General features: G+C 39.6%; 2 protein-coding genes across 7 annotated transcripts in view; both read left to right on the top strand.

Moving 5' to 3' along the window:
* Positions 1–11,478, top strand: part of MRC1 (mannose receptor C-type 1) — a 104,445-nt gene extending 92,967 nt beyond the window's left edge. Inside the window, exons 25-30 of the mRNA XM_032243955.1 lie at positions 336–501; positions 1,293–1,442; positions 6,890–7,003; positions 7,536–7,700; positions 9,283–9,324; positions 10,532–11,478. Coding sequence (XP_032099846.1) covers positions 336–501; positions 1,293–1,442; positions 6,890–7,003; positions 7,536–7,700; positions 9,283–9,324; positions 10,532–10,779 — 885 coding nt within the window. The 3' untranslated portion in view covers positions 10,780–11,478. The remainder of the gene's footprint in view (positions 1–335; positions 502–1,292; positions 1,443–6,889; positions 7,004–7,535; positions 7,701–9,282; positions 9,325–10,531) is intronic.
* Positions 11,479–41,044: 29,566 nt separating this feature from the next.
* Positions 41,045–115,007, top strand: SLC39A12 (solute carrier family 39 member 12). 6 transcript variants are annotated; one of them, XM_032243950.1, is made up of 14 exons: positions 41,045–42,045; positions 42,883–43,229; positions 50,765–51,046; positions 54,941–55,148; positions 59,959–60,131; positions 63,996–64,167; positions 68,630–68,802; positions 72,277–72,429; positions 74,598–74,705; positions 77,052–77,118; positions 81,932–82,090; positions 84,397–84,584; positions 89,213–89,331; positions 114,423–114,497. In XM_032243950.1, exons 2-13 carry the CDS (start codon positions 42,969–42,971, stop codon positions 89,315–89,317), a joined length of 2,049 nt encoding a protein of 682 aa, XP_032099841.1. In that variant the 5' UTR covers positions 41,045–42,045; positions 42,883–42,968; the 3' UTR covers positions 89,318–89,331; positions 114,423–114,497. The 6 variants fall into 6 exon arrangements, with proteins under 6 accessions (XP_032099841.1, XP_032099843.1, XP_032099840.1 ...); XM_032243952.1 differs by lacking the exon at positions 89,213–89,331 and having other exon boundaries at positions 41,050–42,045; positions 50,987–51,046; positions 114,423–115,007; XM_032243949.1 differs by lacking the exon at positions 89,213–89,331 and having other exon boundaries at positions 41,051–42,045; positions 114,423–115,007.
* The last annotated feature ends 29,172 nt before the right edge of the window (positions 115,008–144,179 follow it).

Here is a 144,179-nt window from a genome sequence, read left to right as displayed (position 1 = left end):
TATGAAGATAAAACTTCTCTTTTGCCCTGAAAACCCACAAACAAAGAGAGTTTCATGGAATAAGAGATAGATTTTTTTTGTATGTGTGTGTTTTCTGAAATAGCTTCCAAGGATGTATTCCTGTGGATCTCCAAGAAATAACTGTTTTTAAGAAAGGCTGCATTTACCGAATTTAAGTTGACAGAAATGATTTATAGTGTTCTTTTTATTCTCAAATGTTTTGGGTTCTATGTCAAATCACTATCTTAAATATACTCTTTATTCTTGGCTTGGTTCTTTTGGTATTTTCTAAATGAAGCCATGCTGCATGTTAATGCTTGTTTTTGTTGTTGCAGACCGATAATAAATACACTTGGATTGATAAGTGGAGGGTGAGATACACTAACTGGGCTGCTGATGAGCCCAAATTGAAATCAGCATGTGTTTATCTGGATCTTGATAGCTACTGGAAGACTGCACATTGCAATGAAAGTTTTTACTTTCTCTGCAAAAAATCAGATGGTAATTGAATATATAAAAACAACCAGGGGACCTGAAATTCTCTGAATAAGTTTCAGCATACCACTGTTGATATTATTAAACAGTAATGTGTCTTGGATAGCTAAGAATAATATACAACATACTTTCTCACCTAACAAAAGACTATCTTGACTATAAACCAATATACGTTGATCAAAACAATGGAGATAAACATTTTCTTTATGTCTAGAGTTTGTTTGCTCCTTAATAAATCTCTGAATGTTTATTATCGAGGTTTTCCTCAGAATCTATAATGACAGATTCCCCAGGAAATTTTGGTTACTTTTGGTGTCGACCACACATCTGTATCAAAGGAATTTTGTCAGAATACATATAGATTCATCAGAGTCAATGATGGACACCATACTAGAATTCTAAATATAGCATTTAGTTCTATCCCAGCTGCTATTAATAGCCAAGAAAGGATTGTAGGGATTAGGATCCCAGGAAAGGAAAACTGACTTAAAAAAAAGGGAAGTCACTGCAAATTACTTTGTGGTGACTTTTAAAAAATTTACCTTTGCAGTTATCTATAGATCTATAGTCTTAACTCTGAATGTAATGGGCTGCCACTATATCATAGCACATTCTGTTGAAATATATTTAAAGTGCAAAACATTGACAAAGGAAACCCAATAATAATGGTGATCCAAATGATAACCATTGGAAGGTTTTTAAATATAAAGATCGATTTTTGTAGCTGCTAATATGTTATGCTACATACTACAGAAGCTTCAGGTTTTTCTTTATTTAAAATGTGTTTTTATTAACAGAAATCCCTGCTACTGAACCCCCACAACTGCCTGGCAGATGTCCGGAGTCAGATCACACAGCATGGATTCCTTTCCATGGTCACTGTTACTATATCGAGTCCTCATATACAAGGAACTGGGGCCAAGCTTCTCTGGATTGTCTTCGAATGGGTGAGTGCCACATTTCCTGAAGGAAAACTTCATAATTATCTATTCTGGGGTCCACAGACATGAATGCCACTATATATCGAACATACAAAGAATGTAAAAATACTTTTTATGTTTTTAATGATTTATTTTCTAACAGAGTGGCCAATATCATGCTTCCCAAATGTAATCTCTAAGTTTGTAGCCTCAAATTTTGGAGGATTCAGGTAGAAAAGAGCAATTTGCTGAACATAGCTTTCTTCCTTTCGGACTTCATGTCCTAAATGGTTAGGATTCTCATTCTCAGTTATTCCAAGTGCTGTTCTCATCCCTTATCACTGTTACGCTTCAGTTTTATAAGTGTCCGGGAACCATTTTGTTTTATCATTAATAGAGAATTATTTTGATCTAGCTGTTGCTTTTGTGATGATAAATAAAACAAAACTTAAACAGACACTACAAAGAAGAATGATTTTTCTCCCTGAAGTAAAAAATGTCAAAGTTTGTTTTTAGGGTACGTTTCAAAGCCATGTAGTTAATTCCCATTACATATTTTACTGAATTGTTTTTACTTCATGTTTTTAATGCCCTAACTCAAGAGTTCTTCATGCAACAGTGGTATGCACAGGTTATAGCCTCTTTTCCTCCAGGTTCTTTCAAAATTCAACCTTGACTTTTGACTTTCAATTCTGAGTTAGATGAAGTTTGCTTTGTCAGTTTTTGATTCATGTACTTTGGGGCCTTGTTGTTAGGTACATATGTGTCTATACTTCTTACATCTTCCTGATGTGTTAAAAATTGTTTCAAGATGAAATATCTTTATTGTCTCTAGTAATAATTTTTATTGAAAAGCCTATTTTATCTAATATTTGTATAGCCACTCCAGCTCTTTTTTTGGCTATTGTTTGGTTAGCATATCTTTTTCCATGCTTTTACTTTTAACCTATTTGTGTCTTTGAATCTCAGGTGTCTTTATGAGATAGCACATAGTTGGATTTTTCTGGTTAATTAATTATCATTCTGCCAATCTCTGTTTTTTGATTGGAGTGCTTACTCCATTTACATTTAATGTAATTACAGATAGGTAGGATTTATATCTGCCATTTTGCCATTTCTTTTCTATATGTCTTATGGTTCCCTTATTCCTCGATTACTGCCTTCTTTTGTATTAAGTAGAGAATTTCTTGTGTACCATTTTAATTTTCTTTTTTTTTTTTTTTTTTTTTTTTTTTTTTTTTTTTTTGAGACTGAGTCTCACTCTGTTGCCCATACTGGAGTGCACCTGTGCTATCCTGGTTCACTGCAACCTCCGCCTCCCCGGTTCAAGCAATTCTTCTGTCTCAGCCTCCCAAGTAGCTGGGACTACAGGCACGTGCCACCATGTCTGGCTAATTTTTGTATTTTTAGTAGAGACACGGTTTCACCATATTGGTCAGGCTGGTCTCAAACTCCTGACCTCAGGTGATCATCTGCCTTGGCTTCCTGAATTGCAGGGATTACAGGCATGAGCCACTGCAGTCAGCCTCCATTTCAACTTTCTTGTTGTTTCTTTTACTATATATTATTTGATTATTTTCTAATTGGTTGCACTAGGGATTACAATTAACCTGTTAATTTACAAAAATCTAGTTCATATTAATATACATTTAATTTTAATAGCGTACAACAACTTTGCTGTTAAGTAGCTCCATTCCCTCTGCCTTCCTTTGTGCTGCTATTGGCAGACAAAAACAACTTTATCCATTGCATACCCATAAGCACAAATTTGCAAGTATTGTTTTATGCAGTTATCTTTAAATTAGAAATGATAAAGAAGAGTTATACATAAAAAGTACATTTAAACTATTTTCCTTTACTGATGTTTCCTTTACTGATGCTCTTTATTTCTTTGTGTTGATTTGAGTTACTGTTGAGGGTCCTTTTCTTTCCCCAGAGGTGTTTTCTTCAGTATTTCTTATGTCTGACTTTTTCCTTCATTTTTGTAGGATGCTTTGTTAAACAGAAAATTCCTGCTTGACACTCATTTTCTTTCGTCTTTTTCAGTATGTAAACTGACTACTTTCTGGACTCTGTGGTTTCTGATGAGAAATTAGTGTTAAGATCCCTGTACATGAGACCCTTCTCTTTCACAGATTCCAAGACTCTCTGTCTTTTAATAGTTTTACTGTGATGTGTAGACATGTAGAGCTACATGTGGTAGGTGCAGATTGCTTTAAGTGCCTGTAACTAATTAAGTCTCCCAGATTTTGCAGAGGATCTATCACTTTGTTGGGATGGGCCTGTAATGTTTGTCCAAGCAGTAACAAACTGCCATACCTTTCACTTCCTGCTTGTGTAGTGCTTCAAGGTCAGCCATATGTGAGAACTTAGGACCTTTTCAGGTCTTTCTCAGACGTGCACATAGCCTTGGGCATGTGCACACTTCCATGCATGTCTGTAGCCTTCTAGATTCGCCAGAATTTGTCAATGCTTTTTTTTTTTTTTTTTTCTTGAGACAGAGTCTTGCTCTGTCGCCAGGCTGGAGTGCAGTGGCATGATCTCAGCTCACTGCAACCTCCACCTTCAGGTTTAAGCGATTCTGCTGTCTCAGCTCCTGAGTAGCTGGAATTACAGGTGCGAGCCACCATGCCTAGCTAATTTTTTTGTGTTTTTAGCAGGGATGGGGTTTCACCATGTTGGTCAGGCTAGTCTCCAACTCCTGACCTTGTGATCTGCCCGCCTCAGCCTCCCAAAGTGTTGGGATTATAAGCGCAAGCCACCGCACCTGGCTGAATTTGTCACTGCTTTTTAAAGTCTCCCATGAACATCTCCTTCTCCAGCATTTTATTTTGAGTTGTTCAATTAGCTTGTTTGCCCCAACGATTATCACTGCCTTAGATGGCTACAATGTTAGACAATTGCCGCTGATAGTTTTTTACAAACACTTGAAGGGAAAAGTCTGTTTGCACTAACTGAGCTCTGAATCAGATCAAATAAAGACAAGCTTTGCAAGGAGAGTTTCTAGGGAACTGTAAGACAGACAGGTCAAGTAATAGAGATTCTCTGAGAATGGGGCTGGAAAATAGCTCCAACCCCATTTTAGCCTCCTATGCCTTCTAGACTGCTGGTTTTCACTGTGGTTGTGGGCCTGTTGGTTTTTATAGCTACCACAGAACTAGGAAGAAGGCAAAGGGATTAGGACAAGTGAAAACACTGTAAAACTCACTATTATTACCAAGACTCAGTCATTTTTCTTGCATAAGTGCTTCTTGGATTATTGCAAGCCTTTGATTAATTTTCAGCATCCTGAAACAGTGGATTTAGAGTTTTCCAGTGTTCTGATTGGTTTTATAGAAAAACAGTTTTTCAGAAGAACTTATTCTGCATTTCTGATGATGCCACCTGATGCCTTCTTTGAACTTTTGTAATTAAAAAATATTTCTTCCTATTGCTAAGTATTTTTCTGAAAAAGAAATTACAGTGAATATGTAGAAACTTTGTTTTCCATTTTAGATAACTCTTCTCTGGTAAATTAAATGAATACTTGTCGTTCTCCTTCTCAAAATAGGAGTCACAATCATTTTGAAATGGTTGTTTGTGAAGTATATTTAACATGGATTATGTAGTCATGTAGTGAACACAAGGCAATAATTCAGATCTCAGTAATACGGGATATAGGCATGTGGTTACGTGCGGACCCTCAAGGTTCAGAAAATCTGTTTCATACCATGATTCTGCCCTCTGCTAGTGTTAGGATCTTGACAAATTACTTATCTTCTGTGCCTTAGTTTCCTTATCTGTAAAATGGGGCAAATAATGGTGGGTATTTAATGAAGTGATTGTAAAAATTTAATGAGATAAAGCTTGTAAATTCCAACGCAAAAGGTTCGGCATTAAATGCTTAAAAGATATTAGTTACGGCTGGGTGCAGTGGCTCATGCCTATAATCCCAGTACTTTGGGAGGCTGAGGTGGGCAGACCACAAGGTCAGAAGATCAAGACCATCCTGGCCAACATAGTGAAACCCCGTCTCTACTAAAAAATACAAAAAAAATCAGCAAGGCATGGTGGTGTGTTCCTGTAGCGCCAGCTACTTGGGAGGCTGAGGCAGGAGAATTGCCTGAATCCAGGAGGCGGAGGCTGCAGTGAGCCAAGATCGCGCCTCTGCACTCCAGCCTGGCGACAGACTGAGAGTCTGTCTCAAAAAATAATAATAATAATAATAATAATAATAATAATATATATATTCATGTATACACACACACATGCATACATATATATGTTATTATTTAAAAATTAGAGATTTTTACTCTGAAATTTAATGCTGACAATCTAATGTGGGTGGTCACTTCCATAGCCAACTAATTGTTCTTCTGGTTTTATCTCCTTGCTTTGAATGGTCTTATACCTAACAGCTGGATTCCAATAATAACAAATATTAGGCCATTCTTAAGTGGAGAATCTAGCTGATGTGTATAGAACTAGCCAAAGCAAGGAGATGGGTTATTATTGCATTAGTCAGCTGCCTGAAAACAACTAAGTGTTCTTTATCACCACATTGCCCTTAAAACCAGTCTTCTGCCTCTTGCAATGAGACCTAACCCATGTCTTTTTTTTTTTTTTTTTTGCCAATGGACCAGGTTGGTGCTACACTTCAGCCAAACTAAGCTATCTCTGTTCCTGAAGACGTTCTATGCTTCCTTTTGTCTTTCCTCTTATTACATCTTTTTCCTGGAATTATCTTTATCCTTTTTACTTGAAATCCTGTTCTTCTCTCTACTTAAATTCTGTTTCCTTTGTCCTCCCTTTTAGCTGCTTCACCAAGAATGCATATTTGACATGTCTATAGCATATTGTACTTAATTTCTCTTCTATAATATTTCTTTCTTTCTTTTTTTTTTTTTTTTTTTTTGAGACAGAGTCTCGCTCAGCCCCCCAGGCTGGAGTGCAGTGGCAGGATCTCAGCTCACTGCAACCACTGTCCCCTGGGTTCAACAGATTCTCCCGTCTCAGCCTCCCACTGTAGCTGGGATTACAGGCACGCGCCATCATGCCCAGCTAATTTTTATATTTTAGTAGAAATGGGGTTTCACCATGTTGGCCAAGCTGGTCTTGAACCCCTGACCTCAGGTGATCTGCCTGCCTCGGCCTCCCAAAGTGCTAGCATCCACCGAGCCCGGCCTCTTTGTGCTCTTATTACTGCCCACTGAACCATAACTTTCTTAAGACATATTCTACATCCCACTAATCTCTGAATATCCTGCAGGAACTAGTTCGGTGCTTGTACTCCAATGATGGTAATGATGCTTAAAAACACATTTCAGATTGAAAACTAAAATTCTGAGCAGACAAACATCTGCCCTTTGAAATTCTTCCCCTTAAGTGGAGATGTTAGTTTGATTCTTGTTGCTCTTAATAGTGGTGCTGTTTACAAAAATATTTTCAGTTACTTAAATGTGCAGCTATCATATGTAGCCTTTTATGCCTTTCAGGTGCCTCCCTGGCTTCCATTGAAAGTGCTGCAGAATCCAGTTTTCTGTCATATCGGGTTGAGCCACTTAAAAGTAAAACCGATTTTTGGATAGGAATGTTCAGAAATATTCAAGGTACTTTTTGCAGCATGCTTATTTAATCACAAATATCCTAAAATGTTGTATGCAAAACAAGGTTTCGTTTCCAAAATGTGTTGCCTTGAAAAATGATTAATTCATGAAGAATTTGCAAATTCAAACCCATATTTTTATTTAAGAACTGAAACTTAAAATGACTTTCATATCGTGCTATCCTCAAAGTTGCTAATTAAAAATATCTTTTGTAGCTAAGATAATTTAAGAAGCTTTAAAAAGCATTTTCTGTGTTTTTGTGGGGCGGGGGGAAAAATCACTAAGGAAGGATAAGTATAAATATTTGTACTAATTAGAAATACATTTTCAACTAAAGCTATATAGTAAACCTATTTGTGGTTCCCTTCCCTGTAGCAATTAGTCAATTATAGTCTTGCCTGTTAAGTCTGATTATAAATGACTATTGATTCTAGCATAAAAGAATATGCTTAGAAATTTTGCACAAATAGGCTTAACTTATTTTAAGATGTTTTATATTTAACTTATATGTTTATTGGTTTTATTCGATGATCAGGAACATGGCTGTGGATAAATAACAGTCCAGTTTCTTTTGTCAACTGGAACACAGGAGATCCCTCCATTGAACGGAATGACTGTGTAGGTTTACAGGCATCTTCCGGGTTTTGGAGTAATGCTCACTGTTCTTCCTACAAGGGATTCATTTGTAAAAGACCAAAAAGTAAGTAAGAAGTTTGTTGCATGGTGCATATCACTGGCCGCCATTTCTTTCAAATAGTCCAATACCAGGTATGGAATCATAATGTGATTATGAGGCCATTGTAAGCTTTCTCCTTTTATGCGTGAAAAATCCATTCTGCCATTGTAGTCCATTACTGTCTGTAGCTCTGCATGAGCAAGAGCCACTCCCTGTCTACTTAGTTGCAATGATTTTCACTTATTGATGCATTTGTAATGGAATATCTGAAGGATTTGCCAAGCTGCAAACAGTCGGGGGAGCCCATCTGCAAAGCCTTATTGCATGAGGGAAAAGGTGGTAAAGCCAGTACCAGCCCAAACCAGACAAGGGCAGGGTTCTGGAGAGGGACCAGAATTGATTGTGGAATGAGTCATGTCAGCTTAATTCAGTCTCCTTTTAAGATGGAATGCGAGAGCATGAAAGGAACAGGATCCAGGAATTGCTGGTGTTGAATGCTCACAAAATGTCTCTATCTGGAATTTTAAAATATTTTGTTTTCATGCCATGTCACCTAGTATCCCTCCCAGGAATTACTATTTGATAATAGATTTCTTTTTCTTTCTTTCTTTTTTTTTTTTTTTTTTTGATACAGAGTCTCACTCTGTCACCAGGCTGGAGTGCAGTGGCACTATCTTGGCTCACTGCAACCTCTGCCTCCTGGGTTCAAGCGATCCTCCTGCCTCAGCCTCCTGGTAGCTGGGATTGTAGGCATGCACCACCACACCCAGCTAATTTTTGCATTTTTAGTAGAGACGGGGCAGACTTTACTGTATTAGAATTTGGCAAGTTATTAGCCTTCTTTAACTGTTCTAAGACACCACACCCTCTGGTGCAATGTTGGAGTCTTTTTTTTTTTTTTTTTTCTTGAGACAGAGTCTCACTCTGTTGCCCAGGCTGGAGTGCAGTGGCGTGATCTTGGCCTACTGCAACCTCTGCCTCCCGGGTTCAAGTGATTGTCCTGCCTCAGCCCCTCAAGCAGGCATGTGCCACCACACCCAGCTAAGTTGTGTATTTTTAGCAGAGATGCAGTTTCATCATACTGACCAGTCTGGTCTTGAACTCCTGACCTCAGGTGATCCACCCACCTCAGCCTCCCAAAGTGCTGGGATTACAGAAGTGAGCCACTACCCCTGGCTGGAGTCTTATTTTACTTTTCATTCGAATGCTTTATAACATCTTAGGCTTCAGTGGGCTAATTTCAAAACTCCTAACCTCTAATGTTTTACTTATGCATAGATTGGGTAGATTTAAAGGGTGAGTATCAGTCGCTGAAATGCAACTTGGGGAATCACATTTCCAGATCTTCTAATGTAGTCAAAGTCACCATACAGCCATAGGAGGCCACGTTAGCTTAGACAGACAGATGATACGTAGGTAGATAGATACACAGATAAAGATACGTATCTTCTTTTCTACCTGTATTTTTATCTCTATCACATAATATCATATATTGTATCAACATGGACCAAATGTGGAGGACTCCATGTATTTGTGAACCAAATAATATTTGCTATTTACATGCAGTTATTCTGGGTTTTTATAAATATTTATTTTTTTTTCACAGTTATTGATGCCAAACCTACTCATGAATTACTTACAACAAAAGGTAGGACTATTGCCAAATTTCGAGTTTGGTGTTAGTAATACATCCATACTGTTTGTTTTAAAAGGCATAATAATCCCTTCCAACTCCCCCGCTCATTCAGTAGAATTTGCTTACCTATCCTTTGTCATCAGCCTACTTTGAATAATACCCTAGAAAAAGAGGCGTTGAAGTCAGGTTGCTGTTGCAGTTTGTTTTGTGTATGCTGGTGGGTTGGTATTGAGACAGAGTTTCGCTCTTGTTACCCAGGCTGGAGTGCAATGGCGCGATCTCGGCTCACCGCAACCTCCGCCTCCTGGGTTCAGGCAATTCTCCTGCCTCAGCCTCCTGAGTCGCTGGGATTACAGGCACGCGCCACCATGCCCAGCTAATTTTTTGTAGTTTTAGTAGAGACGGGGTTTCACCATGTTGACCAGGATGGTCTCGATCTCTTGACCTTGTGATCCACCCGCCTCGGCCTCCCAAAGTGCTGGGATTACAGGCGTGAGCCACTGCGCCCGGCCCAGGTTGCTGTTTTTACTGTAAGCGGTTACTGAAGGCATTCTTTTTTGTTGTTCGTTTACAAGCAGCTGCCTTGAACCTACGGGAGAAATTTCTCTCAAGAATCTCTGTGGGTTTTTTTCTTTTCTTACCATTTTTTTTTTTTGTTTTAATTTTTATAGACTGCTTGAAGTAGGTCACTTATCCCATTTCACTCATTTTATTGGCTGCTTGAAAAAAGCTGAAAGTGAGATTTATGGCTTGCTTGTAACCTTATTAACGGCATGAGTGCTATTTGCTTAGTATTTATATCCGTGGGTTCAAGCCTCCACTATTCTTATTTTCTCTTTCTGTTCATTTTTTCATTTTCTTTTAGTTATCATCATCATTATCATTACTAATCTATTTATCTTTTTATACTGTGTTTGTAAGCAGCCTTAAATTATTTTGACATAAGGTATATATATCTATGTGTGTGTGTAGTAAAACATTGATTAGCTAGCCCACTGCTACATAGATGGATTATTTTTGCGACTGAATCATCGTTTTAACATTCTGAATAATCCTCTCTACCATAGGGTCTCTTGTTTTCACGTCTTTCATTTCTGTTTGACAAATGTCACTTAAAAGAATATTTATACATTTTAGTTTTTCAATCAGCAAAGTTCTGCATAGCGTTCAACCCTCTGCCTCCTTCCACCTTTTCCCTAATGATTTTATTTATTTATAGCTGACCCAAGAAAGATAGACCCTTCCAAACCGTCTTCCAACGTGGCCGGAGTAGTCATTGTGATCCTCCTGGTTTTAATGGGTGCAGGCCTTGCTGCCTATTTCTTTTACAAGAAAAGACGTGTGCAGCTACCTCAAGAGGGCGCCTTTGAAAACACTCTGTATTTTAACAGTCAGTCAAGCCCAGGAACTAGTGATACAAAAGATCTCGTGGGCAACATTGAACAGAATGAACACGTGCTCATCTAGTATCTCAATGTGATTCTGAGATGCTTGAATTTCATAAAATTGTAACTGAAATTTAAAATGTTTAGTTCGATGTGATTGTTTCCTTTAAAATGAGCACTGAATTGTACTGGTCTGTCCTTTTTTCTTTGCCTAATTGAAGAAATAATTGCTTGTTTTCTAGCCTGGCAAGATGTTTTCACAAAAGAGGAATAATAATGCTGATTACTACCTTTTAAAATATCTTAGGTAAATACACAGCACTACAGCACCAAAGTCTAAGCATTAGTGATGTGTAGCCGACGTCAGCTTCCTGTGGTTTTTAAGAACTCTAGAAACAATGAAGCTTCTTGGCATATTTTAAGGTGCCCCCAAAGATGTGTTGCTATTAAATTGTAACTCAGCAAGTAGAAGACCATTTGAAAAATCAGGTACAAATAGCCTCAAGTAGCATAAAAATGTAGTTAGTTTTCTCTTCTATCATTTTTTATTTCCATTCCAATTACTTAGAATCTTATTTGTACATGTGCAGAAGAATAAGGCAGCAGAGAATCTTGTTTCCTCCAAGAGAGTTTTACAGGCTGAGTGTTCCAAATGTGTTCTTTGTCCTGATATATGTATATCAGAAATACAAGGATGTGAAATAAAAATGTAAATTTGCGTAACTGGATGTACTTAGATAATGTGAAATAAACATTAAAGACAAGGTCTATTTTTAATAGATTTGCATTTTGGTGGTCTTAGTATAAATTTCCTTTTAAATGAGATGTATTTATCCATTCCCTTTATACTTTAACTTCACGCTTGTGATGTTATTCATAGAGAAATTCTTTAAATGAAACTCTTCAACTAGTTTGAAAAAGGGTGTTGCTAAAATGCTGTATGTAAAAGGAATTTTTTACCCATAACGATTTTACCAGATCTTCCCCTATAACGTGGACGCAATCAGAATTCAACAATCAAAGCCACTAGTATTGAGAATCAGAATTCTAAATATTCTTTTCTCTCTTTAACGATTTCTTTTCAGTTAACAATTTTGCCTTAAAGTTGGAGGTATATTGTGAAATATCTTTGAGACTTTACATCTGTATTAGTCCATTTTCATGCTGCTGATAAAGACATGCACAAGACTGGGTAATTTATAAAGAAAAAGAATTTTAGTGGACTCACAGTTCCACGTGGCTGGAGAGGTCTCACAATCATGGTGGAAGGCAAAAGACACATCTTCCATGGTGGCAGACAAGAGAGGAAAATGAGAACCAAGTGAAAGCGGTTTCTCTCATAAAACCATCAGATCTCCTGAGACTAATTCTCTACCATGAAAACAATATGGGGGAAACTGCCCCCATGATTAAACTATCTTCTTCTGGGTTCCTCCCACAACACATGGGAATTACGGGAGCTACAATAGAAGACGCCATTTGGGTGGCAAACAGCCAAACCATATCAGCATCTCACATAGGCACCACACTGCCAGCTCACCTTTACTTTTTTATGAGATTGCCCACGAGCGGCAGTTCTTTACCCAGAATCACTGGAGAAGACTCCTTGGATAGCATTAAGGGGCCTGGGAAGGCCTCCAAATTGCAGGGCAAAATGTTATGTTTGTTTTGTGCCTTTATTTTTCTGGAAAGAAAATAGATTCTCAAGAAAGTCTGTCATTCAAAAAATGTTAAGAAACAGCATAGTATTTGGGGTAGGATAAAGTTTCCAGTACTCCAACTAAGAAACAAATAGGAAGTAAGAAGTAGGCCGGGTGCGGTGGCTCAGGCCTGTAATCCAGGCACTTTGGGAGGCCAAGACAGGAGGATCACCCAAGGTCAGGAGATCGAGACCAGCCTGGTTAACATGGTGAAACCCCATCTCTACTAAAGATACAAAAATTAGCCATGTATGGGAGCCTGTAATTCCAGCTACTCAGGAGGCTAAGGCAGGAGAATTGCTTGAACCTGGGAGGCAAAGGCTGCAGTGAGCCAAGATCTCGCCATTGCTCTCCAGCCTGGGCAACAAGAGTGAGACTGCATCTCAAAAAAAAAAAAAAAAAAAAAAAAAAAAGTGACCACTGTGGGAAAGGTTTCTGAACACAAGCAACTCCATTCAACACCTGGAATAATAGAAAAGAAGTTGCTTTTTATGTTCTTGGTAAGAACAAAGCAAGTTCAACTTGAAGAAGTTCCAGTGGAAACAATGGCTGCCTCCAAAGAAATATGTGGTGAATGACACCAAGGCAATCCCTTTCCTTCCATCTGCCTAGCCAGCTAGCTGTCTAATTTTTTCCCCTGAAAGATAAAAGACAGAATTAGAAATACGGAACGAGAAGAAATGCTTGAATGAGTACGGTTTACAAGTTCTTTACACAAGTCTTCTTCATTATCATTCAGAGCTGCAGTTTCACTGAAAATATTTTGGACTCCATGCAACATATATCTCAGACTAAATGTCTTATTATTTCGGGAAACAGTCTGTGTTTGACAGGGTTGCTGAGTATTGTATTTCACACTCTCACGTTATCCACCCAAACACGTACTCAACGAGATAAGTCGTGTGTATCTACATACTCATCCAAGCACAGTACCAAAATAGCAAGGATATTTTTTGGTGAAGCTGTGGGGGTGGGTATTAGGTAGAGAAGAGCAGTTTCTGCATTGTTTATTCATTGGTTTTGGGTTTTGGTGGTTGTGGTTTATGTGATTGCCCTTGCTTGAGGTTGTTATCAGGGCTCAGGAGCTGGAAGATTTTTTTTTTTTTTTTTTTTTTTTTTTTTTTGGAGACGGAGTCTCGCTCTTGTTACCCAGGCTGGAGTGCAATGGCGCGATCTCGGCTCACCGCAACCTCCGTCTCCTGGGTCAGGCAATTCTCCTGCCTCAGCCTCCTGAGTAGCTGGGATTACAGGCACGCACCACCATGCCCAGCTAATTTTTTGTATTTTTAGTAGAGACGGGGTTTCACCATGTTGACCAGGATGGTCTCGATCTCTTGACCTCGTGATCCACCCGCCTCGGCCTCCCAAAGTGCTGGGATTACAGACTTGAGCCACCGCGCCCGGCTGGAAGATTTTTTTTTTTTTGAGACTGAGTCTTCCTCTGTTGCCAGATTGGAGTGCAGTGGCGAGATCTTAGCTCACTGCAACCTCCTCCTCCTGGGTTCAAGTGATTCCCCCGCCTCAGCCTCCCAAGTAGCTGGGACTATAGGTGCGTGCCACCACACCTGGCTAATTTTTTAAAAAAATATGTTTTAGTAGAGATGGAGTTTCACCATTTTGGCCAGGGTGCTCCCCATCTTCTGACCTTGTGATCCCCCCGCCTCGGCCTCCCAAAGTGCTGGGATTACAGGCGTGAGCCACCGTGCCCGGCCTGGAGCTGGAAGATTCTTAAGGATATATTTTCCCAGTTGACTCAAACAGTGTGAATTGTTTGTAAGACCAACTGTGAAAATAATGGGGATGTCAGTAGAGACTGAGGGACACATGATGCATCCATTTCTCAGCATTCACTCCAGCATCCATTTATCCCTTTATCCATTTTTTTCATTAAATATTTCTTGAGCATCTAATACACGTGTCAGGCATTGTGCTCACCCTTGTATATTCAGATATTGCTAAGAAGCAGGCCCCATCCACAAAGTTCGGTCTAGTGGCCGTCCAGACCACAGACAGATCATTTAATAACCATAAGGCAGATGCATGGATAGAATGTGCTTAAGGTATTAATAGAGCAGCAAGAAATGCAGAGACTGCTATTGGCAGAGGCAGAGGCAGGTTGGTGGGGCCTGGAGAGTTGGCTTTTGGGGGCCCCCCTTAAGAAAAGAGAGGCTGGGTGTGGTGATTCATGCCTGCAATCCCAATCTTTGGGAATCTGAAGCAGCAGGATCGCTTGAGGCCAGGAGTTGAAGACCAGCCTTGGCAGCATAGTGAGAATCTGTCTCCTACAAAAAGCTTTTAAAAAAGTAGCCAGGCACGGTGGCACGTGCCTATAGTCCTGGCTACTTGGGAATGCTGAGGCGGGAGGCTCTTTCAAGCCCAGGAGTTCAAAGCTGCAGTGCTGTGTGATCACACCACTGCACGCCAGCCTGGGCCAGAGTGAGGCCCTCTCAGAAAAAAAGAAAAAGAAAATTTAAAAATAGGCACAAAAGTGAAAATTTATTCAGAACGAGGAAAGAAATCACGGGAAATTGCAAATTCTTGAAAGCTGATAACTACAACAAACATCACACGTTGGGGACAATTACACATTATTTTTAGTGATTACCTTCCTGAGGTACTTCCGCTTACTTTGCTTGGGCTGTCATAACAAACTGCCACAGACTGGGTGGCTTAAACAACAGAAAGATACTTTCCAGAATCTTCTCCAGGGAAATAATAACAATTGAATATGTGTGTGTACAGTGTATGTGTGTGTACAGTATATACATATGTGTTTAAAGTTTGTGTGTACAGTATGTGTGCAGTATATTTGCATGTGTGTACAGTATATATGTTTGCATGCAGTAGATGTATGTGTACAGTATACACATGTGTGTGCATGTGGTAGATATATGTGTGTACAGTATGAGTGTGTACAGCATCTGTGTGCAGTATGTGTGTGTACAGTATGTATGCATGCAGTAGATATCTGTGTAGTATATCTTTATGTACACAGTATATATATATATATGTGTGTGCATGCAGTAGATATGTGTATACAGTATGTGTGTACAGTATGTTTTTATGCAGTATATATGTGTGCATGTACCACTATATGTATATGTATACTGTATGTATAGACACATGTGTATGTGTGTACAGTATGTGTACATTATATATGTGCATGTGCAGTATATATGTCTATGTGTGCAGTATATATGCATGTGTGCAGCATAAATATATGTGTACAGTATATGTGTGTACACAGTATATATGTGTGCATGCAGTATGTGTGTACAGTACATACGTGTGTAGTACATATGTATGTATAGCATATATGTGTATATACAGTAAGTGTACTGTATATATGTGTGTGCAGTATATGTGTGTATAACGTGTGTATGGTATATATGTGTATATACAGTAAGGGTGCAGTATATATGTGTATAGAATATATGTGTGTGACATATGTGTATAGTATATATGTGTATATACAGTAAGTGTACAGTTATATGTGTGTACACTATATGTGTGACATACATGTGTGTATAGTATAATACAGTAAGTATGCAGTATATATGTGTGTACAGTATATGTGTGACATACATGTGTGTATAGTATATATGTGTATATACAGTAAGTGTACAGTATATATGTGTGTGCAGCATATGTGTGTATAACGTGTGTATGGTATATATGTGTATATACAGTAAGTGTGCAGTATATATGTGTATAGTATATATGTGTGTGACATATGTGTGTATAGTATATATGTGTATATACAGTAAGTGTACAGTTATATGTCTGTACACTATATGTGTGACATACATGTGTGTATAGTATATACAGTAAGTGTGCAGTGTATATGTGTGTACAGTATGTGTGTGTGACATACATGCGTGTATAGTATATATGTGTATATACAGTAAGTGTACAGTATATATGTGTGCAGTATATACGTGTGTGACATATATGTGTGTGTACAGTATTCTTACTATTTCCTGTTTGATCTCAGAATAATTTATATTGGTTTCATGGCCAAACTTTTGCTATTTTATATCTCCATTAATCTTTTATGCATTTTTCCTATTTCTTTAATAATTTTTAAAATGACAAGATATCCTTTCTATACATCCAAACCTGCAGTCTGCCAGTATTTACAGAAGAATTTCTCAATAGTTTTAGTTGAAGTGTTCCAAAAACGGTTTTCTAAGTTGCAGTTAAGATGACATACTTGACAAAACTCCAATACCACATTCCCATCAAAACAGAAAAAAGGAAAATATGCAGTTCTTTTATAATTGTCTATTATAGACAATAATGTACCTCTCATTCAATTACTTAGACCTTCTTTTTGTGTTACTTAAACCCTCCATTTTGATTAAGTGTTGATGATAATTGAAATTTCTTTCTCTCTTTTTTTTTATTTCTGAGACAGACTCTCACTTTGTTGCCCAGTCTGGAGTGCAGTGGCGCAACCTCGGCTCACTGCTGCCTCCTTCCTGGGTTCAAGCGATTCTCTTGCCTCAGCCACCCAAGTAGCTGGGACCACAGGCCTGTGCCAGCATGCCCAGCTAACTTTTTTGTATTTTTAGTAGAGACAGGGTTTCACCATGTTGGCCAGACTGGTCTTGAACTGATAACTGAAATTTCTACCTACATTTTTTATGCTCTGGTGATTAAAATAATTTCCATAGACTAACTTCACGTTTCATGTATTTCCAACGTTTTTCCGCCTCTAATCCCCACTTGTTTTGATCCTGGGTCTGCTAGGATACACTAATACTACTCTGTAAAATCTAGCCTTTAACCTTCTAGTAATGGTTGGATATTTTTGCAAAAGGGATGATAGGTATATTGCTAGAACCCATTCGTGAGGTGGCTTTTTGATGTGTTCATGTCACTAGGCGAAAGTGTGGTACTCAGTGACTCTGTCCACATAAATCTAGGTGGTCTGTGATGGGATGTTGTAGAAGGAATTAAAATTCCTAATCAGGTGACTTCAAGTCAGGGAAATCATCTGGAGAGGGCCTGGCTTAATCAGTTGAATGGCCTTAAAATTGGCTCAGGCTTTTCCTGGAGGTGAGGACTCCCTGATTATGGACCACAGGTTTGACTCACAGGTTCCACATGAAGTTCCAGTTCCAGCTTGGTCCTGATCTTTCCTGGCTTCCTCCCTCCCTCTCTGCCGCTCTTCCTTCTCTTTCTTTCTCTCTCTCTTCTCTCCTTCCTTCCTTTTTCTTCCCTTTCTCTTTTATTTGTTTTCTTTTCTTTTCTTTTCTTTCTGACAGAGTCTTACTCTTTCCCATGCTGGAGTGCATTAACTTGACCATAGCTCACTGCAGCCTCAAATTCTCAGGCTCAAGCAATCCTCCCACCTTGGCCTCCTGAGTAGCTAGGACTACAGACATGTGCCACCATGCCTGGCTAATTTTTTTTCTTTGCTTTTCATAAAGATGAGGTCTCCCTGTGTTGCCCAGGATGGTCTCGAATTCCTGGCCTCAAGCGATCCTCCTGCTTTGGCCTCCTAAAGTGCTGGCATTACAGGTGTGAGCCACCATGACTGACCTAATCTTTCCTTTCTCGTGACCTTTCTTACAGTCTTTGGACTTTCTTGGCCAGTCTGACACAATTGCATTAGCCAATTCCTTGTAATATGTCTCTAAAATCTCTTTATATCTCCTACTGGTTCTGTTTCTTTGATTGAACCCTAATATACTATTCCTATTTTAACAACCACATTAATACATCATTTCCATCCCTATATAGGAATATATATATATATGTAGTTTTTCTTTTTTAGATGGAACCTCACTCTTGTCATCCGGGCCAGTGTGCAATGGCGTGATCTCAGCTCACTGCACCCTTCTCCTCCCAGGCTCAAGTGATTCTCCCGCCTCAGCCTCCTGAGTAGCTGGGATCACAGGTACCCACACCTGGCTAAGTTTTGTATTTTTAGTAGAAACGGGGTTTCATCATGTTGGTCAGGCTGGTCTTGAACTCCTGATCTCATGTGATCCACCTGCCTTGGCCTCCCAAAGTGCTGGGATTATAGGTGTAAGCCACTGTGTCTGGCCACACCATTCCTATATTAACAACCACATAAAAATATTTTTCCACCAAAACCCAAACTAATGTATTCCAAACTCAACACCCCTTTACCCTGATTCTCCAAAATGTCCAACGCCACCCATCACAAGAAGTATGATGGAGGGGTTGTTGAAATGGAGAGTCTAAAACAATTATGGCTAAAATATCTATAGATCTTATTTTTAAAAACATGGTCATGTGAAAACACTGCTAATGGCCTCTGAGGGCCTTGGAAGGGACCCATGAAGGGAGTGTCCCTGAAACTTAAGCCTCATTAGCGTCACTATAGAATCACTCTGAATGCCAAGGACAGCTTCTGAGAGAAGCCACTTGAAGTGAAACCAGAACAGATATTCAAAGATCAGTAGAAAAGAAAGTATCATAAGGGAAAAAGAAAGACAGGAGTGGACACTGGGCAGAGGAAAAGCTCGAGAAAAGCCACTGAAATGAGAAACAGCTGGTTTAAGTAAGCCATCAAGTGAGATGAATGCTGAGACGTGAGCAAGGGGCTAAAGTTTAGGGATCACACACTTGAATAATGGCAAGAGGCAGTCTTCCATTCGGTCCTCCTCCTACTTCATCTGTGCTCAGGGCCCTTTGATGTGGTGTCAGGCTCTGCCTGTGTGACTCAAGCAAGGAGATTACATGTTTCACTACATAATTAAAGCTACAAGTGGCACCTGGCCCAATTTAAAAGAGCAGAAGTCATACCCCTTTACATGCAGACTGATATGGTTTGGCTATGTCCCCACCCAAATCTCGAATTGTAGCTCCCATAATTCCCATGTGTCATGGAAGGGACCGGTGGGAGGTAATTGAATCATAGGGGTGGGTTTTTCCTGGGCTGTTCTCGTGACAGTGAAGTCTCACAAGATCTGATGGTTATAATGGGGAGTTGTTTTGCACAAGCTCTCTTGCCACCCCCACCCCACCGCACCATATAAGACGATCCTTTGCTCTTCCTTTGCCTTCCACCATGATTATGAGGCCTCCTCGCATGTGGAACTATGAGTCCATTAAACCTCTTTCATTTATAAATTACCCAGTCTCAGGTATGTCTTTATTAGCAGTGTGAGAATGACTAATACATAAAGTTACTCAAGTAGGCTCACGAAGAAATACAGACCCCTGAAGGCTTAGGCCACATAACTACGGGACACATAGAACAGCTGACTTTTCTCCATAATAAAACTGGAGGTGGAAAATTCTATCTTAATTTGAAAACCTTTGTATTACTAAGACTATAAAGCATCTATATTCGTGAGACTTTATTCTCTGTTAACTTATGGAAAATCTATTTCATTGACAGTAAATGAGCGTTCTCAACATTGGTATACATTGTAGTCACCTGGACCTCACCCCAGACCTGAAACTGCTTTTGCAAAAATTAAAACAATATGAAAATTATGACAGTGAAGGGATCTGACCTAACCAACTCCATCTTGCTTCTAACCTCCAAGCTGCCCTTGTTCGTTCCTCAGCCTAGGCTGAACTAACTTTGGGAGGAACCTGGCTTATCGTTTACTTTTGAGACAAAGATAATAACAGCCCTTTTCTGAAACAAACTCCCTTCTTGCCTGGGGACCAGACTGCTCTGTAAAACTAACAAATTAGCCACAAGATTATAAATTATGGTTTAGGACTCATGCAACCAGAGGCCTCAAGATTCTGAACCTCCCCAATTGCTCCTAGGGATAACATCACTACTGTAAAATCTAAGGTTGATGCTCAAGGTACCGTTTCAGACCTTGCATGCTGATGCACCAGCTGGTGCCACTCAGGTTGGTAATGTGGCTCAGCCAGTTCTATGATCTCACCCAGCAGCAGAAGACAGCAAGAAGAACCCCTTTCTGCCCCTATGATTTCATCTTCAACCTGACCAATCAGAACACACTACTCCCTGGCCCCTACACATCAAATTAACTTTAAGAAACTCCGTCCTCTGACTTTTCTGGGAGACTGATTTAAGTAATAAAACTCTGGTCTCTTGTTCACCTGGCTCTGCCTTAATTAAATTTCTTCTCCCTTGCAATTCCCCTGTCTTAATAAATCTTCTCTACCTGGGCAAAAGGCAAGGAGAACCCACTGGGTGGTTACAGACCCATCAAACCAGAATCTGGGAGTGGGACTCGAACAGAGCAGATCAAACAAAAACTCCAGGTGCTTCGATGATCTGGGTCCTGAGGGATGTGGTCTGCACGTGTTCCTTCTAAAACTCAGATGCTGAAACTTAAGGATCAGTGTGATGGTATTGACAGGTGGGGCTTTTGAGAGGTGATTAGGTTGTACGTGAGGGCTCCTCCCTCCTGACTCTTACTACAGCCCTTGTAAGAGAGGCTTCTGGAAGCTTTCAGCTCTCTCCCGCTTCTACCTTCTACCACATGAGGACATGACTTTTCTTTTCTCCAGAGGATGCAGCAAGAAGGTTCTTGCTGTATGCACGTACTGTGACCTTGGGCTTCGTAACCTCCAGAAATGTGAGAAAATGAATCTCTGTTCTTTATGTCACCCCTTTATCTGCAGCACAAATTAAGACATGAATAATGTTAGCTAGTACTAGTTTTAAAGTATTAATTAATCCTCAGTATACTCTCTTTGTTGCAAATTCTTCAGAACATGAATATAGTCAATCTCTCACAATTATGGGAAAACAGTTGGTAAATTTCCTGAGGTGGAATGGCTACCCAAAATACAATCTTTTTAAAACCAAAGAGAGGATATAACCAAAAAATCTGACATTATAGCTTTCACCTTTTCATGCTTCTGTGATTTCTTTTTAAGAAAATCCATGATTAAATGCTAAGAAAAGTTTTAGTTTTCCTAAAACCTTTAGATTTTGTGTGTGTTCCTTCTAAAACTCAGATGTTGAAACTTACGGGTCAATGCAGTAATATTGGCAGGTGGGGCTTTTGAGAGGTGATTGAAGCTGAAAGTTTTCTTGTTGAAGCTAGAAGTTTTTTAATAAGAAACTAAAAGTTTGCTTAGTATTTAAATATGGATTATATTTACATATTGAATAAGAAATAGCATGGATTTAAATGTGGATTATATTTAAATACTCAATAAGAAAGCTTCCTTAAAATATTGTTCTTGGTCAGCCCTCAGTAGATGTTGTAAAAATGTATCAGGAGATTTCTTCCCCTGGCAATTCCATCCAAAGTGCTGCCCCACGTACCAGAAATACTTGTATTTCTTTGGTGTTCTATAAATGTTATTATTCGGAAATGCCCCCTGACAGGCACTTTATTTAAAAGTAAGTGACAGTGACATTGGAAAGGCTCCTTGAATTGGCTGGAGGTCCGGACTCTTCTGGGGAGCTTTAAAATGTTAACGTTATTCATGGCAGCTTTGCAAGAATAGGTTTTGGCAGTGGTTATTGACCTTGTTGGACTAGCTCTGTGGGATGGGTGGAAGCCTTTCCTGTCACAGCTTTCTCCTTATGGATGTGGTTATAAGCTCATGTGCACACAGTTGCCTTAGAGTTTTAAGGAACTTTACAAAGCTACCGTGTTCTTTTTTTCCCATTGATTTACTTTTTTTTCTTTTCAAAAGTTGAAATCTGTCCCTGATTGAGGATTTTAGCAGGAGTTCTCAAACACTGCTGAGGCTAAGATCCCACATGAGAAACTTATCCTAAAACTCACATTCCTCTGGGTCCATGCTTGTAATTCTGATGAAGCAGACCTGGGGTAGAGCCCTGGAATCTGCATTTCAGTAAATTTCCCGAAAGATTCTGAGGCACATGGCCCTTAGCCTATGACTTTGAAGAGCGCTCTCTTTTGGAATCCTTTTGCATTGAAGTAGCATTTCCCCAAAACGGCGTGTTAGAAATCTCACCTGGTCCACGAGGTAAAAGCAGTGTAGCCCAGTTAGCTCCAAGAGCATTGGTGTAAACTAAAGCTGCAGCTTCTCCATGCTTTTGTTCTTCAGGGACTACAGATACTAAAACCCACTCCCTCACTGTGCCCTGTACCTCTACTCCTCTCCCAATGCCTGACTCCTCTCACATCCCCTTCATAATCACTGTTAATGAGCCTGTGTGAGTGAAGCTTTGTGTCTCCTAACCAATCTTAGAATATGAACTCCAAGAGTCGAAAACCATAGGACAGACGTCATGGAGCCCTAGGCAGAACCTATGTCTTTGTGAAAAGAACCATCTTTGCAGGCTATGAGTAATAACAGTAAATTGGTTTGATACAGGAATAATACAGGCTGGTCACAGGAGAATACAAAATTTCAGGTAGCAGTTTCATGTGACTAGAGACTGGGGGCTAAGACCCTGAAAAACCAGGGTGTGAATGAACCAAGCTAAGACAGACCGGACTCAACATGGCACTGGATTTGACCTAGGTTTCACCTAGGTCCTCATTGTATGCTCATTCACATACAAATGATACACCCACTAGAACTATGACAGCTCTGAGAATACCCATCTTTGGTGTAAAAATGGGTGATTCTGCAGTTCAGAGAAATCGCTTGTTTGCAGGAATTCCCATGAATAGTCCACCTTAAAAAAAAAACCATAGAGGTAGCAACCCTAAACCCCATTGTGTGACTCTCTTGATTATACCAGAGCTTCCTTTCTGGAGTGTGTACTTTTCACTTTGCAGTAAATCTCCATACTTGCACTATTTTCTGACTTATCCTTGAATTTCTTCTCATGATGGTGTCGAGAGCCCGGAAATTGGCTGGAATTGAGGTCCCACCGGCAGCCGGGAATCTCGCCCCGCCCACCAATGTCACTTTGACCCAAGGAGATAGCTTATATCATAAAAAAGTTCCAGTCTCCTTGGACCAAGGTTTGCTCACCTTCTAAAAGGAAGTTATTGGAAACCTTTTGATACTCATAACCGTCAAAATTAGATAATTAAGCTTTATTCTCTCAAAGTTAGAGGGCAGAAGAAAATGCATCTACTTCTCAGAGGAAAATTGCAATAAATATTTTGAAGGGTTCCATCTCTTATTCTCCCTCAATTTTCTGAAAGTTAGAGTAACACTTGGCTACAAAAATAATAGGGAAGCTAAGTGCCTATCACACGCGAGGCACCATGGCATGCAATCAAATAGGATTTCATATATTCCCCAAGTTCTGCTGGCTGCCATGTATGACCCCAGGGGCTACTTCCCAAACTCAAAGGTCCTGGCTTTTGAGTGGGTGGGGCTGGGAAGTGGATTTAAAGTTTCCAGCAGAGAAAAAGGGAGGGTGTGGGACTGATCGTCTCCTGGAACCAGTTCTTTGAATATGATGGGTTTATTTGGCAAGGTTTGACTTCCCCAAGGAAGTTCTAGGCTAAAAGAGGAGCTAAACCTCCACAGTCTGAGCTTTTTGTGTTACTGATCTTGACTGAGTTTATCTGGCCGTGCCAGGCTGCTTTCTCGGCCCTTGCTACCGTGTGTCAGTAGGCTGTAACTAGAGATGAATTATATGAGAAATGCTTTTGTCGGAAGAAGCTGTTCCAGTATTTTATGTGTCCCGGAGCCCAGCACCTCTGCTGTGAGTTCCCTCCCCATGTGAGTTGCAGCCTGGCTGGATACACCTGCTACTGGTCTCAAGCACCTGTGATGTATTGGTCATGAAGTAGGTACTGGGTCTCTTCCTTTTATTTTCTATACGGCCATCCCTCGTGCCCAGACAAAACCTGTAGTGCATAAAGAAGGAAGCAGAACCAGTTTGGGACCTTCGCCTGAGCAGCTGACTCAACTCCACTGCCAAGCAGCAGGAATCTGGCACCTTTTCTGAGATGTCTCAGCCAACGGGTATTTCTGAAACCATAGTTTTCCTCTGAGCTCCCCCTCAAGATGGGTATAGTCATTGCACTTGTTTTGCTTCTTCCTTGTTCTTGTTTAAAGGCCAGTTTTCTTCCTTGAAAGGCAGCAAAATCTCTGGGTTTTCCATGTGGTTAGAGAGGAGCAGGCAGAACGAGCTTAGGAGGCCAGGCCAGGCCATATCAGGCAACCATTTCTCAAAGTTGATCCTCAGAGCATCCAAGCCATGGGGTTCATTTGGATTATCTTCAGCCGGGCATCGTCCCTGGTGCCAAGCCTCAATATCAAGAACTACTTACAAAATATGTGCTTCTTCATAAGAAAAAGAATGATTTAGCCAAGAGGACATGCCTGCCAATAGATCTCACAGAGGTTAAGACAGAAACTGAAAAAAAGCAGAAGGACCATAAGCCACAGTCCCTCATTCTCCAGCAATTCCCCTTATCTGCCTACCAGATGTACTTAGGTAGCTGTCATCAACCCCTAGGAACTCACAAGAAGACTATCAAAGTGAAAATGTGTTTCAAGGACTGTCGTAGGTATAACACCTAGGTAGCCAACAACATCTGTAATTCATGCATTTTTCAGTTCTAGTTTTGTTCTTTGACTAATGGAACTTCAATTTCAACTGTGTCTGATACTGAAGTGTCAAGTTGCAAAATTCTGTAAAGAACCAAAATGGAAGACTGACAGTAGCTTAAGCTATGAGTTCAAAAGCTATTGCTGGGCCCTAGCTGAGAGCAAGTGGTCATATATATGCACTCCATTCTTATCAAGCCAATTATAACATCATGACTCCCCAAACATTTGATAGACTAGCAAAGGTTATAACCCTAGAGGTCCTAGCAGGCTGTTTTGCAGTTAGCACAGAAAGCAGCCCTATGCCCATCTGAGCTTTGGGACCAAAACTGTGACCACGGGGATGATCAACACCATGGCCTCTATAGACTCATATGTAAGACATCAGTGATCACCACAAAGACATGAAGAGTTGAGCCAGCAGCCTGTGTACCACCTGCTCTGATCAAAGAGCTGAAGGTCATGTTCAATATCACATGGACACCACCAAACTTAAAACTTTCAGTAAGAAACTTGACGTGTTATACAGATTCTTGATGACAAAAGTCTGAGTTGGAAGGCCCAGTACTCAGTACTGTCATGGCAGAGCTTAGAGAAATGTTGAAGGTACCAGTGGCAAACCCAAGGCAGTGCAAACCCATCAGGCAGTGCCTGCTCCTTGTCTCAAAAGCTTCTGAATGATGCTTGGTAAACAGGTGTGCCTTTGGTGTCCCTCTTAATTCCCTGGCCTTATTCACCTTTAAAAGCTACAAGTAGGACTATAACCATCAAAGCACTTAATTAATGACTATATCTAGACAGATAATGAAGGAATCATTGGAAGGACATTTAGACAAACAGCTATGAGTGTATTAAGTGTGCCTGAAAGATTTGGGGGTGTTTCTCCTTTTTTGGTCTGTAACTCTAAACCAAATGTTGTCTTATAAATTATTTGCCATTTAAGAAAAATGACAGGTACTTAACAGACATGTTATGAAATTAAGTTCGTTATGACTGAATCATTCCTTCTCTTTTCAAAATTAAAACAATTATAATGTTGAGCAGAAGGAACTAATGTAATCAGTGTAGGTGGTAGGTGATCCTGATCTCAATGTGGACGTGATTCATTGGGTCATTTTTCGAGCTGATGGGATCTAAAAAGAAAATTCTCGGAGAGCTTGACATTTTTCTTCCTTTTGATACAATGTAATGTTTATAATCCATTCTAGTTAGAACTCCTGTGAAATGCGTCATGAGTAATAGGTTTGGTTTCTGAAAATAGTCATTTAATTAAAAGAAAAATAAGATCCTAAAAAGATAAATATATGAATGAATAAATGTAATTTTCATGCTGATGAACCTCATATTTACGTCTTCAGCTTTAACTTCTACTTGGAATGTCTGACTGGCCTACTTGATCTTCTTAAATGCTTCATAGACGTCTGAAATTTAACCAAACAGACCACAGCCTTTGCTCCATGTGGTTGCCACTCTGATGGTTTCTATTAGTGAATGGCAACATGATCTACCCAGCTACTGAGTCTGAAAACCTTGGAGCCCTTCTTGCTTCCTCTTTCCCTCACCCTCCATATATATCATCAAGTGTGTTCAATTGTAATTTTCAATTCTGCTTGTCCATGTCTGCCTCTCTCTGGCTGCTCCCTAGTCCATCCACCATTATTTCTTGCCTGAAATACAACAACCAGCTACTTCCCCACTTTAACTTCTGTCACCCTCCAATCATTCCCCAAGTGTACCGAGTGGTCTTCCTAAAAGACCACTATATCACTTGGGTCACACTACTTCACTCATCAGTTTAATATCTTTCAATATCTTCCAGTTTCATTTAGAAGAGCACCCAACCTTCTTACCACAATCTAGAGGACCTGCGTGACCCCTCCTGGCCTGCTACATGCTTACTTTCTATGCTTTGGCCACGCTGGTCCTCCCTCAGCATCTCAAACAAGTTGAGCTGTTACCCCAGGGCCTTTGCACATGCTGTTTCCACTCTTGGAATATGTTTATCCTCAGTCTTCAAGATCTTCAACCTTTTTGATCTCTCCGATCATTCTTGCCAAGGTAAGAATGAACTACCCTGTTGTTCAACTCAGCCCCCTGATTATTTTCACAAATAATCAGAATTCATAAATGATCAGAATTCTTTTTTTTTCTTTCCTCTTTTCCTCTACCCTTGCAATATAATGTAAACTCCATGAAGGCAAGAACCAGGTCTAGTTAAGTTAATCAGTGAAATGTCTGGAGCCTTTGACAATGCCCAGTACATGATGGTGCTTGATGGTATTAGTCAACTCCACTGAATCAATGAAAGAATTGAAATAATAAGAGGCCTTTAGATAGAATCTGGGAGAGCACTAACATTACCATTGGAGAGGCAGGAGAAAAATCTACAAGGAAACTTGGGAGAAGCTGTCAGAGAGGGAGGATTCTACAAGAGTTTTCCAAAGGCCAAAGAAAGAGTGTACTTTGAGAAGGAGGGTAGGCGGGGAGAGGCTCTGCAAAGGCTGCCCTGCGTCTGATGAGACAGGAGTTGGCCGGGCACAGTGGCTCACGCCTGTAATCCCAGCACTTTGGGAGGCCAAGGCGGGCGGATCACAAGGTTAAGAGATCCAGACTATCCTGGCCAACATGGTGAAACCCCATCTCTACTAATAATATAAAAATTAGCTGAGCGTGGTGGCACATGCTTGTAGTCCCAGCTGCTTGGGAGGCTGAGGCAGGAGCATTGCTTGAACCTGGGAGGGGAATGTTGCAGTGAGCCGAGATCGCCCCACTGTACTCCAGACTGGCACCTGGAGATGGAGCGAGACTGTTTCAAAAAAAAAAAAAAAAAAAAGACAGGACAGGAGTTGAACGCTGTGTACCAAATATAACATTACAAGCGTCATCGTGACTTTGGCAAAAGCATTTCAGGAAGTTTGAAGGAGACAGACCAAAAGTAGCTAAAGGGAAGGATCTCAGTATAGCTGAGTACAGAAAAGGAGCTAGGGGAGGGGCAAAGTATAAGGACCACGGGCGAGAGGCTGTGATCATTAGAATGTGGTCTCCCTAGGATGGTGGGAGGAGAGCCCAGAGCCCAGGTGAAAGAAAGAAGAGACTTCCTGTAGGGTCCCATTCTGTGAAACTACTCCCCCACCCCAATATAATTAAGTTTAATCTCTGGAGGTGGAGTCTGGGGATGGTATTTTTATGAAACTCCAGGCTCATCCAGTGGCAGTCCATGGTTGAGAAACACTGATTTAAGTAACCGTCTTCCTTGTGGTGGTGTTTTTTGTATTGAAACAACTCTTGGGAAGAGAGATGTGGCCCTGTGAGAGAGACAAGCATTGACTTAGGCAGTGAGCAAATTCACCAGCAAGAAGCAGGAAAGAACTTGCTGCTGCCTTTACCTCCAGCCAGCCAAGCCGCCATGAGTCCATATACACATTCATTTTGTTGTAATTTTGATAAAATACATACAAAACTTAACATCTCCAGCAATTTCAAGCATACAGGTCAGTAGTAAGTACATTCACATTATGCAAAACAGCCACCACCATCCATCTCCAGAATGCTTCATCTTGCAAATCTGAAACTCTGCACCCATTAAACAATTCTCCATTTCTCCTCCACCTAGGCCCTGGCCGATACATGCTACTTTCTGCCTCTGAGTTTGATGACTCTAGGAACCTCACGGAAGTGAAATTGTATAGTATCTGTCCTCTCATAACTGGCTACTTTCATTTAGCATAATATCTTCAAGGTCTGTCCATGTTCTAGCATATCAGAGTTTCCTTTTTAAGACTGAAAAATATTCCATTGCATGAGTAGACAAGTTTGTCCGGTCATCCATTGATGGACATCAGGTTCCTTCCACTGATTGGCTATTGTGAACATGGGTATAGCTGTTTCTCTTCAAGACCCAGCTTTACATTCTTTTGGGTATATACCCCCAAATGGAATTGTTAGACCATATGGCAAATTTATTTTTAAATTTTGGAGGAAGTGTTGCATTCTGTTTTCCAGAGTGGCCGCTAGATGTTACATTCTCACCAAGAGAGCATAAGGGTTCCAGTTTCTCCACAATCATTGCCAACACTTGTTATTTTCCAGTCTCTTTTAAAACATTGATAATTATTCTAATAGGTGTGCGGTGGTTAGGATATGTCTCAACAACAACAAAAAGAAATCACTTGATTCACACACACACACACACACACACTCTATTAGCACGTATCCCTGGAGACCCCTGAAGAATGCAAGTATCTAAAAGGAAATTTTTCAAAGTACTTGTAGAATGAGTGGGTTTTGTAAAATAAACCTGTACTGCGAAGATCTTAAAATTAAAGATCTAAATGAGAAAAAAAATACCTTTCCGAGTTCCTACTTCAGTGAGCAGGGTTGGAAAAACCCCATTCAGTTCATGGTATGAAAGTTCCTGTGTCCAAGAGACATTCTGGAGTATGCCAGTACAGCTAGTGCTCGACTTACGACCACGGTCGGGACCGCAGACTGGTCGTAACACGATTTGGTCGTAAGTTGAGTAGGCTATATGTACAGTTGAAATGGTGCACGCGGAGATGGTAGTGCTGCTGGAAGCTGGTCTGCACTGTCATACACCCAGCTGGGCAACGTTTGTGCTGCCAGAAGCGGAACAGTCGTGGCTAGCAATTGTGGTCGTAAAGTCGAATGGTTGTAAGTTGCATAGGTCGTAAGTCGATCAATACTTGTACAGTGCTTACAGAAATCTGAACCTCAGTGTGAATTCAAGATTCAACCTTATGTGCTTTTCTCCACGCTTCCTCTCTTCTCAGGAAAAACCTCCACAGCCCAAGCCATTAAACCAAGTAGGTGCTCAAAGATCTCTATCTGCTGAGTCAATATCAACTGTGACTCCTCATGCATGGGTCATTTCAAAGGTATTATTTCTTTGTCGCCAGAGGGAATCTTGGGTTGTAGCTAGATGGCAATTTGTGTTCAGTGATAACCACTTTGTTCAAGAACCCTTCTAGCCTCTCTGCTTCATTTGATTTCATAGAGACCTCTACATTTTAGTACAGTGCTAAAAGCTAACTTGCCTTTTCTTGTCTCCTGTGGTTTCAGTACTGAGTTAGGGATCCCCATCGCACACACTGAATATCCCTTATGATAGTACTGACCCCGCTACATCTGACTGACTGAGTACCAGGCTTTCTTTGACAAACTGCGAAGTCAGTGTGGGCAGTGACTGTCCTGTCCACTATATATCACCAGCACCTAGAATACAGTAACATAGGTAGATACTCAAATACCTGAGTGTGATACTATGTAAATGTACACATTAATTCCTAAGCCTCATGAACATTTCCTATGTGCTATGTATGGCATTACTTGCATTGCTATTTATTTTGAGACAGTCCTGCTCTGTGGCCCAGGCTGGAGTACAGTGGTGCGATCTTGGCTCACTGCAACCTCTGCCTCCAGGGTTCAAGTGATTCTCCTGCCTCAGCCTCCTGAGCTGCTGGGATTACAGGTGTGCACCACTACACCTGGCTAATTTTTGTATTTTTGGTAGAGACGGGGTTTCACCATGTTGGCCAGGCTGTTCTTGAACTCTTGACTTCAAGTGATCCACCAGCCTTGACCACCAAAAGTTCTGGGATTACAGGCGTGAGCCACTGAGCCTGGCCTCATTACTATTTAACTCCTCACAACAGCCCTATGAAGGTAAACTTCTACTATAACCTGTACTTTATAGTTGAGGAAACTGAGAGAAAATTTCAGGAGCTCATCCCACGGCCAGCAAGTGGCAGAACCAGAATTTGAGCCTGGGGATTCTGGCTCCTGAGTCACTAAGTTGACTGTGAAAGGGAGAGGAAAAAGGAAGGAAGCAAAACAAGCACTTTTATCTGTCTGAATTTTTTTCCTAGGCAAGAGGGAGCCCAGGCCACTGAAGGCAGGCTAGGTCAGAAACAGAACTGTCCCTGGGATAGAGCCCTGGTGAAACCAGACTGAAGGCCAGCACAGGCCAAAGGCCCAGAGCAAAAGCTATATTCACCAGAGACGGTGACCCAGAGCAAGGGGTTGGGGATGAGTGGGGGATTGGTGGCAGGTAAGGGCTACTGGGCTTCCCAGTGCCACTCCACTTCTTCCTGCTTGGATATGGCTGGCCCTGGGGGCCTTCCCATGAGAGAAGAGTATGATACCAGCAACTTCAAGCTGCTTTTCCACTATCAGCCCTGAGAACAACGAATTGGATATCTTATGCTGTTTGTTACAGTTATCAATGAATAGATGATGCAAATACATGGTATACAAATGTTAAAATGCAAATTGTGTATATAATATAGATATATACATATATACAAACATCCACTCATATTTGTGTATATATAACATTTTGGCAAAATACAGTAAACTTTGAACAGTTATATATATACACACACATGCATATATATGGAGAAAGACGCAGAAAGCAAGCTTTACCTTCCTTCATTTTTCTTTTTACACAGATGTGAGAATAAATGCCTTATTTTTTTTTTTTTTGCTTATGATTATGATTGATAGGTGGATAGACAGGGTCTTGCTCTGTTGCCCAGGCTGGAGTGTAGTGGCGGAATCATAGCTCACTGCAGCCTTCTACTTCTGGACTAAGGCAGTCCTCCTACCTCAGTTTCCTGAGTAGCTAGGACTACAAGCGTGATCAGCTGTGCCCAGCTCATTTGTTTATTTTTGTAAAGAAGGGGGTCTTTTAAGTTTCCCAGGCTGGTTTCAAGCTTCTGGTCTCAAGCAGTCCTCCCACCTTGGCCTCCCAAAGCATTGGGACCACAAGTATGAACCCCTGTGCCCAACCTATGATTACTTTTAGTGATCGTTTCTTATTAGTGCATATAAAATGGCTATTAATTTGTTGGCTGCATATGGTCAACTGAAAAATATAAAAATGTCCTGTTGATGGCCAGTTAGGAGGTTGCAGATTGTCATGGTAGCAGTAGTGATACGAAGATCATTTAACATGCTCCTGGCTCTTCCGGAGAAAGATACAAGTGTTTCTCTAGGATCCATAACCAGAAGCATTTTATCTCACAGCTCTTTCAACCACTGCACTCACGAGTTCCTTGATCTCCATCCTCTCAACAAAGTTAACATCTTTTTTCGTTGTTGTTAAATCAATATTCAGTGCTATTACATTATACTATCATGAATCACGTAGTAGGCTTTTATGTCTTTCTTAAATTACTTTGTTTGCCTTCCATTAAAATGTTCTCTCTCTTTTTGCTTTATGTTTGAAGGCTCTATCCCTAATTTAATTTCTGTACTTAATGATTTCTTCACCCAAACATATAGGGCCATCTATTAGACTCATGGTTTTTCTAGGAGACATTCATCCTGGGCCCTCTTCTCTCCTTTCTTTTGAATTGTTTTCCCTAAGAATTTTGAAGAAATGATTATACAGCCTCTCAGCATTCAGAGTTCAGAGTTGCTGTGAAGAAATGCAGTGCTGGCCGGGTGCAGTGGCTCACGCCTGTAATCCCAGCACTTTGGGAGGCCGAGGCGGGTGGATCACGAGGTCAAGAGATTGAGACCATCCTGGTCAACGTGGTGAAACCCCGTCTCTACTAAAAATACAAAAAATTAGCTGGGCATGGTGGTGCGTGCCTGTAATCCCAACTACTCAGGAGGCTGAGGCAGGAGAATTGCCTGAACCCAGGAGGTGGAGGTTGCTGTGAGCCGAGATCGCGCCATTGCACTCCAGCCTGGGTAACATGAGTGAAACTCCGTCTCAAAAAAAAAAAAAAAGAAATGCAGTGCTATTTCCAATTCTGTACTTTTTTGTATGAACTGTTGTGTTCTCTCTGGAGGTTATTTGGAACTTTATTCATCTCCAGTGCTCAGCAATTTTACAATGCTGGAGTTACTAACCTTTCATTCTGGAAATCATGTCCTTCAATTCTAGGAAATATTTTTGTGTTACTTATAATTTGATCTCTTTTTCGCTGTTCTTTCTGAACTTTTATTATTTGAAAACTTGACCTGTTATCTTTGTTTTTCAGTTCTTTCTACTCATCTGTAATACTTCTTTTCTGACCCTTTTATTGAAATATTTACTGCTGCAAACCCATTCATAATATTCAAGAGCTCTTTGTTTTAATATTTTTTTGACATTTTGCTGTTCCTGATTCATATATATATAATATCTTCTGTAGGAGTAAAAGCTGTACCTGAATGGAGCCAACATTTAGGATAGAGTATTACATTTATACCTTTCTTTATAGAATCATCCTCCTCTCCTATCCCCACCCCACACATATATCCAACCACGTCTGTTATCCCCAAGTTCAGAATTCTTCTGACTCAGCCTTTCCAGAGAGGAAACTTCGACCCTTTCTCCAGGGAGGAAAAAGTACTTACGCAGTGGTGTGGCTTGAAGAGGACTGGAGTCTAAATACTTCTTGATAGGAGTTTCAGCTAGTGGTGTGCTGATTTAGGTCACACCCAGCTCTTCCCAGTAGACGGTTCAGTGTTCTCTTATTGGTAGTCTGACATGAGCCATGATAGGAGTATTGATACTACAGAGCTCGTCCATCGTTGGGAGGTGCTCCTCACCTTTCAGGACGGTGGTTCCACCTAAGTCAGCACACTACCACATCCAGCCAGTCCCCATTTTACACTTACCCTGGTCCAAGTCTTCAAAGGTACCAGATGCTCCATTCCTGAGCCTCCTTGTTGGACTGTGACACGGGGTTTTGGTTCTCTTCATTTTCTTCTTCTTCGTGCAAATAGATGTCCAGTTTGGTACGTCAAGCCATGCCTACTCATCCATTTTCAGCTTTTAAATTTGTTTTTTTAAATTTCTGTTGTCCCTTCTTGGCTCTCTTTATTCAGTTATGTATGGTTTTTAGATCCCCTGTTTTCATTATAAATGTGTTTGGAGGAAAGATTTGAGAAAACGTACGCCGTGTTAACCAGCAGCCTTGTTACATATTTATGGTCTGAAAAGAGGTATTGATGGTATTGATGTAGCACAGCTGGGAACTGGACCCAGAATTGGGCAGTTATCTTGGATATCTGTGGTTGTTTAACCAACTTAAAGAATAAATGAATCTAACAAAATCCTGGCTTTGCTACTAATGTTTAGCATTTTCAGTGCCAGATACTACACTTCACATGGTCTACCTCATTTAATCTCCACATGAGATAGGCCCTAAATCATTATCTTCCTTTTAGAGATAAAGACATTGAACCTTAAAAGACTTCCAAGGCCACAAATCTTATAAATGACAGTGGCAGAGATTTATATTTACATCTGCCTGAAACGTTTAACTCTTGGGCCTGTTTATTATATACTCCTTATGGAAGATTCCTGACCAAGAATAGATTGAGGATCAAGTTTCAGTTTTGTGAACCAATGTATGCCACAGAAGAGACAGATGCTAAGTGCAGGTTTCCGGGGTCTTCCGTTCTCCTCAAGTGGCATTTGAAAATAAGAAGAGTACTATCTTAGAAACTGGTTGATAAGAGTAAACTTGTTGAGTTCTGCTTGATGACTTTCCATCCATGGTTTCCAGGCTGTCCTAAACACTCTGTACTTCCAGTGTCCCCCTAGATAGGTCTTAATCATTTTATACCTTTTTAGACTCTAAAGTCTAAACATTTCCGTTTTCACACTATTATAAAGAACTTCCTGTGACTGTCATTCCCTTTATAAAAGGAGTAGGTTTAATGGACTCACAGTTCTGCATGGTTGGGAGGCCTCAGGAAACTTAAAATTATGCTGGAAGGTGAAAGGGAAGTAAGGACCTTCTTCACATGGTGGCAGGAGAGAAGTAGAAGCACAGAAATGCCAGATGCTTGTAAAGCCATCAGATCTCGTGAGAACTCACTATCATGAGAACAGCATGGGGGAAACTGCCCTGCATGAACCAATTACCTCCCTCCCTCAACACATGGAAATTACAATTCCAGATGAGATTTGGGTGGGGACATAGAGCCAAACCATATCAAATGGGAAATGCTACGTATCCCCAAAGAGAAGCTGAAGTTTCCAGAAGTTCTAATATAATAGGATGCTGGGTTTTAACAACGTTACCTTGTTGTGATTATTAATTTTAGTGTCAACTGGACCACAGGGTACCCAGATGATTGGTGAAACGTTACTTCTGGGTGTGTCTGTATGGGTGTTTCTGTCTGAGACTAACATTTAAGCCAGCTGATTGACTAAAGCAGATGGCCCTCCCCAGTGTGGGCCAGCATCATCCAAGCCACTGAAGGCTGGACTAGAACCAAAAGGCAGAAGGGAGAATTCGCTCCATGTGCCTGATGGTCTTTAAGCTGAGACATGTGTCTTCATTCACCTTTGGACTTGGACTGGAACTTACACCATAGGCAGGCTCTCCAGGGCCTCAGCTTTCACATTGCAGATCCCGGGACTTTTCAGCCTCCACGGTCTTACGAGCTAATTCCTTATCATCTTTATCTGTGTCTGTGTCTGTGTATGTCTATCTGTGTCTATGTCTATATTTACATCTCCTATTTCTTTGGATAACCCTAACTAATACAATTGGATTGGCCCTTCCGAAGTGCATGCTGAAACACTGCATTGCAAATCTCTCGGGGTGCTACATACATCATGGACTATGTGAATGACATCTAGTAGAGTTGTGCAGCCTACAAGGCTAGTTATATTTACTCTCTTGAATCTAGGGCTCTTTACTAGTAGTTATGGGATCCCAACGAGATCACTCCTTATAATATACAGTATCCTCCAGTTAGAGGAAGATCTGATCTGGGTTTTCATAGTAGGAAAGTAGGAGGCAAAGGTTATTTAAACAAAGGTGCTTCATTTAGCAAGTGAGGTACAGGCATTAGCTGGAGCTACTTCCGTCATCTTCTCTTCAGAAGAAGGAGATGGTGAATAAAACAAGAGATCACAGCATGGCTCTCATGTCACCATTTTCTCTACTGATCACCTTATCTTTCTGATGGATTTTTTTTTTCAGTGGTTGAGTCACATTATTGTAAGCTGGCCCTCCCCTCTTCTAGATTCAGATCCTCTGATCCATCAGGGGATCAACCATTCAAGGATCAACCAATTCTAGTCAACGTTCCCTCCTTTGGCTCATATATTCTGTTATTTATCAAATATCTGTTGAGGACTCGCTATATGCCAGGCATGATGTGAAAACTTGGGATACAGCAGTGAGAGAAAGATGCAGTGCCTCTCCTTGCAGACTTTATAGCCCGGCAGGTAGACAGAGTTTAAACAAATAATGACAGACATAACGTATGTTTATTGAATGGAACGGAATGAAGGAAACTTACAGGAAACCATGAAGGTGCACATTGGGAATTATGCCAGGTGTGAGAAAGTAATGCAAAAAGTGAAAGATGATGCATGAGTCAGTTCAGAGAAATGGAGAACGGAAGGTTGGGAAGTAGTTGAGGAAAAGTTTGTTGGAAGAAGATGCAGAGGCAAAACAAGGTCAAGACCCACTGCTAAGGGTAAGGCTACCTCATTTTGTGGTTCCCTGTCTTTACAAACCCCCAGTTGGGTTTATATTTTTATATTATTGTCAATTCTCCCAAGTTTAATTAAAAGGAAAATCCTCTTTACTGGTAGAACACAGGATATATCCTCAACCTTTTTGCGTTAGGAGGGGCCGGGGTCTCCCACTAGACATAGCACATGGGAGAACAGGGTTTTGATGCTATATATCTTGTGTTATATACAAATTATATCTATAGTTGTATACTTCACTTGGCAGGCTCTAAACATGTGCTTGCTGAATAACTTGTGGAAGTAAAGTTTTCCAGAAATTATTTCTGAAAAAATATATTGTTAAAGGAAGCATTTCTTTGATAAATGTTAAGAATTATTTTCCTCCATTTCTATAATGCTAATCATTCTGGGATTACCTCTTTTAAAAACCTGCTCTACTTCCTTTCCTATTCCAAACCAGTAGCTAGAATCTTAGTGCTCTTTTGCTTTGGGAATTTTTGCACAGATCAAGCAGAACTGATTGATATCAAAGGGGCTTTCTGGCTTTTATAAGAGCCAAATTTCATGAAAGAGATGATGCCAGGGGCCCTGAGGATGAGGGAAGAGATGAAAGCATCTTTGAGAGGAGGAAGAAAAGGAGGGAATTGCTGCCCATACAGGCACTGGTTCCAGTGAGAACCAGAGGCTAACCCATTGTGCTGAAACGGTGCCCTGGGTGACACAGCCTCTGAAGCCAGGCCTCAGAGGAATGCCTGAAATCGAGACAAATGTTCAGTTTTTGTAAAGATTCTGAGCCCCATATGCAGAGTGGAAATAGCAGAGGCCATAACCAAAACTGGACTAACTGGATGGTGGGGATTAGGATGTGAAGGTTCTTAGCAATTACTCAAGTGTGCAACTGATGAGTTTCCCTGATGTTTCACCTAGGACTCTGGCCCCACCTGAGGATGGAATTTCCCTCCATCAGCCTGCATGGAGGCCCAGAGTTAGACTGAAGGTGACATTTTTCACATGAGCTTATCATTCTATCACAGCACTGTGGGTAATTGTTTTTTTTTTTTTTTCGAGACGGAGTTTCACTCATGTTACCCGTGCTGGAGTGCAATGGCGCGATCTCGGCTCACAGCAACCTCCGCCTCCTGGGTTCAAGCAATTCTCCTGCCTCAGCCTCCTGAGTAGCTGGGATTACAGGCACGCGCCACCATGCCCAGCTAATTTTTTGTATTTTTAGTAGAGACGGGGTTTCACCATGTTGACCAGGATGGTCTCAATCTCTTAACCTCGTGATCCACCCGCCTCGGCCTCCCAAAGTGCTGGGATTACAGGCTTGAGCCACCGCTCCCGGCTGGTAATTGTTGACTGATAGATAAGCCATTTGAGAAAGCAGTGGTTTTCTTCAATATTGGATAGGTGGGTTTAACCAACTCAAGGGAAAGTACTATTTCCTCAATGAATTTAACATCCTGTAGGAAAAGTTGCTGGATTCACTTGAGGTCCATGTCCATAGTGTGGGACTTTTGCCCACTTCTTCAGCTCAAGGACGTTTTGATACTTCTATATTGTTGCCATACTGGAATCTTCCATTGCTGGTTCCAGCCCCTCGCCTAATAGTAGGAATTCCATTCATTGATTGATGGCTTCTAATTCTACATTTAGCAGTAGATCCTAACAATGTTGGCTTCTGCCACGTTACGATGCAGCAAGAAGGGTTTCACCAGACACAGACCCTCAATCTCAGACTTCCCAACCTCTGAACAATGAGCCAAATAAAGCTCTGTTGTTTATAAATTACTCAATCGATGGTATTCTGTTATAGCAGCACAAAATAGACTAAGACAATGATTTTTTTTTCTGGTTGTGTAAAATTATACAAGCTTTCAATAGAAGGTAGAAATAGAAAAGATAGAAGGAAAAATCACCTACATTCCTACCACCAGCGGGCTATTAATAGTTTATTGAAACCCAGTGTTTTTGCCATGAATGTATTTTACATAGCTTTAATCTGTATATTACACATAATATACTTTTTACTACATGTTATATTAATAATTACACAAATATTGGAATGATCCCTTTTTATACTGAGACAAAAATCCATTGCATAATCATTGAACAATTTATTTGGTAGAATGCTGTCAATGCCATTAGTTCAATCCACATAAATAACATCAAATTATTCTTTCTTGGAAATAATTGAGTTCACATTAAAAAAAAACTATCATTAAAGGCTATTTAAAAGATAGAAATTTTAACACGAGTCACACAATTTTGATATATCCATCAGTTGACACCAAAATCTTAAAAGCAGTATAAAGTATTAAATATCATCCCTCTGTTTTTCTAAAAAAAGTTCTGGAAACAGTAATGTTTTTGGTTTGTGGAGTAAAGATCTACATCTGATCGTCCTGTACTTTAATATTCTTTAATATGAAATTAGAGCTCTTAATTTTAGGATCAAACAAATAAGGCTAATTTATAAAGAAAAAAATTCTCAAGATTCTGAATAAATATCAAATATTGAAGATGTCCTTTGGTGGGTATCATTTGTAGGTAATTCAGGGGGACTTAAAGGCAACATTAGAAAGTGCGTTAGGAGATAAAGAAAATGTCATTAGAAGTTCCACCTACTTCCCCTGGAGAGAGTAGAGGTGACAAACACAGACTTTGGATGTAAATTGTCATATTGACTCATAATTTTCCATCCCTATCCTCATTACTTTATGGTACCCAGTGATCCCCACCTCCTGGTATTCAAACCTATATGGTGTCCCCTCCACTTAAGCATGGGTGGGGCCTGCAGTTCACCTCTGACTAGTAAAATATGGGCTGTCACTCTGTGTTTAGATTACATTAGATTGTCCCCAACCACATGAGCAGGAAAAGGGATCCTTCCCCAGTTGAGCCTTCACAAGATACCCCAGTGCTGGATGACACCTGGATTGTAGCCTTGTGACAGACTCAGAAGCAAAGAACCCAGCTGAGCTGTGCTTGGACTTGTAACCCACAGAAATTGTAAAATAATCCACTTGACATGTTGTAAGTGACTACGTTTGTGTCGATTTTCCATGCAGAAATGGATCACAAATACACCTGTGTACACAGTGCTTCCCTCATAGTGACTCAGAATAGCTATGAAATGAAGCGCCCACTCCCATCAGACCTCTTCATACCAACTCTCTATTTCCACTAGCCTCTTTTATGCCTGAAAGTGGCACTTTAAGAAACACTGGTTGGTAGGCTATTATTACTGCCTCAATTTCAGAATTTGTTATTGGTCTATTCAGGGATCCAATGTCTTCCTGGTTTAGTCTTGGGAGGATACATGTGTCCAGGAATTTATTCATTTCCTCTAGATTTTCTAGTTTATTTGTGTAGAGGTATTTATAGTATTTTCTGATGATAGTTTGTGTTTCTGTGGGATCAGTGGTGATAGCCTCATTATCATTTTTTATTGTGTCTATTTGATTATTCTCTCTTCTTTGGATAGTCAAGACCCATCTCACGTGCAAAGACACATATAAACTTAAAGGGATGGAGGAATATTTACCAAGCAAATGGAAGGCAAAAAAAAAAAAAAATGCAGGGGTTGCAATCCTAGTCTCTGATGAAACAGACTTGAAACCAATGAAGATCAAAAAGACTAAGAAGGGCATTACATAATGGTAAAGGGATCAATGCAACAAGAAGAGCTAACTATCCAAATATATATGCACCCAATACAGGAGCACCAAGATTCATAAAGCAAGTTCTTAGAGATCTAAAAACAGACAGACTGCCACACAATAATAGTGAGAGACTTTAACACCCCACTGTCAATATTAGATCAACCAGACAGAAAATTAACAAGGGTAGTCAGGACTTGAACTGAGCTCTGGACCAAGTGGACCTAATAGACATCTACAGAACTATCCACCCCAAATCAACGGAATATGCATTCTTCTCAGTGCCACATAACACATAATCTAAAATTGACCACATAATTGGAAGTAAAACACTCCTCAGCAAATACAGAATAACAACAGTTTCTTAGACCATGGTTCAATCAAATTAGAACTCAGAATTAAGAAACTCACTCAAAACCGCACAACTACGTGGAAACTGAACAACCTGCTCCTGTATGACTACTGTGTACATAACAAAATTAAGGCAGAGATAAATAAGTTCTTTGAAACCAATGAAGACAAAGACACAATGTACCAGAATCTCTGGTCCCCACCGTGGGGATGACAGTTGGCATTGAGAGGAGCTGGCAGGGAGCTATGGTCTCGCGTGCCCCTCTGCTCCCGAGCCTGCTCCCTCCTCGCTTCTCCACTCACTGGACTCTCGGATTCAAGGGCTTGACTTTCAGTCCAACTCCCTGCTCCTCTCTTTGATTGCTCATTCCAGACTCTAACTTCAGTTAATCTCAGCACAGAGCTCACAAGATACAAGCCAAGTCCTTTTCCTTGACAGTTTAGTTAAACCCCACTGTTTCCTGAGGGCTTATCACAGAGAAGCCTGGGCTGGGCACAGTGAGTTGTGCCTGTAATCCCAGCACTTTGGGAGGCCTAGGTGGGTGGATCACCTGAGGTCAGGAGTTCTAGACCAGCCTGGCCATCATTAAATGGTGAACCCCTGTCTCTATTAAAAAATACCAAAAAAAAAAAAGCCAGGTGTGGTGGCACACGCCTGTAATTCCACGATTCAGGAGGCTGAGGCAGGAGAATCACTTGAACCCAGGAGATGGAGGTTGCAGTGAGCCACGGTCATGCCACTGCACTCATGCCTGGGCGACAGAGCAAGACTCCATCCTCACCCCGCAAAAAAAGGTCTGGAATTTTCTAGGAATATTTGCCTTTTGTATTTCCATCAGTGTTAGCAGCATTCTCTCAGGAATATTCCACCCCATAGTCCCCAGATTTCATACCCAGTTAGTGATGAGGCTAATTATCCCGATCTCTAGTTTCCTCTACCTGCCCACCAGCAGATTTAAACCCCTGTACTGTGGCGTGTACTTTACCCACTCCAAAATCTTAGGGTTTAACTTCTCTTGCCTTCTAGAAAATGAACCACTTTGTTCCTTCAGTCATTTACTCACTAATAAGTTGTTGAGAGGCTTTGTTTTGTGGAGCATGAAGGATCTGACATAGTAACTCCTACCAGCAGTGCTGGTCTTCACAATACATGCAGCTGATTAAAGTTCCTGGTTTATACCACCTACTTCCCTGGTAAGAACTTCATTCCTTCAACCAATACTTTTCATTTGAAAACATCTGATTATGAAAGCCTTCAATCTTTTAGGCATCTGCATCTTGTAAAATAAATATGGTTCCAAAGAGCCTGTCTTCTCAACAAATCCTTGGTTAGAGCCTGGATGAAACAGTTATTACAAAATCAACTAGAGAGAAAAAACTCTTCATCTAACACTAGTCTTTCTATTCTGCGAGGTGAAATCCTTTGACCTAGATTCTCTCCCTTGAAAGGCAAGTGACAGTAGGTGAGCCTAAGAAAATTGGTTAAATCTTGATCTAAAACGTTAAATTCATGAACCACACTGATTTGATTACCCTGAAAACCTACCAGAGAGAAAGTTCTCCCTTTTATCCACCTTCATTGTTACCTTCAGAGCAGCTCTCTCCATAGCAACAGAAAACTTCTCTGGGCTGAAATAATCCTCTCTAGCTCCCAGTGCACAGTCAAAGAATTTTAAAAACAGGGAACTTTGTAACTGTGAAATACTCTCCAAGATTTAAAGGGCTGTGGAGCTCCAGATAAAGAATCGTTTATCTTTCTTCTGAAGGTAAGCACTGGGGTTAGAAATGGTTGCATCATTCTCTGTCACTTTTAAAATGCTAACATAACAGCCTAAAAGTGTCTTTGGGTTTTTTTTTTTTTAACTCATAAAAGTAATCCCAATATCTTTGTTACTAGCCTACAGTCATTTACCAGCTAGCTTATCTCTGGGCCAGGATCAGACGTGAGATGCTGTTAACATTTTACATGCCTTAAGCCATCAACAGAAAGATAATTTTTTCCCCAGAAAGTTGACTGGCTCTAACGTCGCCCCCCACACCTTTAGTCACCACTGAGTGAGCATGTTTGTCACGTTCTTGAGGTCTTGGAATTCTGTTTTTCTAAGATGCTTCCTACTCTAGAATCTTGACTTTCATTAAACTAAAAAAACAGACCTGTGTTTTTGGAACATTGATTTTCTTCCAGTACTTTTCCTTGTCTAAAACCTTTTAACATCATGTTGGTGATTGAGTAGAATTTATTTTCTCTTTGTATTTAGGGATGAGGACCACAAATAACTTGGAGTTCTTTATAATGGGATAAATATAAGGTGTTTCCCAACCTGGGTCCTAGAACTTGTACCACCTGCTGGTAAATGGAGAAACTTACTCTTCATTTGTGATGCTATGTTTAGTTTAGGGAGAGGGAATCTAACAAGCTTTTTGGCTTTTGGGCAGTTTGAGAGTCTACAGCCATGGTACTTTCCTAAAAAAAATTATACAGACCCCCTGCTATGTAGAGACAGCTCGTCATTGCAAATCAGCTTAGCCACCCAATTAATGAGTCCTTTCAAATATGTTGCAGGCACAATAATTGAAGGCTTTATTTTTCCCCTTTGCCACAGAAATTCCTTTGGTTACAAGTTTACCCTGTAAACGGCAACACACTCATCTCCATCCAAGACAGACTCAAGGTGGAGGAAGTGTGGAAATGTGCTTCTGGACAAAGCTTTCAGTACCCTGGGTGCCGCTGTTTCTTCTACTGGGCCTTGTTTTTTCCACTGAGACAGACAAACTCTCAACCCAAGACAGCAGAGGTCGTGGGAGTTCAGGCCAATTGGCAGACCTACTGCAGGTTCTCTCTGCTGGTGACCACATACCCCACAGCCACTCAAGAAGCCTCATCAAAACATTGTTGGAGAAAACTGGGTGTCCACGGAGGAGAAACGGAATGCAAGGAGATTGCAATCTGGTTAGTGACATAGAATGGTGTCAGGTATCAGGACATGTCCAAAAGAAAGCAGTGGATTCTATAGGGGTTTATTTCAGTAAAGTTAAATCACAGGCCAATCTTCCAATATGCAATTGGGCAATGCATTCTGGTAAGATAATTTCCATATTTGGGATACAGCAAGTCATTCAGAATTCTGTTTATAGCACCTAGGGCCCTTTTTGTTGTTGTACAAGGAATAATGTTTATATAAGGCTTTCTAGAACCTTCTGTATATTTAGAGGTATTTCTTTGGGAGCGTGAACTTTTAGTCCTCTTTTCTGATTAATCTTTATTGATGCCGTCAGTGCACCTGCACGTGACTAGTTTTAGATGCTATTGGTTTTCTGGAGCACAATAACAGTAATCTGATATTTGTCCAACGTTAGATTTTTAAGTAGTTTCTCTTGGCATGGCATTTTCTAATATTATGCATGGAGCGCAGTTAATGATTAAATAATCATCTTCTTACTGATGAGGAATCTGAGCTGGGGTGACAGGTGCTGTAGGTGGAGCTGAAGTCAGACCCATGGCTCCTGAGGCCTGATTCACAGCCTGATCTTAGGCTACAAAGTCAATCTCAACCCTGATTGGAATCAGCTGAGTAGGTTTCCCAACATACCCATGTTTGGGCTTCATCCTCTAGAGATTGAGATTTTACTTGCCTAGGACAGAATTTTTTAAAGTATTTCCAGGTCACTTTAATATGCCATCCATGGTGGCTGAGAATCTTCATTAGGGAGGGTGGGGTAGGATGGTAGGAGGTAAGAGCTCATGTGTTTAAATTACTGCAGAAAAAAATGAGACATACCCCACCATCCCGTTACCCACACAATTTTTTAGGATGAACCCATAAAAGCATAAATGAAAGCATGCATATGTAAATAAAACAAAAGTTAGTAACTGTCTTCAAAACACATTTTGGTGTACTTCTCTATCATGCATAGCTCTGAGGTGGGGGGGGATGGGGAGGGGAAGATTTTCTGACTAAGCGTTTTGTTTCTTCCTAACAGAAGAGGTCTTGCTCACCGAGACTTTTTCTCTGCTTTGCGTGAGCAATAAATAATTCAATAATTATTAAAATACCCAATGGTTCCCAGAGGAAATGTGTTATAATAGGCAACTCATCTGTGATGACATTAATATATATAGATAGCAACACAAGACGTCCCACTTGAAATAACCAGAAGTCATCTCTTATTCATGTCCTCTGAGGATTCGCTTCAGGGGAATGTTCTCCTTTAAGGACGTGAAGTGCCTTATTAAGGCCGGTCCCATATTAGTTTTGCTGGGGGGAAGGTAAATATGCAGAATTGTTCTCCATTTTCAGGGCTGGGGGAAGCATTGTTCTGCGCTTATTGTTTTCTGTGACATCATCAGGAGTTTAGCTGATTTGGTCCCCATTTGAATTGGTTCCATCCCTAGGACTTGAAACACTATCATGAATAGCTTCACCCTCCTTCTCTAGGAAAGAAACTGAGGAGTTAATCTCAGCTTTCCCTGCTCAGAAGGCTTCAGTTCACCTGAATCACCCATCAGGGAGAAGCTTAGCAAATGTGTCCCATCGCTCATGACAAGAAAGAGGAAAGGGAGTCCTGTTGATTTCACAAACACCCGGTTATGGCGGAAATCACAGGGCTTCAGCTTAGGGTCCAGTCTGTTCTGTCACTGAGGGACTTTGTCTACTGACAGGCAGGGTTCATGCCACAAATTCTGTGGTAAAAAGAGAGGTTAAGGGAGCTTGTTCATATCCCTAAATGTCTGAAGAAAGGGAAGTGGGTATCTTAAATTTGTGGGGAGGAAAAATGCTTCCAGTTTTAGGTCTGTGTAAAAAGTGAATTTTTTAAAAAGCCAATCTGAAGTATCTGAAAGCATTGCACTTTTAAAATAAATTCAGTCAAGCTGCAGTCTTTGAAAATGAAGAGTTCTTGGCTGATCCTGGCTTTTTCTTTCTTTAATAAGAAGGGTCAGAATATAGTTTTAATGAACTTCATGAGGGATTAAATAACTCCCAAACAATACATTCCACTTCAGTAATTATGAGAACCATAGCCCTAAACAGGTTTCTGAAAGGAAAAGAGCCCTCTTCTGGCACCTTCTACTGTTGGGACATGAGGAGCCTCAGCTCCTCAACCTGGAAGGCTGAGATAAGGAGCCCCTCCTTGGGGAGATCTGTGAGTATCACAAGGACAAACACATGTTCCTCGGGGCTCAGACCTCTGTGAGGGTCACATGGATATATATATGCCCCTGAGAGAGGTAGCTATGAAAAATCACATGGATACATGTGTGCTCCCCAGGAAAATGTCTGTGAGGATCTCATGGACACGCATGTTATCCTTAGGAATCAGATCTCTGAGGATCTCTTGGACACACATGTTCTCCTTAGGAATCAGATCTCTGAGGATCTCATGGACATGCGTGTTCTCCTTAGGAATCAGATCTCTGAGGATCTCTTGGACACATGTGTTCTCCTTAGGAATCAGATCTCTGAGGATCTCTTGGACACGTGTGTTCTCCTTAGGAATCAGATCTCTGAGGACTTCATGGACATACATGCAGATAGTCACATACAGAAGCTCAAGTTCCTTCTGTTCCCTGCACCTCACAGCAACGTCTGGTTCCTCCTTTTCCAGGGACACTAGAGCAGTGCCATTCCTCAGAATCTCCCACCCACCTGTGCCCCAGGCCCTGCTCCACTGTCCTAGAGTCTGAGGATTTTAAACCAATTTCTCCAGGTGATTCTTAGACACCTTCGAGGGAGAGAACTACTGCTTTAATTCACAACTGGCCCTCGCCACTGACTCATTTGTCATGACTGTCATGGAATAAAGTGTGGAAAACATCTAGCTTTGTCTTATTATCTATCAATGTTTTCTTAACCCTTCTCAGTTAAAAACTGTGTCAGTCAGAAAAGCCACTAAACTAGTACAGGCCCTAAAGAACCAGTACCTGCCATCACCAATGTCCTTCTAGCTCTTTTTCAGGAAAAAATGAAATATGCGTTCTCGCTTACATTTGTAGTCAATCGTTAGCTACCCCCAAAAAAAGACCTTATAGAAACCTAAGAAATTGAAAGAGGACAGTCTCTATCTTTATAAAGAGGACAGTGACTTTTAAGTTCTTAGATTTCTATAATATAAGATTTACCCATCACTCAAAATTCAATTTTAAACATCTTTCAGTCTAAAACCCCTGAAATTTATCCTGGAGGCCTGACAGCTGTCTTATTAATGTAGGAGAAGACAGCTACCATGCTGCTTTTTGTCCACTGAGGCTCTTACCTGGCATAGATTATAAGCAATGCTGAATTTCAAGGCTGGGCCAGGCCATGTAATGTAGCTATAGGATGTGGTGGATAATTACTACCAAGTATCTGAGTAGCCTGTTTAGCTTGTAAGGGGAGCCTCTCCTTGCATTTTAATCAGTCTTTTCCCAAAGTTTATTTCCTTATAAAGCCATTAAAACTAATTCTCAGAGTCTATGAGTTTTTTTCCCCCTCCTTAAACCTTATTCCCCCACCTGACAAGATTAAAAGGAAAATCAATGGATTATTCCTGAATGGGCCCATTCTTCTTAAACAAAGAATTGCTTCACCAGAGGGAGCAGCCCTGGACAGATCTTGATGCCTGTGGGGTGGCAGTATTTGCAAAATTTTGCTAAACATCCTCTCCCAAACACAACTCAGCCAGCTTTTAACAACAAAAACAAATCTAGTGCTGATGAACTGAAATTTCCAGCTCTGCCCTCATCCGGCAGCCTCAATAATGCTTTTTGTCATATCTATGTCCAGGGGAAGAATTCTTATTTTATGTTAGCTTTTCTGAGGCTTCCACGTGTATTGTTTCCTCATGCCACTGCCTTCTGTATTAAAGTAAATTGTTTAAGATTCAAATATCATAAAAGGGAGCAAAGTTTCCAGCCCATCATTATTTGATTCACAGTTAAGCTTTAATTTAGCAGACCTCGAAATAAAGCAAATGTGAAGCAACACCTGTGTATTCAACATTATCAAAATCTCTGTTCAGACAAAAGAAGGTACTTCTACAACTGTTTCAAGCTTTCCAAAGCCAGAAACCAATTGTACCTTCCAGGTCGTATGCTTTTTATACATAGTTCTGGAATGCCTACCTCCACAGTTACAGTGAGGACCCTGCTCTCTGCTGTTCTGTGCCATGCATTCCAATTCCAACCCTGGAAAGGTACATGGCAAAGGCACTGAGAAAGAGTGATGCATGGACAGGCATCTCAGCGTCTCAGATGGGTTGAAAGGTGGCTACATGCTTTGCCATGTGCTCGTACCCCAAGCCCTGCCATGTGTGTGGTCTTGCGGCCTCATGAATGTTCTACTTCTTCCATCACAGACACTCTTCTTTCTACCTATCCAGCCCTATCAAGCAACCTTGGTAGCACTTGAAAGTATAACATAAACTCATTCAGTGCTCTGGTTGTACCATGTTCTTATTCTGATGGATGTTAGATTTGGACCAATCTCTTAGCCATCTAAGTGACATCTACTCTTATCAAATGGAAGGGAGAGGAAATTACTGGTTGAAGGGGTTACCTATCAGGTGTGTCAGTAGGTCCACAGCCTGTGTTCTCCATGGCACAAAAGAAGAGGATGAGGCCTTTTCTTGGAAGAGCAGGAATTGAGGCTAGTAACGCTCACCACCATTAACTGTGTAGCTTTGGGCAAGTTTCTTACCCACTTTAGTCTTGGTTTTCACATATTCTATGAGTAAACTTTTCTCATGAAGAAAGATGTAATTCATGTATTCTTTCTAATATCCTTGCATACTGTACATAATTTATCCATTAATCCATGGCACATTAAATAATAGAGTAATTGGTCTTCTAATTGCTTTATGTTATATAAAGAAAATATTTAGAAATGTTGGTGGATTATTACATAGGCTGGAGACATTTTGTTTTTTACACTTAATAGGGTTCTTACTATCAAAAAATTGATTGTTTTATGCATTTTTCAGAACCAATTATCCACCAAGGAATAACTGAATGCAAAGGTACTCTGTACATTGCTGGGCACATGGCTACCAACAAATTGTAGTTAATAATACCAATAGTTTGGTTTCAGGAGCTCATTTGGTACAAATAATGGCTTTATTACTCTTTTGTTTCAACAGATTCACCTTTTGGGTACTTGCCTTGCCATCAGCTACCAAGATGTGGACTTTTCTTCTGGGCTACTTAGGGAGCAGAAAAGGGATGCTGAGATTTTAGAGGGGGAGCCTAATGTCCACGTTGTTAGTTGGTCTTGGTGGAACCCCTGGGTTCTTGATGCCCTGTAGTTGGGTTCAGATGGGATTAAATCTGTGCGGTTTTATGAAGAATGTGATTATGCTTTGACTTGGAGATAGATGACATTTGTTTCTTTCTGACTCAGATGATTAGCAAATGCTACACAGTGGTTTATACAGCAGACCTGGAATTAGAGCCCCCAAAACTTCCACTTCAAAGAAAACTAAATTAAAAGATGTTGTAGTGCAATATCCCCACCAGGGGACAAATCTGTCTGGGACTCAGGACAGGAATTTCCCAATGCTTTCTGAGGCTATGTTCTGGGGCTGCTTCTCATGCTCTGTGAGAATTCTTAGGAGCTTCCCAACTGTCTCCAAAGAAAGGCAGCTTCCCTCTTCCTGAGAAAGCTTCCAGTCCGCAATTCCTGTGTCTGTTTTCTCGCTGTCCCACAGCATTTGTCCAAGTTCCTTACGCCACGTAAATGTCTCAGATTACAGGTGCTGGGCATGTGCTTGTGGTTTGTAACACAAATAAGGCATCACAGTGTAGGGTGAGAAAGACTCTTCCTCTAACTTTTTAAATTCTGTAGCTGGGGCTTGTGAACTAAAAGGACAAAAGATAGATTAAGGAGAAAAAGCATACAAATTTTATTTGATGTTAATATTTTTATGTAGCATGGGGCATCGCAGAAAAAGTGAAAACCCCAAAGAAGGAGGAGCTTATATACCATTTTAACAAAGAGTAATAAATTGTGGGGATGTGACAAGAGTAAAAAAAAAAGGGGGGGGAGTTTGGACTAGAGATGGTAAATTGTTAGAAAGGAAATTTACATGGGAAACCAAAATGATTTTTAAAACAATTATACCAATGGAGGATTATTTTAGTAAGGTTTATTTGTATAGGTTCATCTCAGCATTAACTCCTCATCTCCAGTGATAACAACGTTCTCCTCTTGCTGATACAGCAAGGAATCCTTTCTTGTGGGAAATGTATACCCTGCTTTTAGATAGTAAGGGGAAGGACAGAGAATCCTTCCTGTACCTGCTGTTTCTCAGTTGCCTTCAGCTCAAAATAAAGAATATGCCACAGTGGCATATTTTGGGGTAGTATGTTCCATTTCCCTTCAACAAAATCGTTTTTAGCAATTTCCCTAAATAGGATAGAAGAGGGGCAGATGGACGTCATTCGTTAAATTTTTATAACTCTTAAGTGCCAGATATTGTGCTGTATGCTGAGGATAGAACTGTGCGCAAAGGAGATGAAGTCTACCCTTAATGGACCACTGGTTGTCATAGAGAAGAGAGGAAATAAACAAGTAAACAAAGCAATTTTAGAGTATGAATGCTATGAAGAAATTTTGTTTAGTGGTGCATTCCAGAATTGTGCTGTCCAACAGAGTAACCACTAGCCTGCATGTAGCTGTTGGACACTTGATACGTGGCTCATCCAAATTTAGATGTGCTGCTAAGTGTAAAATGCACACCAGTTTTCAAAGAGTTTGTTCAACAAGAAAAATACAAAATATCTTAATTTAAAAATTTTGATTACATGCTAAAATAATTTAATCTTGGATATATAAGGTTAAAATATTACAATAGTTATTTTTAGCCGTTTCTTTTTACTTTTTATAACCTTGCTACTAAAGAACTTCAAATGACATATGTGGCTCATATTTGCAGCTTACCTTGTATTTCTATCAGATAGCTCTGTACTAGGGAACACAGGTTGGGAATCTTTAGGAAGGCGTCATGAGAGGGTGACATTTTAAGCTGAAACCTGACGAATGAGGGGAACAAGGAGACCTGGAAGATCATGGGAAACAACTTGGTGAAGTTGACATAAAATCACAGGGCAGGAGTTTAATGAGATGCTGGACCAAGGCTAGGACAAAGGAGGGTAGAGTAGACAGGAGCCAACCAAAAGGAAGATTGCAAGGAGTTTGGATGTTGTTCTCAAGGCAAATGGGCATCAATTTAAAAGCCAAAGAACAACCTGTTTTCTACAAGGCGACAGATCAACAACCTGTGGCCACTGTAATTGTAGAGAGGAAATTACCCTTAGTGGAAAGAAAGGGTCCCTAGAAGGGCGTCATTGTTACATGGGAGTCCAACTCTCTGAATGTGGCTATTGAACCTGCCTGTTTTTCCTTTCTCTTTATAAAATGATAAGCGTTGAAGACCCCAGTGGTCATCAGTGTTCTGGAACTATTTGCTAATCTTTGTTTCTTTTGCTGCTGTTGTTTCTGTTTTCTTCCACAGTGCTTTGAACCAGATGCACTGTTACTAATAGCCGGAGGAAATGCTGAAGATCAGCTTAGAGAAGAAGTGGTCCAGAGAGTTTCTCTTCTCCTTCTCTATTACATTATTCACCAGGAAGAGATCTGTTCTTCAAAGCTCAGCATGAGCAATAAAGAGTATAAATTTTACCTACATAGTCTACTGAGCCTCAGGCAGGATGAAGACTCCTCTTTCCTTTCACAGAATGAGACAGAAGATATCTTGGCTTTCACCAGGAAGTACTTTGACACTTCTCAAAGCCAGGTGAGAAGGCAAAATTGTGAACTGGCTCTGCTACTAAGATGCAGTCCTAGAGCCTTATTTTTTGTTCCTTATTTATTTCTAAGACATTCAAGGGCTTCTAAGGGAGGTACGTATTTGTGGGTTTTTGTTATGAGATGTTAAATGACGTAATTTAAAATTCTGAGTCCAAAAGAGGAAGAGTAATGACTAATTGGAAGAGGAGTTTTCGCCAGAAGTTGGGTGGGTGGGCAGGCAGTCCAGGTGACAGGGCAGTTTTCTTCTCCTGGGTCCTTCTGAGCACTCGAGTCAGTGTGACCCAGGGCTTTTTGACCAGTCTCCAGGGACTGAGCTGTGGCGGTGGTGAACAGGGTGTCTATTTGCTTTGCTTCTGGCTGGGAAAGGAGACGGCAGAGACATTTTGAAAGAGATGAATTATCATTAGTTATTTCACTGAAGAGGCAGCTTGCAAAAAGCATTACTCGTGGTTGCCAGCCCTAGATGATATCCCTTTGTGGCTTTTGATTTGTGCTGCCTGTGTAGAGGATCTGTTCAAATGCCTTTTCTCTCTCCCAGCTCCCACCTGGTCTCTGTTACCTTTATTACTATTCTAGCAAAACCGGCCTTTCAGTTAGGTTTTCAATTTCTGGTTCGCAGCGGGAAATCTCAGCAGATGAAGTTCTCTGAACATAAGGTTTATTTAAGCCACATTTTTTGTTTTTGTTTTCCAATTAATTGAGAAGCCATTAGTACATTTTGAAGAGTGTGGGGAAATCACTTTTTTCTTGACTTATTCATAAACATATATAGACAGATTTAGTTCTTGCTCTCAATTCTGGCATTCTGCAGCTTAACGACTAGTAAACATATCCTCTAATTTGCTGTAAATATGTTTAATTTCTTTTATTGGTAAAGCAAATGGAGAAGCTCTTGGCTAAGGACTTTGTGAATATCACATCCATAGCTCTAATCCTGTTAATTTCAAAGTTCGGCCATAATTCCTATTTTCACTTTAGGAAAAGGGGTTCCTAGGCCCATTCCAGTGGATCATACCTATAATCCCAACACTTTGCAGGGCTGAGGCAAGAGGATCACTTGAGGCCAGGAGTTTGAGATCAGCATGGGCAACATAGACAGACCTTGTCTCTACAAAAATAGAATTTAAAAAACTAGCTGGATGTGGTGGCATGAGCTGGTAGTCCCAGCTACTCAGGAGGCTGAGGTATGAGGATCGCTTATGCCCAGGAGTTTGAGGTTACAATGAGCCATTACAGTGTCATTACACTCTAGCTTAGGCAATAATATGAGACCCTATTTCTAAAAGAAAAGAAAAAGGGGTTCTTTTACAGAACTGTTTTCTACTTAAACCAGGAGGTGTGCCTGCATATAATTTCTTCTGTGCAACATCTATATAATCCAAACTTGATTCCAAATTGGCTGCTAAGTTGTTTTTTTTTTTTTTTTTTTTGCGACTGAGTCTTGCTTCGTTGCCAGGCTAGAGTGCAGTGGTGTGATCTTGGCCCACTGCAACCACCACCTCCCGTGTTCAAGTGATTCTCCTGCCTCGGCTTCCCGAGTAGCTAGGACTATAGGGACATGCCACCACGCCTGGCTAATTTTTGTATTTTTATACAGACAAGGTTTCACCATGTTGGCCAGGATGGTCTCGATCTCCTGACCTTGAGATCCACCTGCCTCGGCCTCCCAAAGTGTTGGGATTACAGGCGTGAGCCACCATACCCAGCCGGCTGCTAAGATTTTAATCCTACCCATTATGGCCTTTTGATGGAGATGAAATGGAAACTCAACACTTAAAAGCAGATTGTGTGGGGTGTATGTCCATGTTTCTGGTTATCCTATACATACTGCAAATACTCAGGCTTCTGAGTATTTCTGAGATAAAACAGCCCCAGAACAGAACTAATCAGTATTGTGTCTAGAACTCTGTTATCCAGCTAGTTTCAGTCATTAACAGTTGAACACCTGCAGAGTCATAACCCTTTGCTAGGCCTCAGACCAGTGAACACCTGGATGACACCACTGTCTCTAGTTGCTGGGAAGGATCCGTGAGCTCATTCAACTGGTCTAGGATTCTGTAGGATGTCAGTCTGTCCAGACTTTGCAGGAGGCTTTTGGGACTTCACCACATCAGCTGTTCTTTCTGACTAGATGGTGTGAGGTCAGGGGAGTTCTGGCTCACCAGGCCCATCATTACTTGAATTTCCAGCTCTTTGTCTGCACAGGACCCAGCTTCCACAGATCAAGTCACTAATGGCTGCTCCGAGTGGGCCTCAACCAGCTCCCTAAGAGAATCAGCTTGATACCCCAATCCAGGCAAGCTCCCTAATGGCCCAGAAAGCAACATCTCTCCATTCCTTCTCTCTTGTCCAAACCTCTCTGTGTTTTATCTTCCTGATTCAATCTCTCCATGTTCCCACCTCTTTAATTTTCTCCACTGTTGGCTGATTCCATGGTAAATGAACAGGGACCTCTCCGTAGTGTTCTCCTAGCCCTGCCTACGGCATGGAGGCTGGCGTTCCTGACCCCACCCAAAGGACTTCAGGGATGGGAACCATGGTTGGGATTCTCCTTTATCCACAATGGTGTTTTGAGACCATTATTGTTTCACAGACTGCATGAAAGACTCATGCTTCTATCAGCTTAACACTCTGTCATTTCAACCTGCTCTTTTTACCCATGAATCTTGTGGCTACTCCTCCAAATTTATCAAAATTTTGGTAATTGACTCTTAGCCTTCCACTCTGCTCTGGACCACAGTTATAAATACGCTCCTGCCAAGCTCTTCAAATACAGACTTAAGAAAAAATAAGTTCAGTGGGCACTTTTCCTCCTCATCCTAAGTCATTAGAATGCAACCTTGACACCATAACCTTCCCTTGATCTCTCTTGATGAATATGTTTTCTCCCTCACTTCATATGAAATGGGCTTAGGTACTGACATACGGTGAGTACTCAAATGTCCAAATGGGATTATGAATGGGATAGAAGGCAAAATTAGAGCTTTTCAGATGCTTATAATTTAATTGAGGAAAATTGCTATACACTTTTGAAAAAGGCCCTGTGTCTTCTGGGAGTTCACAGAACACAGTCGGCGTGCTAGGTTTGGTGTGCAATGAGCAGACGTTGAGCTTGGGACTAAAGGTAGATGAGACATAGAGAACGCTGTGAGGGCGCAAGGCAGCAGAGCCTGTGTGAATCCAGGGCAGGGACTGTCAGCTTGAAAATCAGTCTCCGGCAAGCTGTACTTAAAGTGGGCAGAGAAACAACCCACCAGTTTTAAGGGTGTTAAACAATAAGAGCAGGAGATCCTCTTGGAGAAAATACATCTTTAAGAGGATAGTGAGGCCGGGTGTGGTGGCTCACACCTGTAATCCCAGCACTTTGGGACACAGAGGTGGGTGGATCACCTGAGGTCAGGAGTTTGAAACCAGCCTGATGAACATGGTGAAACCCCGTCTCTACTAAATATACAAAAATTAGCCGGTCATGGTGGTGCACGCCTGTAATCCCAGCTACTTGGGAGGCTGAGGCAGGAGAATCACTTGAACCCAGGAGGCAGAGGCTGCAGTGAGCTGAGATCATGCCACTACACTCCAGCCTTGGCAACAAGAGTGAAACTCCATCAAAAAAAAAGGTGGGGGGGATAGTGAGAAACGCTGGATAAATAAGGATCAATGGGATGAGGGTTAGAAAATTCAGTGCCATGGTAGATAAACAATTAATTTCCAAATAGAGTTGTATCTGAGACAGGAGAAAGATGATCGTCATATTTCTCCAAATGATTCCATTTTCTTTTAGGCAAACTATTTTTTATCTTTTGGGGGAAATTCCAGTGGTGTTTGAATCAAAATAACTTCAGAAGTTACAGTTTTCTCTTTGTTTTGTATCTGATTTCAGTGTATGGAAACTAAAACACTACAGAAAAATTCTGGAATAGTGAGCAGCGAAGGTGCTAATGAAAATACGCTTCCACAGTTGGCAGCCACCATCATTGCTTTGTCCCTCCAGGGCGTCTGTCTGGGACAGGGGAACTTGCCTTCCCCAGACTACTTCACAGAGTACATTTTCAGTTCGTTGAATCGTACGAATACCCTCCGCCTATCAGGTAAGGATGTTATCACGAATTTAACTTTGAAGTCACACCAACTAAATAAACCCTGCCAAAAGCAAAGGCTGAAGCTCTTGATGACAATTCATTCAGGCATGTTTTAAATACCCTTTTTATTGAGTCATGAAGTCAGACAGCTTAGGTGGCCTTTCAAGGCAAGCGTGCTGTGAAGGCTATGTGGTGATGAGGCAAAAACATGGATTTGGTCTATTTCTAAGCGATTGGAATTGTGGATGTAGAGGGAGGAAGAGATTTTACGATCTTCCTTAAATAGTCACTGAATAGTTTCTTATTTGGGACGTAATGCTGGGCCAGGCCTAACAGACTGTCTTGTAGAATGGAGGAATCATGTTCCAAATTGTGCAAGATATTTGGCAGCAGCTTCCTTGCAATCGTAAAAGTCATTTCATTTCAAATAGAAGTAACATGAAATAACCATCCTGTCACTTTCCTGACTTCCTGCTTTTCGGGGCTCCAGGATGAAATGGGATGTCAGAACTGGAATTAGAAGGGTTTTTTTTTTTTGCATCTTTCTTTGTGCTCGACAAGGCGTTAAAAATGAAATGACTCATTATTAAACTATACATCAAAATGCCCCTGAGATGGATTTTTGTTGTTGTTTTTAGAGAGAGGGTCTCATTCTGTTGCCCAGGCTCCAGTGCAGTGGTGGGATCGTAGTTCACTGTAACCTCCAACTTCTGAGCCCAAGCAAGCCTCCCGCTTCAGCCTCCTGAGTAGCTGAAACTACATGTGTGTGTCACCATGCCCAGCTAATTTTCTTATTTTTTGTAGAGACCGGGGTTGCACTATGTTGCCCAGACTGGTCTCTGAATCCTGGCCTCAAGTGATCTGCCTCCGAAAGTCCTGGGATTATGGGAGTGTGCTACTGTGCCCAGCTGGGTTTTTTTTTTTTTTTTTTTTAAGCGCGTCATTATCAGTATCATGAGTAAAAAATTGATTATGATTCCCTACTATGATAGAAAATTCAGGCAGGGCATCGTGGCTTCTGCCTGTAATCTCAGCACTCTAAGAGGCTGAAGTGGGTGATCACTTGAGGTCAAAAGTTCGAGACCAGCCTGGCCAACATGGTGAAACCCCGTCTCTACTAAAAACACAAAAAAATTTAGCCTGGCATGGTGGCATGTGCCTGTAGTCCCAGCTACTCGAGAGGCTGAGGCAGAATTGCTTGAACCCAGGAGGCAGAGGTTGTGGTGAGCCGAGATGACGCCACTGCACTCCAGGCTGGGAGACAGAGTGAGATTCCATCTCAAAACAACAACAAAAAAATTCAGTCACTGTTTATGATTTTACAGTTTTTTAAACAATTATTTTTTTATCGAATCAAGATGAAAATAAAGTTCATAAAATGTAAATTGTTGGTATGTCCCTTAAGTTTCCATTATACCTGTCACACCTCTTCCACCTTCCCTATTTTGTTGCAAGTTTTTTTGTTGAAAACAAAGGGGGTTGTTTTCCATCTGGATTTTGCTGATTGCATTTCTGGTCGTCTATCATGCATTTCTGTGCACTGCGTTTCATGTTTAGGGGTTGTTACATACAGAGGCTTGATAAGGTTGCTTACCTGTTTTATAGTTAGTACCTTCCATTAGGAAGCATATAACATCTGGTCATCTCTTTTTCAGAAGTTGTAAGTAATTGATGATAGTTGCCTAGATTGATTAATTATTTCAGGCTTATAAAATGGTGGCCTTCTGACTCTCATTTCTTTCTTACTAGTCTAATAATCCTGTAATAGAAAAACTTCCTTTCCTTACCACTTATCTTATTGAGGTTCTTAAGGGAAGGTAGGAATAAATTCTTGACATTCTAATTTGGCAGTCTTTAAAAGAATAACAGTGGCCATGCATTCTTCAAAAGAGAAAGATTTGCTTTTAAAAATATTTATTTCCCTCACATAGCTTTTAAGCATTTCTCGTTATATTAGTACCTATGCCTTTAACATTCTTTTTGAGTGTCTTAAATGAGGTCCTCTTTCATTGTATCTTCTAGTTGATCTTTGTGTGTGTGTGTGTGTGTGTGTGTGTGTACATACATATATGTTTCTAATTTTTAAAGGTTAATTTTATAACCTGCTTCATGATTATTCTTATATTGATTTTTAGGGGTTTCAGATATATAATCATATTATCTCTAAATACATATAGTTTTACCTATTAATATCTAATTCTCATGCTTTTATTTACTTTCTCATCTAATTGCATTAGCTAATAACCCTAATAAAATGTTAAATAGTAGTGGAGGTGATCTGCATCCTTATTATGTTTCTGACTTTGAAAGAGAAGCCTATAGTATTTTGTCATTAAGTTTAGAGAACAAATGAGAAAAAAAATATATTTATAGAGTCTTTTATATTAATCCACATTTTCACATCTCCAGTGCTAGTCATTTCTTGGAGTGGACTTGAACAAAATGGGAACTTTACCCAAGTGGTAAATTTGGGTCATTCCTTTTCAGCCTAAAAAACTTCATTTTGTATTTCTTACAAGACAGGTCTGCTAACAGTAAATTGTCTCATTCACTGTTTATTGGAGAGTGGCTTTTTTTAAAACCTTCAATTTGAAGGATTATTTTGCTGGATATAAAATTCTTGATCTTTTTTTTGTTTTACTTTTCAAATTTTTGTGAGTACATAGCAGGTGTGTATATTTATGGGGCACATGAAATGTAATGTTTTGCTACAGGCATGCAACGCATAATAATGACATTATAGAGAATAGAGTATCCATCCCTTCGAGGATTTATCCTTTGTGTTACAAATAGTCCAATTATATTCTTAGTTATTTTAATAACCAAGTAAGTTATTGACAATAGTCACCCTGTTGCGCTATGAAATAATAGGTCTTACTCCTTCTGTCTAATTAGTTTTGTTACACCCATTAACTGTCCCCCTCCCCCCAATACATTTCCTAACCATTGGAAAGCATCCTCTTATTCTCTACGTCCCTGAGTTCGATTGTTATTTTTTTAGATCCCATAAATAAGTAAGAACATGAAATGTTTGTCTTTCTTGTTATTGATTTCTAGTTTTATTCCACTGTGGTCAGAGAAGATGCTTGATATTATTTGAATTTTTTTTTTTTTTTTTTTTTTTGAGATGGAGTTTCCCTCGTTACCCAGGCTGGAGTGCAATGGCGCGATCTCGGCTCACCACAACATCCACCTCGTGGGTTCAGGCAATTCTCCTGCCTCAGCCTCCTGAGTAGCTGGGATTACAGGCACATGCCACCATGCCCAGCTAATGTTTTGTATTTTTAGTAGAGACGGGGTTTCACCGTGTTGACCAGGATGGTCTCGATCTCTTGACCTCGTGATCCACCCGCCTCGGCCTCCCAAAGTGCTGGGATTACAGGCTTGAGCCACCGTGCCCGGCCATTATTTGAATTTTTAAAAAATATTTTGAGACTTGTTTTGTGACCTAACATATCATCTGTTCTTGAGAATGACCCATGTGCTGAAGAAAAGAATGTGTGTTCTGCAGCTGTTGGATGACATGTTCTGTAAATATCTATTAGATCCATTTGGTCTTATAGTGCAGATTAAGTTCAATGTTACTTGGTTGATTTTCTGTCTGGAAGATCTAATGCTGACAGTGGGGTGTTGAAATCTCTTGCTGGATTGTGGCCTGTGTCTCTCTTTAGCTCTAATAATATTTGTTTTATCTATCTGGGTGCTCCAGTGTTGGATGCGTATATATTTAAAATTATTAAGTCCTCTTCCTAGATTGATACCTTTGCCACTATATAGTGACTTTTGTCCCTTCTTACAGTCTTTGTCTTGACATCTATTTTGTCTCATATAAGGATAGTGACTCCTGCTTTTTCTTTTTGGTTTCCCTTGGCATGGAATACCTTCTCCATTCCCTTTATGTTTAGTCTATGTGTGTCTTTATAGGTGAAGTTTGTTTCTTACAGGCAATAGATCAATGGCTTACTTTTTAAAAATCCATTCAGCCAGTCTATGTCTTTTGATTGGAGAGTTTAGTCCTTTTACATTCAATGTTATTGATAAGTGAGGGCTTATTCCTGCCATTTTGTTATTTGTTTTCTGGTTATTTTGTGGTCATCGTCTTTACATTGCGTTAGAAAACAAGGTCTAGATTGTTTCTAGAATGTTGTCTCCCTTTCATGGCTTTTCTCTCTTTTGCATATACATTTAAAAGGAGAACAATTTGATTGACCTAACTAAAGTAATAATTAATCTACTAAGGATATATAATGCCTCAAGGGAATAATTTCTTAAGGATTAGTCCAGTTTCATCTTTAATTTACATTTTTATAGAAAAAGAAAATACTTGACTCCATGGAAGGCATTTTCATTGATGAAAATGTCCATTCTGTCATCTGTAGAGCTTAAAAAAGATGAGAATAGGCTAGGCGCGGTGGCTCAAGCCTGTAATCCCAGCACTTTGGGAGGCCGAGGCGGGTGGATCACGAGGTCAAGAGATCAAGACCATCCTGGTCAACATGGTGAAACCCCGTCTCTACTAAAACTACAAAAAATTAGCTGGGCATGGTGGCGCGTGCCTGTAGTCCCAGCTACTCAGGAGGCTGAGGCAGGAGAATTGCCTGAACCCAGGAGGCGGAGGTTGCGGTGAGCCGAGATTGCGCCATTGCACTCCAGCCTGGGTAACAAGAGCGAAACTCTGTCTCAAAAAAAAAAAAAAAAAAAAAAGATGAGAATATCTTTGTAAGGGAATATCTATGCTGTGACTACATGAAATTGTGACTGTTCTGAACTTGACCTGTCTATATTCTATGTGACACCAGATTTTATATGAAATTTCTAGAACTAGACCAACTCCTCAACACTCTCTGGACCAGAAGTACCTGTATCAAAAAGGATAAAATCCATCAACTTCAAAGGCAACAAAACAATGCAATAACCCATGATCAGGACTATTCTAATTTCTCTTCATCTTTGGACAAAGAGTCTGAGGGTGGTCCAATTTCCTGGGATCAGGTATTGCCATTATTCTTCTTATGCAAGAATTTGCTGTTGTGAAAGGAAGCCCAGCTGTGAAAGTTTTATTAGAGTTGTAGAAAACTGAAAGGATACTGTGTATTGTCTGGAAAGGTAAAAATATTCTAGTTCTCCCATGTAGTTACAGTTTTCTTTTTCTACAAGTCTTTCTCTGTAGACATAAAAGCAAAGCCAAGGTATTTAGGTGAATGAAATACATTACTTTCCTCCCTTGAATTCAGATTGAATGCATTCGTAATTAATTCAGAAAACATATATTGAGCATTTTACTGCACACTAGTAGTCATCCTGGGCATGAGAGATACAGTGTTGAATAAAAATAGGCACATATTTTTCCTGTTAAATATTTTAAAAGTCAATTTCTGTTACTTGTGCCAAGTGTAAAAGGCATCTATTGAAGTCGACTCCATCAAACTCATGTTTACCATATTCAACTGCAGGTGACAAGAGTTAATCTCCATGTTAATCCACATGTGTGAAGTCTCCTTAATTCGGGCCAACTCTCTGGAAGAGAACATATAGGGTCTCTTTATGGAGATATGCTTGCACTTGTGTTCATGTCTCGTTATGGAGACCCTATTTGAATAAAGGATAAAGGTTATGTTTTAAAATTTAAGGGTTACTTAAGACATGCATCTTCTAAGAATGCTAATAATCATTTTCTGTGCTGACTATGCAAAATAAACAAAACAACCTCTTCTCCAGTAATTCTTCTCTGTCCTGATATCTGACTTTCTTTGTGATTCTTGATGGGATTCTAATGTGGGTCACCAGATTTGAGGACTTTGCCTATATTATTTAGGTTGATGGTTTTCCAAGGGTTGTGCCCGGGCCAGCAGCAGCAGCATCACCTGGGAAGCTGTTGGAAATGTACATCCTCAGACCCCAACTCAGAATCTCCTGAATCATAAACCCCAAGAGTGGATCCTAGGACTTTTTTTTTTTTTTTTTTTTTTTTGAGACGGAGTTTCGCTCTTGTTACCCAGGCTGGAGTGCAATGGCGCAATCTCGGCTCACTGTAACCTCCGCGTCCTGGGTTCAGGCAATTCTCCTGCCTCAGCCTCCTGAGTAGCTGGGATTACAGGCATGCGCCACCATGCCCAGATGATTTTTTATATTTTTAGTAGAGACGGGGTTTCACCATTTTGACCAGGATGGTCTCGATCTCTTGACCTCGTGATCCACCCGCCTCGGCCTCCCAAAGTGCTGGGATTACAGGCGTGAGCCACCGCGCCCGGCCGGACTTTGTTTTTTAACAAGCCCTGCAAGTGATCCTCAAAACTAAAGATTAGAAACAACTCCTTTTGAGTATGTTTGTAAAGCTTCCATAGAAACCTGATGACATCATCAGAAGTGCAAGCATATTTCAAAGTTACATATGAAGGAATAAAGATGTTTTAAGTATAAGTGGCTACACAATCTACATTTTCATTTTATTCTTTATTAAAAATAGTTGTGTTCAAAATTTTATAGAATATAATGAGTCCCCAGTAAGGACATTTATATTAGTGATTTCAGAAGAAACTTACTTAAAACAATGGCCTGAATGGCACAAGAGTAGCAAGCGAAGATGAAGGACACAGAAGTTTGTAATAGAATAAGCAATAAAATTACTCTGTGAGAAGGTATTCGTGTGTGTGTGTGTGTGTGGATTTTGTTTAGACAGAGTCTCTCTCTGTCGCCAAGCTGGAGTGCAGTGGTGCAATCTGAGCTCATTGCAACCTCCACCTCCCAGGTTCAAGTGATTCTCCTGCTTCAGCCTCCTGAGTAGCTGGGGCTACAGGTATGCGCCATCATGCCCAGCTAATTTTTTGTGTTTTTAGTAGAGACAGGGTTTCACCATATTGGCCAGGCTGGTCTGGAACTCTTAACCTCGTGATCCGCCTGCCTCGGCCTTCCAAAGTGCTGGGATTGCAGGAATGAGCCACTGTGCCTAGCATGTGAGAAGGTATTCTAAAACTAGAAACTATTCAACTTGGTGACAAATGAGAAAGATGGATGGCATTTTGTTCTCGTTTCTCTCTCCATTCCTTCATTGACCAGTCAGGCATTTTCCAATAGGAATTGTATTATGAAACCTTCATCAGAAGTTTGTTGGCAGTTTCCCTTTATTTTTTGTCAATGTTATTGATGATGAAATAGATTCTGTCAATAACAAGTGATGCAGAAGAGGATATTGTCTTTGGCATACATTATTTTGATAAAGGGAAGAAGATACAAGTTTAGCTTTCTGTGGATGTTTTTTGTAGCAGAAACTGCCTGGAGTTCTTGCCCGAACCCTTGCAGAGAAATGCCTTCCTCACCCATAGGCGTGAGTTTGGCACCCACGTTTGAACAGCTTTCCATCTCCTACTACTTGGGCAAAACTGATTGAACTAAATGGACACATGACCCAAGAGAGACCATCTGTGGCTTTGCTGAATCAATCAGCTGCAGCATTCTTGGGTTTTGGAGTTAAAAGTTGGGGCTTATATGGCCTTGAGTTTACTAAATGAGAGAGGGCCAAACGGTGAAAGGAAATAGATGTATGTAGAGGGAAAAAGGAAAAAGAAAATACTTGGCTCAGGGAGGGAAAGTGGGGCAGGAGCAGGAAGGAGGGTGTGGACAGAGATCATGCATCTTTGGTTCTGATTTCCCAGCTTCAAGTTGTCATTCCTTATGAAGTGTGGGCATTCTTTCAATCCCTGGCTTCTTCGAGACTATCTGTTCCTTTCTAATACAATCTCCTCTTGGTTTTCTTATTTCAGTGGGTTCTGTTCCATGTACCCAAACATTTCCTGATCAAGATTAAACTTTTTATCCCTGATATCATCTCTAAAGGTTTTTATTTGGGGAAAAAGACAAACAGCAACTGTGTCATAATTATTTACTGATTAACAAAGTGCCTTTGTTAAAAATCCCTAAATTCTACAGCATGGCAAACCAGACCAGGCTTGCAAACCACTAATTTTTAAAACAATACCTTATGGATTGCAACTAAAGATCACAGAGACATTGCATTGGAGTCTTATTTCAATAGAAAACATCCATTTGTGCTAGCGAAACTACGTGTCATTCTCATTCACCTATTAAAACTTTTAAATTGCAATTTTTTATGTGCACAGTGTCAGCTTTTATTCTGAGATGGACAAATGTCTTGTGGCCATTTTTAGAGACTGGCATTTGTTTTTTTACTTATTCTTCTCTTTCATCAATATACCTATGCAATATGAAAACAAATTGTAAAGATTTAGGTAAAAATCAGTGAAGTCGCATATGATGCTTTCAACTGTCGTGTGTGTGTGTAGAGACGGGATACCAATTGTGAGAGGCAGCCATATCACTTGGTATTTACACAGCAGTTAGTTGACACAGGTTTGCTTTCAAAAATTTTACTTGTATAACTTTTGAAAGTACACGTTGTCTGCACAGGATGATTAAATCAAATAGTATTAACGACAGTGACCTCATTACCATAGGATTTCTGTTTATTGTATGATGTCTTTGCTAACACAAAGCTGTCCTCGTTGAAAAACGACAAAAACATCAAGACATCCTAAGGCTCCTGGTTAGAACAACACTGAACACGTTGTAAAACACAACGTGTCTTTCTAGGAAAGAAAAAGTGTGCAACACTTAAACTCATGCCCGTAATAAAAGCAAGGTATTGCAGACTTTGATCAGGGATTTCAAATATCCTTAGGAATTACATGTAGATGAACGTTTGCAGGGAAACACGTGTCGTACTGGCTTCATGTGTGTGTTCTAATCATTCCATCTAGAATTCACTCCTCAAGAATGATAACTGGTGGAGAATCTAGTTTAGTGCCGAGATTAGTAACAACGTGTATTTCCTTCACACAGACTTGCTTCTCTGCTAGGCAGCTGGTGGAGATATTTCTACAGAAGGGCCTCTCCTCCATTTCCAAGGAGGACTTTAAGCAAATGAGTCCAGGGATCATCCAGCAACTCCTCAGCTGCTCCTGCCACTTGCCCAAGGACCAACAAGCAAAGCTGCCACCCACCACTCTGGAGAGTAAGTTCTAGATCTTCCTTCAGAAAGCTGATGTGCACAACGTGTGCAATACTACTAGTGAAAGCAGGATACTTATTATATTCCAGGCCATGTTCTAAACATTTGACATATATCAACTCATTTAATACTTCTAACAGTGCTACAAGGTAGATGTTAATATCCCCATTTTACAGATGAGGAAACTGAGGCACAGAGAGATTAAGTGACTTTCCCAGGGACACACACAGCTGGGAAGTGATGGAGTTGCCATTCAAACCCAGCCAAGCTGGCCCTGGAGTCCTTGTTTCTAGCCACAATGCATCCTATTCTTCAATGAACATTTGATATATGGTTGATATAAATTAATTGTGTCTTCTACAGTTGACTCAATCATGGATCAATGTAAAAGGCCATAGTTGAGAGGTGGTATGCTATGAGAGAAAGCGGTCGTGTTGGAACCTGGAATGCAGAGCTGAGTCATGCCTTCTTTCCTCAGACACTTTGTGATCTTAAGCCATTTCCCCCCAGGACTGTTTCTTCTCCAGCACAGTAGAAAGCAGTGATATCCTATAGGGCTGCCTGTCTCACATCATGGCATGTATGAAAAATGAAAATACATTCTGATAAACCAAAGCACATGGGGCTGCTGTGGGATGAAGGTGACCCATCCAGGGAGATGCCAGCCTCCCAGATGTAGTTGTCAGCCCCAGGAGGGGACGAGATCAGTATTTGCAGTTACCTGTATCCCACTGAGTCATTGCAATAGATGAGATCTCTCTGAGGGCTTCACTGGGTATGTGTGAGGCTCAAATGAGATAAGGTGTACAAAAATGTGTTCAGTAAATTTAAAGCTCTGTATGTTGAAAAGACAAAGAAATGGTTGTCTGTAAACTCTCTATGTTATCTAGTAAAAATATGACTGTTAACATATGTAAGACCCTCAGGTCAATGGTAAGTTATTTTCTCGGAGCTGTGTTTCTTTCTCTTTGAGATAGCCACAGTACTGATCACAGTGAGTTGTTCAGTTACCCATCTCTAACTCGTAGTGGATTCTGTAACATCAAGTGGCTTAATTGAAAATGTTACGTGTTCACACAGATGTCTTAGAAAAACAAAACAAAAAAACAAACAACAAAAAAAGAAAATGTTATGTGAACAAAAACATCCCGGGCCTAAATATATATGATTCAGCATTCACTGACAGGAAAATAACTTCATTAATAGTGAGCAGCTAAATAACTCAGCACCTGGTGGTGGTCATTCAGTGAGGCTCAGAAAATGGATGAAGATTGCACTGTGGCAGGGGGATCATCCTTGGACACCTTTATATTCCTACCACCTGTCTCGGGGCTAGAACATACAGGCGGCTCGTGAAAGGGTTTTGAACTTAAGACCTATGAAAAAAGTTGTATCTCCTTTCAAATGAACTTCTGGATGCTTCTGGGGAGTAGTCTTCCTGAGAAACATCCCAACATGTCCAACTCACTAAAGAATCTAGAAAGGCCAGGCACAGTGGCTCATGCCTGTAATCTTAGCACTTTGGGAGGATTGCTTGAGCCCAAAACTTCAAGATAAGCCTGAGCAACATAGGGAGACCCCAACTCTACAAATAGAAATATTAGCCAGGCATGGTGGTACATGCCTGTGGTCTCAGGTACGTGGGAGGCTGAGGTGGGAGGATTGTTGGAGCCCAACAGTTGGAGGATGCAGGGGGCTATAGACAGTGCCACTGCCCTCCAGGTGGGTGACAGAGAGCCTGTCTTCAAAACGAGAACCTCTCACGTCTGTAATCCCAGCACTTTGGGAGGCCGAGGCGGGTGGATCACAAGCTCAAGAGATCGAGACCATCCTGGTCAACATGGTGAAACCCCGTCTCTACTAAAAATACAAAAAATTAGCTGGGCATGGTGGCGCGTGCCTGTAATCCCAGCTACTCAGGAGGCTGAGGCAGGAGAATTGCCTGAACTCAGGAGGCGGAGGTTGTGGTGAGCCGAGATTGCGCCATTGCACTCCAGCCTGGGTAACAAGAATGAAACTGTGTCTCAAAAAAACAAACAAACAAACAAAAAAACCAAGAACCTAGAAAAATATCACTGTCCTCAATTGAAAATGTTGCATTGTGCAAATAGAGAAAAGCTGGTGATTTCAAAAGGTCTTTTGAAATGATAGAAATGTATGACATTCTCTTGAAGGGAGGAGAGCTTGGGGAGACATTATTAAGAAAATCCTGTTCAGTATGCTGAAACTCAACTGCTAAGCACCGCCTTCAGTTGAGTTTCCAGGAAAGAGTATTATGGCCAGGCACAAATTAAGTTTCAGACCTATTGAAAGTAGCTGCCCAGAAGTGGCTAAGAATTTAGTGGATAGGTCAAGCTCTGTTGTAATAATGAGAAACTTTAGAACCTGCCTGCAAGTTGCCTGATGCCAATCAAGACTCCATGGCACCTAAGCAGGGACCTGGGGTAAATTAGCAGAGTCCTGTGACCACAGGTCAGAGATTTTATGGTTTTGTGGCTGTCCTCCCTACATGAAAGCAAGCGAAATATGACTCACAGAAAATCTAAAAAGGTTTGCTAACCTCTGAAGTTTGGAAACATTCATTTTCCCGCATGGTAGGCACCCGCAGGTGTGAGGGGTAGCAAAATAACTGATGAAGTTTCACCTTTGCCTTTTGCCTGGGAAATGTCATGCCCCAATTTGTCATTGTGTTTTTCTTTCTTGGCATTTTGTGGTCTTTTACAGTTACCACTTTATTTTATTTATTTATTTATTTTTTTTTGAGACGGAGTCTGGCTCTGTTGCCCAGGCTGGAGTGCAATGGTGAGATCTTGGCTCACTGCAACCTCCACCTGCTGGGTTCAAGCAATTCTCCTGCCTCAGCCTCCCGAGGAGCTGGGATTACAGGTGCCCGCCACCATGCCTGGCTAATTTTTGTATTTTTCGTAGAAATGGCGTTTCACCATGTTGGCCAGGCTGATCTCAAACTCCTGATCTCATAATCCACCCACCTTGGCCTCCCAAAGTGCTGGTATTACAGGTGTGAGCCACCACACCCGGCCTGCAGTTACCTCTTTTAAAATGGGACAGCTTTAAATTGTGTTAAACATCTAGGTACCCATGTTAATATTCAAATATCTTTAATTTATGTATAAATGAAAAGAATGGCATTCCCGCATAGAGTCTACTTGGGGGAGAATGGGATATGAAACTTGGTTGAATATTTTCAGGGAAGTTTCTATAACATGGGCATTTTTACTACATTACGGTGAAGAAAGAAAAATGATGTAGGTGTCTGATCAAGACATACGACATACAATTTAGCATCTTAACCATTTGTATTTGCACAATTTGGTACATTTACATTGTTGTGCAACAGATAATAGAACTTTTTCATCTTGCAAAACTAAAATTCTGTGCCCTCAGAAGAACAATTCTTTATTTCACCTTGCTTCTAAACCATGTTATACAGGTTCTACAGCAGTGAAAATGTGGTAGTGGGAGTATGGGAATAAATGCTTAAAAGTTTTTCTACCTCTTCTGAGTACACTACCAACTCTATTTTAATATTAAACCCCTGGGTAATTTAGAACTTATATTTTAGTAAAGGTCCTCTTAGTATCACAGGACTATTTTTCTGTTACCAGTTATATTATTAAAATGATCTAGGCTGGGTACAGTGACTCCTGTAATCCCAGCTCTTTGGGAGGTCAAGGTGGGTGGATCATTTGAGGTCAGGAGTTCGAAACCAGCCTGGCCAAGATGGCAGAACCCCACCTATGCTAAAAACACAAAGCTTATTCAGGCATGGTGGTGGGTGCCTATAGTCCCAGCTACTAGGGAGGCTGAGGGAGGAGAATCACTTGAGCCTGAGAGGTGGAGGTTGCAGCAAGCCGAAATTGTGCCACTGCACTACAGCTTGGGTGACAGAAACTCTGTTTCAAAATAAAAATAAAATAAAATAATTTAAAGTGTGAACCTTTAAGAAAAATGGAAGGATGATGAGAATGAAAGATTTTCTACAAACTTTAAGTGGATAGTTTTTTAAAAAAAAATTGCAATGAGTTTTAAGTATTTTGACACCAGAATTGTTTGATTTATTGTATATCTGTCATCACTGAAGAAAATGATAGTTTAATTTTGTAATTAGCCTTCCTCATTGTTTACAAACTAGTTTGCCATGACGTTTAGTAATTTCTGAATAGGCAGAGAAATAACCGTTTGCTTTGACTATCTACAGCAGATGAAAATGATGCCAAGAATAACTCCTTATCCCTGCCATCTGTACCGACTCTGAAAGTCATTTCTTCCCTCTTTTAATCTTACCTCTTCCTTACCCTCCGTTGTCTCTTTTCCCTTCATGTATGTATTTGTTTTTCTTTGGAATAACCTTACAAATTGTCCTTTATGAATATTTTTTAAAAGGAAGCCTAGAAACATGAAATTCTAAGGGTTACAAAAGTGTTTATGATCTTTTTTGACTTAGAATACGGCTACAGCACCGTGGCTGTCACCCTTCTTACACTGGGCTCCATGCTGGGGACAGCACTGGTCCTTTTCCATAGCTGTGAGGAGAACTACAGGCTTATCTTACAGCTGTTTGTGGGCTTGGCCGTCGGTACACTGTCTGGGGATGCTCTGCTCCACCTTATCCCTCAGGTAATCTGCTCTTTTCCATTTCAGATAAAGTTCGTTTCATTTCTCTTCACATTTAATTATTGGAGGTATTTATGCAAAATTTTACTGAGACTTCAAACAGAGAATATGGTGGCTGGTGTGTTCCTTTAAAAAGAAATGTTGTTTCTCCAAAGCCCCTCTGCCCTTGTAGAAGAAAAGAGATGCTGCAATATTAGGCTCGCCACATAGTAGTAGTATTTTTGAAATAAAAGAGAAAAGGTGGCTGGGTGTGGTGCTTCATGTCTGTAATCCCAGTACTATGGGAGGCTGAGCTGGGCAGATCTCTTGAGCCCAGGAGTTCAAGACCAGCCTAGACAACATGGTGAAATCCTGTCTCTACTAAAAATACAAAAATTAACTATGCATGGTGGCGTGTACCTGCAGTGTCAGCACTTTGGGAGGCTGAGATAGGTGGATTACTTGAGGTCAGGAGTTCGAGACCAGCCTGGGCAACATGGAGAAACATCATCTTTGCTAAGAATTCAAAAATCAGCTGGGTGTGGTTCCATGTGCCTGCAATCCTAGCTATTCAGGAGGCTGAGACAGAAGAATCACTTGAACCCAAGAGGTAGAGATTGCAGTGACCCTAGATCGCACCCCACACTCCAGCATGGGTGACACAGCAAGACTCTTTCTCAAAAAAACGTTGTCACTCAGTTAGTTCACCCAAGATCTGGTTGTTTAAAAGTCCAGAAGCTCCCCTTTCTCCCTCTCTTGCTTTCTCTCTCTCGTACCTGCTTCCCCTTCCCTCTCTGCCATGACTGGAAGCTCTCTGAGGCCTGCACCAGAAGCAGATGCCGACACCATGCTTCCTGTATATCCTGCAGAACCATGAGCCCATTAAACCTCTTTTCTTTATAGATTACCCAGCCTCAGATACTTCTTTGTAGCAACGCAAAAATGGCCCAATTCACTTGCTCTTCTCTCTATTCTTACCAGAAGGCTGCACCTCCTCAGCTACCTTGAAGGTTGGATTTTTGTTTGGGGTCAGCCAATGGAGGGCCCAATGGAAAATGCAGAGTAGGAGGAGGGAGAGGCAGTGGTTCTTCTGCCCAGCTTCCTCCTGGCTATGGCATCTGCTCTAGAAGAGGCTGATCTGCTGTAGGCTCGCCTCCAGCGGACACCTTCTTCCCACCTCCACAGCTCACTGACCTTCTTCCCTTTTTCCTTTCACCTCTAAGGGTGGCAGTGTTTTCCTGAGATTGACAGTCTCTGGGCGCTTCATTATCCCTTGTTTAGGCCCTTGACCCTGCCCATCTCTGTAACAGTCTTATCTTTAATGTTTCCTTATTTCAGCCATCACAGTAGAATTCTCCTTCTCACCTAACAGCGTCTAGATTTCCCTTAAGGAGCTGGTAAGCGCTAGGAGGCTGCCTCCTGTTGAGGTGTGCTGAGGCTCATTGTCAGAAAGGAAAGGACTAAAACCTGAGTTGAGGTCATCTACAGATGAGGTTATCTCTTCTCTCTGAAGTCTCTCACCAGGTATAATGAGAGTGGACCAATGATCCCCCCCAGCAAAGGCTGAGCTGGTTAAAATTTTCCACAAGCCTCTGGCATTTTCCTGCAGGGTCACTCTTGTTGCTTAGAGGCTCAATTGTTATTCAATTTTCCGAAAATCTCAGAGGGAGCATTGGAGAAATAAAACCATTATGGATTTTAATTTCCCTCATAATCTAATTTTCTGGAAATATTTCAGGGCTTATGATTGACTAGAGGGGGTGTCCGAGGCCTTTTTTCTAGGTCACAGCACTGGTGGCCAAATTGTTTACTGCCCAGCAGCCTGGGAAACAGAAAAATGCTCTCAGGTCAGCCTGAGTCTCCGCAGTGGGGGAGCTCACAGCGAGGGTGGACTTGGGGATGGGTGCAACACCTTACAGAGGGGAATTTAAGAGATTAGCTGGGTTTCATGAAATTTCGTAGGCAGATTTTTGCTTAAGAAAAGAGAGGAGGGCTGGGCGCAGTGGTTCCTGCCTGTATTCCCAGCACTTTGAGAGGCCAAGGCGGGGGGATTACCTGAGGTCAGGAGTTTGAGAACAGCCTGGCCTACATGGCAAAACCCTGTCTTTAATAATAAAGCACCTATAATCTCAGCTACTCTGGAGGCTGAGGCAGGAGAATCGCTTGAACCCTGGAGGTGGAGGTTGCAGTGAGCCGAGATCAGGCCACTATACTGGGGGACAGAGCGAGACTCCATCTCAAGAAAAAAAAAAAAAAAACACAGAGACAAGGATGAAAGTTGATGGAAAGAGGAAGAAAAATGCAGGACAAGTGTGGTGGCATGCTAGAAAAAATCAGTGATCTTTGGCAAGTTTTCAAAGAAAGTTCTGCACAGAAATAAGAAAAAATGCTAATATGATTGTCTTTTTTAGTCAGCCAAATCTGTTCAGTTGAAAGATCTACATTTTATTTTGAGATCTGAGGCTTTTCTTCTGGTTTAGTTTATGATATTACAAATGTTCTCTATTTTGTGCAATAATGGTTATTAGAAGTATTAGGTGGGTATCCTTTAATGCCCTTAGCAAGAGAAAAAGTTTACTAACATATATTGGTTTTTAGTGATATTTACATATACAATGTATATATGTAGATACACATGTATACTCCCATACACACATATATATGTATACACACATAAGTGCCTGTATACATATATGTATGAATGTATACACATAGAATCTATACACATATAATTTCTTTTTCCTTTTTAAAAATTAATAATAACATCCTAAATCTGGAAACCATTTATGATCTAGTTCATAAATTGCCTTCTCTAAGAGAAAGGATATGGTACAGAATGATCTACTGGCTCACAGGAAATCATGACATTGACCAATAGGATAACTCAACCAATGGGATGAGGCAATTACAGCAAAATTCCCAGCACATTTCCTGTATCATTTTGTGTCCCAGAGACCTGACAATATTGCTGTTCATACAGTATGCCCTCAATAGAACAAGCCTTCATGGTGGAGTTCTTACTTATCTGAGTATTTAATAAAAGTTTGCTTTGATTGCAATGGGGCATGAGGAGAATTCACCCCAGATGAAATATAAACTTTATTAATATGTTATGAAGCGTTGTTGTACAAATAGATGCAGACTGGATTCCTGAAAAACAGTTTGGCCAAAGGACTGAGTTTGTATGAAAAGCTAGGGCACTTGTAGAAATAAAGCTTCGGCTTCATTCTGTTCATTAACACAAGCTAGTCAAAGCTCTCCTTTGTTTTCTGCTGTACACATTTATTTGACCCTGATTAAAGTGTATAGAGGAAGTATTCACATACCCAAAAGCAAACTGGGCTTTTAGTGATTGTATTAATAGTTGTCATGGCATTTCCTAGAATGAAAACTAAATATATTCAATGCTGGGCCTAGTATCTGATAGTTAAGTCATCAAAAGTTCTCTCCTTTTTGACTTTTTTTTTTTTTTTTTTTTTTTTTTTTTTTCCGCTGAAGGTTCTTGGTTTACATAAGCAGGAAGCCTCAGAATTTGGGCATTTCCATGAAAGCAAAGGTCATATTTGGAAACTGTTGGGATTAATTGGCGGCATCCATGGATTTTTCTTGATAGAAAAATGTTTTATTCTTCTTGTATCACCAAATGACAAGGTATATTTTAAGTTTTATTTGTCTTGTGCTTTAGAGTCTTATAATACATTCATCTGCTACTTCAAAAGTACTTGTTCAAAAGTAATGAAGTTGCCTGTTTCAGGGATGTCTAGTGGAGCTCTGATTTCAAGAATACACAGCTCCTTCTAATAGGATATTAATTTTTTAAAACATCTATTCCTGGGCAGTTAATGTACTTGCTACGACCTTCTGTTTAACCTTCATGGTCGGTATAGGAACTGGGAACTATTTTATGTTTGGGGAGTGAAGAGGCCCAACATTCTAGCTATTAATCAGTGTTTTGGATGTCTTTCTTAACCTAAACAAATAAGCAAACAAAAACTGAAAAGTCACAAAACCACATGTCATTTCTACCTTAAAGGCATTTAAAATTATAAAAACAAGCATCTTGGGAATTTTGAAATTTGCAGGAAATCTTTTTTTCATCTTTAGTAATTTCTTGTATTATGCCAGTAGCTGATAAATGTCTACAAATATGGGCCAGGTGCTGTGGCTCACACGTAATCCTAGCATTTTGGGAGGCTGAGGCAGGTGGATCACAAGGTCAGGAGTTCAAGACCTGCCTGGCCAATATGGTGAAACCCTGTCTCTACTGAAAATACAGAAAAAAAAAAAATTAAATGAGTGTGGTGGCAGGCACCTGTAGTCCCAGCTACTTGGGAGGCTGAGGCAAGAGAATCACTTGAACCCAGGAGGCAGGGGCTGCAGTGAGCCAAGATCATGCCACTACACTCCAGCCTGGGCAGCAAAGCGAGACTCCATCTCAAAAAACAAAAACAAAACAGCACTTATTGTTTATCATTCCTAAATTTGTTCAATACTTTGTTTTATGCATCAAAAAATAAAATGAATTTATGGATGGATAGGGGGATGATAGATGAATAGATACGTGATAATAATAGATTTAATAAAATTATCATAGAATCCAGAAAGTGGATATTTGCATATTTATATTACAATACAATTCTTTCAGCTTTTTGTGTATTTGAAACTTTGCAGCAGTAAATAGATGTCATGAATTCAAACAGACTACAAGTCAACTTTTATAAAAGTTTTCTAATAGAGCAGGACTTTTCTTTGGCCTGGGGCTTGAACTAGGATGCTATGGTAATTTGGAAATTAGGAATGCCAACTTTTATTATAGTACTTACTCTAAAAGTTTAGAAACTTACCTTAAAGAAGTTCTAATCTCATGAAGCATTAAACAAGTAACAAATCCACACTTATGCCCAATGGATTAACATGTCTGGGTTGGGAAAACTAAATTAGAAGGCCAATATACCAATCTGCACATAACTCCGTAGTCAGAAATCCAGTGTGATAATGAGTGAAAGAAATTTTGGGCCGGGTGCTATGGCTCACATCTGTAATCCCAACACTTTGGGAGGCCAAGGAGGGTGGATCATCTGAGGTCAGGAGTTCAAGAACAGCCTGGCCAACATGGTGAAACCCTGTCTCTACTGGGCGTGAAGGCTGTGGCTCACACCTGTAATCCCAGCTACTCAGGAGGTTGAGGCAGGAGAATCGCTTGAACCTGGGAGGTGGAGGTTGCAGTGAGCTAAAGTCGCGCCACTGCACTCCAGCCTGGGAGACAAGAGTGAGACTTCTTCTCAAAAAAAAAAAAAGAAAAAAAAAGAAAAGAAAAAGTTCTGAGCAGCCAAAAATGTAGTGTTTATTCAGATTGTTTATGGGCTTATCAGGGAACTTAAAATGAGTTTTAAGAACATAATTCCAAGATTTATAATATTGCCTTAAATAAAAGGAATGTGTATGTTTAGGAACTGCAGATGCCTTAATTGATGAATACATTTCCAGAGACATTATTTTACTAGTCACAGGGTACAATTTTGGTAGTTTTATTATCATTGTGGTATCTCTGTCAGAAAGAATTCAAAACTTAATTTCATTTAAATATATCTTTTTTTAGTAAATAAAAAGGCAGTATAAAAACTACCACTGTTCAAGCCTCCTTTAATCATCACTGGACATTTTTGAAGTTGCATTCCATTCTTAAAGCATCCCAGTTCTCTTTGGTGGCATCCACCATTTTAGTCAATAAGCAATGGAATGGAACCATGACATTGACAAAAACTATACCTGTGTTCTTCTGGCTTCAACACTAATTTTAAATCATCCTCATCCACCAGGGCCTGTCATTGGTTAATGGGCATGTGGGACATTCCCACCATCTTGCACTCAACTCTGAATTAAGTGACCAGGCAGGCAGAGGCAAATCTGCTTCAACTATCCAGTTGGTAGGTTCTTGATCTGAAGCATTCTACTGATCTTACCTTCTTTTCTTTATTCCTCAATGAACAAATGAAAAGCAGTAGAATAGACAATTAGATTCCACACTCCTGATTTGCCTGTTCTTGACTGTGACAAATACTGATTAGAAAACTCTGCAAGCACCTGAAAGCTGTTTTAAAGAGCAGCAAGTACCCTCTACAGATTCAAATCATTGTTCTCTGGATCACTTTCAAACACGTATGGATCAGACTGACATCATAGACTTGTCCTTAATCCTTGTGTTTACAAGTTTTCATAAACAAGCTGACTTTTGCGTTTTCCATTCTGAGTAATCCTTAGCCATGACTAGGTGGATACAAACAGATGTTGAGCAAGGGACTACTTAGAGCATCAAGGACTGGGGTGTTCATTTCATAATGCAGGAGAGAACTGATTCTGCCCAATGAGATGTTTTGTAGTAAGTGCCTTCATTCTGCTAAATTTTCCACAATAATATCTTCTGTATTAATTCTCAAAGTACAGTGTCCAATCATGTTCAAAACAATTCTCCCATTTGAATTCTTAAAGTAACAAGTATAGGAATGGGAAAAATATGAAGTAAAATATAATTGTTAGGATTCTTGCCTCCTGGAACCATGGCCTTGGGATAAGGGGTTTACAGTTTAAGGACAGATTCCTCAGTAGAAATGAGGAGGCTATTTCTGAGACATTGACGTAGTAAAATAAAAGTTTGGGAGTAGATTTCTGACCTTGTGCTGATTCAGAGATAAAAACCAAAAGTTTCCTTTAAAATATGATTTTAAGAACCTTAATTACATTAATTGCTTGAATATTCTAAATATGGTTTGAAAGAATATAACTTCAGGTGGGGTTAGTTTTAAAAATCACTTTACTGCTGACTTTATTTTTTCTCTTTGAAGTGTCCAGAGCCCCAACATGCATATAAGCAAATCTATTAAGGTAACTTAGTCTTGAGCCATTTGAACACTTCAGTGCACTAATATATGTATAATTCCTCCTGTTATTTAAGCTGCAAGTTCAACCTAAAGCAAAATAGAAGTCGTATGAACATTTAAGAATGTTTGATGAGTGTAATTTCTTGTTTTCTCAAGAAACTTGAGGATAAGGAAGGAGAACATACATTTTTTCCCAATCAGTAAGAAGTCCTGAATATTTGACTCTAAGTTACTTTACATAATGTGACAATAAATAGCTATTTTTGAAAAACAAGACAAGACATTCTACAATAAATGTCTGATCTGGTCTTGTCACAGAACTATAAAGCATTGTGATTATAATCAGGCTTTTGTTGTAACGTAAAGGGATCACATTGTTTTTTGTTTCTATATCCACCCAATTTCAAGTAAGAGGTCTACTTCCTGCCCTCTGTACCCTCCGGGTTCTACCTTATTTCTCAGCCATCCTTCTCCACAAACAGCCTATCATTATGTCTTTTGAATAGCTGCTGCTATTCTAATATGTGAACTTTACTAATATGTAAAATTTACTTTCTCTTTCACACAAAAAAATGCATTTATCTCATTACATTTGTGTCAAAATTTTTTACAGCTTCGGGTGACAGAATTCTATGAATACGCTTTTAAAAGGACATATTTAATATGCAGATGAAAAGTTTTATTTAAATAATAGAATCAGAGGCACAAAGGGAAAATATTTTTTCAGAAATTGGACTGTGAGTCAGTCTCAAATAAAATCAAGTAATCTTAACTTATAAAGTCAATTTCAAAATCTCACCTCTCTGTCATATAAAAGAATGAAAAAGCCTTTGAATTTTTTATAGTTGTCTTTTATAAGTATGTGGATCTACTTTCCTAATGGACAAGATTCTTTGACTGGCAAAGCAGTTAACACAGAATATTATGCTGCAGTGAATAAAATGAGGTGTTGAGTTTGCATGGGTTTCTTTTCTATCCAATATATGTCAACTGCTCACAGATTAGAAGAGGAATCCTAAAACTACAATCCACCATACAGGAGAAGTGCCAAATTAGGCCGAGAGTCATTTTTTTAATAGCTTTTGAATTTCATAAAGCCTTACATAATTTATGAGTCTGAATTACAGACTGTCTCAGTAGCCTTCAGCTCTCTATGGAAGATTCTGGTCTACATGAGAGTGCTATTTTCATCTAAATATGAAGAGTGCAAAAGGCTTGCTTTGCCATAGACTTTTGGCTCTTTATTGTATTTGTCTATGAAACCCAGAGGGTCTAATACACATCTAGAGTGTTAAAACGTCTTTAAAAATCAACATAACTCTCCAGATGTTTCATTTTCCAACAAAATGATGGCCATTACTTATCTTTCATCAGTTATTTTTTAATTTAAAATAGCAAAGCCCGGAAGATTCACAGGCAGCTGAAATGCCAATAGCCAGTATGACAACCTCCAACAGGAAATGTGAGTACCACGCTAAGCTTTACATGTAGAAAGTACCATGGAAAACAGTTATGTCTGTTTTGAAATAAAATGTCAAAACCATATAGATTTCATATGGGGTAGGTAGTTTATTATGAAAAACTTTTCAATAGGATTTGTAATAAAAACTAATTCCTATCTGGCTCTCAAATTTACTACATATTCATCTCAACTTTACTCCTTCTTTTAAAAATGAAGTTTTTCTTAATTTAAACTAATTCCCTTCAGGGAAAACTTCAATTAATGTAAACACATGTGTGTGTATCATAGCTCATTCCTGAACATATTTAGGAATATGCGGTGATTGAGGCTTTTATTTCACAATGAAGGGTAAAGATGTCATTGGTTTTTCATCTTCTGTCGCTGTCTACTGAAAATTCATCACAAATGTGTCTTATACTGTCATGGAGATGGTGGAGTTCAAATCAATGATCTCATTTATTCACATGTTATTCTATAACTTATTTGTTCATTTAATTTTTAATTTAAAAAGGTTGATGTTTTTTTCTATGACTTTTCCTTCTTCTGCATTTAATTTACCAATTTAGGATACCACCAGATTAACCTGTGCTTATGTTTCTGAATAATTCTGGCAGTTTTTTGGTTTTGTTTCTTTTGCCTGTTTTGGTTTTCATCTGTTACTCTGGAAGTTTTGCCCTATTTTTCTTGTTTATTTTACCCTTTTGTGACACAAACTTCTTACAGTTTTCATGTTATGCATCGTGATTAGTTATTCTCATCTTCTGTAACAGCGAATAATAAAAATAGCTACCATGTATTAAACACATCTTATATGCTAGGCACAGGTCTGTGCTAATCAATTCATTCAATTCTCCTACAACTTAATGAAGTAAGAGTAAATATTATCTGAATTATACAAATGAAGAAATCAGTTATTAGAGAGGTTCAATCACTGCTCAAGATTACATAGCTAGTCAGCCCCAGAGCTGGGGAACTAAAGAAATGCTAATGCACCAACAATATTTTTGTGATCATTCATTCATGCATGCATCAATGCATTCTCCGACATTATTTTATTCATTCCAGAAATGTGTGAAGACCTGCCAAGTTTCAGACATGTTTTATGTAGTGCAGAATAAAATAAGCATGGTCTTTATCCTTAGCTTGCAATGTAGTTAGGGATAGAAATGCTACTAAGAACAGACACTGTTATAACAACTACTGTTCTAAATGTTTTAGATAAATTAACTCATGTAATTTATTTATTTGATTCAGAATATGTAATTACACATTTTGTCCATTTCTGCTTTCAGAACATTGCTAGTAATATTTTTTCTTCTGAACCTTTAGTTCCAAGAGTAATTTTAGAATGCTGGGCACACAGTAGATCTGCAATAGATTTTTTTTCCCTTTGTTTTTGGTCTTGGAAGAAGGATATGCCCAGTCAAATCAGGAGCTGGAAGAGGATGGTAGATCAGGGAATAACGACGGTCGTCTTCAAACATTTTGTAGACCTTCTACCTACCTGCTTGCTTATTGTTGAGCTCGGCATACAGAGTGAATGGTGAACATATTCACATTACATTAGTCAACTGCCCCTTGGCTAGGGACATAGTGAATTAAGCTTCAAACATTTGAAGACTTGTTTTGTGCTACCTCATCCGTGGAATTCAACTTGTGTTTCAAAACACAAGATGCAAAAATTCAATACATAGTCTGATTTAAATTTTAGAAAAGCACAGTGATACCACTTCCAGCCCCCATGTTTTACCATGGAGGATCTCTGATAGTTCAGAAACGTGGAACTCAATGACTGCCAAGTACATGAGTAAAATATTATAGGTAGTTCTGTAACGAGTATGTTAAATTACCAGTGAATGCTTATCTTCTACTAAATGTATGTGTGTGTGTGTATGTGTGTGCATATATATATATATATATATATACACACACACACAGAGAGAGAAAGAGAGAGAGATGGAGTCTCACTCTGTCGCCCAGGCTGGAGTGCAGTGGCACAATCTCAGCTCACTGCAACCTCCACGTCCTGAGTTCAAGCAAGTCTCCTGTATCAGACTCCTGCTAAATAATGTTTAAATTATTTTAAGAAATATGCACAGTGTGCTCTTTATGGCTTACATGCAAATATTTTTATTTGCCTGTGGCTTGTTGCCTATCCACGATCTAATATTTAGAAACCCATGATCAGAGATAATAAAATAATAGCAAAAATAGACCACACTGGTTTCTAGTAGAGTATAATATTGGCTAAAAATCCTCCTTTGGAATGTATGCTATTAATATCAAGACTACATGTAGGAAATTACAAGTTTATTTGCATGTTGCAGTGATGTCCAATATATCACTTGAAGCTTTTTTTAAGCTTCCTTTCACAAAGAAGAGCTTTATCTCTGAAAATTGGCAGGAACAGTTAAATGATCTGGTAGCATTATTGGACTCTGAGAGTTTCCAGGCAATGTCAGTAAGAACTCCCTGAATTTAATAATTCAGTATTTATTCTGTGTTCGTATGTTGTTGCCTGAAATCTTTCCCTTTTTAGCAAAGACTAAAATAAATTAGTAAACCACAAGAAGGATGTAAATTAGTCCTACAGTGATATTTCTAAATACTCATGATTTTTACAAGTGAAATGCACAGAGCATCTTTGGAACACAGTAAATAGAGCTATCTCCTAGGTGGTAATCTGGGCTATATCTGCTATTTACTGAAGTTATTTATTTCATGGTATGGGATATGACATAAATCAAATCATATTCCCCAAATAAGATAGCAAACCACATTATAACGCAATCTCCCTTGTAGTCTTAGGCCATGCAACAGTTAGAAACCAGGAAGTATCCTCTTTCTATTTTTATTGAGCACAATTATTAGAACTATGTGTTCAGGCCGGGTGCAGTGGCTCACACCTATAATCCCAGCACTTTGGGAGGCCAAGGCGGGTGGATCCCTTGAGGTCAGGAGTTTAAGACCAGCCTGGCCAACGTGGTGAAAAGCATCTCTACTAAAAATGCAAAAAGATTAGCCAGGCATGGTGGCATGCACCTGTGATCCCAGCTACTTGGGAGGGAAGGAGAATTGTTTGAACCTGTGAGGTGGAGGCTGCAGTGAGCCGAGATCATGCCACTGCACTCCAGGCTGGACAACAGAACAAGACTCTGTCTCTAAAAAAAAAGGGATTTGGCCAGGTGCTGTGGTTCATGCCTGTAATCCCAGCACTTTGGGAGGCCAAGTCAGGTGAATTACCTGAGGTCAGGAGTTCTACATTAGCCTGACCAATATTTTGAAACCTGACTCTACTAAATATACAAAAAAAATTAGCCAGGCATAGTGGTATGTGTCTGTAGTTGCAACAGCTCTGGAGGCTGAGACAGAATTGCTTGAACCTGGGAGGAGGAGATTGTAGTGAGCTGAGATCACGCCACTACACTCCAGCCTAGGCAGAAAAGCAAGACTCCATCTCAAAAAAAAAAAAAAGGAGGCATTCATTCAGTTCTAACACTAACAATAACTACTACTTACACCTGTCACACAAAATATATGGAACTTAATAATGACATTTTAGACTATGACCTATGACAATGGATTAATGACTGTTCTTATCAAATGGTCTATGTAGGCAGATTACTCCCAAATAAGCACTGTGCTCAAAATACTTCCCGTGTTTGTGAGTCATTCACCTCTACAACTGAGTTATGCTAACATACAATTTAGAATTTTCAGAAAAGAAATTCTGTCCGTTAAAAAGCTGAACTCAATTATGATCAAAATGGCTTCATTGGCTCTCTCTTGACCAGATAATATATATTATGTAATAGAATTCCATGAAGATGGAAGCTTTTCTTTATTTTCTTCAACATCTAACTGGCCTGGTGCTGAATGTTACCTTGCAGAAAGATGAAAACATAGAGTAATTATTCCAAAGCTGACTTTGGGGCTGGAAATGCTGATCGTGGTTCTGTTGAAGTCACAGTGGGGAGTGATTGGGGCACTTCAGGGAAGTCATTAGCACTCATCAGAAAGAGAAACAAAACAATCACACAGTGGCAGAAAGTACACTGACATAGATTGACAGAACAGTCTGACTCAGATAACAGCTTTGGAAATGGACTCTGTTTTAATGACCTTCCACTGGGAGGTGTGCCTTGGCCTGCTCAGTCTGCTACAACAAACTTCCATAGGCTGGATGCCTTATAAACAACAAAAATTTATTTCTCATGGTCCTGGAGCCTAGAAGTCCAAGATCAAGGTGCAAGAGAAGAGCCAACTTTCTGGTTATAGATGGCGCCTTCCTGCAGCAGGAAGTGGCAGAAGGGGCAGGGGAGCTCTTTGGCATCTTTTATAAGGCTGTTAATTTCATCCCAAAGGCCCTACCTCCTAATATCACCACCCTAGGGGAATAAGTTTGTATGAATTTTGGGGGGGCACAAACATTTAGTCCCTAGCAAGGTTCTTAAATTATTTTAAAATGCATTACAAGAGACATACGGGAAGGTCATCAGTGGTATTTTGGGAGATAGTAACATGGTTTTTATTTTCTTCTTTTGGCATAACTGCATAAGATGTTAAAATAATGAATGTCAGCATGTAATTTGTCTCATGAGACCGGTTAGTAAAACAGTGACCATATGTTAAGTGTGTGAGTTATCACATTTGAATCCCTAGCCCTGACTTTTGCTGAAACAAAGTGATGTTATTTAATTAGATGGAATGCAAGAATGCCAAGGGCAGGTGGGAAACTTGGTTGGTTTTGAGGGATTTCGTGAAATATGTAGAGCTCTGTTAATGCTTCTTCTATGTTTATTTGGTGCTTCAGGTAAAGCCATTAGCTTGTTAGCGATCATGATTCTGGTTGGGGACAGCCTGCATAATTTTGCAGATGGCTTAGCTATAGGAGCAGCGTTCTCATCGTCGTCCGAGTCGGGAGTGACCACCACGATTGCTATCCTGTGTCATGAAATCCCACATGAAATGGGTAAGTTAAACTGTGGAATCACTGTTTCCGGCTTGTTGAGAAAGAAATCTTTCCAGCGATTGTTTACCAGGATTTTTTTTCTAACCTATGATTGAAAGATGAATACTTTCCTTTGATAATTTATTTAAGCCATAAGGAGAGGAGAACTAGAAAAATAACTCCTATACCTTGGAATAAAATCCAGTTAAACTCCTTTATGATGTTCCCCAGGGCCAGGAATGATTCTGTTTGGATTCCAGAGAATTCCATATGGGAGAGAGTCATTCAGAGAAATATTTTGAAGAGTTTTGACAAGGACTTTAAAATCTGCATATTAAATGTGAGAAAAATATTAGGAGGAGAACTTTACCCATCATGTCAGCAAATGGGTCAGTAAAAGAAAATCACGTTTAAATTAAAACCGGTCAGGCACAGTGGTTCACATCTATAATCCCAGCACTTTGGGCGGCCGAGGCAGGTGGATCATCTGAGGACAGGAGCTTGAGACCAGCCTGACCAACATGGTAAAACCTGTCTCTACTAAAAACAAAAAATTAGCCAGCCGTGGTGGTCCATACCCAGCTCCTTGGGAGGCTGAGGCAGGAGAATCGCTTGAACCCAGCAGGCAGAGGTTGCAGTGAGCTGACATTGTGCTGCTGCACTCCAGCCTGGGCAACAGAGCAAGACGCCATCTCAAAACTAAAACCAAAAAACAAACCATGGTCTCATCAATCTGACTTATACAAAAAGTTTAAAGCCATTGAAATGGGGTGGCAGATGCTCATAAGTCTCTTTTTCTGGATAATCTTAGATGCCCTGTAACTTTTTTTCTTTTAATTTGTGTGGGTACATAGTGGGTGTATTTATTAATGGAGTACCTGAGATGTGTTGATACAGGTATGCAATGCATAGGAATCATATCATGCCAAACTAGGTATCCATCCCTTCAAGCATTTATTGTTTGCGTGACAAACAATCCAATGATACTTTTAGTTATTTTTAAATGTACAAATTAAATTATTATTGACTATTGTTACCCTGTTGTGCTATCAAATACTAGGTATTATTCATTATATCTGTTTTTTTTTGTAATGATTCACCATCTCCACCTCCCCTCCTCCCTCCTCCCCACCCCATTACCCTTCCCAGCCTCTGGTGACCATGCTACTCCCTAACTCCATGAATTCAGTTGTTCTGATTTTTGGATCCCGCAAATAAGTGAGGACAATATAGCTGTGTAGTTTGCCTCCCAGGGCACAAGATGGTTTAGAACAGACATATCTGAAACAGACCCAGAGCTGGTAGAGGCTGGTCTGGCACAGGCTCCCATGGGAGAAGGCTCTTTGCAGTCTCTCTGCTTCCCACTTTTACTCCTACATTGCCCCTAGGAAACTCTTGCCCTCTTGAGCTCAGAGTCTGTTGCTTAGTTCTGACATTGACTCATTATTGATGAGTCAATAATGGCTCCTTCTTGGAGCAGTTTTTCCAAGGTCCTTCCTGAGCGCGTTAAAGTGCACCTCGTCTGGAAGCCATCCCCTATCTACGGTCCTGCATTTTGCTACTATGACAGTGATGTGGTTCTCAATCCTCAACCCAAAACCACAGGGCGGTGTGACAGTCTGCAGCAGGCCAGCAGAGATGCTTCAAGCCCCGTTCGTGGGACCAATTATGCAATAGAACTAGAAAACTGGGTCCCCAAGCTGTCTTTTTATTGAATTGTAGTCTCAATCCCCCTAACTAAGAAATAGATGCTCTCAGATTTACTAACAGGTCAATCTTCTCTTGAAGGGAAGGCATGGAGAGAATGAGGTTGTTTTCCTATAATTATTCTCTAAAGGGAAAAAATTTGTTTCCTCAACCAACTTCTGCAATGCTCTAAAAATCTCTTATTAGGTAGTTTTCTCTCCCCACATCAGTTCCTGCTACAGTAAATAAAATCGCACATAGCGTCATGATTTCACCTGGCAAATTTCCAGGCCCGAAGATTTAGAAACCCTGGGAAAGCAAATGACTATTTTGCATTTATCTAAGTTGGAAATGTCACAGGATATCAAGAACTCAAGAATGTGTCACAGATCTCTCTGTATATACAATCTTTAGGAGGAGCCAAAGGAATAGAACTCTTGAAATGCAACTTCCTAATAGTGCAATGAAGTGGCTATGAATCCTAGAGAAATATAGGAAAGCTTTTTATTTACTGACCACTCAACTCTACCTGTAAAATTGGTTCCAGTTGCTGACATTCAAAATAGCTAATAGCATGTTACTTTAGCAAAGGCATCTTCCGTTAAGTGATAATTATATTTTCCTTTCCCCTTAAACTGCAGGAGACTTCGCTGTGCTTTTAAGCTCTGGACTTTCTATTAAGACTGCCATTCTGATGAATTTTATAAGCGCTCTGACTGCCTTCATGGGGTTATACATTGGCCTTTCTGTGTCAGCTGATCCATGTGTTCAAGACTGGATCTTCACGGTCACTGCTGGGATGTTCTTATATTTATCCTTGGTTGAAATGGTAAGCTTTGTGACTTTTCTATTGGTTTCTCTAAACACTGAAAATGTAAAACAGAGGGAAAACAAGCAGTAAAAATGGAAGAATAAATGAGTAGAAGAGATGAATATATAAAACAATATAAACCATTAAGGAAATATTCTTTGTAGACCAGAAAGTGCATTCGAGGCAGAAAGAACGTAATTTGAGATACAGAAAATATGGACATATTCTGTAGGGTTAAAGTGTCAGGTATGTGATAGCAGATGCATGTAAGACTTTTCTTTTAGTCAATTTGAGTGGAAAGAATGAAATGTTGATAATTATCAAAAAGTAATCATCAACTCATTCTATTCCAATTTTGTATCTATATGTCATGCCTGTATTTCCAGTTGAAAAATGAAAAGTTCTGTCAAATAGCCAGCTATTTTATTTATACAATGGAAAATAATTCAGCTGAATTTGTCATTGAATTAAATCTGTTTGACTGAATTAACCAACCATATTTTAAAAATAATGATGGCATCTTTAAGTTTTAATTGCCAAAGGGCCGTTATGCTGATGAAATGAGAAAGTAAGAAGATTTTTATAATATTTGGTCTCTAAAATTGCAATATACATTTCCTAAAGAGGTCCTTGCTGGCTCTAATGATAACTCAGTCATTGGTTTTCTTTCTCTATAACCTGATGAGCTAATTGAACTTGGGAAATTTCACATTGTCTTGCTTCTTAAATTCTGGTCTCCATAAGATAAAAGTCTTTTTGAAGGTCATTCTCTATTGGGCTTGTTTACAATTTTTAAAATATCTTAAGGTAAAATCATATTGATTATCCTTTCTCATGGGTTGGAATATGGCAAATTAAAATGGAATAAATTAGCAAAAGTAGTACTTAAGACTGAAATCAGATGTGTTATTACCTGCATCCTGGAGAAGAAAAAGTAAATTAATCTGGAAGGTACTATGTAGAACAGATTCATTGAGATTGACTACTAAGGAAGCAGAATCTAACCATTGTCCTGGAAGTAAATGTTTTATAAGGAAAATAATATAGGAAGCAGAAACCTGTGCTAATACAACCATAAAGCAGTGCATTGTTGAAGTAAGTCTTAATAAGGGGATTCTCAAAGTAAACACTGCCACTCTTAAACCCCACTCTGAGGCTCCTGAGTTTCTGGTTGTTTTTCTTAATTCTTACAATATTCATGCAGATGAGGTAAACACCAAATATTCTTCCATATTTAGAAATGTTCTTATATATTATTTGTGATGCTCAGAAAACATTGTAATATTGCTAGTAAAGTGAAAAGTAGAGCAAATTTTGACCCAGCAATTCCATTACTGGGAATATATCTAAAGGAACATAAATCATTCCATTATAAAGATACAAGCAGCACTATATCCAATAGCAAAGACATGGAATCTATACAAATGCCCATCAATGATAGATTGGTTAAAGAAAATGTGATACATATGCACCTTAGAATACTATGCAGCCATAAAAAGGAATAGGATTGTGTCCTTTGCAGGGATATGGATGAAGCTGAAAGCCCTTATTCCTAGAAAACTGACGCAAGAACAGAAAACCAAACATTGAATGTTCTCACCTGTAAATGGGAACTGAACAATGAGAACACATGTACACTGGGAGGGGAACAATACACATTAGGGTCTGTTGGGGGAGGATGGGGATGGGGAGAGCCTTAGGGAAAAGAGCTAACGTGTGCTGGGCTTGATACCTAGGTGACAGGTTGATAGGTGCAGCAAACCACCATGGCACACGTTTACCTGTGTAACAAACCTGCACATGTACCAGGAACTTAAAAAAATAGAATGGGATAAAATAAAGTGGAGCAAATTTTACCCCTTTTTCTGAAACTGTCTTCCAACCTGAGATCAATGTTATGGAATCCTGAGATTCTTCCACCTTGAGAAATGTGTATTTACAGCTTTTTTGTGACTTTGAAACCACAGTCACTCAACCATTTAATGATGTGAGCCATCCCTTGTTGAAACTGAACAGTCTTCAAGGTAATATGTGGAACACATCAGTCCTCAGATTCACTCTTGAGCTTCCTAATGTTCAACTTTCAACTTCTAACTTCTCTTTATGGGTCTGTTTGGGGCAGTTGCTGGATTCTTTTGAAGTTTATTCTGTTATTCACAAGGACCGGTTCTCTCTTTAATTACGACGAATGTCATTGTCTGCAGTCAATTTGTTTTCTTTGCTTTTGTCTACTCTCCCGGAATTGACCTGGGAAGGTTATCAAGAGCCATTTGTCAAGCAGAACCCTAAGCTAAATATGTCATTTTCCTTTCAATGCTCCTACTCCTTTTCTTGTAAGGGTAAGAAATTGCTTATAAGAAAGCAATGTGACTGATACCCTGTGAGATTCCAACTGGCATAAATCTTGACCCTTGCAAATTACTATTAGCCAAGGAAAAACCAGCATCCTGGCAGAAAGACAGGAAAAAAAAATACTTGTAAGTTTCCCGGGACTACTTCCTATCATCCAGGTCACTTGCTCTCACGGCCTTCTGAGCAACTTCTAAACAAACGCGGCCCTTTCATATAGCAATAAGCTTAACTGTTGCTGTTCTCTGTGTCCATGCCAAAGAAAATAGTCGGTCATTTAAAGGGAAGAAAACAAGATTGCAAGACTCTGAAATAGCAAAGAAAACAAATGCAGCATCTAAAGGGTAAAGGGGAATACTAGAGAGAATATACTAGTTATTTGTTAAATCCTGGATATTTACCAGGATATTTACCATTAACCTTCTGAACAAGGTTAATGTGAAAGACTAGTTAGATCTTTGCTTTGTGTTTGTTTGTTTCAAAGATACTGGAAGTGTTACTTAAGCTCCAAAAAGAACAAGAACTAGAGACATAAATGAGGCCATTAGCAATGAGGTCAGCAAAGAAGAAAGTCGTCTCCGGGGAAAAGTGCCAGCCTTAACTCTCCAAAGTAGAATTGGCTTATTCAAGGACACTAACTCCAAATCGCATTGAAGCATTTCTAAAGGAAGTTAAGAATGAATGCCGCTCTGGGTGGCCAGAGGAAATTAAGGCTCTGTTATGAAGATCTGTGTCCTAGACTGGGTTTCCCCCAAAGCAGATGGGAAGACAAAGGGCAGGGTGAAAGCAATTCATTTGGGAGGTGATCCCAGGGAGCAGAAGTGAAGGGCTGACAAACTGAAACAGAGAAGGAAGAAAAAAAGTCAATACCATCTGTGTTTTTATTAAGCTGACCAGGACTTTGGGAACACCATCACACGGGACCTTCTGATGAGGCTCAAGAAATATGCCTCAGAATAGTTTACTAGGAAAGGAAGAGACTTTAACATTCAACACTGGCCCAGCTGCCATTATCTCCCCATCTCCACTTCCAGGTTATATACACTTGAGTGCTAAGAGCATTCCTGTAAAGGGGCTCATGCCATCACATCAAGGAAGGCCAGGGCAGGAGAAAGAGGAATGCAGTGTGGACCAGAAGCAAGACTCTGCAAAACCAGTCAATGCCTCCTTGGAATGGGTCTCTGCAGCAGTGACTGGGATCAGAGATGGGGCTGAGCCACATGAAATAGCACACATGTGATGTCTATTAACAATTGACCCCTTCCACTCCTCAAATGCTCTCCTTTACTTTGAAGACCCATCTCTCCCCAAGTCCCTTCATGGTGGTAGCCTGCCAAAATACCACAATGACTTAATACAAAATAATAAGTGAAAGAAGTTCCAAATCCTGCTGGCCTTGAGGCCATAGTTGGTATTCATTTCTGCCCTCCAGCATTCGATCCGGATCCTCCTCAGCTCCAAGCAGCACTTGGGTTGATCTACATTGTACTCCTGGTAGGGGCACCCCAGGTCTTCACTGAAGGGTCTGAATGTTCACTGCTTTGTCCTTCTTAGGCTTTGTATCCTGTAGTTTCCTGGTGACCATTGTTACCAGGTATAGAAGCACCAAGAGATGCTCCAGGAAATCTGAATTTCTAGCTATGTTTCTTCTTTCCTCACCATGCAACAGCACCCCTAACGCCTCATGGTAATTGTTACAGGAAAGGGGTCCTAATCCAGACCCCATCAGAGGGTTTTTGGATCTCATGCAAGAAAGAATTCAGGGCAAGTCCACAGTGCAAAGCAAAATCAAGTTGATTAAGGAAGTAAAGGGATAAAAGAATGGCTACACCATAGACAGAGCAGCCCTGAGGGCTGCTGTTTGCCCATTTTTATGGTTATTTCTTGATGATATGCTAAACAGGGGTTGGATTATTTATGCCTCCCCTTGTTAGACCACATAGGTCATGTCCTGACATTGCCATGGCATTTGTAAGCTGTCAAAGTGCTAGTGGGAGTGTAGCCGTGACGATGACCAGAGGTCGCTCTTGCTGACATTTTGGTTTTGGTGGAATTTAGCTGGCTGTTGTATCAGCAAGGTCTTTATGACCTGTTTCTTGTGCCGACCTCATATCTCATTCTATAACATAGAATGCCTGAACTATTTGGGAATGCAACCCAGGAGGTCTCAGCCTCATGCTCTCCAGCCCCTATTCAAGATGGAGTTGCTGTTGTTCACGCACCTCTGACATAATCACTAACAATTACTTTTACCAGTATAGTAATTTTCTTCACTGTTGGTTGATCCGCTAATATAGGGAACCACAGATGAGCAGGTGGTGGTGATAACTTCAAGTTCACTGGAAACTTTATTGCAGGAGTTCTCAACCCCTGGTCCTGTTAGGAAGCAGGTTGCACAGTAGGAGGTGAGCAGCAGGTGAGCAAGCAAAGATTCATCTGTACTTACAGCCGCTCTCCATTGCTCACCTGAGCTCCACCTCCTGCCAGATCAGCGGGGGCATTAGTTTCTCCTGTGAACTGTGCATGTGAGGGATCTAGGTTGCGCACTCCTTATGAGAATCTAATGCCGATGATTGGTTACTATCTCCCATCACCCCAGATGGGGCCGACTAGTTACAGAAAAGCAAGCTCAGGGCCCCCATTGATTCTGTATTATGATGAGTTCCATAGTTATTTCACTATATATTGCAATGTAATGATAATGGAAATCAAGTGCACACAAATGTAATGTGTTTGAATAATCCTGAAACCATCACCCTCACCTCTGAACCCCAGTCCATGAAACCATTGCCTTCCATGAAACTGGTCCCTGGTGCCAAAAAGGTTGGAAACAACTGCTTGGTTGTATTCCCTGGTGCTTTCTCCCCAGGAACAGGGATCTGTGGTCTGACAGTACCTAAGTTTCCAGGAACAGGGAGCATAAATACCCCAAGTGAAAAAACTAGCGATCCCTATCTATCAATTGCTTTGTAATTTTTTTATTGTTTCTGCTCTAATCTCCATGATTTCCTTCCTTCTTACTTTGCATTTAGTTTTTCATTTACTTTCTTGCAGCTATGTAAGAGCATCTCATTTTGTCTGAGAGCTGAATGTTCCTTCTAAAAAAATTCTCAGAACTGGAAATCTAGAGAATTTCTCAAATCCAGCTTCTCTACAGTTTATAAAAATTGCTCAAATAGAAAAAAAAAAGCCCTCAAAATGTTGTTTTTTTCCCAGCAGTTTGAATAAGAGAGACTTTATTTTTAACTAGTATAATTTATTTAAAGTATAAATTAATTAATTTGTTAAAAAAACCATAAATCGGTTATGCCAAGCAAAGGTTTATTTTGGATCTGACTCAAAGTGTCAAACCTTTAGGCCTTTTTCCTGAGGTTTTTAGATCCTGCCGAGATGGTGTTTCCATAGCAACAGGACTGTAGAAACCCCAAGGGGCTATCCCTGTAGATACAACTAGAGATGTCCCAACAATGGGGGGAACTGGACAACTGCCCAGGAATTCAGTACATTAATAGAACCCAAGCGGGTGGCAGAGCTGTGACTCAGGGAGGGAGCTAATGGAGAAGAAGGTATCTGACTAATTCATGCCAAAGCAAAATAAAGCCTAGATGCCCCCACCAGGTATAGCCAAGGCAAATGAGTTGGAATAGGGGAAATACGCAATTTCCAACCCTCTTCCCCTACAAACCTCCCTCGTCACATAGTGTTCTAGATCTCTTCCCCAAGCCCTCACATTTTTTGGATGCTCTTTTAAAACTTCATCTCCTCTCCAAGACTATCCCTTATGTTTCTTCAACCTTATTTTATTTATCTAATAACTGTACAGGTGGGACGGTGGGGCTGGGGATGGGGCAGGAACCTCAAGAATAAAAAGCAGTCATTTAGAGCAATTTACGTCTCTTCCCTCTTGTGAGAAGTTTCTCCCAGAAGTAATATCACAGCCTGGATATTAGTGCTGTGATTGAAAATCACAGTGCTTTACCTGGAGCACTTTCAATTACCAGATAATTTTCCTTATGTGAAAGGCAGGATCAAAGGTATTTTGACTATGAATTTAAGATCCTCTGCCTTTAAAACATCCAAAGATGCAAAAGTGAAATCTGAGTATTAAATCTGGTCAATAAATAGGATTATCAATATAGTTCATCCTCTCTACACTTACTGTAGGTCAGTAAATATAGCAGATTCAAGACCATGAATTGGGTAAAAAAAAAACAAAACATTAATTGAGTGACAAACATCACCTTTCTAGCCAGGCTTCTCCTCTCTTCTTCATCATATGACTATGGAATTAAACTAAACTAGAATCCTAGACTTTTAGAATAGTGATCACATTTCCTCCTCCCCATTATTCTTTCTTTTTCTTGCAATTTATTGAGTTTGATTGAGTCTTTCTTTATCGGAGAAATGTAGACCTCAGTGCAACTTAAAGATCTAGAATCACCAAGTTGAGTCTGGTAAATGATTCCTTTCTCCATCCATAAGATGAGTCAGTCTTTCTTTCTTTGAAGTTTGGCAATTCCTAAGTGTAATTCTGCTAAACATCAATGCACAGGAAGACACTTGTTTTGAAAAAGACATATGAAGTCACCTTGATGTACATATTTGTTTTCAACAAATATTGTAGTTAAAATCAATGAGTTCCATTGGGCATCATTTTAAATATCCTTTGGCTGAGAAAGAGCAAGCATTCCAAACTCATTTCAGGCAACAAAATTGATGTAATTTAACATTCACAATTATTTCTTAACAAAAGCAAGAAGGATGAATCATTCTTACTAACAATTTTGAAAGCCTTCTCTTTCTGTGAAAATCAGTCAAACCCTACACTTAGAAATTTTCTACTGAGAAAATGACTAATTAAGCCAATTTTGGTGAAGGCTGAATTCTCTTTGTAATTAAAAGACATTGACCACTAGAAATGCTGGTATTTTTCTATCCTCAGTCCTCTTTTCTTCTAACTCATTTCTCAGTCATACACACAAATACACACAGAGTTCTTCCAAAGCAATTATTTTAAAAATGCAATTGACCCTTGATCAAGATAGGTTTGAACTGCATGAGTTCACTTATATTCAGATTTTCTTCTACCTTTACCACCCTTAAGATAGCAAGACCAACCCTTCCTCTTCCTCCTCCTCCTCAGTTCCCTCAGTGTGAAGATGAGGAGGTTAAAGGCCTGTATGATTATCTACTTCTACTTAATGGATAGTAAATGTATTTTCTCTTCTTTATAATTTTCTTTTCTTTTCGTCTTCTTTTTCAAAACAAAATATTACAAAGCTCAGGCCTTCTGGCCGGCCTGCCTTCCTTTCCTTTCCTTTCCTTTCCTTTCCTTTCCTTTCCTTTCCTTTTTCCTTTCCTTTTTCCTTTCCTTTTTCCTTTCCTTTTTCCTTTCCTTTTTCCTTTCCTTTTTCCTTTCCTTTTTCCTTTCCTTTTTCCTTTCCTTTCCTTTCCTTTCCTTTCCTTTCCTTTCCTTTCCTTTTTTCCCTTCCCTCCCTCCCTCCCTCCCTCCTTCTTTTTGCTGAGACAGAGTCTCACTCTGTCACTTAGGCTGGAGTGCAGTGGCCCAATCTTGGCTCGCTGTAGCCTCTGCCTCCTGGGTTCAAGCAATTATCCTGCCTTATCCTCCCGAGTAGCTGGGATTGCAAGCATGCACCGCCATGCCCACTAATTTTGGTATTTTTAGTAGAGTTGGGTTTTGCCATGTGGGCCCAGCTGGTCTGGAACTCCTGGCCTCAGGTGATCCACCTGCCTCAGCCTCCCAAAATGTTGGGATTACAGGCATGAGCCACTGTGCCCATCCCTCTTACGATTTTATTAATAACATTTTCTTTTCTCTAGCTTACTTTACTGTAAGAATATAGTACATAGTACATAATGCATATGAAATATGTGTTAATTGTGTTATCGGTGAGGTTTCTGGTCAACAGTAGGCTATCAGTAGTTAAGTTTTGGGGGAGCCAAAAGTTACACATGAATTTTCAACTGTGTGGGGATCAGCATCCTAACGCCCACGTTATTCAACTGAACTAAAGCTGGGTGATGTCTGTCTTTATTGAGCTGCTTTACGACTAAGAATTTGTCTAACTGAATCACTTCCCCTGAGGCAGAAAAGGAGAAGAGAATTGCTAAATCCAAGTTTAAAGTAGGTAACGCCTTTGTCTCTCTTAATTGTGTGTGATAGTGATGGGCTCTGTATCTTATTACTCACAGTTTTTTTTTTTAAAAAAGTTTAATTTGTCTTCTGCTGCAAACTGCTTCATGAATTGCCTTAAGAAGATCCCATTGGGAAGTGATAGACATATAAGATTCTGTATTTGAATTATTCAGCAAATAAAATTTTTAAGGCTGAAGCTTTTAAAATAACCTTGAGGAAGGCCTCCAGGCTGGCTACACCCCGTAAGCTGAGAGCTGTGATCTTTGCTTTCTTGCTTAATAAGGAAGGTTAAAACAGCTATGTTAAGTTGTTTATTGAACATAAATACTAGTTGAAAAAGACCTAAATTCAGAACAGTGGGAACCAACCTCCCAATTTCAAGAGATTCTTGAGTAACATAGCGTTGAGGATTCTACAGTTACTAATCAAATATGATTCTAAAACAGAACATATTCTAACATCCCTCTTTTGATTGATGTCAAGAGACAACCAAAAAAATGAATTCCATGCAAAAAGGAAAACCTTATATAATAAGCACAAGATAGCCGTTACCAAACTTTTATTCAAATTCTACTCTCAGAAGATTGTTAAAAGCAAGAATTGATACAGTATTTGTAAGCAAACATTCCAGAGATTTTTATTCTCCATAATATTGTAGAAAGAGAAATCCTGGAGGGCTTTTTTAAGACTCTGTGGCTGATGAAAACCTCATTTCTGTGCATAGGTAATAGTCTCCACCAAGGTCCAGTCAGAGGGTCAGCCAGGTTTATTCAAAGGAAAGAGAATCCAGACTTCCCTCCATCTTGTTTACAGCAAACCATCACAAAGAAAATCAAAGTGTTCAAAATTCGACAACACCACAGACTATTAAAAAGAAAGGGCTTCAATCCTGCAAAAATAGATTAGTTTGTGGGTTTTGTTTTGGTGGGGGGTGAGGGCATGTAGTTTCTCTCTTGTTACCCAGGCTGGCATGCAATGGCATGATCTCAGCTCACTGCAACCTCCGCTTTCTGGGATCAAGTGATTCTCTGGCCTTAGCCTCCCAAGTAGCTGAGATTACAGGCGCCTGCCACTGTCCCAGCTAATTTTTGTAGACATGGAGTTTCACCATGTTGGCCAGGCTGGTCTTGAACTCCTGATCTCAGGTGATCTGCCCGCCTCAGCCTATCACAGTGCTGGAATTACAGGAATGTGCCACCGTACCCGGCCGGTTTGTGGTTCTTAATGAAACGTGAGGACATGAGAGCTGAGTTTATGCTCAGGGACTTTGAGATCTAAACAAAACTCAGAATTTGATGTTTTTTAGTGGAAAGTAATGACAAAAATTCTTTATCAGGAAACAAGTGACATCTCTCACTATCACATAAGTTCTTAGATCTAATCTAAATGGTACTTTATTTAAAATATTGTAATAGCATAATCTTTATATTATAATAAGCTAAAAAGCTAAACAATGATATTGTAATAAGTTAAAAAGATAAGTAGTTAATAAGCTAAAAAGCTAAATGCATATTACAATAAGCTAAATATATCTCAATAAGCTAAAAATCTAAACAGTTAAACTCTAAGAATTTTAGAGTTTTAGCTATCATGTTTGGGTCTGATCCATTTTAAGTTAATTTTTATATATGATGTTAGGTAAACATCCAACTTTATTCATTATTATTATGATGATTTTTTTTTTTTTTTTTTTTTTTTTTTTTGAGACGGAGTTTTTCTCTTGTTACCCAGGCTGGAGTGCAATGGCGCGATCTCGGCTCACCGCAACCTCCACCTCCTGGGTTCAGGCAATTCTCCTGCCTCAGCCTCCTGAGTCGCTGGGATTACAGGCACGCGCCACCAAGCCCAGCTAATTTTTTGTATTTTTAGTAGAGACGGGGTTTCACCATGTTGACCAGGATGGTCTCGATCTCTTGACCTCGTGATCCACCCGCCTCGGCCTCCCAAAGTGCTGGGATTACAGGCTTGAGCCACCGCGCCCGGCCTATGATTATTTTTAGAGACAGAATCCTGCTCTGTTGCCCAGGCTGCAAAGCTGTGGCATGATCATAGCTCTCTGCAGCCTTGAGCTCCTAGGATCAAGTGATCCTCCCACCTCAGCCTCCCAAGTAGCTGGGACTACAGGCACATGCCACCATGCCCAGCTAATTTTAAAAAACATTTTTTTGTAGATTTGGGGTATTACTGTGTTTCCCAGTCTTGTCTTGAACTCCTGGCTTCAAGTGATTCTCTTGCCTCGTCCTCCCAAGGTGTTGAGATTATGGCATGAGCCACTATGTTCAGACTATTCTTTTGAATGTGTATATCCGGTTTCCCCAACATCATCTGTTGTAGGGACTGTCTTTGGTCCATTGAATGGTTTTGGCACCACAATTGAAAATCAATTGATCATGTGTACAAGACTTTGTTTCTGGGCTCTCTATTCTGTTCTCGTAGTCTAGATGTCTGTCTGTAGCCAGTACCATGTTCATTTGATTATTCTCGTTTTATAGTAAGTTTTGAAATCAGGAAATGTGAGATCTCCAAATTTATTCTTTTACAAGACTGTTTTGGCTCTTTGAGGGTCCTTTGAGATTTCTTCTGAATTTTAGGGTGGATTTTTCTGTTTGATTGTGATTTTGATAGAGATTACCTTTAGTCTGTACCTTAAGTAGTATTGATATCTTAATAATATTAAGTTTTCCAATTCATGAACATGAGATGTCTTTTTATTTGTTTTTAATTTCTTCAGCAATGTTTTATAGTTTTCAGTGTATGAGTCTTTCACTTTCTTGCGTAATTTTATTTCTAGGTATTTTATTCTTTTTGATGGTATTGCAAATAATGTGTTTTCATTTCTTTTTTGGATTGTTCATTGTTTGTATTTAGAAACGCACCTGATTTTGTGTGTTGATTTTTGTCTTTCAACTTTGCTAAATTTAGATTTTGTTTTAACATCTTGGGAGTAAAAAAAAAAATACATGCTTACTGCTTAACAAATTATTATTTAACAGAGAGATGTATTTTACAAGCAGTATTTTAAAAAATATGCTGTGATGCATAAAAATGTGTACATTAAAGACGGATTTACAGGTCAAAAGGATTCTACAACAATCACATAAGCCCTCTTCTCTTGTTTTTGAAACCCACTAGAAACAGAAATCAAAATTTAACTCATTTAGTGTCTGCTTTTCCCTTCTTCAAAGTTGTGTAAATAGAGAAATATGCATTTTTGACAATAAATAAAGGAAATCTCTATCTTCTTTCAATGTTACAAGTAATCCTTTTAATGTTACAAGTGTCCTTTTAAGTCAATTTGTGCTGTATGACAAAATTAATTTTTGCGTGAATTTTTTTGTTGTTCACTAGAACAACTTTTCTGGTATTGCCATGAAGTTTGTGATAGTGAATGTCAGGTACACATTGGCTTGCTTTTTAGGACTAATATAGGTTTACAGATTTAATACATCTGTAGTTTGAGTGTCGTGATGATCACGGCTGTGAAGAGACAACCTATGTATGGCTTTGTGTTTCCAACTATCTGGAAGAAAAGTAAAAAGTAGTGTGATTGACTTCATGGTGCAGCAGTACAACTAGCAAGATGGCGAGATGATGTATGCGAGAAAAAGATGAACTAAATCAGTTCACATACTTTCTGGGCTTATAAAGGCCAGATAGTCTTTCTAATTTACCAATTTTTCAGCAAGTTGTGATCTCATAGATGAATTTTTCAGTGAGTTTTCTTGGAGACACTGCATGGATAAAGGATTATACACATTGAGTATTAAGTTGGGCAAAACTGTATAAACTTTGGATTCCCCTAAGAACCATATTAAATCTACCTGTATATCTATTTGATAGAAAGATGACTCCATGTTTCTTGGTAATCATTTTTTAGTTGACATGTTATCAATAAGTAATCATCAAAAGACTCCAAAAATTGAGAGAAAAAATAAGCTGAATGCCTTATTAACATTGCTCTCAATATGTGAATAAGTGAATGTTCAAAAGCTTTCTTTTTCGTTTTTTCTCTGTGTTTGGTGTTAGGGAGATATTCCAGTGACTCTTCATAACAACGATCACATTTGGAAAAAAAGATGTAGGTGCATTGGTGGTATAGTATTGTGGAAAGTGCTTGGACTAAATCTCGTCCCAAGTATCAATAAAAGCCTGCCAAATAACACAGTCTAGTTGGACCCTAGACATTAAACAGTCCACTAACTCGAAATATGCTTTATTCTTCTTTTGTACTTTAAAATATTTTTTAGAGTAATAGAATTATGTGGGTGAGAAATAAAAAGTACAGGATGAGTCATAACCATGATGATTCTTCTCAGAGTGGATGTGTAGCTCTTGTTAAGAGTACTTCTTTAGAGATAAGTAATTAACATTTTTTTCCCTACACTGTCCAAATGGTGGCCAGTAATTGCATGTGGCTATTGTGCCTTGAAATGAGGCTAGTGTAGCTGAAAAATTGATTTTTTAAAGTTAAATTTTATTTTTAGGGCAATTTTGGGTTCACAGCAAAACTGGTCAGAAAGTACAGAGTTCCCATATGTCCCCTGTCCCCACACATGCACAACCACCCCGCTATCGACATCCTGCAACACAGTGATGCATCTGTTACAATTCACCAGCATACCTTAACACATCATTATCATTCGTTAGGTTTCACTCTTGGTTTTATGCATTCTATGGGTTTTGACAAACAGACGATGACACATACCCAAGATTGTATAATATAGACTAGTTGCACCGCCTAAATGTCCCCTTTGTTCTGCATGTTTATTCTTCCCCCAAATTCCCGTGAACCACTACTATTTTTATTGTCTTCATGGTTTTGCCTTTTTCAGAATGTCATCTAGTTGTAATGATACAGTATGCTATTTTTTCAGATTGGCTTCTTTCATTTCATAATACAAATTTGAGTTTCCTCTGTCATTTTACAGTTTGATAGTTCATTTCTTTTTAGTGCTGAATTAATATTTCACTGTCTGGATGTATTGCCATTTATCCATGTACCTACTGAGGGACATCTTGATTCCTTCCAAATTTTGGTAATTACGGGTTAAGTTGCTATAAATTCATTTGTGCAGGTTTTCATGTGGACAAACATTTTCAGATATGTTGAGGAAATGCCAAGGAACATGATTGCTGGATCATACGATACGGGTCTGTTTAGTTTTGTAAGAAGCTACCAAACTGTCTTCCAAAGTGGCTGTGCCATTTGGCGTTTCCATCAGCAGTGAATGAGAGTTCCAGTTGCTCTACATCCTCACCAGCATTTGTTGCTGTCAGTGTTGTGGATTTTGGCCATTCTAATAGATATATAGGGGTATTTCATTGTTTTTTAATTTGTAATTTCCTAATAATATAAAATGCTAAGCATCTTTTTCATGACTACTTGCCATCATGTATCTTCTTTGGGGAGTCTCTATTCAGGTCTTCTCATTTTTAATTGGAAATTGTCTGTTTTCCTGCTGTTGTCTTTTAAAAGGTCCTTGTCTGTTTTGAATACCATTCTTTAACCAGATAATGTTTTCTAAATGATTTCTCCCAGTCTGTGGCTCATCTTCTCATCCTCTTGACATTGTCTTCCACTCAACTGAAGTTTTAATTTTGGGAGTGTATATTCAGGGCAAATTGAATCTGTGTTCCTGGATTGCAGTCCTGAAGCTTGGCCCAAATAAATCATCTACTTATATATGTATATATTTTAAATATATTTTAATTTTAAGGAAGCCAAGCTTATGAATTTTTTCTTTCATAGATCATGTCTTTAGCATCTTGTCTAAAAAGTCATTGCTATACCTAAGGTCACCTAAATCATAACCTTCCATGATTTTTATGCATTTGCATTTTTAATTCAGGTCTGTGTGTTATTGTGAATTAATTTTTTGTTAAGAATGTAAGACTCTGTGTCTAGATTCCCTTTATTTGTAAGTGGATTTCAGATTGTTCCAGCACCATTTTTTGAAGAGGCCATTGGTCCATTTTATTGTGCTTCCTCTTATACCAAAGATCAGCTCACTAGATTTATGTGAATCTGTTTCTGGACTTTCTGTTATATTCCATTTCCAATTGTTGAATCAGCCTTGCATACCTGGAATAAATCCCCCTTGATTGTGGCGTATAATTCCTTTTGTACATTGTTGGATTTGATTTGCTGATACTTTGGTTTTTTTTGCGTCTATATTTCTGAGAGGCATTGGTCTGTAGTTTTCTTTGCTTATAATGTCTTTTGCTTGGTTTTGTTCTTAGAGTAATGCTAGCCTCACAAAATGAGTTAGGAAATATTCTTTTTACTTCTATATTCTGAAAGAAATTTTAAAGAATTGGTAAAATTTTTTTCTAAAGTGTTTGGTAGAATTCATTGGTGAGTTCATCTGGGCCTGGCGATTTCTGTTTGGGGAGGTTATTGATTATTAATTCAAATTCTTTAAGAGATAAAGTCCTATTCAGATTGTCTATTCCTTCTTGTGTGGGTCTTAGCAGACTTTGTTTTTCAGGGAATTGGTCATTGTATCTAGGATATCAAATTTGGGGGCATAGAGTCGCTTCTAATATTTCTTTGTTATCCTTTCATGTCCACAGAATCTGTAGTGACATCCTCTCTTTGATTTACAGTATCAGTATTTTGTATCTTCACTCCTTTTTTTTTTTTCAGTTAGCCTAGCTAGAGGCTTATCTATTTTATTAATCTTTTCAGTGAACTAGATTTGGTTTTGTTGAATTTCTGAATTGATTACGTGATTTTAATTTCATTGATTTCTGCTCCTTCATTATTTTCTTCTGCTTACTTTAGGATTTAATTTGCTCTTCTGTTTCTAGTTTCTGAAAAAGGAAGCTTAGAATATTAAGTTTACATCTTTATTCTTTTCTGAGGTATGTATTCAGTGCTCTGAATTTCCCTTTGAGCGCCACTTTCACTCTATCTTACAAATTTTGATAAATTTTATTTTTCTTTTCATTCAGTCAAAACATTTTTGGTTTCTCTTAAGATTTCTTTCTTAACTCCTGTGTTATTTGTAGGTATGATCTTTAATCTCCAGTTCTTTTGGAATTTTCCAGCAATCTCTCTGTTATTGATTTCTAGTTTAGTCCATATGACCTAAGAATAGAAATTGTAAGACTTCTATTATTTTAAATTTGTTAAGGTCTGTCTTATAGCCCAGAATGTGGTCTATCTTGGTGAATGTTCCAGGTAAGCTGGGGAAAAATTTGCAATCTTCCTTTGTTGGATAAAGTAGTCTATAGATATTAGTTATGTCCACTTGATGGATGTCCTGCTCAATTCAACTATGTCTACTGATTTTCTGCCTGCTAGATATCTGTTCTTTTTTTTTTTTTTTTTTTTTTTGACGGGGGTTTTGAGTTGGAGTTTCACTTTTGTTACCCAGGCTGGAGTGCAATGGCGCGATCTCGGCTCACCGTAACCTCCGCCTCCTGGGTTCAGGCAATTCTCCTGCCCCAGCCTCCTGACTAGCTGGGATTACAGGCACGCGCCACCATGCCCAGCTAATGTTTTTTTTGTATTTTTAGTAGAGACGGGGTTTCACCATGTTGACCAGGATGGTCTTGATCTCCTGACCTCGTGATCCACCCGCCTCAGCCTCCCAAAGTGCTGGGATTACAGGCTTGAGCCACCACACCCGGCCCTGTTCATTTTTTTTAATCTTCCATTTGTTTTTAGGTTCAAGGGATACATGTACACATATGTTATATGGGTAAGGTGCATATTGTAGGGATTTGGTATACAGATAATTTTGTCACATCTGCAATCAATGTAATACCCAATAGGTAGTTTTACAATCCCCACCCTTCACTTTAAGTGGGCCCTAATATCTATTGTTTCCTTCTTTGTGTCAATATTTATTTCTCACTTATAAGTGAGAACATGTGGCATTTGGTTTTCTACTCCTGTTTTAATTCACTTAGGATAATGACCTCCAGCTTCATCCACGTTGGCAAAAAAGACATGATCTTGTTTTTTTTACGGCTGTATAGTATTCCACTGTGTATTTATACCACATTTTCTTTATCCACTCCACCACTGACAGGCATTTAGGTTGATTCTATGTCTTTGATACTGCGCATAGTACTGTGATGAACATATGGGTGCATGTGTCTTTATGGCAGAATAATGTATATTCCTTTGGATATACAGCCAGTAGTGGGATTGCTGGGTTGAATGGTAGTTCTATTTTAACTGCTTTAAGAAATCTCCAGACTGTTTTCCACAGTGGCTGAACTAATTTATGTTTTCACCAGCGGCATATAAGCATTCCCTTTTCTCTGCAACCTCACCAGCATCTGCTATTTTTAAACTTTTTAATAGTTACCATTCTAATGGATGGTACATCATCTATCTATCTAATGGATGTCATCTATCTAATGGATGATACACCACAGTGAGATGGTGCATCACTGTGGTTTTCATTTGCATTTCCCTAATGCTTAGTGATATAGAGCATTTTTTCATATGCTTGTTGGCCATGTGTATGTCATCTTTTGAGATATGCCTGTTCCTGTCCTTTGCTCATTTTTTAGTGGGGTCATTTATTTCTTGCTTGTTTATTTATTTAAGTTCCTTATAGATTTTGGATATTGGACCTTTGTCAGATGGATAGTTTTCAAATATTTTTCCTATTCCATAGGTTGTCTGTGTACTCAGTTGAGAGTTTATTTTGCTGTGCAGAAACTATTTAGTTTAATGAGGTCCCACTTGTCAACTTTTGATTTTTTTGCAATTGCTTTTGGAGTCTCTGTCATGAAATATTTGCCAAGACCCATGTCTAGGATGTTATTTGCTAGGTTTTCTTCTAGAATTTTTATAGTGTTAGGTTTTATATTTAAGTCTCTAATCTATCTTGAGTTGATTTTTATATATGGTGAAAGGAAGGCATCCAGTTTCTATCTTCAGCACCTGGGTAACCAGTCATCCCAGCACCATTTATTGCATAGTAAGTCCTCTCCCCATTGCTTGTTATTGTCTGCCTTGTCAAAGATCAGATCATTGTAGGTACATACTTTTATGCATTTTCTAACCTGTTCCATTGGTTGGATAATTCTGTCTTGTTGAATCGAACATTTTATCATTATGTAATGCCCATTTTGTCTTTTTTGATCATTGTTGGCTTAAAGTCTGTTTTGTATGAGATAAGAATAGCAGCCCCTGCTCTTTTCTGTTTTCTGTTTGCTTAATAGATATTTCCCCATCCATTAACTTTGAGTCTAAGGATGTTCTTGTATGTGAGATGGGTGTCTTCAAAGAAAGCATACATTTGGGTCTTGCTTCTTTATCCAACTTACCACTCTGTGCCTTTTAAGTGGGCCGTTTAGCCTGTTTATGTTCAAGGTTAATATTGATATGTATCGATTTGATCCTGTAATCATATTGTTAGCTGGTTGCTATTAAGACATGATTGTATATTTGCTTTAGAGTGTCAATAGTCAATAGTGTTTGTGTGGTGGCTGGTAACAGTCTTTTATTTCCATTTAGTACTTCCTTAGGGACCTCTTGTAAGTCAGGTCTGGTAGTTACAAATTCCCTTATCATTTGCTTGTCTGTAAAGGATTTTATCTTTCCTTCACTTATGAAGCTTAGTTTTGCTGGATATGAAATTCTTGGTTGAAATTTCTTTTCTTTAAGCGTTCTTAATATAGGCCCCCAGCATCTTCTGGCTTGTAGAGTTTCTGCTGAAAAATCCACTGTTAGCCTGATGAGTTTCCCATTGTAGGTGACCTGTCCCTTCTCTCTAGCTGCCTTTAATATCTTTTATTTTGCATTGACCTTGAAAAATCTGATGACGTGTGTCTTGGGGATGATTGTCTTATATAGCATCTTGCAAGGGTTTTCTTTGAATTTTCTGAATTAGAATGTCAACCCTTGTAGTAAGGTTGGAGACATTTTTCTGGAAAATGTCCTCAAATATGTTGTCTAAATTGCTTGCTTTCTCTCCCTGTCTTTCAGGAATGCCAGTGAGTCATAGATTTTATCTCTTTACATAATCCCATATTTTTCAGAGGTTTTGTTTATTTTTTTAATTTTTTCCCTTTATTTTTATATGACTGAGTTAATTCAAAGAACCACTCTTCAAACCGTGATATTCTCTCCTTAGTTTATTCAGCTGTTAATACTTCTGATTGTGTTATGAAATTCATGTAGTGAGTTTTTCACTTCTGTCAGCTCAGTTTGGTTCTTACCTTTCATCTCTTGAATCATTTTGCTGGATTCTTCAGATTTCTTGGAATGGGTTTCAACTTCCTCTTGAATCTTGATGATCTTTGTTGCTATCCAGATTCTTAATTCTATGTCTTTCATTTCAGCCATTTCATTCTGGTTAACAGCCATTGCTGGGGAGCTGGTGTGGCAGTTTGGACGTAAGGAGACACTCTCACTTTCAGAGTTGTCAGGGTTCTTGTGCTGGTTCTTTCACATCTGTGTGGGATGATGTTCCTTTAACTGTGGTGTAATTTGAATCTAGTCAGTTAGCTTCATTTCTGGATGTTTCCAGAGGGCCATGGCTTTGTGCAGGGTCTTTTTTTGTGGCTGAATTCTAGTCACTGGTTTCACAGGGGTCTATATTAGCATAGTATTTTTGGTGTTGAAATTTGGGCTCTAATCCAGTAGATGATGCTTAAGAGTAATGACCAGCAGACAGGCTCTTATTCAGCCACTAAGTTCCTCTGTATTTCCTTGTGTTTGCAGCCACGCCCCTTCTCGGTGCTGTGGGAGTTCACGGTCCTCTCCTACTTGAGTGCTGGCCACGGATCTCAGTTGGGCCCTCCAGTGCTGTGTACCACAGCCCTTGGGCAAGCTCAGGCTTTTTGTTCCTTACCCGGTTGTGGGGCAGCAGGGATGGGGACCTTGGCAGTGCTAATGACAGAGACCCTTTCACTTGTCTCTTGGGGCTCCACCCAAGAGAATCATAGAACTGCTGTCAGAATGATCAGCCCAAGGTGAAGTGGCTGCACTGCAAGCCCAGCCTGCCTGGTAAAGAGCCAGGGGAGTCAGAGGGTTCATGGGGAAGACAGTCTGGCCTCTCCTTTGTAGGGCAGCTGGGTTATGCTAGAGGTGCAAGTACAGCATGCAGTCTTTTTGCTCCTTCCACAGCCTGGTGGCAGGGGACCAGGTAGCACTGGTAAGGAAGGTTTTGCTGCTTCAGCAGTGGCAAGGGGAGCTGTCAGTTGCCTCTGGGAACTCCACAATGGAGAGATACAAAGCCACTGCCAATAGGATTGTTCACTGGGGGTGGGGTGGCCACCCCAATGAACATTCAGGCCCAAGCTCAGGGCCCTGGCTAGTAAAGAGCAGGGAGTCACGGGCTCACAGAGAAGAAAGACTGGGCTCCTCTCCTTATGCTGGTCGCAGTGTGCTGGAGGTGCCTGCAAAGTGAGCAGGGTCTTTATTCAGGGCAGCAAGGGCAGCACTGCTGCAGCAGCGATGGCCAAGAGCCTGTGGGTTGTCGCTGGGATTTCCTCCCCAGGGAAATGCAGAGCCACCACTGAAGTGCTTGGGTTGGGGCAGGGAGGCTGTGCTGTAGACCCAGGTCACAAGGCGCTGCTCAGTGAGGAAGAGCAGGGGCAGGGACCCGAGTAGAAAATAGTTTGGTCACTTTTCCATAAGGCAGCTGTGGTGTGCTGGGGGCCTGCGAGTCTTACGCTCTTTGCTCTAACTGTAGCCTGAGGGCAGCGGGGGTGAGGGCTGTGGCAGGGGCAAAAAGGGCAGACCGGTTGGTTACATCTGGAATCACCATCCCAGAGAAATGCAGAGCGGCTACTGGCCCTAGTGCCCAGGCGGAGGTGGGGTGGCTGTGTCGGGGGCCCCCGGCAAGGTGTCGATGAAAGTGAGGCCTGTAGTCTGTCTACTCCTCAGCACTGTGGCTGCAAGAGAGCCTGGCTTTCCTGCTTGGTGGAGCTAAGACACCTGGTGCCATGGTGTTCAGGAATCCAGTGCCCTTGGGGTTCCTCATCGGCCTGAACAGTGGCTCTGCCTACACCCTGTGAAGTTCTCCATGTCAGTCTGGAGGACCTGTGGGGAGGTGGGGGGATCTCCTGTGCTCAGGATTGCAAAGGTTCATGGACAAAGTGTGGGTCATCAGGCACTCTTGCTCACTTAATGTTTCCCTTGGTGGGGACCTGCCTTGGCTCTGCTTCAGTCCATAGCGGGCAGCGTTCCCTTCTCACTCTTCTGAACTCTCCATAAGTCTCATTACTTCCTTGACGATTCTAAACATGTCCTCCTGGGTGACCTTGTTGGAGAGCTAGTGTTTACTTGCCACTCTCTGTCCTCTCTGTCAGAGCAGCACACACTAGCTGCTTCCAGTCAGCCATCTTGACCCAGAACCCCTCTGTTCATTTTTGATGGATGAATGCTAAGGTCTTCCCACCTAGTTGTGAATAAATCTACTTTTCCTTGTAGTTCTATCCATCTTTGTCTCACATACTTTAATGCTGCCTTGCTAGGTACATACACATTAAGGATTTTGTGTTTTCCTGGAATATTGACTCGTTTATCATTATGTAATACACCATTTATCCTTGACAACTATCTTTGCTCTGAACTGCTCAGTCTGAAGTTTAAGATAGCTACAACCACTTACATAACATTCTCCAACCCTTTACTTATAATCTATATTTTCTTTTTATTTAAAGCTGGTTTCTTGTAGATGGCATGTATTTGGCAACTCGTTTCTTGATCCATTCTTAAATCTCTATCTTTAGTTGGTATATTTAGATAATTATTATAGTGATTACTGACTTAGTTGAATGAATATCTACCATATTTGTTCCTGTTTTTTATTCATTACCTTTGTTCTCTGTTGCTACTTTTGTCTTTCACACTTTTCTTGCCTTTTGGTTTCTAATAAAGCATTTTACGTGGTTCTATTTTCTCTTATTTTTAGCATATAAATCATGCTTCTTTTAAAATTTATTTTAATGGCTGTCCTAGAGTTGTACTATACATTGACAACTAATCCAAGTCTATTTTCTTTCTTTTTTTTTTTTGAGACAGAGTCTTGCTCTGTCACCAGGTGCCAAGCTGGAGTGCAGTGGCATGATCTTGGCTCACTGCAACCTCCGCCTCCCGGGTTCAAGCAATTATCCTGCCTCAGCCTCCCGAGTAGCTGGGACTACAGGCGAGTGCTACCACACCCAGCTAATTTTTTGTGTGTTTTTAGTAGAGCTGGGGTTTCACCATGTTGGCTAGGATGGTTTCAATCTCTTGACCTTGTGATCCGCCCGCCTCGGCCTCACAAAGTGCTGGGATTACAGGTGTGAGTCACGGCGCCCAGCCTCCAAGTCTGTTTTCAAATAATATTATACTACTTCACAAGTAGTGCAAGTGCCTTATATAAAATATCTCTCATTCTTCCCTCTGTCTCTTGTATTACATCTTCCATCATTTCACTTATATGTGAGCATACATAATTGCATCCAATATTATAATTATTAACAACTGTAATCTGTTAGATCAACTAAGAATAAGAAAAATAAAGGTTTTTGTTTACCTTCCCTTATTCCAAAGCGCTATTCTTTTTTTTTTTTTAATGTAGATCTAAGTTTTTGACCAATATCATATCCCTTCTCTCTGAAGAATTTTTAATATTTCTCACAAAGCGTGGCTACTGGCAAAAAACAAATTCCTTCTATTTTTGTTTTCTGAGAAAGTCTTTATTTCTCCTTCACTTTTGAAATATGATTCAGTAGGGTACAGAATTTTAGATGTGTAAGTTTTTTTCTCTTAGCATTTTAAATATTTTAGTTCACCCTCTTCTGCTTGCATGGTTTCTGAGAAGTCAGATACTTGTCATCTTTGCTTCTTTAAAGGTAAGATATTTTTTTCACCTGGTTTCTTTCAGGATTTTCTGAAGTTTCAAGATGATATGCATAGATGTAGGGGATTTTTTTAGCATATCTCCTGCTTGATGTTCTTTGAGCTTGTAATTTGGTATTTGACATTAATTTGGAGAAATTCTCAGTATTGTTTCAAATATTCCTTCTGGTGTTTTGACTCCTCCTCCTCTGTCTAATATGTTATGCCTTTTGTAGCTGTCCCAAAGTTCTTGGATATTCTGTTCAGGGTTTTCTTTTTTCCAGGTCTTCTTCTCTTTGCTTTTCTGCTTTTCAAGTTTGTTTTATAAAATCCTCAAGCTCAAAGATTCTCTCTTAGCCATGTCTACTCTCATCAAAGACATTCTTCATTTCTTTTACAGTGTTTTTAATCTCTAGCATTTTTTTCTTATAATTTCTATTTTTCTGCTTAAATTTTCCTTCTGTTTTGAATATTGTATCCTTTTCTCATTAAATTTCTTAACATATTAATCACAGTATTTTAAAACTCCTGGTCCAATAATTTCAACATTTCTATTACATCTGATTTTGATTCTGATGGTTGTTCAGTTTCTTTAAGCCATTTATTGCCTTTTAATATGTCCTGTAATTTGAAAGGGGGAAATATTGTCCTGAGTGAACAGAATTGTGCTAAATAGGCCACTAGTAATGTGGTAGTAAGGAATACATAGGGAAGGGGAAGTTTCTATAGTCCTTTGGTAGATCTCAGTCTTTTAGTGAGCCTGTGCCCTTGGACTATGAACTTCATCAGTGTTTCTCATTATCTCTTCCCCTAAGTAAAACAGGATGGCTAAAGGGGCTGAAATTAGGTATTTTCCTTCCCCAGGTGGCTAGGCTTTGATAAAACCCCAACAGGTTAGGCACTGGTTAACCAGTTTCCTCTGAGGGCAGGTCTTGTTAAGAGCAGAATGCTCTGGTATATTTCAAAATGGTCATGTTCCCTCTTCCCCTACCGAAGCATAAGAAGATTTTTCTCCAGTTTTCACGGTGAGGATCTGTGGAGCTCCTGGAGGTAAAACTCACAGTCTGGGGGCCTTCCATGACTAGGTCTTGCAGAATTAAACTCGAGAGTTGTCCGGGCTGAGCTTTCAGCAGTTCATTCATTGCAGTCAGATTTTCTTAACCTTGCACTGACGGGTTCTAGCAGAGGTTTCTGCTACTGGGCATCTGCTCTGGTGAGTTGTGATTCTCTGAGTCTACCTGCTGTCTGTCCAATATCCGAGACAGTATGTACCTTTCCCTGATAGATCTAGAAAAAGCTGTTGGTTTTTCAGTTGGTCAGCTTTACCTGTTAGGACAGAGTGGCAAATTCTTAGCTCCTTGTATGCTGGACTAGAAGCCAGAATTTCCTGGTAGTCAACTGTTAAGTATATAGTTTGCATATACAGACAGGAAATGGCACATTTGTAAGCCAAATGGTGACTTGCACCATCAAGTTCAATTTTTTTCTTAGATGTCTGCTTTCTGCAAGGACAAACTAAGCCATTTACAAATGGGCTGGAGTTAGAGACTCCCACAGAATCTCTGCTCCTCCAGAGATTAAGCATAATTAGGATGCCCTCCAAAATAAATTTCTGAGTTTTCGTCTTTATCATATTTCATAGAAACAAACACCGTTCTGCTTATCAAATGCAAAGGTATGTCTGCCTCAGTGTGCACAGTGACTTTTAGGACCTCTCTTGGAAAAAGATGTCACACATCAGTTAAGTGAACTTTATGAATGGAGAAGCAAATCACTTCTAAATGTTCATAATGCCAAAAGCTATGCACTCTTGAGAGAGAAAAATATTTAAAGTACAACCTTACCTTTATAGAAGACGTCTCTAAATGTCATCAGTAAATGAATATCATTTCTATAGTTGAATTGCAAATTTTTAACAATGAAATTTCTTCGACATCTTTATCTTGGAAGCGTTGCAGGCTGATCCTCCTTCAGTGTGTATATTTATGAATCATGAGAAAAGGCAAATGTTGAAATATTTGATAATGGGTCTTTAGTGATGCCAATAGGAAACCAGTTTCAGATTATAGATGGAAGTGGACAGCAAAGGCTTTGCTTGTCATGAGAGTCTAAAAAGCAAATGTACAAGAAAGAGAGACAAAATACTGGTTCCAGAGGGTGTTTCATAGATAATCCTTTGTGACAGGTCGTTCCTAGTATACAGTTACCACACAGGACCAGATGCTGAAATTTGTCTACTTTCTTTCTTGATGGTTCTCCTAACTTTTCTCATGATATTTATTTTAAAGCTTCAACTTGTCTAGGATCGCATTTATAGGGACTGATTCAAGTTTAAAGCACTTTCTTTTTTTTTTGAGATGGAGTCTTGCTGTATTGCCCAGGCTGGAGTCTAGTGATGAGATCTTGACTTACTGCAACCTCCGCCTCCTGGGTTCAAGCAATTCTCCAGCCTCAGTCTCCCAAGTAGCTGGGATTATAGGCGCCTGCCATCACACCTGGTTAATTTTTGTATTTTTAGTATAGACAGGGTTTCATCATACTAGACAGGCTGGTTTTGAACTCCTGACCTCAGGTGATCCACCCGCCTTGGCCTCCCAAAGAGCTGGTATTGCAAGCATGAGCCACCATGCCCAGCCAAAACATTTTCTTACTATCACTTTCTAAAATGTTCAGAAATGCTACTTGGAGTTAGCCATCATAAATAGGTTTCAGTTAGGTAACAGAATTTGTGGGGACCATTCTCTATTGTAATCTGTGGACTCTGGTGCAGTTTAAGGAATTTCTTACCTGTGCCTTGATTCACAATTGAAAAAAGAACCCAACTCTGGCAGACCAAAGGGATGCATTTTAGCTAAAGATTTTTTATTTCTGGAAAATTGCAACTGCCTGAGTTACAACTGTTTGCATCTACTGATTTGGGTTGGACAACTTGTGAGACATGGTGGTAAAAACGGAAGTTACTTTTCTACTTCAAGGTTTCCAAGCTTCTGGCAGAAATTTAAAGAACATTTCTTATAGCACTCTGGGCAAGACACTTTTGCTAAAATGTCTTCCTTTTTCTCTGTCCCTTTACATCATTGTTAATATACTCCATCCATCATTTCAACTCCTCTACTCTTAGAGAATAAATCAAGAACTGTAAAATTGCTCAATAACAGAACTGAACTGCCCTGGAGGAAGAAGTGTTTTTTTTTTTTTTTTTCTTTTTTGAAATTCAGAGGGGAAATAATGGCATTTAAACTCTTGCCAGTAATTTTAAGTTTCTAAACATATATATAGATATAGATATAGATATATATGTACACACACACACACACACTCTCTTGAAAATTTATTCATATAAACCTTTATTTTCCTTCAAAATTTACTGGCTAAAATCATGGAAAAAAATACACTTTGTGAGGTCGAAGCAGATGGATCATGAGATCAAGAGATTGAGACCATCCTGGCCAGCATGGTGAAACCCCGTCTCTACAAAAAATACAAAAATTAGCTGGGCATGGTGGCGTGCACCGATAGTCTCAGCTACTCAGGAGGCTGAGGCAGGAGAATCATTGGAACCTGGGAGGTGGAGGTTGCAGTGAGCCAAGATTGCACCATATATATATATATTTGGAGATTAAGAGAAGGTGGAAAGTTGTAATTAGATAGGGTTTGAGTTCTTGGAAACACTATATGCAGGACTCTCTGGTATTTGGTATCCAAGAGATATTGTGATTCATATGTTCATCCATAATCATACTAAAAAGAGCTAAGTACTGTCACAAAAGCAAGTTTGGCTGGGTTTCTTACCAAGCCGATTTATGCCTGACAGTGGAAAGTTCCCATAGGCCACCAAAATTGAAATTGAGACTCTCAGGATAGAATCTCCTTAAGCTTTTTTTGAAATGTTGATTTGCACTGTTTGTCCACCTCTATGAGCTTACAAAGTTAGTCTTTTCAAATGCATATTGTCTGTCTTGAGAACATAGTACCAGTACTGTGATATCTTTTACAACAAAGGCAACATAATAGCTATATCAATGGCATCTTGTAGTTAGCATTTTTAAAATTATGACATATATATATTATATATGTGTGTGTGTGTGTATATATATATATATATATATGTATGTATTTTTTTTTTTTTGAGATGGAGTCTCTCTCTTGTCACCCAACCTGGAGTGCAGTGGCACACTCTCGGCTCACAGCAACCTCCGCCTCCCAGGTTCAAGTAATTCTCTTGTCTCAGCTTCCCAAGTAGCTGGGATTACAGGCGCCCACCACTGCACCTGGGTAACTTTTGTATTTTTAATAGAGACTGGGTTTCACCATACTGGCCAGGCTGGTCTTGAACTCCTGACCTCCCAAAGTGCTGGGATTACAGGTGTGAGCCACTGTGCCTGGCCTAAAAATTATTATAGATTACACCTTTTTCCAAAATGTTTTGGACCATTTAATTTTTTTCTCTTGAATTACCTGTTTGGTATCTTTTGCCTAATTTTCTGTTGGTGTGTTTGCCGTTACTGTTTATTGATTTATTAAATGTTGATTATTGATAACTAATTCCTTATTCATTGATTGCAACATGTATTTTATCAAATTTTCATCACATGCAGTGACACTTTTATGCCTAATAGGTTGTTTTTGCCATTGACATTTTCCATTTTTTTCCTAATTAGACCAGTTCACCCTTGGTCATCATAGATAAGAATGAATTTCAGACAGGATGAATTTCAGATAGAGAGTTGGTCTTTGCGGTTCTTCGGATGTCCACTACAGTTACGAGGTGACCTGGTTTCTGGTCCTCCTCCTGATATCACAGCAGTGTGACTGTGGGTGAGCTGTTATCCTCTCTGAGCTAATGTTTCTTCAAAACTAAAAGGAGTTAATAGTTTTATCACTTGCAGGATTATGAGAAGAAAAGCGGGGGAGGATGTGTAGGAAAGGATGTGATACATAGATGTAAATGAAAGGCAAATAAAATAAGCATTGCATAAGACTTTGTAGCCAGAACAACCTGAAAGACTCGGCAGGAAAAAAGTACTGTTAGAAGGCACAGCTAGCCATATGGCAAGTTATCCATTATGTTTTAAAAAAAAATACAGAAGCCTGTTGCAACTCCTGAAGACATTGTATTCCATGTAAATGTTGCCTCTGGAGTTGTGAAAATATTAATGGTGTTTTTTCTGGTGGGTAATGCTGTCATCTATATGCAAAAATCAAGGATTCTTGCTTTTCTCACTGGGAGCTGGGCCACCGACTCTCATAAGAAATGCATTCAATTCTATATGTATTAAATCCCTCAAGCAAGCAGCAAGTCTATAAGCTTAGGCTTCTGAGAAACATAATAGATTGAACAATTGTTTTAACAATTTGGTACAATTTTGTAATTCCAGAACTTTGGGAGGCTGAGGTGGGCAGATGAGGTCAGGAGTTCGAGACCAGCCTGGCCAACATGGTGAAACACCATCTCTACTAAAAACACAAAAATTAGCTAGGTGTGATGGTGTGTGCCTGTCATCCCGGACACTCAGGAAGCTGAGGCAGGAGAATTGCTTGAACCCAGGAGGCAGGGAGGTCAAAGTAAGCTGAGATCATGCCACTGGTTCACACCAGGGTGTGAGATGGCAGGTCATAGTAATCCACCCTCATGCCATCAAATTAAGAAAAAATATCTCAAGCTCACCCAAACAGAACATTCAGGATGCTCTTCTCCATGTACTTAAAAATGTGTCATCCTGGCTGGGCATGGTGGCTGATGCCTGTAACCCCAGCACTTTGAGGGGCCAAGGCAGGTGGATTTTTTGAGGTCAGGAGTTCAAGACCAGCCTGACCAACATGTCAAAATCTTGTCTCTACTGAAAATACAAAATTAGCCAAACATGGTGGTGGATGCCTGCAATCCCAGCTACTTGGGAGGCTGGGGCAGGAGAATCGCTGAGAAACTGGGAGGCGTAGGGTTCCCAAGTGAGCCGAGATGGTACCACTGTACATCAGCCTGGACAACCAGATTGAAACTCCATCTGAAAAAAAAAAAAAAGTGTCAACCCATTTTCTATTGCCATAAACCTAAAGTCCTTGATCTTTCATTTGACCTATAAAATAATCTGAGTCATTCTCTACTAGAGGTGATTTTTATCCCCCGGGGGAAATTTGACAATGTCTACAGACGTTTTTGGTTGTCATGACTCGGGGCAGAGATATTGCCAAACCTCCTCTAATGGACAGGAGGGAGGTCTTACAAGAAAGAATTACCTGGCCCAAAATGTCAACAGTGACAAGATTGAGTTAAATCTCCAATCCACGTTGACTCCAGCCCGTGCCCCTGTAGAAATGACTGTATTGGGAAGGGGGTATGCTTGCTCTGAACTTCTCAGGGTGAGGGATTTTAAATAATTTGAGACAAATACACCACGGGCACTTCATATAGATGCTTGAGTGAACATTTCCCACTAAATGGTGTTAGGGTATTTCCCAAACATGAAATAGTCGCCACGTGTTTCTCTGAGAATAAAATATAGCCACAGGATAGTCTGGTCAACAGAGTGAAACTCTGTCTTTACCAAAACATACAAAAATTAGCCAGGTGTGGTGGCACATACCTGTGGTCCTAGCTACTCAGGAGGCTGAAGCAGAATTGCTTGAACCTGGGAGGCGGAGGTTTCAGTAAGCCGAGATCCCACCACTGCACTCCAGCCTGGGCAATAGAGTGAGACACTGTCTCAAAAATAAAAACGCAGAATACACACACACACACACACACACACACACACACGAGATAACGTCCTTACTATCCTAAAGATCAGGAAGACCTTAGTCATACCTGTCTCTCTCTCTTTTTTTCCCTCCTTCCCCCATATATGTACACATATATGCTATACAACAACCTGTGTGTTTAGTAGTTTTATAAAGCTAATAGAACAGTCCAAAATAATACCTTTCATGGATTATCTATTTCACATTTAATCATTTTCTGAAAAGTAAGAGTTAGTTTTTGGTTGATAATCATGACATTTTAAGACTTCTGCCAAAGGCCGGGTGCAGTGGCCTATGCCTCTAATTCCCAGCACTTTGGGAGGCTGCAGCAGTCAGACTGAGTTCAAGTTTGAGATTGAGCAGGAGTTCGAGACCAGCCTGGGCAACATCGGGAAACCCCATCTCTACAAAAAATGCAAAATTGGCTGGGTGCAGTGCTGCGCACCTGGAAGGCTGAGGTTAGAGGATTGCCTGAGCCCAAAAGGCTGAGGCTGCAGTGAAATGTGTTCACAGCCATTGCACTCCAGCCTGGGTGACAGAGCAAGACCCTGCCTCAAAAAAAAAAAAAAAAAAAAAAAAAAAAAAAAAAAAAAAAAAAAAAAAGGCTTTTGCCAATACTGGGATCCTCATAACCACAATCAAATGGCTTACATTTCAAAATCATGGTAGAGTAGGTATTCAGCATTTTGTAACTGTTTTGGGAATTTTTAAAGGTTATTAAGTTCTGAATAACAGTCTCTCATGTTTTCCCACCAAGCTTTTCCCAGCAGTTGAATATATCTGGATCTTATTCTGGTTTTTATTCTTTTTTTAGCTTCCTGAAATGACTCATGTTCAAACACAACGACCCTGGATGATGTTTCTCCTGCAAAACTTTGGATTGATCCTAGGTTGGCTTTCTCTCCTACTCTTGGCTATATATGAGCAAAATATTAAAATTTAAGTTAGGATCTTCACCATCTTTCAAAAACGCATTGGTATAGTCTCACTTTGTTTCTTTCATTACACTCTACAATGATTTGTCAATTAAGTGTTTTTTATCTTAGGCAAAGTGTGTATCTTTTAATTCATTAACTTATTAATTTTATGATGCAGTTTTATTTTTGGAAACAGAAATGTCAGACTGTCCTTGATTGAAATCTTGTTTTTGGTTTCCAACACCATGATGAAACTCTTGCTTTTTAGGAAGTAGTTCGTAAATTCTGCATGAATTGTAATAAACTTTAAAAAATAGATCGTTTCCCTAAGAAAGAATGTTCGTAGCATGTAAAGTAGGCAGATGCCTGTTGGGATAAAATCAGCTGCAACTTCTTTGATGTTAATTTTTTTCCCTGTGCATTTATAAACTATAAGCAAATTAAGTGACAAGCAAATGTAATAAAGACTAGTTTTAATGTGGTGGTTTTTATTACCTTCTGTTACTGGATGTCAGATTCTGAGTCATCTCTTAAAAAACCAATATATAGTTCACCCACTGACTCAAGAGCGCTCGTGAACAAGCCATCTTGGGAGACCTAAAGGATGACATGTCAGCCATTCTTCCATGTAAGTCAAATGAAATCTCTTCCAGGCAAGGGGAGCTGGAAACATGAGATGAAGTTCAGAATTTTTAAAATAACAAAACTGGAGTCAGGCAGTAGATCAATGCCTAAACTCTCACCGATTTGACAGAGGATATTTATGGGAATGATCTCACTGACACATGAGATATATTTTACCTTCTTTCTGAGAAAACAGAATCTTGAACAAGGTTTCAGTTGGGAAGTTCATGAAATGTACATGCAATTTACTGATAACCTAGTGAAAGTATGGAAACAGAAAATAACCCTGGCTTTAGTCATTTTTCGTAGAAAATAGAAGCCTTATATTTTTCTTATTTTTTAAATGATGTATCTTGACAAGGGAAAGAAGCCTATTTTACTGCCAAAATGATTCATGGTGCTCAGTCAAAAACATCTCTCCTGTCTCTTACTTGCCTGTAGGTATTTTTTATTTATTTTTTTGCTACGCCCTACTCAAACACAATCTTGTTCATCCATCTTTCTTTGATTTCAAAATGACATGGATTTCTTCTCCAGTTATCTTTAGAGCTTCATTTAAGCAAGGGCCATGCATCATCACTGGATAGTGCAATAGTTCTAAAACTTTGCCACAAACAAGGATTAACTGGAATGCTTATCTATGAAAAACACAGATTGGCCTAGCATGACGGTTCATGCCTGTAAACCCAATGCTTTGGGAAGCCAAGGCAGGAGGATCATTTGAGACCACGAGGGGTTTGAAACCAGCCAGGACAACATAGCAAGACCTCATCTCTACCAAAAAAAAAAAAATATCCTTAACCTAGTGTGGTGCTGCATGCCTATAGTCCCAGCTATTAGGGATGCTGAGGCTGGAGGATCATTTGAGCCCAGGAGTTCAAGGCTGCAGTGAGCTATGATGGTACCATTGTACTCCAGGGCAACAGAGCAAGACCCTGTCTCAAGAACTAAACAAAAACACAGATTGCCAGGCCCCAGCCCATGATTGTGATTCTGTAGGTCTGGAGTGAGGTCTGTGACCTTGATTTTGAACCACTTCCATGTGATGCTGCTTCTACTGGATGGGGCACCACTCAGCACAACTGGTGTGATAGATGTTGGGCTGACTTGGCTTCAAGAAAGTTGAGGTACACACCTCTGTTGCCCTAGAGTTGAATCATGTGCTTTTGAGTAAGTAGGCTAACACATCTACAAACACCATGCTAGATTTGAGTTCTCAGATTTGAAACTCCCTTTTCTTTGTCCACTTGCTATGTGACATCAGATCAGTCCCAGGAATTACTGGATTAGGGTTCCATGCAGCACTTTTTTTCATATTCATATTTTCCCCAAAAGGTAAGCATATTTGACACATAGAGCTTTACCCCCCCCCCCCCCCCGCTTTTTTTAAGAGGAAAAACTGCAGCTGAACAAAAATCCCTTTGTACGGGTCAGCATGGTGTGGAAGTCAAAATACTTGGCACTATCTGTGTTTGGGTTTCTATGACTGGGTTCTGATTTTAACATTAAGCTTTAATTTATGCTAATTTAATTAGAAGAGTTCTGATGGACAACTTTGTTCCAAGTTCAAGTTTGGAGTCATTTGGAGCCGGCTAACTTAAAATTATTGGTATGAGCTGCTCACGTTCGAGTTAAGGGTAAGTTGAATTGACCCCTCTGCTGAGGTTGGAAATAGGATACAGAGAAGCTTCAAGGGAGTGAGCTGTCAGAAGGATTTAGAGGCACCTCCTCAGTGGGTGTTTGCAAGCCTATCACCAAAGTGCCTTTATTGTAAGCAGAAACCTGTGGTCATCTGCAGGAGTCATTTGAAGAATAGTGTGCTGTCATGGCTCCTGGGGACACCCTTCTAGCTCACCATCTCACCCCTTCTCTGCCTTATCATTCATTCAGTGTTCTTCCAAAGAGTCCAGGTTCCAGATTACAAACCCTAGCCTGAGATGGACCTCCAGCCACAAGCAATCTTAGAATTGCTAGAAAATCACTATTCCTCAAAACTGAGTGACAAGAATGAAAGGACGATGACAACTATTTGCCTTCTAAATATGCACAGAGTCTAAATTTGGGATGGCTACATAGCGTCATCGCTTTAAGCTATCTAAGTTATGTGTTACTCACTGATCTTTGGGGTGCATGGTGTTTTCCTTGAAACCAGATTTCTCAATAGCATGAGGGTGTTTATTTTTCCCAGGCATAAACTTAGCATTCCACTGTATTTCCACTTGGTGATTGACTTGTTTTTGTTTTTAACTGAACTAGAAATGCTTCCGGAGAAGAAGAGCAAATTGCACAAAAATCTTATGTGAACATCTATCATCTATGGACGGGGGCATATTTAGGGATGGGGAATTGGCCTGTGTTGCTGTATCGCTGAGAGCAGAGCCTGGGAACAGCAAACTCAACAAACTGGACACAACATAGGGAACGTGACTATTACCTGTGTAGATGACACCAACCAAGAAGACATGTAATTATGTCTAAAGGGAATGACACTTCTAGAAAAAATGACAATCAAACTGAAAGCAACTTAAATGATGGATGATAGGGTTGCATAAACCGCAGCGGTAAGCCTCAAACAGAATGCCCTTCGGCCCATGAGAATGATGCTACAGATCAGAAAGCTACATACAGAGCAGCAGCTTTCAATATATAGGTTTAAATTTTAAGCAATAAGACCCTTTTAGTAAAGAAAAACTTGGGTGGAATCTATACAGATGCTCTTGAAGCTGCCTTGGTAAAAGTCACAGAATGGAAACTGGGGCCCTAATTTCTTGGTCTCTCCCTTCACTTCCTACAGAAGTCTCCAAGGGATCCCTACTGATATTCTCGGAAGAATAAAATCCTGCATTGTAAGTAAATATTTCAAATATTTGTAGTTATAAAAAGTGTTCACAACCCATTGAGTAAATAAGCAATTTACCAACTGAGTATATAATTCCAGCATTGTGAATATACAGTATTATATATTACATATACGTCCATATTGAAAAATTTCTGAAAGACTATACAGTAAAATATAATATTTCCTAAGGGGTGGTATTTAAATGATATGTTTTTGCTTTTTTATTTAAAAAACCTTATTTTTTGCTATAGTTATGTTATATTTAGTTTTGGAAGAAGAAATGAGTAAAATAAATTTTTTAAAAAGTTATGTAAGAACTTTGGAATATTGGGCCAATATTAAGCAACCTGAAATTTCAGGAAGATAATGAATGAGGTCACCTTTGAGTTAAAAAATCTGCCATATGTGACTTCTGGATTCTACTCTGACATGTAAGAAACTTAGAAATCATTACAAAGAAAAAAATCAAACAAACTGAAAAGCAGCAACTCTTCTAAGGTCCTTCAGAAAGCAAAGATCACAGAGCAAATATTTGTCCTCAAAATTTAAGAGACAGATACAGAGAATTTCAAGTTATCAAGGCAGAAGCCCAGGAGCAGAAAACACTGCAGGACCCAGTACCAGCATCCAATAACAAGGTAGAAAAAACTGAAATGGGCATTGATTAGTTGCTTGAATTGCATTGTAGACAAGTTTGAGAGCTAAAAACTTGAGGATGGACCAATTTGGGGTGGAGGGCCCTCACTTGCATGACCTTTACCTCCAGGATCCTTACCAGATTCTCACAGTGAAGACTGGAGAAAAATGACTCGGTGCTTCTGGCATGGGGAGGGGGGACATAGCCATTTGGAAACACACCAGAGAATTCTACTCTTAACAAGATCTGCCCTCAAGAGAAGCCATTTTACCAGAGCCTAATGGATGTTTTACCAGAGACTAAGAGCCTGGAAAAAGAGAAATCCCCAATTCCAGCTCCCTCTAACCTTTCTAGCTACCTAAGGGAGAGAAAATAAAAACTGAGGTCACAGCCCAGGGACCCGGGCTCATTAAAAGGTTGAGTACAATAGGATTTCAGAACACTTCCCCTTCCCTACACCTTACAAACACATCAAGAGGGCTCTTGTATAATAACAAGGGTATGCAACTGTAAGAATTGTGACTCTCACATGTGATTTCAGAAGAGGTATCTAGAGAAATATAAAGACAACATGGGAGACAAAAACGAGGCTATCAGAGGAAATTTTAGCCTCTGACAACTACAACTCCAGCAGCTGCTAATTATAGCCTAACCCCTGGACAGATAAAGGACGAGTACCTCAGTTCCTTTCACTTTGTGTACCGTGTTGGCTTTCAACATAAAATTACAAGGCATACTAAAAGACAAAAGACATAGTTTGAAAACACAGAGCAAATATCAGAACCAGATTCAGATATGGCAAAGATGTTAGAATTATCAGACCTGTAATTGAAAACGGCTATGACTATGATTGAAACACAAAAGCCTCTAATGGAAAAAGCAGACACCATGCAAGAATGAATGGAAAATGTAAGCAAGGAGGTAGAATCTTTAAGAGAGAACAAAAGGGCTGGATGTGGTGACTCATGCCTATAATCTTAGCACTCTGGGAGGCTGGGGTGAGAGGATCACTTGAGCCCAAAAGTTCAAGGCCAGCCTGGGCAATGTAGTGGGACCCCAACTCTACAAATAATAGTTTAAAAATTAGCTGCATATGGTGGCAAGTGCCTGTGGACCTAGCTACTCTGGAGGCTGAGGTGGGAGGACTGCTTAAGCCTGGGAGGTTGAGGCTGCAATAAGCCATGATCATGTCACTGCACTCCAGCCTGAGAAAGAAGAGTGAGAGATAAAGAAAGAGAGGGAAAGAGAGAAACAGAGAAAGAGAGAGAAAGAAAGCAAAGGGAGGGAGGGGTGGAAAAGGGAAGGAAAAGGGAAATAACAGAAATCCAAAACATTGGAACAGAAGTGCAGAATGCCTTTGATAGGCTCTTCAGTAGACTGGACATGGCCAATGAAAGAATCATTGAACTTGGAGGAATGCTAATAGAAACATCCAAAACTGAAATACAAAGAGGAAAAAGAATAAAATAGACAGAATATGGAAGAACTGTAGGACAATTAGAAAAGGTGTCACACATCATGGAATGTGAAGGAGAAGAAAGAAAAAAGAATAACTATTTGAAGGGATAACGACTTAAAATTTTCCAAAATTAATAATAGACATGAAACCCCATATCTAGAAAGCTCAGAGAACATCAAGCAGGATAAATACCAAAAAGTGTATACCTAATCATGCCCTTCTCAAGCTGCAGAAAAAGGCATATGAAATATATTGAAAGGCGCCAAAGGAAAAGTATTTTTATCTTTGTAGGAGCAAGGAGAAAATAATAATTATATCGACCTTCTCTTCAGAAACGAAGCAATCAAAAGAAGTGGCATGAAATATGTAATGTTTCAAGGGATATAAGCCACCAACCTATAATTTTTCATCTAATAAAATTATTTTTCAAAAGTAAAGGAGACAAAGTGTTTCTCAGACAAAAAAAATTGAGGGAATTCATTGCCAGTAGACTGGCTTTGCAGGAACTGTTCAATATAAATTCTTCAGAAAAGAAATAAAGTTGGTTAGAAACTGGCATCTGCATAAAGAAAGGAAGAGCACTAAAGAAGGAGTAAATAAAGACACAAATTTTTGGTTTTTCTTAATTGATCTAATAGATAACAACTTATTTAAAATATCAAAAATGTTTGTGGTAATTATCATTTACAGATAGTTGAAATGAATAGCAGCAATGTAATAAGGAATGGGAAAAGAAATTGGGAGTACTCTTCTGCTCAGGTACTTGCACTACATGGGAAGGGATATAGTGTTATTTGAAAGAGGTCTTGGACTAGTTGTAAATGTAGACTGCAAAATCAAGGGCAACTGCTAAAAAGATTTTTTAAATGAAATTTGATATGCTAACAGAGGAGAAAAAATAGAAGGATACACAATGCTCAATTTAAACCATAGAATGCAGAAAAAATGTGGAAGACCAAAACAAGTTAAAAAAAAAGTGATGAATAGAAAACAGTAACAAATATGATAGATATTAAATCAACTGTATGACTCACTTTAAAAACCGAGGGTCTAAATACATCAATTAAAAGGATGTTGTCAAATTGGACACAAAAACTAAGACCCAAACATATAAAGATGTGGATTTAACATTAAAATTAAAAGCGGCTGGGTGTGGTGGCTCACACTTGTAATCCCAGTCCTTTGGGAGGCCAGGGCATGAGGATCTCTTGAGGTCAGAGGTTCAAGACCAGCCTGGGCAACATAGCAAGACATCATTTCTACATAAGAAATTTAATGCATTAACTTTAATATCAAATGGATGACATTCCACTCCTGGGTATGTACCCCAAAATTTTGAAATCAGGGACTCAACCTGATATTTGTATACCAGTGTTCATATCCACACATTTGCAATGACAAAAAGTTGGAAAAAAATTTCACTCAATTGATGAGTAGAATAACAAAATGTGATGTATATATACAAAAGAATATTATGCAGTCTTAAAAAAGAATAAAATTCTGACAAATGCTATAACATGAATGAAGTGTGAAGATATGCTCAGTAAAATCAACTTGACACAAAGGGGCAAATGTTGCATGATTTGATATGTGTGAGGTATCTAGAGTAGTCAAATTCTCTGAGAAAATAGAATGGTAGTTGTCAGGAATTGCAGCAGTGAAAAGTGGGTACAAAGTTTCAGTTTCAGATAACAAAATGTTCTGGAGATGGATGGCGGTGATGGTTTTACAATGATGTGAATGTACTTAACACCACTGAACTGTACACTACCAAATGGTTAAATTGATAAACTTAATGTTATGTATATTTTACTTTAATAGAAATAAAAAAAGATATTCAATGCTAGCATTAATGACAAGAAAGCTGCAGTGGCTATATTAATTTTAGACAAAGAAAAGTTCAGAGAAAGAAAATTGTCAAGGATAAAGAGGAGCATTACAAGATGATAAAAGAGCCACTTCTCCAAGAAGACATAATTCTTAATGTGTATGTGCCTAACAACAGAGTGCCAAAATATGTGAGCCAAAAACTAATAAAACTGCAAGAAGAAATAGATCAACCCACTATTGTAACGGGATACTTCAATTGGCCTCTATCAGTAGATAGAAGAAAGAAAGAATAATTGGTAGATCTAGCAGGCAGAAAATCAGTGAAGATACAGTTGAACTGAACTACACCATCAATTAATTAGATCTATTGACATCTATAGGCTAGTTCAACAGCAGCAGAATACACATTCTTCTCAAGCACACAGAGAACATGTATCAAAACAGACTACATTATAGGCCATAAAACACACTTTAACAAATTTAAAACAATAAAAATTGTATAATGCCTGTTCTCCGATCACAATGGAATTAAACTATAAATCAGTAATAGAATGATAGCTGGAAAACCCCCAATTAGTTGGAGGTTAAACAACACATTTCTAAATAACATATAAATTAAGGAAGTAAAAGAGAAACTAACGTATTTTGATTAAATAAAAATGAAAATACAACTTACTAAAATTTGTGAGATGCTGTGAAAGTAGTACTTAGAGAGAAATTATCATCTTAATAAATATATTTTACAAAAAGAAAGGTCAAAAATCAATCTATGATTCTACCTTAGGAAACTAGTAAAAGAAAAAAACACAAGCAAAAGAAAATAAATAATAAAAATTAGTAAAAAAGTAACTGAAATTTAAAACAGGAAATTAATGGAGAAAATCAAAGAAACCAAAAATTGATTCTTGAGCAATAACATTGATAAATCTCTAGCGAGGTTAACTGAGAAAAAGAAAAAAGGACACAAGTTGCTAATATCAGAAATAAAAGAGGTGACATCACTACAGATCCCACCGTTATTAAAAGAATAATACAGAAATATTATGAACAGCTCTATGCTCACAATAGATAGAATGCACCAATTCCCTGAAAGACACAATCTGCCAAAACTCGCAGAGACTGAGATAATCTGATTAGGCCTATGACTATTAAAGAAATGGAAATAAACATTAATAACCTTCCAAAAGAGAAACTACCAGGCCCAGATGACTTTCCTGGTAAATTCTATTAAACATTTAAGAAAGAAATTTATACCAATTCTCTGCAATCTCTTCCAGAAGATAAAAGCTGAGAGACTACTTCCTAACTCAATGAAGCCATTATTACCCTGATAACAAACCTTTATCTCCCATGAATATAGATATAAAAATCTTCAACAAAATATTGGCAAACAATTCAAAAATGTATGAAAAGAACTATACACTATGACCAAGTGGGATTTATCACAGGTATACAAGTCTGGTTCAACATTTGAAAACTGATTATTCCATCATATCAGCTAAAGAGGAAAAATTATATTATTATATCAATAGATCCAGAAGAAGTGTTTGACAAAATCCTCCACCCATTCCTGATTTAAAGAGGGAAAAAAGACTCTCAGTAAATTAGGAATAGGGAGGAGTCTCCTCAACTTGATAAAGAACATCGGCCAAAACCTGCATCTAGCATCATACTTAAATGGTAAGAAACTTGAAGCTTTCTCACTTAAATCAATAATGGGACAAGAATGTCTCCTCCCACCACTCTTTTACATCATGATCCTGGAAGTTGTAGCCAATGCAATATGATGAGAAAAGGCAATAAAAGATACACAGATTGAGAAGGAAGATGTAAAATTGCCTTTGCTTATAGATTCCATGATTATCTATGTAGAGAATCTGTAAAAATTGACAAGCACCTGGAACTAATATGCTATGATAGCAAGTCAGTAACAGAATCTTTAGGCTGCTGTTAGTTTCAGAACTTAATTATTGACTTGCTACTGCTCAGACATTTCCTTATGATTCACATAAAAAATTAGGTAAAAAGTATGATGAGTTAGCCAGGTGTGGTGGTGGTGCACACATGTAGTCCTAGCTACTCAGGAGACTGAGGTGGGAAGATCACTTGGGCCAAATGGTTGAGACTTCTGTGAGCCATAATCATGCCACTGCACTCCAGCCTGTGTATCTCAGTCTCAAAAAAAATAGATACAAATTTTAAAATAAAAAATAAATATGACAGGATCTATGTTTAGTTAGTTTAGGAGTGAACTTTGATGGTGAATTTCACATCTACTTTGTATGATGTAATGAAAATAACTCCCTGCACATAACACTGCCAGTATTAGAGCCATCTTTATGTGTTAAACACTGACTGTGTACCCTGCACTATGCAAGGCACTGTATCATCTCCTTTAATCTTTAATACAACTTTGAGGAGTTAATCTTACATGAGTCCACTGATGTTTATAAGTTATTGGCAATGGGTTAATAGCATCTACCTTTCAGGTTAGAACACAAGAGAAAATGCATTTCAGAGTACATGCAAATAGTAAATCTATATACAAAATAGAAGATGGCTTTATTGCTGACAATTTAAAGAAAAGACACAATCAAATTTGAGGTCAGGTACTAATATTTGTCTGGCTGTCCAATTATGTCCTGCATCAAGACAATTGTTAACCTGGTCACTTACAGCCTAAACAGTTAAACAGAATTCTCTGAAATAGATGTGTGATATGAACAGATACAGTTTCTTATACAGAATCATAGGCTGCTATCAAAGGAGCCTTTAATAACCTACAGCTCAATGTGGTGTGATTAGAAGTATGTTCTTGAGCGGTTCTGGATGACAAGGGACTGGCAGCAAAGGAGAGAAAGCAGCGGAAAGGGGTTTGAAGAGGCTGGCTCAGCTGAGGGGAAAGGAGGAATTTAGGAGACGGAATACAAGCTGTTCAGACATGATGTTAGAGAGGTGCCACAGACTCAATGCTGATTCCAGAAGTCCTCCTTCCGTATGATGTCAAAGGATCCAGATCTCAGGGTCTAGTGGGCTCTGGTCCAAGGCTTCCACCAGAATCATGGCTGGGTCCTGGCACTTCAGCCCTAGAGGAATGTGTCTGAATTCTAACACCAACCCCAAGGACAGCTCTGCTAGACCTCTTGCCTCTGCTCCTGCTCCTGCCATGTGCTCATCAGAGGATTTAAGAATCCAGGGCTTGGGAACCAGCAGAGCAGGATGGCCCTGACCACAGCATTGCAGCTGGTGAGGGGCAGAGCTGCACCCCAAATCCAGCCCTCCTGACCACCTTTTTGAGTCTGCTTTCTGTCTTTTGCTGTGATCTTCTTTTTAGATTTCAACTGTCTTCCTCTTAAACAAGAACTTCCCTTGCAAAAAGATTAGCAATATTATTTATGCAACTCTAGAAAAAATAAGTATGTCCACATCACATAATGGGAGTAGCTATTCCCTGCACGTCAAACAAACACTACCAGCACTAACACCAACCCCTTCATTTGTCAAGCACCAACTGTGTACCTGGCACTGTTCCAGGCAATATGCAGATATCCGTTACTTTGAGGTAGTTGTTCTTACATGAACACGTTGGTATTTAGAGAGCAGATGTAGCCATATATAGGGATCATTCAACAATTCTCACAAACTTAGGTTTTGTAGTCTGTTTACTGATAATGAAATCTTTTTATTAGTTCTACCCTCTGTAGCATGAAGTAGGGGAAGAACGTAGGTTTTGGAGCCTGCCAAGACCTTGCTGTGTTAATTTGGGCAAATTCCTCAACCTCTCTGAGCCTCAGTTTCCATCACAGATCTAACACTTTCTGCCTTGTAAGATTGGTATAGTATGTGTAAGAAACCTAACACAGCTCCTTACATGTAATCAGTACTCAATAAATCACAGCTACCATTATGTTGTCACTTATGTTAATTTTTTTAATCTGTGTGGTTTCTAGAAAATGAGGAAAATTTACATTGAGTTCATTCAAAAGCAATTGTAATAACAGCAGCAACATTTGTTGAATATTTTCTATATTTGGAATACTGTTCCGTAAATAATTATCTCATTTAACTCTCACAACAACATTTACTATCTACTTCATGGTATCATTATGAGAATTGATGAGGAAACACAGTCATGCACCTCACAACACTGCTTCATTCAACACCATGCCATATCTATGATGGTGGTCCCATAAGATTATAATGGAGTTGAAAAATTCCTACTGCCTCATGATGTCATAGCCATAATACATCATAGCAAAATTACTTAAAAAAATAAATTTGGCGTAGCCTAAGTATAGAGCTTTTCTAAAGTCTACAATAGTGTATAGTGTGAACCACAAATATCTGAGACAGGTCTCAGTTGATTTAGAAAGCTTATTTTCTGAGATCAAGGATGCAGTTCCATGACACAGCCTCAGGAGGTCCTGCCTACATGTGCCAAGGTGGTCAGAGTTTGGTTTTATACATTTTAGGGAGACATGAGAAATCAATCAAGATGAACATTGGTTCAGTCTGGAAAGGTGGCAGGACAACTTGAAGACGGGAGGGAGCTTCCAGGTCATGGGGAGGTAAGAGACAAATGGTTGCATTCTTCTGAGTTTCTGAGTGGCCTTTCCAAAGGAGGCAATCAGATATGCATTTATCTCAGTGAGCAGAGGGGTGACGGAATAGAATGGGAAGCAGGTTTGCCCTTAGTAGTTCCCAGCTGGACTTTTCCCTTTAGCTTAGTGATTTGGGGGCCCCAAGATTTATTTTCTTTCACAACAGTAATGTCCTAGGCCTTCACAGTCACTCACCGCTCAGTCACTGACTGACCCGGAGCAAAGTCTCCGCTCCTGCAAGCTCCATTCATGGTAAGTGCCCCAGAGAGGTGTACTTTAAGAAATCTTCTATGCCATATTGTCACCATGCCTTTTCTATGTTGAGTTATGTTTAGATACACAAACACTTACCATTGCATGACAGCTGCTACAGAACCGAGTACCGTCACATGCTGTGCAGGCTGCAGCCTCAGGGCAATAGGCTGTGCTATCTAGCCCAGGTGTGTAGGAGGCCGTACCACCGAGGTTTCTGTAAGCACGCTCTGCGATGTTCACACAACCACAAAATTGCCTACCAATGCATTTCTCGGAATATATTCTTCTTGTGAAGTGACATACTTTTAAGTACTAAGAACCGTTTCTGGCATACTGTAAGTGCTATATGTGTTTCTTAAAATGAAAAAAGATCAATAGTAGTATTTTCTCCATTGACTCAATTGTAGGGGTTACGTTTACTTAATTACAGAGATTAGGGAATTCAGCCAAGTCACACAGCTAGAAAGTGGTGAGGCTGGGAGCGAACCCCAGCAAGCTGTCTCCTGCAGCCCCTACATTTAAGTGCCATAGCAAACTGTACTGGTATTTTCCACAGATGCACCCCATGATGGAAATGAGGGGTGTGACTCACAGTTGCATTGCTCTGCATGTTACCTCTTTCCCTCCCCTTCTACCATAATGATTTCTTTCAATCCTCTAACATCCAGTTCTCTCTCTCTTCATCTGCTTGGGTGGTGCTTTGTTTTTACAGAGAGCAACCCAACTCCACAGGTCCCTTTCCTCTTCCTGATCACAAAGAGACCTTGAAAAATCACTGTTCCCTCTCAAGAGACTTGTAGTTCAAAACTATCTCATTTCCCTTCACATTGTATGGCGTAGGTCAACCCTTACTATACATGTTCCTGTCTTTTTCCCTCCCTCTGTGAGATTCGCAGACTCTTCCTAATTCTCTTTTGCCCAGATCTGGATATCATTCCCCCAGAGTCCCAGGAAACACATTCCAGAAAATGTGCATTTGCATTTCATGATTATGCAGGAGAAGTGTGGGGACATATGTTACCTTTTAGCAGGTCACATCCAAAAAGCCAGGCCTCACAACACAATGTACGCTCAAAATTAGTGCAGCTGTTTACCTTGTCTTCTGAGTGATCTGTGTTCCGAGTGTCTGCACAGAGAGCTCAGTTCATGTTCTGAGTCTGTTATTTTGATATATTCGATAAGAAAATCGCTGTCATTTGAATCCACAGCTTGAGAGGGCTGCTTTGCCTTTCAAGTACGATAAGTTCTTAAACACAAGTGAGATGGAAAACATATTGTGCAACCCTCAGGGACTATTTAAAATGTAAAATATAAATATTTCTCCTTTGAATGTACTTAACTTAGTGAGCCCGTATCTGGTTTGTGTCCTTTCCATCATCACTCTGACATCGTGTTTGCTGTTCCTTCATTTAGCTGAGTCAAAATGAGCTGGAGAAGTGAAAATCAGCACTTCAGCCCGCTCTACGGAGCAGAGCGCAGGAAGGTTGCCAAGCCTCCCTTGATCACATAATGCCTCTCAGATAAGGTTAACGCTGCAGTAGGCCCTGCCTCGTGTTAGTGTTTTATGGTGACAGATAAGCTGGCTGGAGCCTCCCATTGCAATGAATCTATTGTGAGGAAAAGCAAACAGAAAAGTCAACCCGCTAGGGGTAGGGGGCCCCAAACTTGGCTGCTCTCAGGCTAAACCTGGGGCTGTGGCTGTCATTGTCTGGTCAGGGCTGACTCAAAACCACCCACTTGTTTTCTACCCCTGACTGGAGGGATTTAAGAATTTCTGAATGTAAGAGTAGTGGAGAGGAGGGATAATAAAGAGGGGTTGTTTAATAGGTCCAAAAATATAGTTAGATAGAATAAGATACAGTGTTCAAAAGAGCAATATGGCTCAATAAAATTTTTTGTTTATTTTAAAATAACTAGCATATTTTAAATATTCCTGTTAGCTTTAGTGAACCCCAAGTTTCTCTTCAAAGCATCAGTATGTCAGTATGTTCAGCTTTTACTTTTTAATTCTCTATTTTAAAGTTTAACTTCCTTGCAGTTTTAGTAAACAACCTTTTCCACCAGTTCTAATGCGTGGTTCACATCTATTCCCCCATCCCCTGCCCCATCCTGACTTATCCCATTCACCTGCTCCGGTCACCTGCTCTGGTCACCTGCTTTGATCCTTGATTATGGGCTCTGACCTGCCCATAACCATCCTTCCTGTCAAACTACCCACCCCACCACTCTGGCTTGTATCCCTGCTCCCTTTAAAATAGCCAATCAGAATTAGAGTAGACTATGTGGTCTAACCCTAGCCAACAGGGGAACGACACAGCAGTAGGTGTGACCTCCATCAGGAATAAGAACCCCTTCCCCTCATTATCCAGGTGTATGCTCACCATTGTTCTATCTGTGAGCTGCACCCTTCTATAGAAATGAATTGCCTTGCTGAGGAAATTTTTATTTGAGTGTTACTTCTTTTGCAGCATCGAAAATTCTACTTATAACATTCCCAGCATAAATAAATGATAAATGCTTGAGCTGATGGATAACCCAATGACTTAAAATTGATTAATACACATTGTATGCTTGTATCAAAATGTCACAAGCATCCCATAAATACGTACAACTATTTCTGTATCCATAAACATTAAATATTGAACATTTTAAAAGTTGAAGATGGAGACTTTCTGAATGTAGAAAAACTAAGAAAGAGGTAGTGTCTTCCCTCTGGCATCCTCCCACTCTACCAAGTTGAACTGTTGCTGTTTAAATAAGACTGAAAGACCATTCTTCTCTCACATCTCTTCATTTTCAGACATCTAGCATGGTCCCCTTGCTTCTGCCATGTAATTTAGGAGTGAGGACGTGTAAAGTTAAAGGAACAGGGAGTGGGGCTCTCTGATTCCATTCTGTGAATGGAGCATTAGATAGTGATGCTTGTGGCTGGGCAAGGTGGCTCACGCCTGTAATCCCAGCACTTTGGGAAGCCAAGGTGAGTGGATCACCTGAGGTCAGGAGTTTGAGACCAGCCTGACCAACATGGCAATGCCCCATCCTACAAAAAATATAAAAATTAGCTGGGCGTGGTGGCTGGTGCCTGTAATCCCAGTTACTCAGAAGGCTGAGGCAGGAGAATCACTTAATTCCAGGAGGCGGAGGTTACAGTGAGCCAAGATGGTGCCATTGTACTTCAACCTTGGTGACTGAGACTCTGTCTCAGAAAAAAAAAAGAAAAGATAGCGATGCTTGTGGGATCACTATCTAATGCTCCATTAGAGTGAATGTAGTTTTCTATATGTCCTTTTTTCAAGTCTTCTTTTGTTAAAAACAAAGAAACTTTATTGGGTAAAAGTAAAAAATATCTTTGTTAAGACAGGGGATAGTCAGTACTCGGGGGACAGCTCTGGTAAGAAGGAGGCTTCAAAATTTCCCAACCATGGAACACTTTCCTCAAGCAAAATCTCTCAAAGTCCAAATATCACTGAAATTTTTCTGGATATAGGAGTGTGGGAGGAGTCCTGGAGCACCTCTGATTGGTGCCTCTACTTTCTGTCTCTATGAATTGTCTGTTCTAGACAGTTCATATAAATGGATTTATGCAAAATGTGTCCTTTTGTGTCTTGCATATTTCGCTTAGCATAAATGTTTTCAAAATTTATCCACATAATGGGGTATTTGAGAACTTCATTCCCCTTTGTTTCTGAATAACATTCCATTGTGTTGATGCCACTTTTTGTTCATCCATTTATGTGTTGAAAGACACTTGGTCTTTCCACCATTTGGCTATGTGACTACGCTGCAATGAATATCTGGTTGAGTTCCCACTCTCCATTCTTTTGGGCATATATCATACTCAGAAGTGGAATTGCTACATTGCATAGAAACATCATGTTTAGATTTTTGAGGTACCAATAAACTGTTTCCCACAGTAGTTGCACCATTTTAAATTCCCATCAACAATGTAAGAAGGCTTCAATTTCTCGACATTCTTGACAACAACTGTTATTTTTTATTTTCTGTTTGTTTCTCCCTATACTCGTTCTAGTAGGTGTGACGTTATCTCATTGTTTGATTTGTATTTCCCTAATGACTAAGGATACTAAGCATCATGTCATGTGTTTACTGTCCATTTGTATATCTACTTTGTGGAAATATCTATTCACAACCTTTGCCTATTTTTTGAAAAGATACTTTATTTTTTAGAGCATTTTAAGTTCACAGAAAAATTTAGTATACATTACAGAGATTTCCCATATATTACCTGCCTCCACTCATAAATAGCCTCTCATTATCAATATTCCCTACCAGAGTGGTATATTTATCATAACTGATAAACCTGCATTGACACTTCATTATCACCCAGCATCCGTACTTAACATTAAGATTCTACATAGCATAACATTAGTATTGGATTATGACACTCCTAGTGTTATACGATCTGTGGATTTGGACAAATGTCTAATGACATGTATCCACGATTGCAGTACTCTGCAAAGTAGTTTCATTGCCCTAAAAATCCTCTGTGTTTCACCTGTTCATGATTTCCTACTCCTAACCTGTGTCAACCATTTTTCATGTATTCATAGTTTTCCCTTTTACAGAATTTCCTATAGTTGAAGAAATGCCATATTTAGCCATTAAGATTGATTTCTTTCACTTAGTACTATGCATTTAAGTTTTATCTCTGTCTTTTCATGGCTTGATAGCTCTTTTCTTTTTAGCACTGAGTAATACTGTCTTGCTTGAGTGTGCTGCAACAATCGATTACAACAACAGTGATACATGATGTACAGCATCTTTTTGTATGCTTGTTTACCACGTGTACACAGGTTGAATGTTCCTTGTCTGAAATGTTTGATACCAGAAGTGTTTCAGAGGTAGGACTTTTTTTAGATTTTGGAACATTTGCAGTATACTTACTGGTTTAGCATCCCTCATCTGAAAATTTGAAAACTGAAATGCTCCAGCGAGCGTTTCCTCTGAACATCATATCAGCGCTGAAAAAGTTTTAGATTTTGGAGCATTTCAGATTTGCAGATTAGGGATACTCAAATCTGCATCCTCTTTGGTGTGGTATTTGTTCAGATCCTTTGCCTCAGTTTTTAATGAGATTGTCCATTTTCTTATTGTTGAGCTTCAAGAATTCTTTGTATGTTTTAGGTAACAGGCTTTGGTCAGGTAAGTTTTTTGCAAACATATTCTCCCACTCTGTGGGTTGTCCTTTCCTTTTCCTGACAGTGTCTTTTGGAAAGCAGAAGTCTTTAATGACGTCTGTCTTACCAATTTTTTCTCTCATGGACAAGTGCCGTTAATATTGCACTTAAGTGTCATCCCCAAACCTAAGATCATCTAGATTTTCTGTTATTTTCTTTTTTCTTTCCTCCCCTCCCCGTCCCTATGTTATTTTCTAGGAGTGTTATAGTTTTACATTTTATAATTAGATCTACAATCCATTTTGAGTTAATTTTTGTGGGAGGTATAAAGTCTGTGTCTATATTCTTGTGTTGTCTTGTTTTGCTGCCTGTGGATGCCAAGTTGTTCCAGCACCACTTGCTGGAAAGACTACCTTTGCACCATGTTATTGTTTTTCCTCCTTTGTCAAAATCAGCTGACTGTATTTATGTGGGTCTATTCCTGGGCCCGCTTTTATGTTCCATTGATCTATCTGTAACTTTATGCAGGTTGCTTTTCCCTAATCCAAAAATCTCTAAAACCTAAAACTTTTTGAGCGCCAACATGATGCTCAAAGGAAATGCGCATCAGAGTATTTCAGATTTGAGATTTTTTGATTAGGGATGCTGAACTGGTAAGCAGACTGCAAATATTCCAATACTTTACAAAGGTTTTATATTAACCTTGTATCCTGCAAAATGACTATAAGTACTTACTAGTTCCCGGAGGTTTTTTTTTTTTTTTTTTTCTGTTACTTTCAGATTTTCTGCATAGACAATTATGTCATCTACAAGCAAATACAGTTTTATGTTCTTCTTCCTCATTGACATAACTTTTCTTTTCTTGTTTCATTGCATTAGCTAGGACTTCCAGGATGATATTGAAAAGGGGTGGTGAGAAAGGACATCCTTGCCTTGTTCCTGATCTTAGCATGAAAGCTTTGAGTCTCTTACCGTTAAATATAATGTAAGCTATAGGATTTTTGTGGAAATTCTTTATCAAACTGAGAAAATCCTCCTTTATTCCTCATTTACTGAGAGGTTTTTTTTTTTTTTTAATCATGAATGGTATTGGATTCTTTCAAATGCCTTTTCTCCACCTATTCATATGCTCCTGTGTTTTGTTTTGTTTTTTTCCTTTATCCAGTGGATGTGATGGATTACATTAACTGGTTTCCAAATTTTGAACCAGCCTTGCATACCTGGGATAAATTCTACTTGATCGTGATGTATAATTTCTTTCATACATTGTTAGATTTGATTTGCTAATATTTTGTTGAGAATTTTTACATAAATATTCATGAGAGATATTGGTTTATGGTTTTCCTTGCTTTTGTCTTTGTCTGGCTTTGGTCTTAAGGTAACGCTAGCTTCATTGAATGACATAGGAATTATTTCCTCTGCTTCTTTCTTCTGAAAGATATTGTAGAGAATTGGTATAATGTTTTCATTAAAGGTGTGGTAGAATTCACTGGTGAACTCATCTGTGCCTGGTGCGTTTGTGTTTGGTAGTATTAATTCAATTTCTTTAACAGACCTAGAGCTCTTTAGAGTAACTATTCTTTGTGTGTGCAAGTTTTGGCAGATTGTGTCTTTCAGGAAATGACCTATTCCAACTAGGTTACACAATTTGAGGACATAAAATTGTTTATAATATTTCTCTATTATACATTTAATGTTCATGGGATTTATAGTGATGTCGTCTCTTTATTTCTGATATTAGTAATTTGGATCTTCTGTCTTTTTTTCTTAGCTAGCCTAAGAAAAATGTTAGCCTAGAGTCTGATTGATTTTATCAAAGAATTAGTTTTTGGTTTCATTGATTTTTCTATTAATTTCCTGTTTTCAATGTCACTGATTTCTGCTCTAATTTTTTATTATTTCTTTTCTTCAAATTATTTTGGATTTAATTTGTTCTTCTTTTTCCAGTTTCCTAAAATGAAAGTTTAGACTTGATTTTAGATTGTTCTCTTCTATCGTATGCATTCAATGCTATAAATTTCCCTCTGAGCACTATTCTCCCTTGATAAGTTGGGTTTTGACTTTCCTTTAGCTCAAAACATTTTAAAATTTCTTTTACAATTTCTTGTGTGACTAATGTAGTATTTAGAAGTGTTTTGTTTAATCTCTATTTTGAGGCTTTCCAGTTATCTTCTTGTTCTGGAGTTCTAGTATAATTTTATTATGGCCTGAAAGCAGATATTTTATGACTTCTTTTAAGTTTGTTAACCTGTATATTTTTATGGCCTAAAATATGGTCAAACCCAGTAAATATTTCATGCGAGCTGGAGGAGAATGTGTATTTGGCTGTTGTATGTCTACAGATGTCAATTATATTCACTTGATTAATAGTGTATTGAGTCCAACTGTGTGCTTACTGATTGTCTGCCTGCTGGATGTGTTTCTGATAGGTGTTGAAGTCTCCAACACTAACAGCAGATTCATCTATTTTTTTCTTGCTGTTTACTTGGCTAGAAGTGTATCAATTTTATTGTAACAGGAACTGCTGCACATAGGCCGTTAGTAATGTGGTAGTAAGGTCAAGGAGAGAGAGGATGATTTTATAGTTCTTTGATTAGGGCTCAACCTTTTAGTGAGCTGATGCCTCTGGTTGTGAATTTCACAAGTGTTTCTCAGTGGTTTTCTTCCTCCTTTGGTGAGGCTGGATGGCTTGTGTGGGCTGGGTTTTGGTGTCTTTTTTCTCCTAGGTGGAAGGCCTTAGCGGCTGATGGCTGACATTCGGTATTTCCCTTCTCCAAGGTCAATTAGGCTCTGATAAAACCCCAGCAGCCTGGGCTCTGATTAACTTACTTGTTTTTCCTGAGGATGGGCCTTGTTAAGAAGAACGCAGTGTTCTGGTGCATTTCAAAATGGTTCCTTTTTTCTCCTCTGCCAGAAGTGGGAAGAGATTCTTCTCCATTTACGGTAAGAACCTGGTAAAACTCATAAAGGGATGGAGGCCCCTATGACTGGGTCCCTTGATGTTTTTAATGTTCAGACTTGTTCATACCTAGTCTCCAGGAATTTGGCAATTACAATTAGGCAGGATACTCACTGGTTTCTGCAGGTTTCTGCTCTGGTAAGTTACAATTCTCTGCATTGGCCTCTCTGTCTCTCCAATATCTGGGGCAATGCTGTGTCTGTGAAACCTCACTTCTCTTAGGGATGTAGGAAGAGTTGCTGATTTTTCAAGTTTTCAGCTTTTTACTTGTTGTTAGGACACAGTGGCAACTTCTAAGCCGTACAGGAAACTGGAAATCTCTTTGCCTATTTTTGATTGCGTTATGTTTTTTCGGTTGGGAGTCAGGAGTTCCTCATATATTCTGGTTTGATGATCAGATATATCTCTTAGGATCTGCAAATATTTTCTCCCATTCTACAAGTTATTTCACCTTCTTGATAACCTCTTATGCATAAAATTTTTAATTTTAGTGAAATTCAATGTATCTATTTTATCTTTAGTTATGTTTTCAGTGTGTAAGAATCCGTATACCAAGTCCACTCTCATGCTTCTGTGAACTGTTTTTTTTTTTTTTTTAATCTTATCTCTCAGGCACTTCCCATATATAATCTTACTTAATCCTTACAACAAACCCAAGTGATATTATTGTTCTCTTCTGAACAATAAGGATATCTAACCTAATAATAATTTGCTCAAGACTGTACTATGAGTAAAATGGTAGGGCAGGGATTTGAACTAGTGTTTCCAAATTCCTAACAGATACTAATTTTGAGGGCTCAGGAATGAGATATCATAAGTTACAAGATTTCTCAGGAATTCCCCAATTATAAGTTATTTTAAAAATAATTTCAACATTTTCATATACTTTACTCATGATTATGTCTATCTTTGGAAGGTATGTTTGACAAATGAGGAGTATTTAGTAGCAATTATGAAGTATAGTGAATGTTTAAACACTAGAAAATGCTAGGAAATGGTATTGAGTGGTATTCAAATAATGTAACATTGGATTTCCTAGCACGTTTAGCAGCACTACCAAGAATCCCATGTAGAAATATGCCAACGTAAGGATTTATGTGCTTCTAAAACTTGGTATTTCTTAGAACAGCATTCGTAGAATTTAAAGGAAGCATGAGATGGGTATAAAATTATTAATATTCATTTTCTGTCCCAGTGTGTGACTCATTGTCAGCAGCATACAATGCGAGAAACATACATGCACAACACAGCAGCAGTCACAAGCCAAACTGATTCAACCGTGAACACGCCTCTCCTGTATTAATTGCTACGTTTCAGTTCATGCTAGAGAATTATAATACTTTCCCCAAGTTTTCAATGATTTTCAGGATTTGGAAAAAAAGTTTCTGAGAAATGCCAAGAAAGAATTCTTGCATAGAAATAGTAATTAGAACCAGGTCTGGGCTTTTTTTCCCCTCTGAAACTCATGTTCTTTCCACTACTATATCTGGCAGGCTCCCAAGAGCTGCTAAGAAAGAAAGAGGAAAGGAAAAGACCATTGGGTTTTATGACTAGGAGGTCTTCGGTGTAACATCATGAGAGTGATTATTGATTATATTAGTTTTCTATTGCTGCTGTAATAAATTACTACAAATTTATTGGCTTAAATCCACACTCTGGGCTCCACTGGAGAGTACCTGGGGTTTCTTTGCCTTTTCCAACTTAAAGAGGCTACCTTTATTTATTGGCTTGTGGCTCAGTCTTAGCCTATTTATAGTCTATTTGTGGTACCATAACAAAATACCACAGATTGGGTAATTTATAAAGAAGGGAAACTTATTTCTTACAGTTCTGGAGGCTGGAAATTCAAGATCAAGGCAACAGCAGGTTCATTGTCAGATGAGGGCTCACTCTTAGCTTCCACAGTGGTGCCTTATTGCTGCCTCCTTTGGAGGAAAGGAACACTGTGTCTTTCTGTGCAGAAGGAATAGGAATGAAAAGGGACAAACTCCCTCTAATAAGCCTTTTCATAAGGGCACCTGATCCCATTCATGGAATTGGACCCTCATGATTCAATTACTTCCTAAAGGCAATATGTCTTCATAATTTTGCATTGGGGATTAAGTTTCAATATGAGTTTTGGAGGGGACACCATCTTTAAAACCTTAGTGATACAGACAGGAGACAGGGAAATAGTAGAAGAGAGACCTTCCCTGGCAAAGGCCCCACTCTCAAGCCCGGAGTCCCGCAGCACTAAATGAGAATCGCCATTCTGTTTTCATGCCCAAAAAGTTGCCTTTCAGCCTGCCATGCTCCCTATCCTGCCCCCATGTAAACCCCAAATCTCAAGTACCAGGAGAGACCCACAGACAAGTGATGGTGGAATGATGCAGCAGAGAAAGAGAGAAGAGGAGGGATGCCTGGACACTGAGGGGAGTCTGGCTGAGGGCAGCCAGAGAAAAGTCTGGCACCTGGGTGGCCTGACTCCAGAGGAGGACCACCTTTCCACTTCATCCCTCTTCCAGCTCCCCATCCATCTCACTTAGAGTCACCTCTTCCTCATACTAAAGCCTTGCACTCATCTTTTGAGCCCTGTGTGATCCAATTCTTTGAGGAAACTGGGCAAGAGCTCAGGATAAAGAAGGCTGTCACACTGGCCCTCTGCCCTTGTGATAAGGCAGAAGGTCTTTTGAGCTTATTAACACACAAGCCATCTGTAGATGACAAAGCTGAAATAGCTTGGTAACACTGAACTTATAGGCACCTACCCCTAGACACTACCACAAGGCCAATAGCCCAAAGCACTCACCCTGGCCTCTGCACCTGTCACTCTGCACTCTGAAGAGCTTGAGCTATGGGGCAACCAGACAGGCAAGGCACGCCCCTGTTGCACGTGCTGTGAAGGGAATTGGGGACTCTCCTGTTTTTCCATCTGTTTGTGTCCTCTCTTGTTTCCTTGAGCAGTGGTTTGTGTTCTCTCTCATTTCCTTGAGTAGTTCTCCTTGAGGAGGACCTTCACATCCCTCGTTAGCTGTACTCCTAGGTATTTTATTCTCTTTGTAGCAATTGTGAATGAGAATTCACTCATGATTTGGTTCTTTGTCTGTTATTGGTATATAGGAATGCTTGTGATTTTTGCACATTGATTTTATATCCTGAGACTTTGCTGAAGTTGCTTATCAGCTTAAGGAGATTTTGGGCTGAGACGATGGGGTCGTTTAAATATACAATCATGTCTGCAAATAGCAACAATTTGACTTCCTCTTTCCTAATTGAATATCCTTTATTTCTTTTTCTTGCCTGATTGCCCTGGCCAGAACTGCTATGTTGAATAGGAGTGGTGAGAGAGGGCATCCTTGTCTAGTGCATTTTCAGGGGGACTGCTTCCAGTTTTTACCTATTCAGTATGATATTGGCTGTGGGTTTGTCATAAAAAGGTTTTATTATTTTAAGATACATTCCATCAATACCTAGTTTATTGAGAGCTTTTAGGATAAAGGGCTGTTGGATTTTCTCATAGGCCTTCTCTGCATCTATTGAGATAATCATGTGGTTTTTGTCTTTGGTTTTGTTTACGTGATGGATTACATTTACAGATCTGTGTTTGTTGAACCAGCCTTGCATCCCAGGGATGAAGCTGACTTGATTGTGATGGATAAGCTTTTGGATGTACTATTGGATTCAGTTTGCCAGTATTTTATTGAGGATTTTCACATCAATGTTCGTCATGGATATTGGCCTGAAATTTTCTTTTATAGTTGTGTCTCTGCCTGGTTTTGGTATCAGGATGATGTTGGTCTCATAAAATGAGTTAGGGAGGATTCTCTATTTCTGTATTGTTTGGAATAGTTTCAGAAGGAATCGTACCAGCTCCTCTTTGTACCTCTGGCAGAATTAGACTGTGAACCCTCCTAGTCCTGGGCTTCTTTTAGTTGTTAGGCTATTAATTGCTACCTCAACTTCAGCCCTTGTTATTGGTCTATTCAGGGATTCAACTTCTTCCTGGTTTAGTCTTGGGAGGGTGTAAGTATCAGGAATTTATCCATTTCTTCTAGATTTACCGGTTTATGTACATAGAGGTGTTTGTAGTAATCTCTGATGATAGTTTGCATTTCTGTGGAATCGGTGGTGATATCCCCTTTACCATTTTTTATTGCATCTATTCGATTCCTCTCTCTTTTCTTTTTTAATCTGGCTAGTGGTATATCTATTTTGTTGATCTTTTCAAAAAACCAGATCCTGGATTTAGTGATTTTTTGAAGGGATTTTTGTGTGTCTATCTTCTTCAGTTCTGCTCAGAGCCAATTTTAAATACATGTGGCCATTTTGCCTTTTGATACTGTAAGTGGATGGCTCCCAGGACAAGAAGGGCAGCAAGGCACTACCTTACTCTGAGATAACAAAACTCTCAAAACCTTGTCACCTCTGATTCTCAAAAGCCTTGGCCTGGGGTCCAGGTTTTCCCTACAGTAAGTAAAGCAGACAAACAGCTATGCCCCCAAAATGCTGAGAAAGTCTTCAGTTCAAAATATCTCTCCTGAATTTGTAAGATTTTCCTTTAATTTCTTTAGCTCGAGTGTTATCTACCTTGATTCTTTTTTCTTTTCTTTTCTTTTTTTTTTTTTTTTGAGACAGGATCTCACTCTGTTGCACAGGCTGGAGTGCAGTGGTGCTGTTATGGCTCACTGCAGCCTCTACCTCCTGGGCTCAAGTGATCCTCACACCTCAGCCTCCTGAATAGCTGGGACCACAGGCATGCATTACCATGCCTGGCTAATTTTTAAAGTTTTTTTGTAGCAATGAGGTGGTCTCACTGTGCTGCCAAGGCTCAAGCAACCCACCTTCCTTGGCCTCCCAAAGTGCTAGGATTACAGGCATGAGCCACCTTGCCCAGCAACTTTAATACTTCATACCCTTTACAAAGGCGAGTGCTGCTCAGTACCACTGAATGCACTGTTTAAGCCACCGTATTTTAAAAATTCAACAAGTTTTACACCATTCCCTGCTATAATGTTTTGAGGGGTGTCACAGAAAGTTGAATACTCTGAGGGAGAAAAGGGGTAGGCAGGGGAAAAGTGACATCTGTGAGAATTACTACAGTTGAGTGGTTAAAAGGTTAATCACAGGAGATAAAGGTTCAAATCCTAGCCTGGCTACTGTACCATCTGTGTGTTTTAGGGGTCATTACATCTAACTTCATTAAGCATTAGGTTCATTATTTATAACACAGAAGAATGATAGTCTAGGGTTGTAAGGCTCTAGAAAATGGAAATAATACTAGCAATAGTATGGGAAGATTAATTGAAATATTTGTGGTAGTCATAAGAATGTCACCCAAAGATGCCCATGTCCTAAACCCAAGCATCTGTAAATATGTTGCCTTATATTTCAAAAGGGACTTGTAGATTGATTACTATGAAGGACCTTAAGGAGATGGCCAAGGGGAACTATGTTTGCAGATGAAATAAAGGTTGCTAATCAGCTGATTTTAAACAAGGAGACTTTACTGATTATCTGTGTGGGCCCAGAAAAATCGGAAGGGTCCTTAAAAGTGGAAGAGGGATGCAGAAGAGAGGCCAGTGTGATGGGAAGAACTGGATCTGCCATTGCTGGCTTTGAAGATGGAGGAAGAGGCCATGAACCAAGGAAGGTGGGTGGCCTCTACAAGCTGGAAAAGGAAAGAAAATATCTCCATTAGAGATTCCCGGAACAAACACAGCCCTGCCAGCACCTTGATTTTAGCCCCATGATAACTGAATCAAACTTCTAGTCTACAGAATTATCAAATGAAATTGTGTTGTTTTAAGCTGCTAACTTAATGGTAAATGATTACAGCAGCCATAGAAAACTAATGCAGTTTTAAAGATCGTAATGATGTGTCAGGTACATCATAAATAATCAATAATCACATGTTAATTACGCAAAATAAATAGGAAAAATACTGAATACTTCTAAAGAAAATTTAATCTTTCACATTTTTGTCCAGAGCTGACCCTGCAGAAGTCCTCAAAGTCCTGCTCTTAAAATCACATAGAAACTCACAGAGTTGGGTTTGGACACTAAAATATTTCTTCTTCTTCTTTATCATTTGGGATTGTCATGTCCAAGTTTACCCCAGTCATTGTTCTGCCTGAAAAGCACTTGAAAAATGTGTTATAAAACGTATGTATGTGTATACCCACTCTGATTCTTAGAAAATTAGGTGTTTTCCTAGGCTGTGGTAATTCCAAATAGATGTAATTCACCGGTTATCCCCATTCTAGTGCAGGCTCTCATGCATGACCTCTCACAAGGATGATTTGAACAGGCTTCCAACCAGTATCATGAACATCAGTGGCTACTGCCTTCTAATCCATCTTCCACACTGTGTCTGTGGTGATTTTTAGAAAGAAAAATCTGGTCATGTCACCCCCTCAACATAAAGCCTTTGATGTTTCCCCATCACTTAGGGGAGAAAGTCCCAAATTCCTAAGTGATTTTCAAAAGATTTTTCTGTTAGTTTCAAGCCCCTTTCTCTTCTGGCTTGAGATTTCACAGCCTGCCTACTTAAATTGTATGCTCTGAGCCACCAGGGCAACCCCGTCATTCAAAAACGTAAGTTGCACCCACCTGCCTCCTTACTTGTGCTATGTAGTTACCTCCTCCAGAATGTCTTTCTCTGACATCTTGGCAAGTCTAAGTCTTACCCAACATTGTCAAAAGCCTTTACAGATCACCCCAGCTAGAAGTCATCTCCCCTCTGAGTTCACAGAGCATGCCATACTGTTCATCTACTTCCTTCTAGAACAGTGATTTTCATTTTCATACAAACCTGAGCTTCTCTATAAACACTCTAAGACTTGTAGGGGAAAAGAGAGTGGGAGGTGGGAGAAACAATAGCTTACATTTTGACGAATCCCACACGGTAGCTAGAATAGTGCCTTTCCTTACAGTAGCCACCATCACAAGGGACTGTTTACATTTAAGTCAGTTGAAATTTATCGAATTAAAAATTCCTGAGTCATACCAGCCACATTACAAATGCTCAGAAGCCACGTGTGGTTAGTAGATGTCATACGGGGTTAGTGCAGACACAGCATTTCCGTCATCACAGAAAGTTCTACTGGTGAGCGCTGATCTAGAACAAAGAAAATGATCAATAATATCTGAGGCGTAATGAAACAAGAAAGGGAGAGAGGAAGATTAGGAGGGATGGAAGATGACTCTAATTTTGAAAGGGTGTCAGGAGAGATTGTCCAAGACTTGGAAATGAACAAAAGAGATTACTGAATGTCCTTCTGGCAAAGGGTTGGCAAAATCCTCTGGGAATTCTTTGGTTCTATAGGACTGTGCACCTTTGACTGATTTTTTGAAAAATTATTATTTTGAGACAGAGTCTCACTCTGCCGCCAGGCTGGAGTGCAGTGGTACTGTGTCAGCTCACTGCAACCTCTGCCTCCTGGATTCCAGTGATTCTCCTGCCTCAGCCTCCTGAGTAGCTGGGACTACAGGCATGCACCACCATGCCCAGCTAATTTTTGTATTTTTAGTAGAGACAGGGTTTCACCATGTTGTCCGGGATGGTCTCAATCTCTTGATCTCGTGATCCACCTGCCTCCGTCTCCCAAAGTGCTGGGATTACAGGCGTGAGCCACCGCGCCCGGCCTGACTGACTTTTTATTATCTAGGCGGTTTTCCAGCTCTGGAAAGGAGGAAATTAACTTGTAGAAAGCTGATAGAAATGCAAATAAATCTTGCTTGCAGTGATGCAAATAAACTTTGTTCTGCTAGAGAAACTATTCATTTCATCTTGTTATAAAAGAAAATCTCCAACATTACATTTCACTGCCCCATAAGATATTAATACATTTTGAGTCTATTAGTAAATTTGCTTCAGCATTCTTAACTGACTAGATCTCTGTTCTTCAGTCTCCTTTGAATATGTCTTAGAATCTTACTGGTTCTCTCATTGATTGAATTGGATAAAATCTCAGACACGTTAATTTTCATATATGCATGAGATGTATGTTTTTAACATGTTAATTACAGCTTAGGAATTTCAGAGGCTGCAGTAAGATACTCAAGTGGACTCACTTAGAAGCCTGATTAAAATGTATTGCCTAAACAGTACACTTCACGGGCTGTGCGAGCCCACGTCTGCCTTTGCTTGGCTCCCAGGCTGAATATTAAAAAGCAGTTGAATTTTAACTTTGCTGACTCTCTTTTTCTTTAGGTTCTTTTATTCTATTAGTCTTGGGGTTTTGTGCATGTATTTGTTTTTGATTCCTGTTCATACAAGGCCACTAAGCCATTTGACATTATTTGCAGAAAATGGAATTTAGTTTTCTGGTCTGTTTTGGAGATCCTTGCCAGATGAATGATGGAGAGAAATCAGAATCATGTTTTTAACTTTTTAAAAATGATACTTTAGACCAGGTGCAGTGGCTCAGGCCTGTAATCCCAGCACTTTGCAAGGCTGAAGCAGGAGGACTGCTTGAGCCCAGGCGTTTGGGACTAGCCTCGGCAACAAAGCAAGACCCTATCTTTACAACAAAACAAAACAAAACAAAAACAATTGAAAAAAACATAACAATTAGCCAGGTGTGGTGCTGTGTGCCTGTAGTACTTGCTACGCAGGAGGCTGGGATGGGAGGAACACCTGAGCCCAGGAGGCCAAGGTTGCAGTGAGACGAGATCACACCACTGCACACCAGCCTGGGTGACAGAGCAAGATCCTGTGTCTAAAAAAAAAAAAAAAAAAGAAAAAAAAATTACACGTTGGCAGGACAAGGCGAGTGACAGAGGAGAAGAAGCTCCTTTGCCAAAAGTCCCTTTTAAGATGCCGGTCCCCATACACCTAAGCAAAGGTAATTTGGAGTGGCCTTTGGAAAAGAAGAAAATTGCCAAATGTATAATCAAAAAGTCTCCAAGACAGTGAAAATTGACAGGATAACAGACGAAAGTAATATAAAGGTGAAAATGTGCTTTGCAGTCCCTGAATATGAAAAAATAAAGGATATGATAAAGGCAGGGGTAAGAAGTGGAGACTTTTTGAATCTGTTTTCTGCATTGAGATGTCAACAAGAAGAAAAACCTCTTTAAATAGAGTCCCATGTGGTCAAGGTAGAAGTTTGTTACTTTTACATTATACTTTGAAATGTTGAAAAAGGAAATAAAGGATGAGAAATAAAGTCAATACAGCCAGGACAAAGATTTTATTTTCATGGTTATGGAAAGAAATAAGAATAAAAATGATATCAAGGAAAAAATACCTTTCCTCTACTCTTTTGGGTTCAGTACCTGGCAGCCTACAAATTATCATAACAAAAGGTTAATAGGAGAAAAAGCAAAATT

This window comes from Sapajus apella, unplaced genomic scaffold (assembly GCF_009761245.1).
Source record: "Sapajus apella isolate SASKATOON/1434 unplaced genomic scaffold, GSC_monkey_1.0 scaffold53, whole genome shotgun sequence".
NCBI classification, from domain to species: domain Eukaryota; kingdom Metazoa; phylum Chordata; class Mammalia; order Primates; family Cebidae; genus Sapajus; species Sapajus apella.
This window is presented reverse-complemented; position numbering and strand designations above follow the sequence as displayed.

Excerpts from the sequence above, each read along its gene's own strand:
- SLC39A12 (XM_032243949.1), top strand. The coding sequence starts at position 42,969 with ATGTGCTTCTGGACAAAGCTTTCAGTACCCTGGGTGCCGCTGTTTCTT. Across the intron at positions 64,168-68,629 it reads GCCACCCACCACTCTGGAGA|AATACGGCTACAGCACCGTG; the intron begins GTAAGTTCTAGA and ends TTTTTGACTTAG. Across the intron at positions 84,585-114,422 it reads ATTTATCCTTGGTTGAAATG|CTTCCTGAAATGACTCATGT; the intron begins GTAAGCTTTGTG and ends TTCTTTTTTTAG.